Source organism: Cydia splendana, chromosome 23, assembly GCF_910591565.1.
Source record: "Cydia splendana chromosome 23, ilCydSple1.2, whole genome shotgun sequence".
Lineage (NCBI taxonomy): Eukaryota > Metazoa > Arthropoda > Insecta > Lepidoptera > Tortricidae > Cydia > Cydia splendana.
In genome coordinates, this window is record NC_085982.1 from 2436075 (window position 1) to 2539944 (window position 103870).

Genomic DNA, 103870 nt, shown 5'->3' on the forward strand with positions numbered 1-103870 from the left:
ATAAAAAAAATCCTGCTTTATTGCTTCATTAAAAAAGCTTCTCTTCGTCTGTAAAGCCCGCTCTCACACTCTTGCGAGAATCGCGGCGCCAAGCGAGTGTGGAGGGGGCATAATGACGTTTTTAGGTATGGATTAACGGACATCGATTTAAGGCTGAAACAGACAAAATTATCTTTAACGAACGTTTTAATTAAACTCTGATTGTATCATTGGTCACGACACAGTGAACAATCATTACTGTCGTGCTATAATTGAAGCCAAAAGACAAATTAGTTTTCATATACCAGGCATAATTTTAAATAACAGGGAAAAAATTAAGCCAGCTGACAATTTCGCGAAGCAGAAAACAAATTAGTAGATAATAATTAGGTTTAAGGGGATAGTCATGCGTGTTCTGCTCATAATTTGTTTCTTTTTTGGTATTTACGCGCATTATGTAGCACAAAGAACTGGTCATAGGATGGTAAGGAGTAACTTACTTAGAGCTTAGGCATACGCACTTGCTTAGGAGCTAAGACAATAATCCCAAGTATTTTACCCCTTATGATAAAATCAGTTTAAACTTTCATTGAAAATCTAAGTTGTTTACATATTTTTTTAAATATAATTATTATTCAATTCTGGTTTCAGAGACTGTTAAAAAATGTAAGTATATATACTATTTTTGTTCATCACAAGTATTTACAGCTTAATTATAATATATTTTACTTAAAAAGTCATTTTGTAACCCAATCAGGCCAGTGCCCAGGTATGGAATAAAATGTTTTACGCTTTAATTCGCGTTTTTAAATGTTTTATGTTTTTCGCGTTTGTTTCACGCTTTATTTTTTAACCAATATTTACTTTTAGGTTTCACTCCCATTCGTTCATTCTAAATAATAATATCTCGACTACTTTTCCATAACAGTGTACCTACGTCAAAGAAATAGTCTATTAGTAGGTACCTACTAATACATACATAGGGAATAAGTACATACTAAAATACTCGTATGTGTTTTAAATCTACCAATATATGTACACTGAAGGAGATATTTCATGGTAACGGAACTGTCAAATGTACCTAAACTTTAAATATACGGAGCCGTGAATCGGTAGAGTCGAACCACGCCAAGTTTTCATGCCAAGAGCTACATCATACTGCCAAGTTTGTGCAAAGTTAGCATGGCCAGAGTCTATCTCCGTTATTAAAGTTGGCAAATTCGTCGAAGTCCTATTTTTGTTAAGACTTTACATATTAAATACAATCAATCAATATTTGTAAATAGGTAATAATGACGGATAGATTATCAGACCAATTCGAACCTGCACCTGACATCAAATAAATAAAAAAATAAGTCAGAGCGAAATCAGCAATTAGAGTACCTAATTCATATGCTTCAAATACGGTTTGATGTCGGGTGCCCGTTCGAATTGGCCTATACCTAAGTGTTGTGTTTTTACTTTTTTAGCACACCATGAAGACGCAACCAAAGAAGAAGTTGTTTCTCGGCCCCGCACTTGTGGGCGTCATGAAAATAGTTACGGTAAGGACAGACTACAAAAACGTCGGTACAATCTAGAGTCAGACCACGAAAGGTCTGCAGAGATTTTGACAGCACACGCAGTGCAAGTGTTATTTATGTCATAATTATTTAAGTGTTATTAAGTTTGTCTGGAAGAGATCGCTTTTTAGCGATAAGACCGCCTGTTGTTTACCTCTGCTTGTATTTGTTTTCTTTTGTATTGTTTTCTTTTAGTGAGGTGTGTTATAAAGAGTATTTGATTTGTATTGTATAATTTCATAGAAGTTTGATGATCAAAATAACACCTGCACTGCGTGTGCTGTCAAATTCTCTGCAGACTTTTCTTGGTCTCAATCTCTCAAGAGTATCAAGTGTTTATTCCGATTTCATCCTCTATAGCAGCGGTAGGCAACAAGCGGCCCGCGAACCTCGGTTGCGGCCCGCGAGCCTCCCTGATTATTTTGTATGTAATATTGACAAACAACAATGTCTGCTAAAGTCACAAATATTACCAAATTGCGGCCCGCGTCAATTTCGTTAACTACTATGTGGCCCTTGGCTGCGAAAAGTTACTGCATTATTACTGTCGCAAATGTGAAAATTGATGTTGCAGGATTTTTGATATTTTTTTTTTTATCTGATTTTTATTGAGGCTTTGGACACTCCAGGTGAACATGTCAGCCTCATGGGTGCTTACATAGTTCCCTACTCAAGGGAGAGATCAATAAAGTAGGATTTTTGATATTTGCGGCAGCATTGCAGTCAGCAGTAATATCGCGCTGCAATTATTGCTGGTGTACTTTCAGAATCCTAACGGTACCTATTATATACATAATTGGAGGTACCTATGTAAAGTGGCAGTCTATGGAACTTGCTAACTATGTAAACAAACCACCATACTGAAATCATCATTCAGTGACAGTTTCAATATGGCGGTTTGTTTACATAGTTAGCAAGTTCTATATTTTTATTTAGCCTTTTTACTCAGACAATACATTTCTGGTTCATATATTTCCCTAATTCCTTTTTTTTTTTTTGTGTGTCCGTTTGCCAGGTGGCAAAGGCCTCCTCCAATCTTTATGTTGTTGTTGTTGTTTTATATGTTGTTGTTGTTTATTTATTTTTCTTAAATGGAGGGTGTTGGTCGTTTTCCCCCACGGGGACCAGCCGGCTTGGGGGAGGTTGTTTTTGTTGTTTTTCTTTGTGATCAGTTGGTTGTTTTGATTTTGATTTCCGGTTTTTGTTGTTACTTGTTAGTTTTTTGAAGATGGTCCAGGTGTGGGTTCAGCCATTGGTCTTACTAGGTAGTCTTTCATGCTATTCCTGTTCATCCTCTTGGGCTCCTCCCTTACTTCTGGCTGCCCAGGTTTGTCCTGATTCTGGGGTGAAACAGTACTAACACGCTTCCTTTTTTCGCGAGTATTTCCAGGCGTGTCTGTTATAATCAACTTGTCAAAGCGAATGTATGCCTGCTTTCCCTTTTTTATCTCTTCCTGTTGTTGTGCTATAAGTTCTTTCCTTTTGTTCAAAATGTCTTTAGGATAATCTTCGCTGACATAAACATTTTTTGGTAGAAGTTTCTTGTTTTTAAACAGTTCAAATTTTCTCCATGCAAGGGTTACAGAAATAAGGATAGGCCTATGTTTATCTTTGACAGGCTTCCCTAGTCTACGAACATTGCTTATTTCCCATTTGTCCCATTTCTCTATGTCTGCTTTCTCATTTGCAGTATTAAGGGTTTCTAAAACTTTCTCCAGAAGTTGCGTGTGGTTACTCTCCGATTCTTCTAACCCATATATTATTATATTATTTTTCTTTTGCTCTAATTCCATATACTTTATCTTCGTTTTCAGGGTAACAACCTCTTTTTTCAGTTCTTGATTTTCCGCCAAAAGTGGTTTTAATTTAGCGTCTATAGTGGCAGAAATATTGTCAGTGATGGATTTTGTAATGCTTTCTGTTTGTTTTTTAAACTGCTCTTCAAGTTTCGCCATGATAGTGTCCATAATTTGGTTTTCCATTTTGTTTACCCTTGTGAAGTCTTATAACTGAAACTGTGGGTAGGTAGGTAATGTTTTGACAGCTGTCGGAAGTCTATGTTATTTTCGTGTGGCAGCCCCAGCTGTCAAACGTCAATCTTCGACAATCTATACGTAGTGACTGTTATACTTATATATACGGTTCTTGTTCGTATTTCACTGTTTTCTTGCACTAATCACTTGTATTTGTCACTGAAAACACTTTAATTCAGCTTTAGGTAGATGGATTTGTATTTTTACGTAATATTTTCGCCAGATTCTTAGAAGTTGCTGCACTTTAGATTAAAATTCCAGGAGACTTGCAATCACACGTCGTACTTTTGACAGGTCGGAACCGGAAATATCCAATAATAGCAAGTTCTATATAATGACGCTTTAATACTGTATATTTTCTAATGTTACGTATATATTTTTAGAATAATATTCATCTTTACCCATTCCTTTTTGTGTTGTTCCAGCATGTTGCTACTATTCTATCAGTCGTTGATGTACGTTTCTTAATATTTTTTTGTAAAATATTTACCTACCAAAGATATATTATCAATATTATCATACATCCTATTATTTAATACCTCACATGTCGAATGATGGCCCCTGTACTGCTTCGACAAAAATCAATGTCACTATTTGGGGCATTATCTATGAAAAGGGACCTTATTGTCGATGGCGCTTACGCCGCACAGCGTCGCGCGACATTGTATTTATATCTGAGCATCGTTAATAATGGCGTAATCGCCATCGACAATAAGGTCCCTTTTCATAGATAACGTCACATTTATAATTAAAATAATAAAAATGTCGCTTCAATCGATGATTGTTTCGGAATGGCTTATCAGAAGGCCTACCGCGAACCCCGAAGTTCGCAAATTGCGTGCAAATTTCATTATTACTCTAATTACGCCTTAGTTGTAGTAAAAGAGAAAGATGCCCGCAATTCGCGAACTTCGCGGTGTTCGCGGTAGGCCATGTTCTGTTGTCACTGTCACGCTTTAATGTAAATATGCAAACACGAAATGCAGTGTCGCAATGCAGCGCATGCATATTTTTCCTATTTTTATTAACTACTAGTCGACAATAGTGGTGATAACAATTACAGCAAAAACATAAATAAATTATGTCTTTTATACAGTTGCAGTGGACATCCGAATGTCACCATTATTTTTTCTTGTATTGTTCAGGTCACAACCACGTTATTGGATCGGTATTCTGATAAGCCCAAAAAACACGAACATGGTAGCGAAGCAATACAACAAATAAACGAAGTAAAGGGGGAGTTAGTGGACGAAGAGACGGAAGAAGACGTAGAATTAGTCGATGAAAACACGGATGAAGACGCGTAGAAAATAAAATTAAAGTGTTGTAAAAATATACTTAACAGTATAATTTAAATAATCGTCTTGTGTTAATTTATTTCTGCCCGGTTCCGTTAACCCCTTTTCTTGCGAAAAAAATCCTACATTGCGCCTGATAGAGTAGAAGAAAAATATGTGACGAATCCACGGCAAAAGGTACCTTATGGCGGCTGGTGCTTACGTCGCATAGCGCCGCAATAATGTTGGAGCGGCGTTAATAATAGCGTAAGCGCCTACCGCCATAAGGTACCTTTACCTGTGGGACGTCACATATATACATATGTAAAATAAATAATTATTAGGGGAAATCTTACACAGATCAACCTAGCCCCAAACTAAGCAAAGCTTGTACTATGGGTGCCAGGCGACGATATACATACTTACGATATATATACCTACATAGAAAACACCCACGACTCAAATATTTGGGTTCATCTCACAAATAAATGCCCTTACCGGGATTCGAACCCAGGAACATCGGCTTCATAGGCAGGGTCACTACCCACTATGCCAGACCGGTCGTCGATATACACGGTGTGGCCTGTAACACGAGCAAATAATTAAAACATAGATTGTACTCCTCAAACGGTGACACTTTTGTTCTACAACTTTTAAAAATTATGAAGTATTTAGACTCCCTATTTTTCATACTAAATAAATATTATTTTCAATGGACGCCATCGCCACGCCATATCATTGTGATTGACGTTGCTTGTCACGCCTTAAACATAACAAAATTCGCAATAAATTGCGTCTTAGAATAAACTTTAAAGTGTATTAAAAATCAAACCCCATGTTATTTTTAAAAGTCGCTGAACAAATGTTGGTCAGTATGAGGAGTACAGCCTACAGTTTAATTTTTTGCTCATGTTACAGGCCACACCCGGTATAATATTATGCCTAGCTAGGTTATTATAGCTTATGAATATAATAAGAATAAGAAACTATTTATTGCCACACAAAAAAAATGCGCAGTGCGAGTTATAAAATATTGAAGTATAACATTAACAATTAGCATGCGTACAGTATACTAAAAAAGAGATGTAGGTATTCACTTTGTTACCTTACTGTTACTGCATTGTAATAAAGTGAAAAAGTGGACACATCTCTTTGTAGTCGACTGTACTAAAGGTACGGGCTCAGCGTAAGCTGCGTCAGCCATTTCATTACAATATTGAATGCGCAGCGCTGATGTTTCGTTCCCGTTCACTGATAACAACAGCCATATTAATAGGTATGCAGAATAAAGAATAATATATATAAAATTGAAAAACCAGAACGGGATAAAAAACGAGCGAAGAAGAGAGATGGCGCTTTAAACTCTCGCGTTTTGTACACATATTTAATTACACAAACGGGTCTACCGCGATATAATTTCATTGTTTTTACCTTTAATTCCGACGTTTCAGCTGAGTTGCACCAGCTGTGGTCACGGAATTTCGGGTAGTTTAGTGGTGTTTTATTAATATCTCCGTTGACATTTGTTGGGACGTCAGTCTTTCCGTGACCACAGCTGGTGCAACTCAGCTGAAACGTCGGAATTAAAGGTAAAAACAATGAAATTATATCGCGGTAGACCCGTTTGTGTAATTAAATAAGAGAGATGGCGCCTTACAAATTTCTAAAAAAGTTTTTGACACGTATCTCGAATACAACGCACGTATGATAAGAAAAAACTGTTTAAATCTATTATCTACATATGAGAATAAAACTAGAGCATAAAAACTATCGCTTTCGATGCGTATTTAATTTACAATAAGTAAAAGTTTTCATAACAATCTTGATTTTACGATGATCGCCCATTTTCGGCAACTCTCGGTCTCGGCAGACTAGACCAAATTATCCGTAAGTTAAAATAACCTAAATTATGTTTGTCATGTTGGTATACAGGTATTTCTGAGTTTTTTTTACACGAAGTAAAATAAAAAGTGCTGCCAACCTCAACCTTAGTCCATAGCCCATACGAGTGAATTATGCCATTTATGACATATCAATCAAATTAATATTATCGTATGATTATCGTGTTAATAATTTGTATTTTATTGTTTTAAATTTCTTTATGAGTTATTAGTATTCAGATTGATTTTCATGGCTTCGGCAAACATTGTCATTCGTCCAGGGAAAGGGCTGCCGAGATGAGCCAAAAATACAAAGTTATAGAATGGGAGACGAGCGTACTTGGGACAACAAAATGGGAGACGCCCGATGGCGAGAGCTATCGCAAGATCGCAAGAAACATGACGTGATCTGGTATCGGAGGCCAGGTGAGTCCTTGGATCGTTGCGTCACCTTAGCCGTAGTAATGTTAAGATCCAGAAAGGGAAATAGGACTACCTACGTTTGTATGAAAAGTCGATTTATGGGTGGTGGTCGTCCATATTCGTGGCTTAAAGCGGAAAATAAGTAATCTAATGAACGTTTTTGCAACTAGGCTTACAACAATAAGTAATAATTTTATGTTAAAACAAGTATTAAATAAATACGTACGTTATAAGAAATTTTCGAATTAAGTTATCCAAATAACGGCTACCTACTTGACAAATAAGAAATCCTTATCACAGTTATAAACCCTGGCAGGGATACATAATAATGTCGGTATTTAACTAAACATAAGACAAACTCTTTATTTCATTTAGGCGAGCGGAGCTGCGGGCCCGTCTAGTTTATAAATAAAAATACTAAAGGCCACTTGCACCAACCCACTAATCCGGGGTTAACCGGTTAAACCGTTAACCCAGTGTCAAATACTGGTAACCATACCAACTACAGGTTTAACCGGTTAACGTCGGGTTAGTGGTTGGTGCAAGTGCGGCTAAGAATAGATTGCATATTATAGGAGTTCAGTATACAAAATTACTATACAGTATCAGTAGGTATTCAATAGTAGATTGTAAGTAGAAACTATTCCCCGATTCTGGCCCCACCTCTCAGTGGTCACCGATCCTGACCCCAGGGCCGATCCACCGCCCACGCTGAACCTAAAAAAAAAAAAAAAAAAAAAAAAAAAAAAAAAAAAAAAAAAAAAAAAGCCCCCCATTTGAATTGATTGCGCTAGGTCTCAGCAGTGCCCGGCGCCTCCTTCAGGTACTTACGAAATACGCTAATTAAACAATACACCTTGCTCACCACGGTAACAATAGGCTTATCGACCCTTTTCTATTGTTCGATCTCGACTCGGGCGCGTTATTGTGTTACCGAGTATACTACCTGGATGGACCCTTCACCCACCGACGTCTTCATTCATGCCTTCTTTATGTGTGTATTATACTGTAGGTGTTTGTGATAGGTATTAGCGATAGGTATTTGCAATAGGTATTACCGATAGGTATTTGCAAAAGGTACTTATTTGCGATTCATTATCTTATTATCTTACAACCTCTTGGAGCTATTTCGATTTATAAGGAATACAGTTCTAACCTAACCTAACCTAATTAGAATTTACACAAGTAATCCGTCGGTAGCCTAAACTAACCTAAACCTTCTTTTACCAAACCTAACTTGACCAAACCTAACTAAAATCAACCTAACTTCTCATTTCAAACTAACCTGCTTTCACCTAGTCTTCGTTCAAGTTATGTTTTAACCTAAATACCTAAACTTCTTACCTATCCAAACTAAAGCATCCTACATATCGTATACATACTTACCTATATTGTGCATATTGTATTGTGTTATTTTATTTAGTTTTACCTATTTCTAACTCATTATTTTTGTCTGCAATAAATGCAATTCTACCTAATGTAGCCTTTTTTATTCTTAAACTTAGTATGTAAGTATGTCTCATTATCTAATACTATATGTTTATTTTCACATACATTTTTATGTTCTTTGTAACACGATAGAAAGTAAACTCGTAGCTACTTGTTTCTTTGTATTATTAAAATAATAACTAGGCGTGTGAGGCATTTCTTGTGCACTTGTTTTCATTGTTATAACAGCTTAATTGCTTTATTGATAGACGTCTATTATATTTTATGCTGACAATGGATTATTATGTGGATATAATTTGGGTTTGAGTACAGGGAGCGTCTGTTTAGATGAACTTGTTGAGACATGTTACTTTGTATGATTTTTAAAAAAATAACGAGACGTGTCAACTGGTTTCAACATGATTTAGTCTAATACGTCGGCATTTCTTGTGTGTTGGTATTCATTGTTATAACAGCATAATTGCTTTATTGGTAGACATCTATTATATTTTATACTGACAATGGATTTATTGTTTCCTATTATGCTTTTGAATTTGGGTTTTAGTAAAGAGAGCGTCTGTATTAGATGAACCTGTTGAGACATGATTTGAACGATACTGTATCCTGCTCACTATCACAGTATAAAAGCCGAAGAGAAATGGCTTTGAGTAAGTATTACTGTCGTGGCAGTCCTCTGTATCAGAGCTCCTTGTATCTACTGCAGTATATAGAAATATAGTGTTAATTCAACAGTGAAGTGTTTAAGTGTTTATAGAAAGACCCAACAATGGATGTAAGTATGTCTTTGATTACCGTAACTTACTTTGTTTTGTTTTCACTTGTGTTCTTTGTGTTTTAATTATCAAGATTGTAGACAGTGTGTAAATTATTGTTTTATATTGTTTCAGTTCACTGAAAATACTTTCAAGAACTATTACTACCCGGATGATAATAAAGACGAATCAAGCGATGAAGAGGGTACGCTTGGTCTCAAAGTTAAACAAGCCATCGCAAAGAAACGTTCAGGAAACAATATCGATAGCTTCTTTGAACGACCTAAAAAGCAGTCTAAAGTTGTGAAACGGTCTTCAAATGTGAGCAAATGTTCACCAGACGGTGTTGCAAACTTGTCATCCGGACAAGACGACGGGGCCTATGCATCACATTTGATTAAAATCGAGATATATGATATGCATAAAATCAAAAACGTCCCACCCATGGAACACTGGAAGCATGCGGACTTCAGATTGAAATATTTTGCGTTGGAAGACGATTTGGAGCTACAAAATACGCGAAATATTATTTATAACATAACAAAGCAATTAGCTTCTAAGGACAGTAGTGTGAAATATTTTATAGATAATAAGAAACAGTGATAGTTATAATTATTAATGATAGTAGTAGCTTAATGATTGTGTTAACGTATTTCTCATTTTTTACCTCTCCTTAAGTACATTTTCCATGTAACAGATTTTTTTGTGTCGTCTCGTTTTTTAAGTAACAAAGAATGTTAAGAAATATTTTGTAAATAATAAAATTAAAAAAAAAAATGTGTGGTTTAAAAGGTCTTTGTATTATATGAAAAAATAAAAAATCTTATTCAAGTACACGTATTATTTTATTTCACAAAAAATGTTTTAAACATATTCCTTAATATAAGGTCATTACATACAGAATTATCAGAAAACAAACTTAGCATATCTGTCATAGTTTTTCCATGATATTTAAAATACAAATAAACTAGACAATATTCACCACAAACTGAAGTAAAATGGTTTTGAAGAGGTTTATTGTTATAAAACCACTGTCTGGTGTTTCTTTTTAAAAATAAGTTATGGTAACCTGAAGGTTTCCGTCCGAAGGAATCAAAATATTCTCCTATACCAGTAACATCAATGTGTATGGCAACCCAGTGAGAGCCTGGTTTCGTGTCAGGGTCCAAATTACTAACAATAAAGACAGGTAGATCGACCCAAATAGGTATTTTGTTAGCAGCAAAAACATTTGATTCAAAAAGTGGGTTTAATTTCTTCATACAAAATTGAATCTCATTAGTATCCATAATTACTTAATTAATAACAACTTATGTCTTGATGATGCTGCAAACAATGACTACAACAAAATAAAGTAAACGAAAGAAAACATTGTATTTATATAATTATGTTATTCAACTATTATAATCTACAGACACATCACGGTTTTTGTTTATTTCAATAATGTTGTCAAATTCTGCATACACGATACAATTAATGGTGCTAGTTAGAGCCGAATCAAAGCGTACTTCTATCCGAACACTTCCATGTCTAACAAGATTCCAGTGTGAAGTTGAACTAGCAGATAAATCAGGGGTTAAATCAAAACATAACAAACAATATCCTCCACCATAATCTGTTCTACTTATTCCATTACCTTCGTTGTGAAAATGAATACCAGTTCCAGAAAATAAGGTGTGATATGCCGCCGCTATTAAACCAGAACTAAATGACGGTTGTAATGTTTTAGAAGGAATTTCATGACCATCTACAAACAAACTAAATGAATTCATATTATAATTTTGAAAATTAAATGGATTCAAAGCTAAATTTCCATTAAAACCTGAATTTGATACAAATCCAATAATACAGCGTTTAGGAATTTGCCCGAGAAATATATTATCCAATGTTTTACCCTGGACCCCTGTTGGTATTGTGAGAACCTTAACTTCTGCTCTCGTAATGGGGTACTTCGCAGTCGTTGTTGCCAATACTTTTTGATGGGCTAACAAAACGCTAGGATTGATTTTTGTTCTTCTAACAATGAGACTAGCATCTGTTATTTGTACTTTAAGTTTTTTATCTTGATGACAAATTAAATTAAATGATTCTTTTGATCGGACTAACTTAATGCGCAATTCAACACCATTTATCAAGAATTTCTCTTGGTTAAATATATCGCCATGCAAATGTCCAATCATTTCCACTTCCTTACTCTCTTTGATAAATTCTAGTCTTTTCTGAAATCCTTTGTTGTTGGCGTCAACGGTATCCATAAAACCTGGGGTATCCTCATACCATAACCCACAAGTAAGATGGGTTTTTTTGGCTGCCGGTCCATAGTTGAGAAGATTTTCCATATAAGCACGGTAAGCATATGTATTGTTTGGGGGTGATATGAGTTTTTGATTTAAATATACATCAAGTTGGTTGAAAAGGGAATGTAGCCAGTTATTGGTGGGTCCAACTCCGGCATCTGCTTTTAATTTTGTCCCATCTTGATTCAATACTTTAGCAGTAATATGTAACATTGTGTGTGATAGATCAATGTAGTCATCTCCTGATCCAGGTACTTGAAATTCAATGGGGCCATCATCACTTAAAGATGAAATTGGTTTGTAATGAATCCAATGTCCGCTTTCAATACTTGTTTGAGTTGATGGAAGGGCAAATATATCTAATTCAGATTTTGCACATTCACATGAATGACTGTGTAGAAATGACATTATTTAACTTGAAAATATATCGTTATTTTTATTATTATTTCTACTTCCTCTTCGTCGCGATGCTTTTCGAGTAATGAGTGGTTCTCTTCTTTTATTCGACATTTTATACCCAGATCCTGACATGAGAGAATCAATTTTTTCATCAGCCTTTCTTTTTAGGTTAGCGCTCGCTTCCTTAAATCGTGATCGAATGGAACTATCCATAGGACGAGAATTTACCATATCAGTTAACAAACCAACCCCTGCCCCTAAGGTTTCTTTTCCAATGGTTTTTAAACCGCTAGATAACAAAGGGAGCACTGATCTAAATAGTCCACCCAAAAAACTGCCTATACCATGTCCTCGTTGATATGGAACTCCCTTATAGACAATACCTATCCCAGAGCCGGCTTGGTGTGAATAATAATGTTCGTAAGGACAAGAGACTGACGATCTGTTGTAAATCATTTTACTCGTTGAAAGTGTAGCTTCACGCAAGAAGATCCAAATTGAAATGGTACTCTGACACCAGTCGTTGTTCTTATATCTATTTCAATGGTATCGAACTCTCTTCGTAAAACTGGTACATAATGAGCGGGTGAGAAGATGTGAGTTTTATAAGCTCCATAAATGAACTTAGTTGGATCTAAAGGTATTATTCTGAGTAATGAAGTAATAACATCTCCGACTACTTGTGGGTGTATTATATCAGTATAAACAAATATTTGAGATGGTAAACCTAAATATAAATTTGCAGGGCTTTTTCCTAATGTATTTTGTTTTAAATTTGTTTTCGGTTTAAAACCCAATTGCAGACTTAGTATCGGAGTTGTAATGATAGATGTTATTTCTTTATTTGTTGTTGCTATTCCAACCAGTTTTGTTAATCCATCATATCGAAATTTCACGTTATTTTTTAACTGTGGGTTTTCATTAAACGCTTGAAGAAAATGATCTATATTATCATATGTAGTGGCTGGTATATGAGTTTTTATATCTACTATTTTTGTAGTTTTGTCGGTGGGTGATAACACCTTTTTCTTTAAATAAATGATGTTTTCGTGCTCTTGAACATTATACATGGAACAAGGATATTGAAATTCCACCAACCCAACTACCCATTCTCCATCCAATTTAATGGTCTTTGGTAATTTAGTTAAGAAATGTGCAGTCGTGTTATCCGTGTAGTAATCTGATGAACTATTACTTAACAAAGTTAGATAAAAACTATTTTCACTCATATTTTCTTTAAGTTTGATTCAGGTATCCAAGAATTAAATTTATTAGGATAACCTTGCCACTTAACTAGTATTTCCTTTCTGCCAGCAACTCGACGCGAGCGTATTATTTTATCAATTTTATACTCGTTGGAGGGGAGGTAAGTTACCTTTTGTAATTCTTTAGAATAAAATGTACCAATGATGGGTTCACCTTCTAAATCCTTTATTGTATAAACAACTCGTGGCGATCTGTTAATAATCGAATCAATAATAAATATTTCATCACTCCAATTACTTTCATAACCTTTTTGAAACACATGCTTATATTTAGTGATTCTAACATGATCACCTACATTTAGTTTTTTAGTTTCTAATGAAATTTGCCTATCTTTTTTGCGATCATATAAATTACACCAAACAGTCATAATATTATTAGAGCTAACATCAACTGGGCGCATTTTAATGCTAGAATGATAGCTATGGTTGTAAGAATGTAGAAGATCTTGTAATATATTTGTGTAGTTATATGTATTCTTATGAGTGAAGTAACGCCACATTTTCATTTTAAGTGTTCTTTGAAACCTTTCTACTATACTTGCTTTAATGTCGGGGTTATTAGTGGTATAATAATTAATATTTTTGCTCTTAAAGTAATCTCTAACCGCCTTTGAAACAAATTCTGTACCTTTATCAGATTGGATGTGACGGGGAACAGAGCTGGCTTCAGTAAATATGCTTTCAAAACATTGTTTAACAGTTGCTGAATCCTTCTTCTTCATGGCTCTTGCAAAAGCATATTTACTGAACACATCAATAACACAAAGAATATATTTATACCCATCATTATATTGACTATAAGTACTCATATCACTTAAATCAGCTTGCCAAAGTTCATTAAAGTTCGAGAGAATGTATTTATTTCTAGTAAATCGTCTATGAATAGGTTTATGCAGCGTGTGCGTATCTTGAGATTGTAACCATTTTTTCACTTCCTCTTTGTTCATTTGACCTTTCATTTCCTTTGATAAATTATTTAAACTGCTATAGCCAGCTGGATTAGAGACGTCATAATAGATTCTGTTAATATCTAATAAGGAGTCCATCTTTCCCACTCTATTTTCTTTCCGGATCGCTTTTGCTCCCGTGTAGCAAGAGGCGTAGAAGTATTATTATCTTTATCTGTTGAGGCTCTCGTCTTCACAGATGTGGAGGGGGTAAAGGGTTCAATCAAAGGAGTACCATTAATAAATGCTAAATTTGTAGGATTACCTATGCATGACCTAGGAACTTCGATATCTTTTAAAAGTAAAGCAAACACTTCCCATCCAATTGGCTTAGGACGTTTAAGACATCTAACGGTGTCGCTTACCAAATCAGTAATATTACTATTTTGAATGGTTTGGTTATTTATAACAACTTCACCAGTCTGTTTCCACCAAATTTTCGGTTTACTTGAAACAATGTAATCTAACAACGTTCGAGCTTTTTTTTTCATAAGATTTAGGTAATATGTTTATAATTTTTGACGGACTAATTCGCATTAATTCTTGATTTATTTCGCCAGGTGGTGTATTAAACGATGACGGTGTGGCTGCTTCAGTTACATTATCTGTAACTGACTCATTATTTTCAATCTCCTCCTTTTTGTTCACTTTTGTTTTTATAATATCATTACTTTCGTTGATGACTTGATCTACCCCCTCCATCACGATGGGTATTCTAAACGGTTTTCGATCTGTTTCAATAAAATGTAGAAATCTTTGTAATGCTTGAGAATATAACGTCCACTTTTCGCGATCATTCATTTTACTTTTAAGGATTTTTTGCATTTCTCCATCTAGCCGAGATGAGGAATTTTCGGGTGGACTCTCATTCCTTTTCAGCCTTTCAATAAAATCTGATTCAACTAATAACATTTTTTTTGTGTTTTCCATTTTGTTTATGATAAAGAGTTCACTAAAGCACTTAAAACTGCACCTAAAATAATAGGTAGAAATGCACCTCCTTTTTGAACTATAACAGTTTTTCTTATTTTATGTTTCCCTTTCGAAACTAATTTTCTTAAAATATCTTTATATTTTTTAGTTTCGTCTTTTCTTTTTTTTCTAATGGAATTTTCCCATTTAGGACGTTATAAATGCACTCACAAATAATGTTGATCTCTTCATCGTCACAAGATTTAAGTAATGCAGTACGATATTTGGGTTTAAGCAACTGCAATGCTTCAAGTAAATGTTTATATGTGTTTACTCTTGCATGCATCATGTAGAACTGACTAAAATATGGTGATTTTTATCATATTTAAACCCCTTTTTAGGTACATACACTGTGCAATGCCCATCAAACGGAAATATTTTTGTTTTAAAACGGCATATGTCATTTGTATTTTGTTTCAGGTCAATCATGAGGTAACCATGAGCCTCCTTTGTAGCATCTTTGTAGGCTTCGTCCACAAACTTTGAGTTTTCTGGGTAAACTTGTCGTGACAGGTAGCGTATTTGAGTTTTATCCCTGGGATTTTTAAAAAATACAATGTAGCTTGTATTCAATGAAATATCACGTTGACCTCTACCTTGATGAAATACGTTTTGTGTAATATAAAAAACACTTAAGTTTCTATGATGACTACCTTTCGTAAAAATGTCAACGATTCGTCCATCTGATTCTCTCATCAAATCATCTATAATAAGAAGTTTAGGTTTCTTCCCATCAAACATTGAAAAATCTGGTATTCCTTGACTATAATTTACATTTTCCAGATTGTAGAGAGGTTGCATTTCATCATAACACCAAATAATTTCATTAAATTCAACATTACATATCTCTTTGGAGTTATTCAAAAAGTTTGTAACAAATTGCGTTTTACCACACCCACTAGGACCTGCGACAATGGTGGTGAAAGGATGATAAAAGTGAATCATTATTAAATATCGTAATCTATGTGTATGTGTGTATGTGTGTGGGTGAGTGTTGATATGTTAACGGATGGACTTTAAATGGTAATATTCAGAAAGATGATTACTATTTAAACAACTCAGATATAGTAGACAAAAAAACAAAACAAAATGATTACGTAAATTTTTTTTTATTATTTATGATCACACTTTTAACATTATTTTTTTTTGTTTCATATTTACAAAAATACCTTAAAAGATACAATAAAATAAAATTCATACATTTTTTTACATGTTTACAAGTAATACCTTAAAAAATATACAATGTACAAACAATAATTTGGAATTCGAATGTTCTGTGTGATTATATTACAACTTTGAAACTTTTTCATTATTGCGGTATTTTATAATGACCCCACGCTAGAGTGTCAGAAGAGTTTTCTAATAAGTACCGTTTTGTATCTTCATGCGATAATGATATTTTATTTATTTTTTGAGTGAATATTATATGTTTTATAGACTTAAATCTTAGCATTTGAGCGCGTTGCCAATTTTTATTAAATAAACACGTTTTGTAATTGTCAAGAGTAAATTTTTTTGTAACACATTTATTGACTCCTTTGGCTTTTGATAAAACACCGTATTTTTCGGTTTTCTCATCATTCTCGTCATATTTTTCAACATCTAAGGTATACATTTTAGATCTCAGACCTACAAACTCTTTTAAAATTCTACCATTATTTTCATCTTTGAAAAACCCTAATCGCTTTTTATTTATTAACGGCAAATCATATTTATTGTTAGGAGGATAGTCAGATGTATCAAAATATAAATTAAGATCTGATTTTATATCTGCGTAATAATTTTCCGTGAAAATTTGATATACTAAGCTATCAGTATCTGTATAAAGAAGCTTAAGATTGTCTGGATATTTGGTTTTCATGTAGCTGTAGTGAAAGTCATACATCAAAGTTTTCGATATATCTAATACGCAAAATCCCAGATAAATCGGTTTATTATAAAATATTTTAGTTTTATTCAATTGAACGGCCACTAAATTCTCAGAGAATATGGATAAACTATGGAACTCAGGTTTCGCTATCAAAGATTGAACCCCCTGCGTTTTTCCTCGATTTTCCCAGTGATTTAATAATTTGACATTTACGCGTTTTGCAACATTTTCCATGGTTTTACCGAACACTGAATTATTCATTAGTTTAAAGAAATCTTTTTCAAAATCGGATGATGCCTGTGATCGCATGTGGGTGTTCAAATCTATGTAACTTTTTAACCACATAGACTGCTGAAATTTAAGAATGCGATGGATTTTACTCAATTTCAAACCATTCTTCAAACACTGTTTTAGATTTCTATAATGAATGACATAATTCGTTTTTTTATTTAAATTAGGAATTAATTTTTTTTCTTTGGAATTACCCAAACAAACGTTTTCAGGACAAAATGGCAAATCTGAATGAGAGTCATGCAACTCGTTAGGGTATTCGAGATCAACTTCTAAAATTAAACCATGATCAGCGTCATCAGATATATTAAAGTCAGTATCTGTATTTACCCATTCAAATTTACCGGTAGGAAGACATTGAGACATAGCCCACCCGTAAAGGTTATTTGCATCAAAGTACATAAGAAATGACGATGGGATATTTTGATTATAATCTTCCAAAAAAATATTATTAGCCTTCGCGTATCTATTACTACATTGTGATATGCCACCTCGAATATTTTTTGATATAAAAGCTATTTTATCGATATCAGTTAGGAGTTCTAGTTTTATTTTTGTAGTTCTTAACATTGCATCCCAACTTAATCCCGGAGCAGTATAATAATGAGCGGGGTCTAATCCATACGTCTTAAGACAAAGGTTTCTAAAATTTTCAAATATATCAGTTAGTAATAGAACATCAGTTTTTAAATATAAATCAGAATAATCACCCATATTTTTGCATTGAAAATGAGACCAAACATCTTTTGCGTGATCATAATCCTCTTCTGAGATGTGACTATCAGACAAGGAACTAAAGAAATCATCTTTAGAGGGAAGAGCTGTTAAGTTTAAAGAATCGTATGATGACATGTGTTCATAGGGATAGACACCCTTTCGTAATAAGCGTTTAAAATCCTCCTCGCATGAAAAATTCAATTTTAATTCATGAAATTGTTCAGGCAACAAGTTTTTTGCCAATTTGTCAAGACTACTGGACATAAATTTAAGTGAATCGACAAATCTCAATTTAATTGTGCGATTATTTATTTGTAAGCTCTTAGAAAATGAAATGTATTTCTCTTTGTTCTCTGGAATCAGTTCAATGTCGCCTTCCGCCAAACCAAGCCCATGCACTATAAAATGACTATCATAGTTACACAAATTATGGAAAAATACAGGTACAAAATTAGGTGCCCTGTATTTTTCAGAACAAAATGTATGTGCCACTCCTTCATAAAGACCAGTATGGTAATTATAGGAAATGACTGAATCCTCGTTTAAATTTTTATCACAAATATAACATGTACTACTCTGAGCAATATGCACATTATTTGCATTAGATAAAGGCAATGGAGTTTTTACAAAAGTATTTCTCCTACAAATGGCCTTTAAGTCTTGTTCCATATACTTCATAAATTCCTGGGTGCAATTTTTGCCTTTATATGTTCTGTACACTGACAATTTATCATTATAAGAACATTTAATGTAGTATCCAAAACTATATACCTCATGTTTTTGTACATTTGTTGTTGAGGATGTAGTAGGATTAATTGTACCTGTTTGAATCGGGTTTAGAAAGGCCTCGAAATCAGCATAAATAACAAAAGGTACCCTTAATTTACGTTCATAATTATCGAAAGTAAGTATATTGGAGGAAACGTTTTCATTGAACCAGTTTTTCTTTTTATCCTGTTCTGAAGGTAAATGTGTACAAACATGGAAACAATCGTTTCTTTGATGATTCATTAAATTGTTGCGAGTTGTAAAGTTCGACAAACAACCATCACAAATATGTGCAGCATGCTGTGTATTTGATAATTGTTTAGATACTAACCTAGATAAATTTTTGATATAGCAATAATGCCCCTTACTGTCTTTGGATATGTACAATAAATTCAAGTGGGTAGCTTTTTTGCACTTTGTTAAGTGTAATGGGCCTACTACGTCATGTTTTTTACTTTTCGAATTGTATTCAAGACCAAAAACGTTTATACTTATATCATTCATTTTTTCAAATTTTTGAATATCTCCAACCTTAAGTGGGAAAGTTAAATTTCTAAAATTTAATTTATTTTTATGCGCTATATACGATTTCGCAGTGTTTGAACGATGACTTGTAGGTGGATACAAGCCTGACAATACAGCCCATCTAAAACATTCATGATCATTATTTTTTACATTAATAACTGCTTTTCTGTTCTGAATATCAGGTGGTAATTCGATATAGGAAGAACCACGCAATGGATTAAATTTGTTTACATTGACATCTAGATAGTTAAATTTTACTAAACTCCATCCACTGTCTTTTCTCTCAAAGTTAAATAATTTTGTTAATATATCTTTAACAACTGACTCGAAAATATCATCTTTGTCGCTGCTAACATCAACTACATTGTTACATAATTGGAAATCAAATGTATTATTTACTTGTTTGCTCTCTTGAGTAAAATCCGCATTCAAAATAAAGTTTACTTTTAAAGCATGGTGATCAGTGAGGGAACGATCCAATAATGCAAAGATTTTCTCTTTATTTCCTAGTAAAATGGATTCGGGAGTAAATGGTTGGTGAACATTTTCATTTAATAGTATTCTGTAAGTGGCCACCCTATTCTTAAAAGCATTTTCAATTAACTGAACATTAACCCATTCAATGTCAGCCCTTAAAACATTATTTTTGTGAAGATTACTATTTAAATGATTTTTAAAATATCTTTTAGAAACAAACTTATTACACACAGAACATTCAATTTCATGATTATTATTTGTACTCACAATGACATCGGGAACTGGTTCGGATGATGTTGATGCTACAGGTTCAGCAGCTGCTGAACGGTTTTTCTTCACCAAGAATTCTTCGGTCTCCAAAACTGCAGCTGTCCTTTTTACTCCCCGTCCTATTTGAGAAGATCTATAACAATACATAATAAACATAAATATCTTAATGTCAGATAAAATAAAAATAATTACTAAAACGGTTGGTTGTATATACTAACGTAAGTCTTTTCGACACTGCTGGCAATAGGCCCGCATCATCAAAACTCCATCAATCACATCTGATGACTGAGTATTCCCCTTGGAATTTTTGATATGCCCATCACATGGTGTATAATACGGTATAATATCAGAATCTTCCAGTAACGAGTGAGGTAATTTGTTTGATATATACCACATTCTTATATTTCTATGAAAATATGCTAAAATAAATTCTTTACTTAATTCCTCAATCTTATTACGAGGCAAAGTGAGACCAATATGATAGTAAGTAAACACCATTATGGAAAAGGATATCACAGTACAAGCACGGCACCAAAACACTGAATGATATGAACTCGAGATACCCCGCTTATATAACCAGCACTCTCCCACCCCACGTTTATCCTAACAATAAGTTCTGGTCACAACAAGTTAGGAGGAACCCATCCTTTGTTAAACAGGTACTGGTTAAGAGTTATAAACATGTATGAACAGGAATACTTTTACTTACGCCTCTCGATGTAGTTGGCTCACAAGACGGGCAGCCTCGCATAGATCTTCATTTTCTTCTATTTCTTCACAGAGTCTGATAAGTTCAAGATCGTAGACATCACAACTCAAAGAGTCCATTATGAAATGAGAAATCATACAGTGCTTTCTTTCATTTAAATAGTTGACTACAGGTATAAGATTTCTAAGAGTGGGGACTGTAATCTTTACAAATGAGAAGTATTAAATTAAAACTTGTTGTAATGTGATACAATAAAAATAATCTGTTACATGGAAAATGTACTTAAGGAGAGGTAAAAAATGAGAAATACGTTAACACAATCATTAAGCTACTACTATCATTAATAATTATAACTATCACTGTTTCTTATTATCTATAAAATATTTCACACTACTGTCCTTAGAAGCTAATTGCTTTGTTATGTTATAAATAATATTTCGCGTATTTTGTAGCTCCAAATCGTCTTCCAACGCAAAATATTTCAATCTGAAGTCCGCATGCTTCCAGTGTTCCATGGGTGGGACGTTTTTGATTTTATGCATATCATATATCTCGATTTTAATCAAATGTGATGCATAGGCCCCGTCGTCTTGTCCGGATGACAAGTTTGCAACACCGTCTGGTGAACTTTTGCTCACATTTGAAGACCGTTTCACAACTTTAGACTGCTTTTTAGGTCGTTCAAAGAAGCTATCGATATTGTTTCCTGAACGTTTCTTTGCGATGGCTTGTTTAACTTTGAGACCAAGCGTACCCTCTTCATCGCTTGATTCGTCTTTATTATCATCCGGGTAGTAATAGTTCTTGAAAGTATTTTCAGTGAACTGAAACAATATAAAACAATAATTTACACACTGTCTACAATCTTGATAATTAAAACACAAAGAACACAAGTGAAAACAAAACAAAGTAAGTTACGGTAATCAAAGACATACTTACATCCATTGTTGGGTCTTTCTATAAACACTTAAACACTTCACTGTTGAATTAACACTATATTTCTATATACTGCAGTAGATACAAGGAGCTCTGATACAGAGGACTGCCACGACAGTAATACTTACTCAAAGCCATTTCTCTTCGGCTTTTATACTGTGATAGTGAGCAGGATACAGTATCGTTCAAATCATGTCTCAACAGGTTCATCTAATACAGACGCTCTCTTTACTAAAACCCAAATTCAAAAGCATAATAGGAAACAATAAATCCATTGTCAGTATAAAATATAATAGATGTCTACCAATAAAGCAATTATGCTGTTATAACAATGAATACCAACACACAAGAAATGCCGACGTATTAGACTAAATCATGTTGAAACCAGTTGACACGTCTCGTTATTTTTTTAAAAATCATACAAAGTAACATGTCTCAACAAGTTCATCTAAACAGACGCTCCCTGTACTCAAACCCAAATTATATCCACATAATAATCCATTGTCAGCATAAAATATAATAGACGTCTATCAATAAAGCAATTAAGCTGTTATAACAATGAAAACAAGTGCACAAGAAATGCCTCACACGCCTAGTTATTATTTTAATAATACAAAGAAACAAGTAGCTACGAGTTTACTTTCTATCGTGTTACAAAGAACATAAAAATGTATGTGAAAATAAACATATAGTATTAGATAATGAGACATACTTACATACTAAGTTTAAGAATAAAAAAGGCTACATTAGGTAGAATTGCATTTATCGCAGACAAAAATAATGAGTTAGAAATAGGTAAAACTAAATAAAATAACACAATACAATATGCACAATATAGGTAAGTATGTATACGATATGTAGGATGCTTTAGTTTGGATAGGTAAGAAGTTTAGGTATTTAGGTTAAAACATAACTTGAACGAAGACTAGGTGAAAGCAGGTTAGTTTGAAATGAGAAGTTAGGTTGATTTTAGTTAGGTTTGGTCAAGTTAGGTTTGGTAAAAGAAGGTTTAGGTTAGTTTAGGCTACCGACGGATTACTTGTGTAAATTCTAATTAGGTTAGGTTAGGTTAGAACTGTATTCCTTATAAATCGAAATAGCTCCAAGAGGTTGTAAGATAATAAGATAATGAATCGCAAATAAGTACCTTTTGCAAATACCTATCGGTAATACCTATTGCAAATACCTATCGCTAATACCTATCACAAACACCTACAGTATAATACACACATAAAGAAGGCATGAATGAAGACGTCGGTGGGTGAAGGGTCCGTCGAGATCGAACAATAGAAAAGGGTCGATAAGCCTATTGTTACCGTGGTGAGCAAGGTGTATTGTTTAATTAGCGTATTTCGTAAGTACCTGAAGGAGGCGCCGGGCACTGCTGAGACCTAGCGCAATCAATTCAAATGGGGGGCTATTTTTTTTTTTTTTTTTTTTTTTTTTTTTTTTTTTTTTTTTTTTTTTTTTTTTAGGTTCAGCGTGGGCGGTGGATCGGCCCTGGGGTCAGGATCGGTGACCACTGAGAGGTGGGGCCAGAATCGGGGAATAGTTTCTACTATTGTACAACAAGGGCATAAAGTGACCCATTTTTACCCGAGGCAATTTTTTGGTCCGAGCGAAGCGAAGACCAAAATAGTAGACGAGGGTAAAAATGGACATTTATGCCCTTGTTGTACATGTACACTCTGCTTTTCACTTCGATTGCGAGGAAAATATACAAAAAATCAAATATTTTAGGTTATTTTAACGTATTTATTCAAGACTAAAGAAAATTGTTCTTGGGCCGGTCGGAGGCGCGGGGCACGCCGATCGGGAGAGCGCCGGTCGGGGGCGCGCCGGCAGGGCTGGCAGTTTGTATGGCAGAATTTGGACTTTATTGCTAAGTCAATAAGGGTCGTAATAGATGATTTTACTTTATGCTCTAGAGCATAAAATGCGATTTTATGTCGTCTACGCACGACATAAAGGTGCAGTTTTTGAGCATGAGAAGTGAAAAATAAATAAAAGAACTACATACAAAAGGAAGAAATAACAATAGGCATAAGAAAAGATTAAATAGTGAATTGAAAATGAAATGGAATGGAAAAATAATTGATTCTAAGCATTTACCACGTGCATAAATCGATTATCACCTTCATTTATGCCGTAGGCAGTTTGTGGTCACCATGCCCATGCGCGTATGGCTGCTTCTCTGCTTTCTCGCCGTTGGCATTCAGGCGTACCACGTTGGTTCTTCTAGCTCTTCGGTAAGTTGAGTCTTAGGAACCAGTAACCAACCGCTCCCATACAATATTAAGTTACATGAAACTTTGCATTAATATTTATGCCTGGTATTAGTTTTTGTTACTAATAATTGTTATAAGTACAAAGAAAGTGGAGGGAGTTTTCATGCTAATTGTCTCTCTATTTTCTTTGTAATATATACGATATATCGATACTTGGTTGATTTACATTATTTAATCATATTTACCTCGTTCCAATGTACCTATTAGTTATTAAAATTATAATACTTACATTTTCAGGATGACGTAAACCCACCAACAAAACACGGTGTAAAAAAGTTATCCTTGGCTAGCGCTTTTTTTAGCTTAGCCTCGGTATGTTATTATTATTTATTAATTTTATTTATTATAATCAAATGGAAAAAATATAATTTAACAAAGCTCTACAAAACTGTATTTAGATTGAGTGTGTAGGCAAGTATCAATCACTTTTTATACTTACAAATTAGGTAGGTATATTAAGTAGGTACAATATAACACAATTTGAAGTTACTTGAAAATAGAGTTTGAGTAAGTAGGTATATCCAGGATGCTCTATAGGGAAGATAATGGCTTATAGAGCATCTAAGTGATATATTTTTAAACGATGTATCACGTCATAGGCAACGACACGGACAATCGCTATCGCTACGACAACGAAACGCTTTGTGTCTATCACTCTTCCATATTAGTGCGAGAGTGACAGTTGCGTTTCGATCGCTACGAAGCGTAAGCTATTGGCATGTTGGCGCTACGCGGCTAGATCTATCTGGCAGGTGTTTGGCGCACGAGTCGGTCATATGTTATTTACCTACCTCTGTACTTGTGCAGAGTCATATTTCCTTGCTGTATTATTTTCTTTTATTGAGGTGTGTAATAAAGAGTATTTGTATTGTATATGGCGGGAATCGTCAAAATGGTGGGACTGCCGAAAATCTGTTCCAAGACTCATGTGTGCCTAATTTCCGCTATACATTGACCGGTTTGCCAGATGAATTTGACGAACACATCCGCGAGCTAATTTTCAACCCTTTAAGTACCTCTACTACTAAAGCTACACTTATGGAATGCTTTGAGTACTGAGTTTGTATAGCGAGAACCGGGAATTACTGTTAAAACTGTAGGTAAAATTTTGAATAATATAAGCGCTGGTGGCCTAGCGGTAAGAGCGTGCGACTTTCAATCCGGAGGTTGCGGGTTCGAACCCCGGCTCGTACCAATGAGTTTTTCGGAACTTATGTACGAAATATCATTTGATATTTAACAGTCGCTTTTCGGTGAAGGAAAACATCGTGAGGAAACCGGACTAATCCCCATATGACCTAGTTTACCCTCTGGGTTGAAAGGTCAGATGGCAGTCGCTTTCGTAAAAACTAGTGCCTACACCAATTCTCGGGATTAGTTGCCAAGCGGACCCCAGGCTCCCGTGAGCCGTGGCAAAATGCCGGGATAACGCGAGGAAGATGATTTAATTTTGAATAGAAAATTAGTACCAAGAGTAGAGAATTCTAACCTACGCTGTCTGACAACCCATCCTTCTGAATATTGTTAACCCAGCGTTACCAACTTGCAATGAAAGGACGTTTCATAATGCATGTTTGTATACTTATTTGTTAGTCACGCCCAGCAGCCCAAATACATTCAAACTTTCTGATAATATTCGTGTCATGTATGTTGATGCTGAAATCGATAAGGTTTTTAAAATAAGTAAAATATTATTGCGTCTTTTCAGATCATAAAAAATGCTCTACTCGTCATAATGGTATTGCAATGTTTAATTTTTCAAATTCCTAAATTACTTGTAGAAAACTGAAGTGTTGCTTTTGGTTGATTGATCGCAATTGATTTGAACCTTGTTGGTACTACATAAGACGAATAAAGTCTAAGGAAAAAACGTGCCTCGGAATTGAAGCAAAAGTCATTCTCGAATAGATGGCGCACACACCTTTAGCCTATCCTCGGCTAGATGGCGTGACGACACCGTTTCATATTTAACAATTTTAACACATAGATATTAGTGAATGAACATGGATCAAAATGATATAAAAATAATAAAATCATTTATCCATATATATACATTTTTTTGATAACTTTATACGTTTTCATTTTGAGTTTTAGTCGTGTGTCGATAGATGGCAGTAAATTTACAGTGACTACAAAATTTACAATGACAGGAGCCCTCTATACTATCTATTCTTTTTGGTACTACGTACTACTAATAGCAACTCTTAGGGTCGGTTGCACCAAACCGTCTGTCTCCTTTATAAATAGCGCTTGCAAAATTGGATGGTAGGTATGAGAATGAGAAGTTTATTTACTGCTGATAAAGTTACCTATCATCATCATCATTCTAGCCTTCAATCGCCCACTGCTGAGCATAGGCATCTCTTCGTGTACGCCACATTATCCCGGTCTGGGCTAGTCTCATCCAAAAGTGCCCCGCGATTTTCCGAATGTCATCCACCCATCGGGCCAACGGACGCCAGGCGCTTCTTTAAGTTACCTATAGTTTATAAATTGTAAATATATATGTAAATCACAATGAAGAAACCTCTGCATTTACAATTTATAGGTAGATTATAATAATCCACCAAGTCAGACGACGCAACGGAGCCACGCTGTTACGTCGTCGCCCAAATTTAATGTTTAATTTGTGTTTGGTTTTTATTTGTAGTTTTGTTGTTGTTTTCTTGTATTCTTATTTTGTAGTTTCACAGTGCCTTAGTTTTTACTGTAATGCTGTGTCACTTATTTGAGTAACAAATAAATAATAATAATGTACGTCCCACAATAAAAAAGGAAACTATATAGTTGACTATATAATCAATAGTCAATCAGTCCGCTAAATGTGGTTGGTGCAACTGGCCCTTAATTGACCATAATGGTAACATTCCATTTCTAACCGCAGCTGCAATACCGGTACTGAACGCGTCGCTGTCATTGTCAATTTCCATAGTAAAATTGACAGTATTGCAGCTGCAGTTAGAAATGGAATGTCACCATAAAGGGCCTCATGGCTTTTAGAAGACTTTATGAATTTCCAGTTAACATATTCATCCGATGATAGCAACTAAAGGAGATATAAGCTTTTGCATCTTGATAGCAACTAAAGATGGTATAAGTATAAGCTTTTGCATCTTGTGATTCTAGAGCGGAAAGAAAATACATGAAGAAGGAGCGGGAGTAAGTACACTGTACCATGGTATAATAATATACTCCGCCTGGTACTCCATTCCCGTCTTTTCTAGGTCACCTAACTGACACGGGCTTACGTCATCATGCGACAGCGCTATATGATAATATGCGATAGCGCTATATATAGCGGCCATGTTGTTGTGACGTAGCCCCGTGTCACTCTGGGAATGGAAGACCATGTTTTATTAGACTATGCACTGTACATTGTAAGTTTAAATTTCGAGCTGTGTACAGTCGGCATCAAAAGTAGCGGATCAAACTACGCGTCACAAGAACTACCATTCTCTAATCACTATTACACCTTATAAAACAAACGGCTCGATTCGGAAAATGAATTAGATATCTATTAGACATCAAGAAGTTACGATATTAATAATTTAAAGATATTTGTAAGGTAGATCATGGTCTAATAAAACATGGTCTTCCATTCCCAGAGTGACACGCGATTACGTCACAATAACATTGCCACTTTATTTCAACATAACATGTTACATGGGTACATTATACCTATGGTTAATAAGTTAAAATATTTCTTTATAATTTTCATTTATATGTATTTTAGCTTAAATTTTACAATAACACGTCATTTTTAATTACTCGTTAGCAATATCTTCCGATTCACGAAAGAAATTTCGGACTTTCGGGTAATTCTGTTTATACTACTGGCAACACAGGATAGCGCTGTGGACATTTGACAATTCGGATCTAGATAACTTCATGCCCTGACCGTCATCCTTGTCGAACGCGTGTTAATTGTTATTTCCTTCTCGCTCAGTGTCAGCAGTCGCAGTGTTTTCCAAACTTTTCACGTCGTAAGCTTGGTAATTAATGTGTAACTGTGAATTAGTTTTTCAAACGTTTGTCTTGTATAGATAAATAAAGTTTAACTTAATACATTAGATTTGTTTTGTTTTACTATGTTTCTACATGAATAACTTAAAATTAATGCCGTTAAAATAATTTTCACCGTTGGTTAAAATTCTCCCACATTTCAAAGTTTGAGAACCTGTAAACAGCATGATGACGTAGGCGCGTGTCAGTTAGGTCATACGCGAATCTCGGAATGGAGTACCAGGCGGAGTATATTATTATACCATGAGGTAGATATGTCAAATTTGACGTTTCCGCGATTCTGGACGTCCTCTTGAACGATTTCCACAAGTTATGACTTAGATATCCAAGTCACATTTAGTCGATATCTAATGTAGATCCCAAAAATCTCTAGTTCGTCTCTAATCATGCAATTATCTCGTTTCCCGAATACGCCTGAAAGTCCCCCACCGCGTCTGTCTGTTTGTGTGAACTACTGAACGGATTTTCATGCGGTTTTCACTTATCAATAGAGTGATTCTTGACTTTCTTGAGGAAGGTTTAGATGTATAATTTGTTAACCCGTGCGAAGCCGGGGCGGGTCGCTAGTAACTTAATAAGAAGAAATACTTATGGCTCTATGTAGAACTATTAAACTGTGCTACTGGTACCTACATAGGTATTTTTGAATGCGAACTGTAGAGATATACATACATATACAGGGTGGAAAAATCGAGTGCCACATGGATGGCAACTACCTTAAATATTGTAAATAGCACATTTTGTGTAAAGGAGACTTTCCTTTGTTTTTAAAAACAATAAATTCTGCATTTAAGGATTTATGAAAAATCGCTTGCCTCAGTCGGGACTCGAACCGGTCAAACGTGACAAAAAATCAAATTTTAAATTGTTAGTTTTCATGGCCTTCCGTTATTCTGATTGTATTTGTTATTTAGAGAAAAATGAACCTTATCAGTAAACCTTTCAATCTGCATCATAAAATACGGCACGTTATTTTTTGTCACATTCGACCGGTTCGAGTGACCGAGGCCAGCGATTTTTCATAAATCCTTAAATGCAGAATTTATTGTTTAAAAAAAAAGGAAAGTCTCCTTTACACAAAATGGGCTATTTACAATATTTAAGGTAGTTGCCGTCCATGTGGCACTCGATTTTTCCACACTGTATATATTTAGAATAATATTTCAGGGTTTTTTTTTTTTTACTATTTTTATAGTTGTAGGTCCGCGCTTTATATTTCAGGGTGGCAATACTTTGATTGTTACAGTAATAAATGGAGAGCATTCTGGTAAGAACTTCGTGAATTTTTGCTAAGATGTTAAATAGAATTATAATTTTGCCCAATTTCCAAAAAGCTAAACTAGTAATTTTAATTATTATGTCGTTAACGTTGTTATACAAGAAATAATCATATACGAATATGTATCATATGTCTTTCGATGTTTGTTGATCATATATGTCTTTATTTTCTTTCTAAATATGTAAGTAAGTAGTGAGGTTGATTAATTTTCAAAAGCGAACCTTACTTATGTACTTTAACCTAAAAATTTACCTTGTAGCTTTGCTTTGACCTGCAGTAGCTAACTTATTTTTTAATATTTTTTTTGTTATACAACATATTATACTTGGTCAAGCAGATCTTGTCAGTAGAAAAAGGCGGCAAATTTGAAAAATGTAGGCGCGAAGGGATATCGTCCCATAGAAAATTTGAATTTCGCGCCTTTTTTTACTGACAAGATTTGCTTGACCGTCTATACCATCGCAATACAGCCGAGCGGGGAAATGCTGCCAGTGTCCTCGGCACCATGCCAAACGTATTTTAATTTTATTTAGTATTAGTTTTAATTTGGTTTAATTTTATAGATAAGTTAGTTTATTTTTCTTTTAATTGTATCTACCATCTACCTGAAACTGAAAATAAATTATTATAATAATTAGGTATTATTTTAACAGGTACCTACTGCGTTATCTTCTCTGATAAAAATAAAGTGTGCAAATCAAAACTTCGTTTCATTAACCGTTAGCAAAGTTATAATCTTATTTCCAAGACAAGAGCAAAAAAGCCTCCAACCCTTTCGGCCTACTGTTTAAGGGTCGGTACAGACGGACTGCAACCCAACTGCAACTTGTATGGGAATTGCACGCCGATGTTGCAGTTGGCGTGCAGTTCCCATACAAATTGCAGTCGGGTTGCAGTTTGCAGTCCGTCTGTATCGGCCCTAACCGTTAACTTTGTACAGATTCGATTGAATCGATGAAAAAAGTAAGGCTGTCATTATAAACGTCATAATTTCATAGATGTTTGTCATTAATTTACTTGTTTATTTACAAAAATATTAAGTTTTACCTAAATATCAGTATTAAGTTACCACAACTTTTTTTTGTTGCAATCAGTGAAAAGTGAAATAACCGAAGAAGATACAATTAGTAACAGTACACGTAAAGCCACTAAGTAATTAAAAGATTTGTGTTGTGATAGTGTGTTAAGTCGATAGGAACTGAAGACTAGGGGCCCGATTCGGATTTTGAAATAGACATCTATTAGATATCTTTTAGACATCACCAAGATACGATAACGATATGTTTAAGATCTAACCTGTCAAATTTGACATTTGCGCGATTCTGGAGATAATCTTAAACGATTTCCACAGGATATGAGTTAGAGATCCAATTCACATCTAATAGATATCTTACTCTATCTAACGTAAAAGTGACATTGGTTGCCCGAATTGTGCTGCAAAAGAGAACTAGTTGATATCTAAACTATAACGTATCTAGAATGGTTCTAGTACGTGTCATCTCTTGTCAATATCTTGAAGTTCGAATACGGCAGTTGGTACCTAATAGTTACCACGATGAGGCTAAAAAAAATCCACCACGGCGAGTTGATTAAGCATCATACGTCGCTTTTACCGTAGCTAAACGTAGAAATGGGAAAATTGATTGTTACAAATGATAAAATATCAATTTTCGTTTGTACGGTAGAACATGCGCAAACGCAGACCGCGATGCGTGTACTATTCTTGCTCTGTCTGTTTGTGGTAGTGATAGTGCAGGCGTATGATGACCGAGCGGGTACCGTGGTGAGTCTTAATTCACTTTAAACTAAACAGTGATTTTAATAAAAAAATGTTTTGAAGTAATAAGAATAATAAATCGGTTATTTTGGGGATACACGTAGGTACCTACATAGATTTAGTTTTATTTGCAATAAACTAAACACGGTACAATAGTTCTCATGCTAACACGATCAGATGCCATTTAGTGTGCAAAAGAAAACATCATGCAATCAGAAATAAGGATTTCCGCTTGAGAATATTCGCGTCTTGAAAATATTTCTTTGTCTTTTGCTCATTAATGTTGTTTAAAGTGTAATTAATATTGATTGCTAACTTTGCGGTAAGTAAACTAATGTGAAAGTGTGCATCAGCTAATGAATTAATAATATTAAAACGCGATTAACCTTTTTTAGTAAACACCCGGCAATCTAACGTGGCAATTCGTAAACTTTACTAAGAGCAATCACCGTACACGGTCATGCTCTACGAACACTGAGATTGACGGAATCATTATACCTATAAATCTTCCGACCTTGACACTGGAAAATCGTCCCAATGGGTTAGTTCCGGTTTCATCGGATTCTTGTTTCGTCGGATTGTGACATACCTACTAAACTAAATCCGGCAAATCGGGAACTAACCTCCCAATGGACAGAAGCCATTTAAAAAAAATGGTTGTCTGTATAGTCGGTTTACGGACGATAATTTTGCGTGATAACGTCATAAGAAAACGTGGCCGTAACGTTACCATGGAGATTTGTCCACAACGTTATCATGGAGATTTGTCCACAACGTGACACTTTTTCGTGCTACCGGTGTTCATCGATTTATAAGACGTTGTCACGTCAAAAAATGAACTGAATCCGAAATAAAACTAAGCAGTTAGATGCTTTCGGGTGTGTGACAATCTAGTACCTACAAAAAGTATACTTTTTTCAACCGTCGGCGACAGCCGTAATCAGTATACTACTGAAAGTAAAAGCATCACTAGTTTACTTACAAATGGGAAAATGTAAGATCTGTGATTCTAATTCTTGTTTCAGACCAGCGTTAGGTCGCCAAGCCCCAGAGCTGTACAAAAACTATCATTTTTCAATTCTATTGCTACCTTGGCTGAGGTAACTTACTTCTTAAAGTATTCTTTACTAATTTACTTGGGTACAATTAAGTACTGCATGGGCTACATGCGTCTCTGGCATAATGTCTACATAAAGGACGCTTAGCACAGGGAGTTTTGTACATTGACCCGCGTCTTCCTATCTCTATCGCATGCGCGTTATTATATTGCTGTCTCGGTCCCGCCCATGATACCGGCGGCCAATGACGCTGTGGGGAGCGGAATTATAATTACTTATGCGTCAGCAATAGAGATCTAGGTCATATGCCTATATATTATGCTGCATAACTATGCAATACAGCCCTTTTAATAACATTTTTGAATCAGTGAAGGTACTAAACAGAGGGTGGAATTGCTCATGGCAAAAATCAAACGTCAATAGAGTTGGAACGTTGAATTTTATCGACTTTTTCAGCTATCGATAAGTTCAGTCACCTTTTACATTTTATACGATGAAGATTAGTTTTTGAATCCTTAGGTTGTATTATTGAAACTTAGGTAGTTTTAATAATGCAGTATTATTATTAAGTAGTTTCTAAAATTATCGTTTTATATTGTCTTGCATTTAAATGTTATTCCGTAACGTTCATATGAAGTCTATTATTATTGTTTGCTTATGGATTTGAGGTTACTAAATTTTCATCGTATAAAATGTAAAAGGTGACTAAACTTATCGATAGCTGAAAAAGTCGATAAAATTCAACGTTCCAACTCTATTGACGTTTGATTTTTGCCATGAGCAATTCCGCCCTCTGTTAATTAGACATTATTGCAACATTACTGCCTTGTTGCGGGCGCTATATCTGTCAAATTTGCTTGATAAAATGTGTGACGCTCGCCGCCGCATTGCTATTGATTACTTATGACTTATGACTTTCAATCCGTCACTCATTTTATCAAGGAAATTGACAGATGCAACGGCGACATCAAGCCCGTAGCTGTAATGGCGCAACAGCAGTTGACATGGCAGTTCACATCCGAATATTCCGAATGTCGCCTTTACGGCTCGATTCGGGAAATGAATTAGAGATGCACTAGATACGTATGAAATCATGAAATAGTAAAGATATGTGACGTTCCACGGCAAAAGGTACCTTATGGCGGCTGGCGCCGCGATTCGGGAAATGAATTAGAGATTCACTAGATATGAAATAGTAAAGTTATGTGACGTTCCACGGCAAAAGGTACCTTATGGCATAGCGCCGCAATCATAGTCTAATAAAACATGGTCTTCTCTTCCCAGAGTGACACAAGCCTACGTCACAATAACATTGCCACTTTGTATAGCGCTATTGCATACTATTATATAGCGCTGTCGCATGATGACGCAGGCTTGTGTCAGTCACGTGGTCGGAAGAGAGTACCAGGCTGAGTATATTATTATACTAGGCCGCAATAATATTGGAGCGACGTTAATAATGGCGTAAGCGCCAACCGCCATAAGGTACCTTTACCTGTGGGACGTCACATATCTTTACTATATCGTATCTAGTTAATCTTTAGAATTCATGTCCCGAATCGCACCGTTAGTCAGTTTATAATTTTCTTTATAGTACGACGAGTAGACTTGGAAGGGTTATTTATGATTAATTTTATCATTTCAGATCATAGCTAATGTTCTGGGGATAGTTATGGTAAAATATCTTCATATAATTTGTGTCAATACTTAATGTAATATTTAGTAAATTTTTTATTGCAATTTTATTATAGGACGGAAAGAAAATTAAAGAAGATGGCGTTGGGGTAAGCCTCAGACACTTTCTCTTAGGTATATGTATATCTATCCTCCAGCGTCCTACATGTAGTAGGTACATAGTACCTAATATACTTACTAGTCTTTGGTACATAGGCCCCAATACATTTTTGACTCTTTGTCAATGTGATAGAGTTAAATTTAAACTGGCAAATTTTGATACCCGGTCGTCAGGAGGCTATAGCGTTAGCGTACATAAATACATTAGTAATCCTATAAATGTAATTACATACATATTATTACACACTTGTTAACCCAATAGGTTAAAGATTTTTTTTGTATCGGATCATTAAAGGAATACGGTTTTTGTTATGATCTATAATGAACTTAAGAGCGGTAGCATAATATTCACTTAACTTACTGTTTTCACGCAAAAGTAGCTTTGTTGGAGCGTTTAGATTGAAAGCGTTTTATTTCCTAACCTTTTATATTTATTTTTATATATTGCAGTAACGAGTGGCGAATATTCGGGTAAGCGTATGTCGTTTTACCTAATTATTTAATTATATATGTAGGTAATGATAGATTATAGTCGAAGTTAAATTATGTTAACGAATGGATTATACTTATAATAATGTGGAGTAGTATACTAAGGAAATATTATTAATAATTATTGTATTTTTCATATTGGTAATTGTAATGTGTGTAGTGTGTACAATAAAGTATTCACGAACAATTTTTTTATATTATATATAGGTACCTAATCATAATTATTATGTGCAATTTAAACATGAGAATAAAATGAACCGTTATTTAAGTATTTTTTTTTTACCCAGGTACACAACATAAACAAATCGATTATATACTTAATTGAAATAAACTATCGTAATATAACGATGGTGTGGATGTGGTTTTTCTTGCAATTCCCTATTTACTCCCACAATTTTAATACATTCCACATATTCTTATGAGTTGTGAACCAAATACCTCTACCATAATAACTGCCGTATTCGAACTTCAAGATATTCACAAGAGACGACACGTACTAGATCCATTCTAGATACGTTATAGTTTAGATATCAACTAGTTCTCTTTTGCAGCGCAATTCGGGCAACCAATGTCACTTTTACGTTAGATAGAGTAAGATATCTATTAGATGTGAATTGGATCTCTAAGTCATATCCTGTGGAAATCGATCAAAAGTATCTCCAGAATCGCGCAAATGTCAAATTTGACAGGTTAGATCTTAAACATATCGTTATCGTATCTTAGTGATGTCTAAAAGATACCTAATAGATGTCTATTTCAAAATCTGAATCGGGCCCTAATTATCTCCTAATTGGCATTATGAAAGAGTGCTCTCATGAAACAAGTACCTACCTGCAAATTGTTTGCGTTTTAGGGTCAAACAGATCACTGTGTTATGTCATGGCATGTAAGCAATGATTTTATCATAGTTCTCTAAATAAAAGGAGGACCTTTTCACGTGGATAAGGGTTAAATAAGAAAATTAACCTTTATAGCCCTTAACTCTTGTGTATGTCTACAGGAAAGACATAACACAGTGATCTGTTTGACCCTTTATGACTAAGGGGAACTTTCCATAACTTAAGTGTTTATTAGGTTCAGTCAGACCCAGCTGATTTTGCATGATGGCATTTGTAATGATGGATTGTGGGAATGTCACTATAAATATCAAATTTCTGTGAAAATATGAAGTTTATAATGAGATCCCCAACCCAAATTGTATTGTATTAAAGTCGGTGCAGAGTTGGTTTAGACGGACTCTGAGTGATTGTATGTGACGTTCTCAACCAAAAGTACCACATTGGCGATAAGGTTGATTTCAAATTGAAGCTATATAGAATAAGCGCGTTAGTTAGAACAAAATTTTGACAGGGCCGAACAACTGACAGGCCGATACCGTCCGGCGGACTGTTAATCAGTGGGCCCCTTTATAGACAACTGACAATTAAAAAAAAAGACCCCTTTTGGTTGAAAATGTCACGTTGTTGAAAAGGTAATCAAATAAAAAATAACATAAAAATACATACAACATTTATTACACATGTTCAATACCTAGTTCAAAAATCAACTTCCATCAATTTGGTGCTGTTCTTCCTATCGCGGACTACCACCTTCGACTGAGAGTAGAAGCCGATCTCGATGATCTCCCGAGACATGATCTCGTTCTTTAGACCTCCGTGAGACATGACAGTCTGCACCGGCAGCGCCCAGTAATGGTGACCCCTGTACACATCATCATAGTTGACGGCCACAGCTCCAGAAAGGCTGGCCAAGTATTCCATCTCGATTTGAATCGTGCCCTTAGTAGCGTGGAGCTCAGTGGTCACAGATTGCCCTGGCTGGAGTAAGACTTCCATGGATGACGTAGCTCCGATTGTCACAGCTTCGGATTTCTCGGCACCAATACCCCAAGCGGATGTGTAGCTAAAGGTAGTAGAGCCACCCAGATTGGCCACCTCAATATCAATTCCATAACTGATCTCTTGTTCCACAGAAAGCTCGGCGCTCTTGGCCCAGTGAGACGAAACACGGTTCTCAACGGAGTGTGAGATTCCAACGTTAAAAGTAGCCGGCTTCGTGCTGTTGTTCTCGAAAACTTGCTGCATAACGATCAGGGGCTGAGAAGTGATCTTCAGAACCTTGCCGCTTTTCGGCACTAAGGTCCTCGCAACCTGGTTCCAGTTGTAAGTCCTGTACAGATCTCCCCAGGGAGTAGGGCTTTTAAGGAAGGCGTCATTAGGGCGTCTGCCGAAGTAGGCGTTGACGGCGTTCTTAAGGTTGTTGTCTCCTAAGCTGAAGCTGTCGCGCTCCTGGTCGGAGATGATGTCCATCTGGCTGCCGGAGTAGTGGACCTTCATGTCGGAGTTCTCGTTCTCGAATTTGCCGCTGACCTCCACGTTGATGCGGGCGTGCACCAGCGCAGGGAGGACTAGGAGGAGATATCTGAACGCCATGGCTCTGAAAAGAGGAAAAAGGTTTCTTAATTAAGAAATGTATATAGGTAAATAACGGTAAGGTTTTAAATAGAAACTTTATCCTCGTAAAGCCCAATGTGCATTAAAATGTTCACTCTGTTTCAACTAATTCGGACCTTTCAAAAACGACATAAAGTAGCATTTCGTTTGTTTCTTTGTTTTCTAAAATAAACGAAAGTCACCGTAATCAAGGTGTAACAAGGTTCAAATTAAAAATAGGGAAACTTTGTACGGCGGGCCTATTCTAGATGCAACGTATATATGAACCGGGTGATCATTGTTCAATACTACATTTGAACTTAAAAAAATGCTTTATAATATGTACAGAAAGACGTTAAACTAATAAAAATATTAGCAAAGTTGATAGTAAAATTTACAAGTCAATAAATAAAAAGAAACAAGTTTTCGTTTTCGTTCGGAGAGAAAAATAATTGAATTTGTAAAGTCAAATCTAATAATGGCTTAAGCAACTCTATTTATTTAGCGCTACATTATTGTGCAAGACCAATTAAAGGACTTAAAAAACATTAACAAAAAAATAAATAAACAAAAACACCAAAAATACTTACATTTCAAATGCTGGATAATATATATATATAATTTAAATTAAATTATAAGATAAATAAGAAGTCAAGACACAACTGATGATGTCTAACTGACTTCTTAAACTATGATCATTTGAATTTATCACGAATATTTATACTACTATTGACATATGAAAAGAGCAAATGTAACATCTTGAAGTAAAACTGCTGCTATATATGTTTTTAGCTAAAACGGTAACGCTGACAATTTTTGCTAGGTTTGCAGACAAGTCTTAAGTCGTCCCGCCAGTAAATTGATAGCAATTGAATGCTATAAAAACTTTATGCTAAGACAAGTACCTACCTATGTGTCCTATGTACTTACACTTAATTAGGTAGGTATATTTTTATGTCAATTGGATAGGTATGTAGTTAGTTAGGGATTAGGTTGAATAAATGGTATTTAGGTTTAGAATATGTTAACAAAAGAGACGCCTAAGTTAAAACTTAAAATTTACAGGACCATCATCATCATTATCTAAGCGCTGTTCCGGGTTTATGCAATAAGGAAGCATTGCAGGACCACTTTATTACTATTTACTTTTAAAACTGACCATAAATCAAGAGAGATACCGTAAAAATCTAAATTCCAAGATAGTTTAAGTATAGCGATGACTCGTGCTCATTCCAATGGCCGCGGTTCCTCTAAATCCTTGACTATTCATGTCACAGTAGCAGCAGCAGGCTAAGGCCCGATAAAAAAAATTGATTTATGTTCAGTGCGAGTTCATAGGTACATTTGCTACTTGCGTTTTTTTTTCAAACTTAAACTATGTAATGTAACTAAAATATGCTTAATCGGGCCTAATTTTCGACAATCTCACCTAGACCTTACCTAAATCAGTGAGTTTAACTAGCATTTTTTATACAAATTATTCTTTAATATATGTATATGTATAACTATTTCTCTTGGAGCATTTAGAAATTTCTTATTAGATCGAATATAAATACTAGCTGTTGTACATAGCGTTAATTAACGTTAATTATTCTAAAATAGTATCGCTTTGACTGGAACAATAGCATTATTTATGATTGCTACTGCATAATGTAATTTATACTTACGTATGATCTAAACAAACTTACGTACGAAATCTCGACACATGTTTGCAATTTCGCTGACTCAAAATGGACGAAGTTCACTGGTTATTTGGTAATTATTTCTATTCGCCTTACAAAACTGGAAAGATATATTATGTTATTCTAATATTTAATATAATATATTGGTATAAACTTTTTAGTATGAGTTAAGGTTATACGACTTTCCTGTGGACATCATTAAATAAACCGTGTCGAAAGCCTAATTTTCGTACGTAACCTTATATGGGGCATGGGCCACTTGCGCGTTCTAGGGTTAGCCAACTAACTCGGAGTTAACCGTTTATACAGTATAGTTTAACCCTGTGTAAAAGGTTAATGCCCATTGCCCAGTTCACATTTATTCCAGTGGCATTCCAGTCCGGTGATCGAATCCAGAGCTGGAATGCTACTACTGGAATAATGTGAACCGCACTGGAATATAATCATTCCAGTAAACGTACAAGTCCAGTGATTGGAATGATGGTCTACTTTTGATTAAAGCTGGCCCAATCCAGCGCCACTAGAATAATGGAGACCATCAATCATCAATCCAGTGCTGGATTACACGTCAAACTAACACGTTAATATGAACTTTGTTCGAGATAAATGTTTTTTTATTTGATGTGTTTAATTGAAAACTCAGTTTTATTAGGGCTCCGTAGCCAAATGGTAAAAAACGAAACCATTATGGATTCGTCATGTCTGTCTGTCTGTCCGTCCGTATGTCACAGCCACTTTTTTCCGAAACTATAAGAACTATACTGTTGAAACTTGGTAAGTAAATGTATTCTGTGAACAGCATTAAGATTTTCATACAAAAATAGAAAAAAAACAATAAATTTTGGGGGTTCGGAATCCCGGGTTCCCCATACTTAGAACTGAAACACAATTTTTTTTTTCATCAAACCCATACGTGTAGGGTATCTATGGATAGGTCTTCAAAAATGATATTGAGGTTTCTAATATATTTTTTTTCTAAACTGAATATTTTGCGCGAGAGACACTTCCAAAGTGTTAAAATGTGTGTAACTTCTAAAATAAGAGAATGATAAAACTAAAAAAAATATATGATGTACCATGCAAACTTCCACCGAAAATTGGTTTGAACGAGATCTATAAGTATGTAGTTTTTTTTAATACGTCATAAATCGTAAACCGCAATTTTATTATGTTACTTGCTGCTACGGAACCCTTCATGGGCGAGTCCGACTCGCACTTGGCCGCTTTTTTATTACTAATGAAATTGACAGCTGTGACACTGCTTCCCAATTTTCTAGAGATAAATACCTTTTTGGTACGGAACCCTAAAAAGTAGCCATATATATAATTAAACAAAATTTAATCAGAAATATTAAGTTTATTATGCATGGAACAAATCTGTTATTATATTATTGATGACGTGAAACATCCTTTAGTCTACCCAATATAATAATTTTTATCAGCATTATCATCAGCGTCATCGGCAACACCTTCAACGGTAACGTCGTCGTCAACACCTTTATTGTCACCGTCGCCGGCAACACCTTCAACGGTAACGTCATCGTCAACACCTTTATTGTCACCGTCGCCGGCAACACCTTCAACTGTAACGTCGTCGTCAACACCTTTATTGTCACCGTCGCCGGCAACACCTTCAACGGTAACGTCATCGTCAACACCTTCATTAGCAACGTTGTCGGCATCACCTTCAACGGTAACGTCGTCGTCTACACCGACATCGGGTGGATTGAGCTCCTGCTGCGGTTTCAGCCTGGAATGAGAAATAAGTAACAGATTGTGTCACAAGGGCACAAAATGACGTATTTACGGCGTGGGAGTACATTGAATCCTAGAGACTCGAGTGTGTGCCAACAGTGGAATTAATTTTACTACCATATGATTCGTAATGAATCATTACTAATGATTTTCATATCACATGTAAGAAAATTTAATTATCTTAGTGTAGAAACTGATTTTTATATCAGATCTTATTGAAAAACCCGTTAATATAGGTGCAATTCAAATAGGCGGTCGCGCTGTCATACAAAATTTGTACACCTCTGTGAGTGACCTCAATTGTTTTATACAGTATGGCTTTTTAGCAATTTTTACTTCGGGACCAACCCCGAAATATATTAAAATGACTCTCCTTTATAAAATATCAACATTTTCGTGATTAAAAGTTGCTCTGTACGGTTACCATCAGTTTGTCACTGACATAAACGCCGTCGAGAACGTAATTTACTTTCTATACATCCCGTTTGCACTAATATGCGAGTGCGAGCGAGATGTATAGAAAGTAAATTACGTTCTCGACGGCGTTTATGTCAGTGACAAACTGATGGTAACCGTACAGACCCCCTATACTAGTGCAAATTTCATTCGATAGCGTGACACGTGAAGTACGCGTTGCGTTGTCATTTTGTATGGGATACGCGAACGCGCGTCACGCTACTTATAAAATTAAATTTATACTAGGAGTACTGTTATATATGATCTATATTATTCACATGATAAAGTATTGCTACGTCTAGAAGCTGAGGTAACACGGGAACAGATATAAGTGGCGCAAACTAGTTCGACGGTCGTAAAATCCACGATGATGCAAGGTTTAAGACACTCGAAAGTTAAGCGAGCCAAGCATCATCAGCGCCACGGGCACACTATACGCCTGCCTGTCTTGCGGACGACCGCAAGACACCACGACACCACGAGACACCACGAGGTCGCCGCTCCAGTATTGGCTTTTAGCCATGAGAAGCGTTGTCGCCCTGCCTGACACTGTTTATATAGTCTGTAATATACTCTAATGAGGATACACAAGTTGAAAAAAGTTTTCAACTTGTGTATCCTCCCATGTATAACCTACGGCTGCCAAACTTGGGCACTGACTCAGAAACATCTCCAAAAGCTTAGAACCTGCCAAAGAGGAATAGAAAGAAGTATGATGAACATCACATTAAAAGATCGTAAAAGAGCAGATGAAATAAGAGCAAAAACGAAAATAGAAGACGTAATCAAGAAAGTAAGAAAGTTAAAATGGCAATGGACAGGCCATATGACACGGGATAGTAAGGAAAAATGGACCAAAATAATTACAGACTGGCAACCACGAGACGGTAACAGAAAAAGAGGTAGACCAATTAAAAGATGGATGGATGACATCAAGTCGATAGGGGGCGCCACCTGGACCAGAAAAGCCATTGATAGAAAGGAATGGAAGCAGCTGGGAGAGGCCTATGTGTCAGATGACACGCTGAACACTAATCCTGTGAACACGATGTGTTAGTTTTTAAGTAAATTTGTTTATATATTTAATGTAATACTGTTTTAGTTTTTGGCAATAAAGGCTATTATGATTATGATACTCTAATGCCTATGATGCGAAGTTGAGGTAGTTTATGGTCAAGTAACAAGTGATGATCAACCTGGTATCCTTCATCTGAACTACGCAGAACTCCTTGGGTGGGGAGAAGATGCACAGCGTCTTTTTGGACGACGGTTTTCGGTGTCCGCTGTCAGAGAGCTCCTCCTGATTGCCCGGCCTATTGCGCGGCCTACGGTTCGGTTTCTGTTGAAATAAAATATGAATATTAATGTAATGTGTGCTTGCCCAGCAGTGGCACTAGGTAAATTGGGCTATAAGAAATTAACAAGTGTAGGTCGTATTAATTAAAATAAAACCAAAATTTAAAAAAGATATAATTGCTCGACGCTGTGCACTAGTATTCGACATGGGCACTTTATGTCAAAGTAATATAGGTTAAATTTGAACGGCGAAGATTTTTCTGTATTCAAATATAATCCTTGTCACTTTGACATAAAGTGCCCTTGTCGAATAATACAGTTGCCTCCAGAATCTCGCGAACTAAATTGACAGGTCAATGTGCACAAATGATACCACAGTTTGGCCAGTGCTGTTCATATCGATATTTTCCAAAAAGTTTGAATTAGAGAATATCGCCAAAATTCACCGCTAGGGGCGCTACTATTGCGCGGTCAGTTAAAATGTATCTTTAAGTTATTTTACAAATATTATTTGGTATTTCGAAAATTGTATATTTTATAGTAATAGAGAGAAGGATATTAGGATAAACATATTGTAATTAAATTAATTTTTTTTTTATTTTGTTTTATTTGTTAGGAAAACTTACAGCTAGAGTAACAATTTAGGTGATAACATAGAAACAGTGATTTTGGCTCAAAATACAAATAAGGCCAGCCAAGACGGGGAGATATTACGTACAATGTGATTAATTTCTCATTATTTGTGTGGGGAATGGCTCTCAAACAGCTCAAAAACAACAAGGCACCCGGTGAAGATGGAATCACAGCCGAACTTCTGAAGGCGGGTGGTAAACCGGTCCTTATGGCCCTTCAGAAGTTGTTCGACTCCGTCTTACTCGAAGGGAGAACGCCTAAGGCATGGAACAGAGGTGTGGTGGTGTTGTTCTTCAAAAAGGGTGACAATGCCCTACTCAAGAACTACCGACCCATCTCACTTCTGAGCCATGTCTATAAGCTGTTTTCAAGAGTCATTACGAACCGTCTCGCACGCAGGCTAGATGACTTCCAGCCTCCTGAACAAGCCGGTTTCCGAAGAGGCTTTAGTACCGTAGACCACATCCATACGCTCCGTCAGGTAATACAGAAGACTGAGGAGTATAACCTGCGTTTGTGGACTACGAGAAAGCCTTCGATTCGATCGAAACCTGGGCCGTACTACAATCTCTCCAGAGGTGCCAAGTGGATTACCGCTATATCGAAGTGCTGAAGTGTTTGTACGAGAACGCCACTATTGTCAGTCCGTCTCCAGGACCAGAACTCGAAACCTATTCCGTTGCAGTGGGGAGTCAGGCAAGGCGATGTTATTTCTCCTAAACTGTTTACCGCTGCATTGGAGGATGTTTTCAAGACTCTGGACTGGAGAAGGCTTGGCATCAACATAAACGGCGAGTACATCACTCACCTTCGGTTTGCGGATGATATAGTAATCTTGGCTGAGACTAGGGAGGATTTGAGTATGATGCTCGATGACCTCAGTAAAGCTTCCGAGCGAGTTGGTCTGAGGATGACATGGACAAGACGAAGATCATGTCAAATGCCCGTGTAGAACCAACTCCTGTTACAATCGGAGACTTTACACTTGAAGTTGTAGACGATTAATTATATATACCTAGGACAGACTGTCCAGTTAGGTAGGTCCAACTTCGAGAAAGAGGTTAATCGACGAATCCGACTCGGTTGGGCAGCGTTTGGGAAGCTACGACACATCTTTTTGTCCAATATTCCGCAGTGTCTCAAGACGAAAGTCTTCGACCAGTGTGTGTACTGTGTGCCTCATAAGGCTCAAAGTCACCCAAAGGGCAATGGAAAGGGCTATGCTTGGAGTCTCTCTGCGTGATCGTATCAGAAATTAGGCCATCCGCAGCAGAACCAAAGTAACCGATGTAGCCCTCCGAATCGCTAAACTTAAGTGGCAGTGGGCGGGGCACATTGCCCGTAGAACCGATGGCCGTTGGGGCGGAAAGGTTCTCGAGTGGCGACCACGTACCGGAAGGCGCAGCGTGGGTAGACCCCCCACAAGGTGGTCTGACGACCTGGTTAAGGTCGCAGGAGTCCGCTGTATGCGGGTGGCGCAAGACCGGTCATTGTGGCACTCTTTGGGGGAGGCCTATGTCCAGCAATGGACGTCCTTTGGCTGATATGATGATGATGATGATGATGATGTGTGGTGTGGACGCAAAAATTAAATAGTCTCGGTTATCCCTATTGCTTCGATTGTAAAGACCATTCCCTAAAACGGACATTCAAGTTGACAATTAGGTCAGGATTTTACAATCAATCTCATTATGAATCAATCTCATCTACCGGCCACATGTACAAAATTAAATCACCAATTTTAGATTTATGGCGACAACCGAGATCTTGAAATAAACAACTTGCCCCCAAACCTGCATACTAACATAGAAATTTGTCAATTTCGCATCCGCACCTCCTGATTTGATTGGTAACGTCACAGTCTTACAATCAAATCCATCACTTTTCTCGTCACATTCATATAAATCGAAATCGTTTGTGACCCCTAAACAATTATCTCATGGGTAGTAAGTGCAATAACTTACTTATCTATATTATTTTATCGACATATACTCGTGACTATTTTTTCTTTGCTATTCCTGGTATCATTTTATTTGTCAAACTCGTGTCAATTTAGTTCGCGAGATTCTGGAGGCGACTTTTTCTCTTCTAACGCTAACTTTTCGAACGCTTTACGTTACGTCATAAACAAACATGACTGTCACTGACACGCCCAGGTGCCAGGCGCAAGCGAGCTAAAATGTAAACCTTACTTGAAACTGTTAAGGTTACTTTGACAACGTAGGTTTCGCGGGGAGCTATGGGTTATGAATGGGGAGAGAAGGATTGAGAGGGGGGTGAGGTGGGTTTTTAAGGCTACTGCTACAAAAATAATGTATTCCAATTTAAAATGGAGCTATTCTCATAATATCTCATATATCTATATTCATAATAAAAAAAAATCGATCCAACAATCTTCCAAAATCACCTTTGTATGAAAAACCCTCTCACCCCAAATACGAGGCACTACGGGGTGAGGTGGGTTTTCCTCTTTATCGTCAAAGTTATGAAATGGAACTACCCAAAATAAAATACAAACGTCCGAACCACTTATTATATACACCATTCAGTTTTCACATGTAAAAATAAAATTTTATCGAGGTTTGAAAGTCAAATTTCACCCAGCTCACCCCATTTTACGGTACTACTTATAGTTCTCCATGTGTCCCTGGCGCTGTGGGCACGACTAGTTGGGGTTCTTGGCGTTCATTAGGTTAAACAAAAACAATTCTTACATTATTTGTTGCTGCTTCTAGTTTTGAAATTCCAACCTTGGTTACTTCCTGAAAACGCAAATACAGAAAATACAAAATTGTGAAAGCATATTTACTTTTTATGATTCAGAGAGGTAAATGGGAACTACGTTTATACTACGGTTCCTCTGTTTTGCAGTGCTTCGGGGATGTTTAGCGAAGCTTGTGTGTATGGCTTCCAAGCCATAAGGCGCAAAATAGTGGCCTCCATAACAGAGAACTCACAATGGCGTCTAGTCAACTCTGTGGCTGCTGCTCGACGCAACATTGGCGCAATTGCGCAGCGACACCATTTTTCATAATGCCGACTTGACGCCGAGATACTGTCGTATTCGAACTTCAAGATATTCACAAGAGACGACACGGACTAGATCCATTCTAGATACGTTATAGTTTAGATATCAACTAGTTCTCTTTTGCAGCGCAATTCGGGCAACCAATGTCACTTTTACGTCAGATAGAGTAAGATATATCTATTAGATGTGAATTGGATCTCTAAGTCATATCCTGTGGAAATCGTTCAACAGTAATCTCCAGAATCGCGCAAATGTCAAATTTGACAGGTTAGATTTTAAACATATCGTTACCTATCGTATCTTGTTGATGTCTAATAGATGTCTATTTCAAAATCCGAATCGGGCCCATACGCTGTGGAGTATCTCTAGACTTAATACTGTTATTGACTGTTTAGATTCTCCAATAGCTAGAGTAAGTGGAACACCATGCGCATGGACTATACACTATACAGTATGCTGTTGGGTTTAGTTATTTAAGTCGTAAATTAAATTAATTTCATTTATTGTATTTGTTTGTAGCTATGGGATGATGTTCGAAATAAATAAAATTTATTGTTATATTAAGGTGCCGTAAGTTCAGAGAGCGGAGTTTTTGAAAAATGGTAGCGGGTTTTTAAAGATCATAATACGGTTGCCAAAAATTTAATTAGCATTATTTTGACCTTTCTCTAGTACATCGTTTCACATCCAGATTTTTAAATCTTCACTTGATATATAAAATCACGAACAACATAAGACACTGCCTCCCTCCCTCCCACTGCGGGGTTGCGAACTGCATCGCAGCCATAATTGTGTTTTTAGTTTTAAGATATATTTTGTAATAATATGTATGCTAGTTTTAAGGTATTTATCTATGGGCAAATAGTTGCCTGAAAAATAAATGTTTTCATAAGGTCTAAAATGCATCTTAAAAATTCGTAACAAAATTGCACAAAAGCTAAACATATGAAAATTGCTTTTAAAGATGAGCCTATTACTATATACTGGAAGGAAAGTGCCTTAAAACCTTAAGCTACCTCATTTCATTTTACTATTACTTAAATAAATAAAAAAAAGGCCTAAAGACACCACTTTATTAATATACTTACATTCGCAGCTATTTCTGCCACCTACAATATAATAAATTAGATGAAACTTTAATAAATTCTTGGTCATACGCAATAAAATTCCTGCCTCGCACAGCTGCTGCTGTATTTCCAGATACGACTTCAAAAATTCAAGAAAAGATGGGAGTACGCCCCATCATAAAGGCCGGCAACGCACTTGTACCCCTCTCGTGTTGTATGCGTCCATGGGCGACGATAATCGATCCGTCTGCTCGTTTGCCTCCTATATCATAAAACATAAGATCCTCCCTCCTATATCGTAAAGAGCAAACGTTTATTTGTTTTGTATAATATATAATTATAGGTATTTTATTTTCTTTTTTTAGAGAATTATTTTCAGGATATAAATAAAATATATACCAACCAACTGAAAAAAAAGTCAATTTTCATAAGTAAGGACAAAAGCAAATAAGTAATAGAAAGTCCTGTACACGTCTTCGGCTGTCCCATAGCAAAACCCAGTAAGTGCGTCAGACCATTACAGGAGAGCGTATAATATTAGCGCATAAAATATGGCAGCCTTAAAAAATGTTTTAATTTTTAATAAAAGAATGTACATGAATGGGTTGATTACTAACCATTGCATGTATCAATATCAATTAGTATAATTTAGTTTTTATATAATATTATAAGTATTAGTTAAATTTTTAAGTAGGTTTATTTTAATTTCAATATCAATATTATATAATAATATTATATTTATGCATCACGTTTTATGCCGTTTACTAACATTGAAAATGTAAGCACCGATGTTAGTTAGTGTCTTCCCACTACATATTCCCACTCCAATACCTAGTAAGTGCTCTTTTTAGGTTTGATCCTGGTACTTATCAATATTCAAGACATTTCGGGTTTTTTCCCACTAGTTACCACCATGTGGTAACAACTAAGATTATTTTCTTACTTTTTAACACTAGAAACAACTGAAAAAAATCCTACTAGGTAGAACCACTAAACTTTGGTGGTAAACAAACATATACATTAAGCAGATTACGGTAATAATTACGGCTTTGTTGTAGAGATATTGGTTTACCTTTAATGCTTCAGAATCTACACCTTTGCCCTTCTGTAAGGTGGAACAGTGATACAGTGGTTAGTAAATTATTATTGTATAAAAACAAAAGCACGCACAGACTCCGACCTTTGCCAAATTTTAAGCTTTATTTTTATAAATTTCATTGATAACGATATTTTTTATGTGATGATAACAATGTTGTCCCTCGTTTCATAACTTACCAATTTTTGGGACAGCTTTTTGTGGATAAACGTTTTTAAGTTCTTTCCAATGCCCTGTAAATGAAAAAGTACAGCCAAATAGGTACCATAAAACCATCCCACTTAGTCTAACAGTTGCCAACTGTGCTCCAAAATTAACTCAAATATTTAGTATCAAAGATATGTGTAACTCCGTATAAGAAAAATAAAGTCTAAGGAATATAATGTGCCACGGAAATCCAGAAAAAGTCTTCTCGAATAAAGTGCCATTCTATTGAACTTGCTAACTATATGTTAACAAAAGTCACTAGAGTCAGACCAAGAAAAGACTGCAGCGGATTTGATAGCCCACGAAGTGCAAGTGTTATTTTAAACGTCAAACTTCTATGAAATTATGACGTATAAATAACACTTGCACTGCGTGGACTATCAAATCCGCTGCAGACTTTTCTTGGTCCGACTTTAGTAAATTCATCATTCAGAGACAATTTCAATATGGCGATTTGTTTACATTAGTTAGCAAGTTCCATAGAACGATACTTTTAGTTGTCGCCACCGGCTAGATGTCGTTGACTGTTTGATATTTAACAATTTTAACACATACCAGTGGAAGAATATGGGTCAAAATTATATAAAAATAATAAATAAATAAATAAGTCCATATATGTACATATACTTTTTGATATTCTTACACATTTTCATTTTTAGATTTAATCGTGTGACGATAGATGGCAGTAAATTTACTGTGACTACAAAATTGACTATGACAACCTTCTATACCAGCGGTCGGCAACCAGCGGCCCGCGTGCCTCCCTGGCTATTTTGTATGTAATATTGACAAACGACAATGTCTGCTAAAGTCACAAATATTACCTGTCTGCTAAAGTCACAAATATTACCAAAGTGCGGCCCGCGTCAACTTCGTTGCCTACTATGTGTAGGGTTGCCATACGTCCCGCCGTATATACGGGACTGTCACCGTATTTAAGTATCACGTCCCGTATTTTTACTGGTCCTGTTTTTGTCCCGTATTTTGTTGACCCTGCCTATAATATTTATTTATTTATTAATAGGGCTCTAGAACTGGGCTCTCCAAACCCCAGCTCCAAACAGATACACTCTTCCCTCCCCCTCTCGGTGGCCCTCGCCAAAGTTTCTGAGGCGCAATACGGCCCTCAGGTAAAAAAGTTTGGAGACCCCTGCTCTAGAATACCACTGTCCCTTATCAGTTCCGACTAATTATGGCAACCCTAACTATGTGGCCCTTGGCTGCTAAAAGGTTGCCGACCGTTGCTCTATACTATCTATTCTCTTTGTTAGTATTACTAGAATTACTTAGTTTCGACGGAAGACCAGCGTAATCTAGCCCAGAGAGGCCAGCACCATGCTGAGTCGGGACCAATTCGTAGCTAATTATATAATACCTATGTTATGTTATACTATGTGTTGTTCGCTTGTATCCATCTTTTTCTTTGGCCACGAACAAACGGTTTCTATTTTATTCTTAGTTCTGAGACAACATAGTTTTGCCCGGTCTAGCGTGAGGCATCCTTTACTAAAGCAGTATCGCAGCGCAATATTACAGCCGACTGTATTGCCACCGCAAATGTCAAAAATCCGAGCAGAATCTCGATTTAAGGATGCCTAAATATAATTAAATTTCTATAATAAAAATACGTACCTTGGTTGCCACGTGACTGAGCTGAAATAAGAAGTATTCAAAAAGATAAAGATAAGATAATAGTATTTTGTGCAACAGATAATAAAAGTTATTAAAATTCAAGGGTTAGAATTTACAAGACGAAACGAAGTTGAGTTTTGTAAAGACATACCCGATAATTTTAAGACCTACCTATGTAACGTTTCACACAATATTTTTTTAAGATAGCAGCAATAACTTAAAAATATAAATAAAATCAAGGTATTCATGGTTTGTAGATTTTTCTCTAGAAGTCAGAATTTAAAAAAAAATGTTCCATAATATTCTATAAATATTCCTGAAAACGCTGCTGCTAGGATCCTAAAGATGTGTGTTATTCCTAGCGTGACGTGACGTACGTAAAAATAGACATGACGCAAACGGGATCGCTCGTCACACTAAATAAAAGAATGAAATTTACGAGTATGTAGGTACTTAGGTACACTAGGGGTTCTACTAAAAGGTTTTATTTCGCAAAATTTGGTTAAAACTGACTAGTAAGCTATTGTAATTAAATAGTAAGAGATGTCCTTCTTAGACCATTTTGGCGTAGACGTAGGTACTGTTGGATTTGGTAGCTGTGGCTGCTCTCACTAATCAATTTAAAATAAAATAGAGGTATATAATATTCGAAAGATACGCGCTACTTTTAACATCCCATAGATTAATTAAAAATATAATGATTAAGAAAGATACATTTACCAGCTGAAAATAAATGATAAATAATGTATTAACGTATAAAGTATCTAACATTAATGTACTTACCGAAGTATGGTGGAGTGATTTTTTTAGTTTAGGTTATTCTAATAGTGATAAAAAGTTTCATTTTAGGTTCAAGATAAAAAGTTTATTATGGCATCTACTCAATCAGAAATAGATAAATGCCGGCAAGGTCAATGAGCTTTCATATAATAAATAATTATATATCCCCATACAGTAGGTATTATATTTTTCATACTAACGTATATGTAGTTAGGTCATGATTGATAAGCTTTTATGGTTATATGTTGTATTTGCAATTTTGCATCGTCTTTATCAACAATGTCTTTATTCCTACCTAGCGTTATCCCGGCCTTTGCCAGGGTCCGCTTTCCTACTTAACAATGACTTTATTTTATTAAAATATTACAAAATCGATATCAACCTTTTTAGCAATCTGTAAATAACAGAAATAACAAGTAAATAATAGCAGTAAGCAATGGTAGGTACATAAATATAAATGTTTTTGTCAAGTAAGCATAGTAGGTGCTCAGCAAAAATATTACACAGTAAATGTTGCTGCAAGTAAGGGCTGGTACAGACAGACTGCAACCCGACTGCAATTCGACCTTGCTACTCTAGGCATAAACATGCAAATAGGGAGCGTACATGAACTGTAGGAGGCAGCACAGGAGCCGTGAGATGTTTGGCCCGCGGCGTAAATGTGAAGTTTATGCTTCCAATGTAGCCCACAAGATGGCAGAACCTACTATGCACAAGAAAATGTACGAGAACTGTACATGTTTATGTTTCCGATTCAGGCCACAAGATGGCAGACCCTGGAAGAATGTTGGTGAAAAAAGAATTTAAGATTCCTGTTATTCCTATAGTTGTGTAACTGCTAAAGTGTTTTGATTACGCTATATTTGGTTGAAATAAAACTGACTGACCTTTTGTAATAAGGTCCATCGATGTACAGTTAAAAGTGTTGTCGTTTGTACTCGTATTTTGTCATTGATCCTCAACTCTGTGCCATTCTTATGATTAAATAGTAAGAGATGTCCTTAGACCATTTTGGCGTGGACGAAGGTACTGCTGGATTTGATAGCGCTGGCTGCCCTATTTAAATAAAATCGGCCAAGTGCGAGTCGGACTCGCACACGAAGGGTTCCGTACCATTATCTATAAAAACGGTCACCCATCCAAGTACTGACCCCGCCCGACGTTGCTTAACTTCGGTCAAAAATCACGTTTGTTGTATGGGAGCCCCAATAAAGATTTAATTATTTTATTCTGTTTTTAGTATTTGTTGTTATAGCGGCAACAGAAATACATCATCTGTGTAAATTTCAACTGTCTAGCTATCACGGTTCGTGAGATACAGCCGGACGGACGGACAGCGGAGTCTTAGTAATAGGGTCCCGTTTTACCCTTTGGGTACGTAACCCTAAAAATCCACTCTAAATTAGAAAAGTATAACATTCGAAAGATACGCGCTACTTTTAAAGAAAGTTTTATTTACCAGCTGAAAATAAATTATTAATAAAGTATGAACGTAAGTATGTCGTATATCGTATTACTATTTACTATCGGATATTAATGTACCCGATTTGGCATGTTTAGTAATATTTTGTTTCAGTTTTGTTTAATCTAATAGTAATAAAAAGTTGCATTTTAGGTTAAAATACTAAGAAGAGAAATAACATGTAAAAATAGTACCTTTTTGTTCCCAATAAGTGTGGTTGGCTATAAAAAAGGGTATTCAAATTAAAAACTAGTGAGGTACATGCACTAAAGAAAGTCCATCGCTATTTCCAGTTTTTATTTTTGTTATGTACCATTGACCGGCGTGACTTTCAAATGTAGGGGCGACTTTAAAATTCTAGTTTTTAAGCCATAATATATATGTCGTGAATAGCTAGGAGTCTTGTTATGTTTCAGTTTTAATCTTTTAGTATTTTAAGTTTTACTATTTGTACTTTTGTGCGTATATCATGTTTTACTTGTGTTCGTATATTATGTTAATGAATTGCGTGGAATGTATGTATCTAGTTATAAGTCTAGGATCCATGTTCTTTTCATACGTGTTAATTATTAATGAGATTGGCAAAAATATACATTACTGACTCTGCATGATACACCCACTAGTTGAAAAAGGTACCAAACGGCCTTGTGTTTTACTATATAAGCCGGAGCCGTTTGTAGCTTATTCAGAGATATCAGAGACATCAAGAGAGCTACCTGCCTGAACACTCTCCAGTAAAAAAATCAAATATATGTGTTTTCATTTCACACAACACAATATACCGGTAAATGGAGGTATAGCGGACTTCGAGACAACAGCGGCCAGCGGCGTTCCAGTTTGCCGAGTTTCTACACTTCACCCCCTACCCCCTCATCACGTCAAGTTACAGTCTACGCTCCACAATATATTTATGCGAGATTTTTTACAGTACGTGAATATGAATATATAGTAAAATGTTCCTGTAACTAACTAGTTACAGGAACATTTTCAGTAAATAATGAATAATGGTAATTCTATGGCCGTTTTAAATCTATCAAAGTAACCCCAAATTTTCCAAAGTCACCGCGGTCTACGGTACCATGTTTAATATGAAATACAGATTTGTCTATGGTACTAAAGTTAGACCTAGGAAGGTCTGCAGCAATTGTGATAGCCCACGCAGTGCAAGTGTTATTTAAAAAGATAATATGGTCGCACAATTGGAACCTATAAAATTATGAAATTCTTATGAAAGTAGGTACCTTTGGGCATATCACTTACTAGCGACCCGCCCCGGCTCCGCACGGGTTAACAAATTGTACTCTTAAAAAACCTTCCTCAAGAATCACTCTATTTAGAGGTGAAAACCGCATGAAAATCCGTTCAGTAGTTTTTGAGTTTATCGCGAACATACAAACACAAACGCGGCGGGGACTTTATTTTATGTGTAGTGATTCTGTGCTTTGGGTCAGGTATTAAAGGTAAAGATGTAAATAAGTAAGGTTATATATATTGTGGTACCTTTTCTGCATAAGGACCAGACTTATATAGAAAAGGTACCACAAATACCACAATACAACCCTATTTACATTTTTTGATACTTTTTAGTTTCATATCAAAGACATATTATGTAATATGGATAGCACCCTTACTCCTTTTTTCACAGCTCCAGATAATCGTGATATTACTTGAACTTCGCCTCCCTGAACAAATAAATATGAAAATATAAAATCTTTGTCTAATATTTTGAAATTAATCTACTTTTAGGAAACTTATTTTCTTTTACGATATGAAAACTTATCAGTCAACTCTATCAAGCGCTAATGAAGGGCGACCTTCCCTTGTGTCTTAAGCGCAAACTCCTTGACATGTGCATCCTGCCCATCCTAACTTACGGTGCACAAACTTGGTCATTAACTGAGGCTCTAAAATCTAAACTCAAGGTTTGCCAGCGTGCGATGGAGCGTAGTATACTAGGTGTTCGCAGAACTGATCGAATCAGAAACACGGAACTACGCTCCAAAACTAGAGTTGTAGATGTAGGCGTCAAGACCGCTAAGCTTAAGTGGGACTGGGCTGGACATGTCTGCCGCATGCACCCAGAAAGGTGGGCCAAAATGGTTACTGAGTGGGACCCACGGAACACAATAGACGGTGCAGGTCGGGGTTTAGGCAGATCGAAAAGGAGATGGCGGGACGACTTGGACGCATTCTACCCCAAATGGTGGGAAAATGCCGATGACAGGGTCGAGTGGAGAAAACGAGGGGAGGCCTTTGCCCAGCAGTGGGACTCCAAAGTAGGCTAAAAAAAAAAAAAAAAACAGTCAACTCATGATAATTCCGACGGTGTTCTAATTAGACTTTAATGCCACCAATCGCACCAATTAACCAATCGCACCTATTAAGCACATCAAATATTCCTACATTATCAAAAAAAGCCGGTAAACAAAGGTGAACATGCACATTTTTCGAACACCTGGGTTTCGAATAAAATACAAGTGAAAAACCATATAATATATAAGTGATATAGTTTGTAAAATCAATAAATAGTATTAGCGTGTATTTTATTATGCAATCCGGCCTTAACTACAAGTTGGGTGGTTTAACGGTACCGTAAAACGGGGTGAGTAGGTTTCGCGGGGAGAGGTGGGTTATGAATGGGGAGAGAAGGTTTGAGAGGGGGGTGAAAAGGGATTTTAAGGCTACTGCTACAAAAATAATGTATTCCAATTTAAAATGGAGCTACGCATAATAAAAAAAAATCGATCCAACAATCTTCCAAAATCACCTTTGTATGAAAACCCCTCTCATCCCAAATACGAGGCACTACGGGGTGAGGTGAGTTTTCCTCTTTATCGTCAAAGTTATGAAATGGTATTATCCAAAATAAAATAAAAACTAAAATACAAACGTCCGGAACACTTATTATATACACCATTCAGTTTTCATATGTAAAAATAAAATGTTATCGAGGTTTGAATTTCAGTTTTGACCTTACTCACCCCATTTTACGGTAGGTACTGTCAAATATTTGGCGATATATTATATTTATAAGTAAGTAGTAATTATTTTAGAATGGAGGCGATTAATATAGTTGCTAAAAGATCATAAAAGCTATTCATACTTACCTGGTCTGCTACGAGTCTGTCTATTTCCTAATGTAACAAAAATATTACATGTTAGTATTTGCAAGCAATACAACTTATTTTTATTTAAACAATTGACCTTTGCAGTTAATCTCTGGACAGGAAAAATACTTTGTTGTACATAATGTACATAAGGTGTATTCGGGTATTACCGAATGTGGGATAATTCCGAAATTCAGATGAAAATCACCCTTAATTCCATCATAATAAAAGTCCCTTTTCGGAATTTTCCGACAGTTTTCGACATTCGGAATTACCCGAGTAAACCTTACCTAACTATTATATTTAACTAAACTCGTACCAAACTCATCTTGTATCTTGGACAAATTTATCTAATCATTGTACAAGAAATTTATTTAGCAATATTTACGGACAATATAAAACTTTAATATTTGCTTCATGTGTACTTACCAACTAAATAAAAAAAATCATGTCATTAATATTAATAAAATTATAAATTAATATATTCGAATAAAGTCAAATAAGAATATGAATTTGATTGTATTGTGGCGGTTAGGTTAACTAAGGTAAACGTACTAGTGCTCGACATGCTAATGCCTAATAGACGACACCTTGCTGTCACCTTTATTGACAATGACTAAGGTTCAAGATGTCATGTACTGGGACCGCGTCGAGTACCAGTACGTTTACCTTATAGTGTTTATGTCTACAGTTGACTATCATCCTTATTGATTAATAAGTATAATAACTACATTTTCATTCACTTACATCGAGCTGAAATAAATATTATGTTAAAAAATGAAATAACTTTTGTATACCAATAAACCTCTTATTGACCGAAGCGAAGCGAAGGTCTACGTTTTGACTCGGGCGTTTTGCTTTTGTATGTCTGGATGTTCTCCTCTACGGATCGCAATTCTTAACCGATTCTCGTGAAATTTTGTAACCAAATTCTATGAACCGATAAAAATGTATTGTCGAGCCGGTTTTTGAAAATTTTTCAAAATGGAAAAGTTGTGATATCTCGCGCTCATATAAATAGTCGTATCGGTATCATAAGAGTGTATACTTTTTGAGACATGTTTACAGATTAAATGTCAAAAAATTCAGAAAATTTATTTCGCTGGTTTTGGAGTTATTAAGATATTTAGTTTTTACTTGAGAATGAGTAGCTAAATTTCGTCACCTTAAGTAAGAACCATCATGGCGTATATTGCAAACGTTCGCTTTTTTTGTTTGCACAGAAGGTCTGGGTTCGATCCCCAGTAATTATATGCTGGGATATAACTTTTTGTATTTTTTTTACACTTTTCGTATTGTTTTTTTTTTATTTACTATATTTTCATCGTGCTCAATAAGATATGCTCGCGAGGTCTACAGCTCACAGAGCCACTAGTGTTATTTTACAACTCAGGAAAGAAATACTATTACATCAGATACAATACAAACATAATAAGTTAAATAGGTAGGTACATATATCCAATATCCATTAGTCCTATTCGAGTCATCAAACTGACATGTTAATAAGACTATAGTCATTTTCAAACTCGAAGGATAGGTGACACATGTTAAAAAGTAATTGTAAAGTAAATCACCTAATCCCTTACATGATAACCATCTCTGTAGCCTTACACACACTCGCACACACACACGCACGCACACACACATGCACACGCACCCTTTTTATTACAAGCTTTTATTTAGTTTCACCTGACCGTTGTCTGTCTGTCTGTAATCAAATCTTGCAAGTTAAATTTGATCCACTTCCCGGTTTCCGATTGAGCTGAAATTTTGCATGCATGTATAAATCGGATGACAATGCAATATTATGGTACCATCGAGCTGATCTGATGATGGAGACAGGAGGTGGCCATAGGAACTCTGTGATGAAATAACGCAACCTAATTGTGTTATAGGGGTTTTTAGAATTGTCTCGATGAGTATTAGTTGTCTGTCGTAAGAAAAGTACAGTCAGCGATAAAAGCTTGTACCAAAAATGAAATTTTTGCCAAAAACTTATTTCATTCCTTATTTTTTTTTTGATTTTCATAATTTCCTTAATTATTACCTATTAGATTAGTTTTTTCTTAACCTTTTGCCTACGAATTGTGAACCCGGCTGCCACGTGACAGGCATAGCCTAGTGTGGGGCCACAGGATATTAATATTTATTGTCAACAAGGTTTATTTCAAATAAATATTATTCTATTCTATTCTATTCTATTCTAATTATTGAGTTGAGACAATGCAAATTAGAAACGAATTTTACGATTTTCGATTAAATCTGCAAAGCCATATAATCGATTATATTGGTTAGAATTAGGTATATTTTGATACAATTGGACGCGACTGAAACGATTTGTTACGAGCGGAATAGATTCGTTGGATAAGTAGAGTCAAACTCTATTGCAATTTGCTTAATGATACTCAACAATATTAAAATTTGTCCTTTTATTTTTATAACATACTTAATTATGTGGAAATTAAGGGGAAATGCCTTTGCCCAGCAGTGGGACACTCAAATAGGCTAGTAAAAAAAAACAACACATACTTAATAATATATTTTGGAGATATAATGTCTATTATAATGAGATATTTTAAGCTACGAGGATATGTATTTTTTTTATTTCATATTGGGATTTTAATATTTTTTGTTGAAACGTTTGGTCTAAAACGCCAATTGCATGGAATGAAAAAAAACCGGCCAAGTGCGAGTCGGACTCGCGTTCCAAGGGTTCCGTATATTACACAATTTTTAACAATCAGTGCCGGATTAAGATATTTTGATGCCCTAAGCATTTCTAGGTGCCCCCTCTCCCTAGGGTCATCAAGATTACATTGATTTTTTGGTAAATTGAGAGAAGTTCATTGCCGCATTACAGCTGAGAATGGAAATCAGTCACATCATTTTATCACGAAAATTGACAGTGCCGCAGCAGTAATGTTGCAACAGAGTACCTAATGCTGTTGCGGTCGCCACCCGAATGTCACCTTTATCATAGCGTAGAAAGTAATAGAAACGCGAGCGAAGCGAGCGCGGAAATTTTTCGATATAAAAACGCAATATGATAGACGTACATTTTTACTTTTAGTATGGAAATCAGTCACATCATTTTATCACGGAAGTTGACAGTACTGCAGCAGTAACGTTGCAACAGAGTAATGTTGCTGCAGTTGCCAACCGAATGTCACCTTTATCATACCTTATAAAGTAATTGAAAACGCGAGCGAAGCGAGCGCGAAAATTTTTCGATATAAAAACGCAATTTTAGTTTTAGTCCCAACCAGGCGCGAATCCAGGATTTCATACAGAGAAGGGATGGGACAGTTTTCTATCAGCCTAGCTTCGCATAGGGCTCGATATTTAAGGGTCTCAGCGAGGTTGTTTTCATGCATAAAATATGCAAGAAAGCAGAGAGCTTGGAATTGAATTGGCGAAGTGTGAGAAAGGCAGTAGGCCCAGCTGCGAAAGAGGAAAGCTTGGATTTGGATCCACGCCCAAGTGTAATTAAGGCAGAAGATCAACTTTGCCGTAAGGCAGAAGGCCTCGCATAAGACCTAACGCCGAACCGCAAAAGAGTGGGTTGAAATCGAATCTATGCATGTAATCACGACTCTTCTACTGCTACCGATTGTTTCCCAAAGAATAACGCGCCATTATTTTTGCAAATTAGCTTTTGGACAGCTAAAAAAATCGTGTGGTAAACACGATGTGTCTGTCCCTAATTTTAAAATTTGTTCACCTTTTTCAACCTGGCATTTTGGTGCCCTCCCTGAACGTGGTGCCGTAAGCACGTGCTTGTTTTGCTTATTGGTTACAAAGTCTTTATTAATTCAACCATTAAAGTCGACGAGTACAAAAAACTTTGAGCTAGCTCTCAATTTAACATATTTTTTAAACATTATTTTTAATTTGACCTTACAATTACTCGTAAGTAGGTAAGACCGTTAAATATTTAAAATGATTATCTTATCAGAAAATTATCACCAATTACTCTAAGAAAACTACTACTCTAAGTAATCCGGCACTGTTAACAATGTATTTTTTATGTGAAACGTGAGTGAAATCTCTTTAAAAAATCCGTAGGGGTCGGATGAAAAACTGTAATTAAGTCCGACTCACGCTTGACTGTACATTTCTAATAGGTTTTCCTGTCATCTATAGGTATAGACCTATTTTATGTATTTTTTTTTTTAATTTAAGACTTAGTAGTTTCGGAGATAAGGGGGGGGAATGGTCATTTTTTGCCTATTTTCTTGAATAACTTCTAAACTGTTTACTCGAAAATTATATATATATATTTTTTTTTTTTTATGAAATAGGAGGCAAACGAGCAGACGGATCACCTGATGGTAAGCGATTACCGCCGCCCATGGACACCCGCAACACCAGAAGGGTTGCAAGCGCGTTGCCGGCCTTTAAGATGGGAGTACGCTCTTTTCTTGAAGGTTTGTAGGTCGTATCGGTCCGGAAATACCGCTGGCGACAGTTCATTCCACAGTTTGGCTGTGCGAGGCAGGAAGTTTCTGGAGAAACGCACAGTTGAGGACTGCCAACCATCCAAGTGATGAAGATGGTAATGTTGTCGCGTAGGGCGATGGCGAAAAGAAGCGGCAGGGATTAATCCGAACAATTCCTCGGAGCACTCCCCGTTATACATGCGATAGAAAATGCAGAGCGAGGCCACATCTCTACGCAGCGCCAAGGGGTCAATATATATATGTATATTTGAAATCCTTACAATAAGCTCTTTCATTTGATATGTAACATGATATAGTTTGAAAAAATTTTTTTTTTTCATTTTTTCATTTACCCCCCAAAAGTGGCCCCCATGTTTAAAATTCATTTGTTTACGTTACATGTCCGTATTTGGGTCACAAACTTACATATGTGTACCAAATTTCAACTTGATTGGTCCAGTAGTTCCGGAGAAAATCGGCTGTGACAGACGGACAGACAGACAGACAGACAGACAGACAGACGCACGAGTGATCCTATAAGGGTTCCGTTTTTTCCTTTTGAGGTACGGAACCCTAAAAAATGAAATGTCTCCCTACCCTTCGCGTTAAAAAAGAAACCATATTAGGTACCTACTCGATTTTCTGCTCAGAAAACAAAACAAAATCCGGCCAAATACAAACACAATTGAAATATTTTTTTTAAGAAGGTACCTTATTCGTATGCATGAGAACAGCGGCTTTCTGAAAAAAAAGGGCATGTATTAGGTAGCGTTAACTTGCTATAGGTAATTAATATGTTGGTAGGTACCTGTCTATGTACTACACATTGTAGGTAACGTAATTATTATAAAGAGCTTCTTCTTCTTCCTCGCGTTATCCCGGCATTTTTGCCACGGCTCATGGGAACCTGGGGTCCGCTTGACAACTAATCCCAAGAATTGGCGTAGGCGCTGGTTTTAACGAAAGCGACTGCCATCTGCCCTTCCACTTCAGAAGGTAAACTAGGCCTTATCGGGTTTAGTCCGGTTTCCTCACGATGTTTTTCCTTCACCGAAAAGCGCATGGTAAATATCAAACGATATTTCGTAGGTACATAAGTTTCGCAAAACTCAATGTACGAGCCGAGGTTTGAACTCGTGACCTTCGGATTGAAAGTCGCACGCTCTGACCGCTAGATGCCACCAGTTACCGCCGCCACCAGGAACTGATATTAGGAACAAAATATCCGTGCTCATCTTAAATATAAATGCCGTCACCGCGATTTCAACCTGGGACCTCCAACTTCGTTAGCAGGGTCACTACAGACTAGCCACGTTAAGGAAAATGATGCATATAGGTATACATGTAAAATGTTAATACCGGATTGGACCAAACGTTGAGCTAAGAATCCTAACTATGAGTCAAAATTTGAATTGCATACACACCGTTGCTATTTCTTGAACCTCTTCTGCCTGTAAAGCCGATATTAGGATACTTAATATAATAAAGTCAACATGGAGAAGTGCGGCTGCGGGATAAGTGTGGCTGTCCTTCACATTGCCACTAAACGCAAGTAGCAAATAAATAAACTCACAATAAACACTAATAATTGAAATTGCCCATTTTGAAAGACAGTCACACTTACCCGTATTGTACTTAGTGATATGTAATATTTTGGTATTTTCTATCTGGTATTCTTCAGGTCTGGTAGTGGAGAATATTACCTAGTTGAAAAACAAACCGCATTCAAAAAACACATAGGAACTAAGAAGCAAAAAATAATTGGTATTTACATACGATTTCCTGATTTGGTTAAAGTCAGTGCCCTTAGGTACCCTTAGGGAGGTTTGCATGCAGTAATGCCACCGCCTCCCTTTGCATTTTAACCGACTTAAAAAGTTTTTTTTTTGCATGATACGAGTTGACATGAATGATTCGCACGCCGTCGCGTCGCGTGTCGATCGTCGGCGATGGCGGGATAACTTAATGAACTCCTTATTGAGAGGCTGGACAGTTATAGCACCAAACAGAGATGAGTGGAGAAAGAGGGGAGAGGCCTTTGCCCAGCAGTGGGACACAGTGGGCTCCGAATAATAATAATAATATTGTGACAATGTGCAGTTTCCAACCCTCCCCTTCCTAAAATCATAACTCACGGCGATCATTCGGGAACGAACTCCGAGCTAGACACACATCACGCGTGTGCGTCCCGGACTCTTAAAAAAGAACTCGAAAGGGTGAAGTTCTGCACCCTCAGTGTCGTGTGTGCCTTCCGAAACCAAAGGCCCCCGAAACGCGAGTGAAAGGAGTGAACAGTTCACTGTAATTTGGACTATTTAAAGGACGCGAGTGAAGCCGCGGCTACAGCTAGTTTAATAAACTTACAGTTCTTCCCGGCATTTCTTGTGGGTTTGCCTAAAACATACAAAAATATGTTAGGTCTCAACATACATTAATAAATTTCATTTCATTTCATTTCAGGTCTACCTACATTCAAGTACCGCTCTTCACTTAAGAGCCCATCAATTTTGTATTTAAGTACCTTTTGAATAGGTACATCAAACTAGTTTTTATGTTGCTGGATTCGTCAATCAATGCGTCCAAAGTTGAAACGGCTTTTTTAGTTTTGAGTTCATAGATCGACGCATCCAGCAACATAAAAACTAGTTTGATGTATTCAATAGATACTTAAATACAAAATAGAGTACAGGGCCCCCTTTTTTAACTATCTTTCGTTCAATTTAAATAATCACGATTATTTTGCAGTGGCGCTAGTGTGCACGTTGATGGGCTCTTAATTACTGTTCTGTCGTGTTTAAGCTGCACTTTTAAATGGAAACTGAACGACCCAACCTGACTAACTATCATCAATTGGAACTGTCCGATTTTCTGGGGTTCTTGGGTCAACCGTTATATTCATTTAAACCGATTTAGGTATATGTTTAATTCAATATACTCACGGCCAGCTAAAAAAAAATACTTAAAATTTAAATATGTTCTGTAAATCACATTTCAACTCAAAACAGTGGGTATGATTGTACAAAAGACTAAAACACTAGTTCAATATTATTGTGTGCTGTAAACGCTTAGGAGCATCCTGCACATACGAGTAGAACAAAAAAAGTTCATGCAAAATCGGGACACATATTTATTTCTGCCCTCCGGCCGGAAATAGTCAACTTTCGGCCCGCTGCGCCAGTTACCGCTTTACGACTCCGTTGAACAGAAAAATTGTTATACACCTCAGCCAGTAAATAAGATAGCCTCAGATCTGATCTGATCTGAAATATTTCTTACTTTACTGTCAGGTAGGTATGTAATATTGTATAATTAGAGCCGTTTTTAGTTTTTTTGTATACTATTAGGGCACAATTTAATTTTTTTTGGGGATTAAATTTTTTAAGGCATTTTTTGTGGTTAATTTTGGTAGTTTTGAAGAGCTCCTTATTTTAATCGGAATAAACTCAAAAAGCCGAATTCGGTTAAAATAAAATGTACTTATGTAAATTTCCTTTGAGTTACAGAAATTCCATACCTTTTCTATCACTTGGCACACTCTCCCACCCTGAAAAAATAAAATAAATCGGATGATTTTTTATATTGTATTCGGTTACCGCAACAGTGACTCGTGGAATAAAACTATGAAATCGGATTATATCGCGTATAATGAATTTATAATACATCCCGATGGTTCGAACCCGTTCGACGGTCAACGCATAGTCTAATAAAACATGGTCTTCCATTCCCAGAGTGACACGGGCCTACGTCACAACAACATGGCCGCTATATATAGCGCTATCGCATATTATCATATAGCGCTGTCGCATGATGACGTAGGCCCGTGTCAGTTAGGTGACCTAGAAAAGACGGGAATGGAGTACCAGGCGGAGTATATTATTATACCATGGGTCAACGTACAACGTTCGTGGTCAACGGGTGACTGAGGAAAAACAACTATGTGCAAAACTACCCGCATACAAAAATAATACAGCGCTAGGGCCATATACAGTGACAGACTAAACTTAGACGAGTTGTGAGTATGCGTATTATAATTTTGGACCCACTTATTGTGCTGATATTATTACTGATATTGTTTGAAGTTAGTCTTCCATGTTTTTTTCGTTCGCTGCTTAGCCCCGGCACTTTTAGGCCCAATCTGTACTTAGAAAGTAAAAATACTTACAGTTTTTAGCCGCTGGGCAAGAACACAGGTAAAAACCAAACAAACAAGCAGCCGTTTGAACATAATGGCAGTCAAATAGTGTGTAAGAACTTATTCTGCCTCTATGTAGGTGTATAATCGCCAGATAATTGCCATGGAATCAATTTTAGGCATGTTATGAGTTTTGAAAATTAATTAATCAAGCAGTATAAGAGTTTTAGGCATATAATCAGATTTTTCATACTTAGATAATTAAAGGATTCATAAATATAAAATATAATTTGAGAGAAGTCACACCGATACGATACTTTTGACACTGACAGATCGATATCGTATCGGTGTGACAACTTATAAGCATTGTTTGAATTGGACCGAGAGACCAATTCAAAAAACCGGCCAAGTGCGAGTCGGACTCGCGTTCCAAGGGCTCCGAACATTAAGTCCGACTCACGCTTGAGTGCACATTTCTAATTGGTTTTCCTGTCATCTATAGGTAAAGAACTATTTTGTGTATTTTTTTCAGAATTTGCAATGGAAAATTTTGGCTATTTTCTTAATTAACTTCTAACCTATTCATTTAAAAATTATAAAAAAAATATATTTGAAATTGAAAAAATGAGCTCTTTCATTTGACATGTAACACGATATAGTTTGAAAAACTTTTTTTTTAATTTTCTCATTTTCAAAAGTGGCCCCATGTTTAAAATTAATAAATTTATTTATTTATACAAGGAAATCCAACAGCTAGGAATGATACATTAGACTTTTTATATAGCATTACAGAGCCAATTATAGGAACTCGCAAATAGAAACTGAATATATGATACGTTACACAGTACAACGCTATAATAACAAAGCACAGTATGTGATATAAGGTATGAAATATATCAAGGTTACAATATACATATACGAGTAAACAGAAAAAAATACAATGAGCAGCAAATACCGAAGTGAAACATCTTTATATTCGTAATTTGGTGAACAACATGGACCAAAATGGATGTTATTTACGTTACATGTCCGTCTTTGGGTCACTAATTTACATATGTGTACCAAATTTCAACTTAATTGGTCCAGTAGTTTCCGAGAAAATAGGCTGTGACAGACGGACCGACAGACAGACAGAAACACGAGTGATCCTATAGGGTTCCTTTCCTTTTGAGGTACGGAACCCTAAAAAGCCCTGTAAAAACGCAAGTCTCAACTTGTACAAGAAGTATAATAATATTACGGCTGCTATTTAACTGATCACCAGATTAAGTAAAATTTAATACCAAAATAATCTATTTTACCACCCTAAAATCATGAATGATCACCAAAATTATAACACCATTTTAATGTGAAATGATTACCAATTTTATTACATTTTACTATCCTTTTAAATGAAATGACACCAAAATAATCATTATTAACCCAAAAATAGTCAATGATTACCTAATTTCAATCCCCATTTTAATGTGAAATGATAACCAAATTTTTACATCTTGATATCCTATTAAAGAAAATTACACCAAAATAATTATTGTAAACCCAAAAATAGTAAATGACCACCAAAATTAGAACTCCATTTTAAAGTAAAATGATAACCAAATTTTTAAATCTTGCTATCCTATTAAAGCAAATGGCTCCAAAATAATCATTGTAAACGCAAAAATAGTAAATGATCACAAAATTGTAACCACATTTTAATTAAAAATGTGCAATCATTTAATAATAATATCGTTATCCTATTAAATTAATTAATCCACTTCGTCACCTTTTTCTAGTAGCATTTTATTTCTGTAACAGTCGCAGTTCTAACCTAACCTAACCCACTTTTCTAGTAGCATTTTGTTTCTGTAAGGGTCGCAGTTCAAACCTAACCTAACCCACTTTTCTAGTAGCATTTCTTTTCTGCAAGGGTCGCAGTTCAAACCTAACCTAACCCACTTTTCTAGTAGCATTTCGTTTCTGTATGGGTCGCAGTTCAAACCTAACCTAACCCACTTTTCTAGTAGCATTTCTTTTCTGTGAGGGTCGCAGTTCAAACCTAACCTAACCCACTTTTCTAGTAGCGTTTCGTATCTGTATGGGTAGCAGTTGAAACTTAACCTAACCTACTTTTCTAGTACCATTTCGTTTCTGTAAGGGTCGCAGTGCTAACCTAACCCACCCACTTAACTGATAGCAGTTTAACTTACTTTTCTAGTAGCATAACGAAATGCTACTAGAAAAGTAGATTAGGTTAGGTAGGTATGCGGTGCGGGCTATGGGGGGTTGAGCGGGAGGGGCTAGTAATTTTGGCATCAGTTTACTTTATTTGGTAATATGTATAAATTTTTTGGTAATCATAGTGGTTTATTTAGGTGAAAATATCGCATTAATTTGGTCTTCAAGATTTGGTGATCATTAATGATTTTTGGTGATCATTCAATATATTTGGTATTTGAATACAATTTGAAGTGCAGTCGTAATTAAAGTGGTGGTACTTTTGTATTTTTAGGCCTTATTTTTTTGGTGTTCAGTAATTTTTTTTGGTAAGCATGATTTTTTTATTTAGGGTACCAAAGTATTTTTTGGTGGTCATTATATTTGTAGCCTAATATTACTAGTGTAACTTTCATTCGAGAGCGTGACGACGCTTTTGCGTTAAGTGTTATTTTGTACATATATCTCGCTTGGCGCGCTGTTCGAAATCCCATACTAAAATAGACATAATGCAAACGCGAACGCTTGTCACGTTATCGAATCAAATTTAAACTAAGGGTTCTTATAAGTAAGGGAAACTTCGTTACAAATTTAAATTATATAAAACCATTATTAATTGTCAATAGAAAAAAAATGACTGTCCTAAAAGGACCCAATCGCTATTTTTAATGATCGCTGATTTTGACCATGTACGACTACGATTCGAATTTTAAGATACGTCAAAAATTTGCTGTGATATGAGCGGATGTCAGTGTCAAAAGTGACGTTTATGTTTGAAGAAACGTCATTTTTGACACTGACATATCCGATCCATGTCGTATCTTTAGCTACCTCTCTATTTAATCAGGCTGTAATAAAGTTAGAGTTGCTATTTAAGTTCTATCTTAAATTTAATAATATATATAAGTTTACAGTTTAGGCCCTAAACTTTAGGGGACCAAGTATCGAGTCTGTCCAGTTTCCCCTACGCCATTTTTATTATCAATCTAGATACAATCGTCATCAGATATATTGGAGGGGCCAAGGTGCTCGAAAATATCTTAACAAGCATTTTAACGCTTTGACAATAGAGGCGTGTTCAGCTATTTGTGAGCGAGCGCTGTGGCCGCTCCGAAATATGTGATGGTGATTGTACAGGTGAAATATGCTTTAAACGTTGCTTTTCCTAATATAATAAATTGCTAGAATGTGGGTGTACAGAAGGATCCTGAAAATATCATGGACGGATAGAAAAACTAACGAAAGAGTGCTGCAGTTAGTAAATAAAGAGGTCGAGGTTTTAAAGACCGTCAAAAAACGCAAGCTACAGTACCTTGGTCATATCATGCGAAACGAGAAGTATGAACTCCTTCAACTCATTATACAAGGAAAGATCCAAGGGAAAAGATCATCCGGACGAAGACGTAACTCATTGCTCAAAAATCTCCGAACATGGTTCAAACTTCAAACACAGCACACGCTCATTATTCGGCGCAGCTGTGTCTAAAGTTTGTATAGCCCTCATGATAGCCGACCTCCGGTAGGAGATGGCACTGGAAGAAGAAGAAGTAATGAACCCTAATTTTTAGCCAAATTCGATACGCATGTGGTTTATTCGTGTTTTGATTACAATATTTGAAGCTAATTTTTAATTACGCGCTGAGATTAATTGGCAATAAGCTCATGGAATTCCTTTCATGATGGGATACAGCGTGAAGAATTGCAATTAACGAGCTGTTTTAATTACTATCGGCTTGATTCGAACTTGAACCCTTTTCCAGGCACAGTACGATTTATCGACCACATACGCGCCACTAGAATTTCAACTTTAGCGTTCCGATTTAAGATTCAATTTAGATTGCACTTTCGGAAAATTAGACTTGTTTTCAAATGAATCATCAAAGCTGGATTAATTGAAATATATTTTGATTTTTCGGGAAAACCTTGTAGATTGGTGCCGGGAAAAGGGTTAAGATACTTAAGATACGTCAACAATTTGATAAAGATATTATGAATTTATGAACTTATAAAGATATTATGAAGTTCCGAAAAACTCATTGGTACGAGCCGGGTTTGATTGAACGCTCGCACGCTCTTACCGCTAGGCCACCAGCGCTTCATAAGTTTACTTTATTTATTTTGTTCGTTATTATTATGTAAAATAAAGGGCTATAATAAAATCGGGGACATTCCCAGTGAACCACTTCAGAAAAATTTTACCTCGATCCTTACGTGCGAGCTAAACTTGCATAGAGATAACCAATTACGGTGAATTTAGGAGTATTTATCATAATAAAGCAAAGGGCAAAAACATGTAATGAGACAAACAATAGGTAGAAAAAGACAGACGGCTCCCCATAAAGATAACCAATTAGGATGCATTTTGGATTCCTAATCTTAATTTCCAAATGCCGCCCGTCGCAAAGACAATGGGACTGCAATAAACTTTACCTGAGCTAACCTTTTATTTCATCACCCAGATTTTTAAGTGCAATACTATTGGTCATCATTTTTATGATATCGCCTGACCGTCTGCAAGGCGTTAATACAATTTTTGCCCTTAAGATAGTTCACCGCGAATGTCCCCGATTGTACATAGCTTAGCACCCCTGCATATAAATATGTATGCAGAAGTGCTACGCTAATGCTTTTACCTACTGACTGTACTATGTTTTTTTTAGGTAGGTACTACATTACAGGTTTAATCATGCAATTATTGCAACATTGCAAATTTGATGACCGGTCTGGCCTAGTCGGTAGTGACCATGCCTATGAAGCCGATGGTCCCGGGTTCGACTACTGGTAAGGGCATTTATTTGTATGATGATACAGATTGTTCCTGAGTCATGGTTGTTTTCTATGTATTTATATATTATTATATATATCGTTGTCTGAGTACCCACAACACAAGCCTTCTTGTACTTACCGTGGGGGTTATTCAATTTTCAATTTGTGTAAAAAATGTCCTATAATATTACAATATAATTGTAGAGAATGCCTTATGGCATTAAGTCCGCCATTTGTACTTTCTTGTATTGTGCAATAGTTTAAATAAGTTAATAAATAAAATTGCATGCGATATGCAATATTATTTTTAAATCGATAATACCAACCTATATTTTAAACTGTAACGAGATTTCTGATTTTTTCATGAAGACTCTCAATCCTCTGTATAATTAATTATGTATATTGAAAATATAGATAGGTATATAGTCCATGTCAATCAAGGCATACACACAGCCTGATTCTAATTTTAATCCTAAACCTCAAAAATTAGATTCGATCCATATCGTATCGAGATCAAAATGACGTTTATTTAAATTAGAATTAGGCTGCCAGTCATTAATAAGCAGTATTTTATATACCAGATACTATACAGGTCGTTTGGCCACTTTCCTATGTATCTCCAACCTAGCGTTTTTCCGGCCTAGCGCCAGGGTCCGCTTTCCTGCTTAATCTTCTCCACTTTGCCCGGTCTTCTATGTCTATGTTGGCTACTTTTCTATGTATGTAATCATTTATTTTAACGGCCTCTTAACTTAGTCGGTAGTGACCTAGTGACCTTGCCTACGAAGCAGGAGGATAGGACTAGGTCGATTTGTATAAGATTTTCCTTATTTATTTATTTAAGGCCCAGTAGTCTCTTTGAGCGTGAGCGTGAGCGAGATGAATGTGCGTGCTCCGGAGCACGATTATGTATCATGTTTTTGAAAAAAAAATGTGTATTTTAATAATAATAAAAAGTAATCACTGAGTACCCTCAAGCATACCTAAGATTGCTCAATTTTAGAAATAATACCTATTCATTTATTTTTAATTTTTGTGCAAAACTTAATCAAAATTTGGTGAAGTGCATTTTAGACTTATGTTTGCGATTTTTATCTATAGAGCAAAAGTCAAAAACTCAGAATTAGAATCGTTGAAGTCCCTAGAGTGATTATATATGTCGCAGTCGGATCGTATAATCCGCCGTATTACATTACGGCTAGCCGTTTTCAAAAACAGGGGCGTTTTGAAATGCGGCGGTTTAACGCTTAGCCGGATTGAATGCGGCTGAATGAGAATCCGCCGGAATGTATTCGGCGCCATACGTTCTTCAACACAGCTAGCCGTAATGTAATACAGCGAGTCATTAGCCGCCGCTTTGACAGTTTTTAGTTCCCATTTTTAACACCCGTGGCGCTGCCTGACAAACGCTGGGGTGTCCATCAAATCTGGAGTTCGTCGGACTGTTTCTTTTCAAAAAACATTTCTGTCGCAACTTAACTAGACGGAGCCCCGCTTCGCGGGGCTCCTATTTCTGAGCGGTTTGCCCTTCGGGCATCTGAAGCTACCTAACGAACCTAACCTACCTACCTATTGATTTAGTGAGACGTCCGTGAAAACATTACACTTTGGGGAAAAAAGCGTAGGTAGGTAAGTAGGTTAGGTTCGTTAGGTAGCTTCAGATGCCCGAAGGGCAAACCGCCCAGAAATAGGAGCCCCGCTTGCGGGGCTCCGTCTATTTAAGTTGTGAAGGAAATGTTTTGGAAAAGAAACACATGTAGTGCGGTGGGACCATGGTAAAAATAAATTAAATTGCAAACATTGTCAAACTCCGGTTACGTAGGCGACCGAAAGAACTGGTCACTCTACAATCTAAAATAGTAGTACGATGCGGCTAAACGTTGGCCGCCTTATTGAAGAACGTATCGCAATGACAATCCGGCTAATCGTCGAACCGCCGCATTTCAAAACGCCCCTGTTTTTGATAACGGCTAGCCGTAATGTAATACGGCGGATTATACGATCTGACTACGACATATATATGATTATAAGCTTACTTATTTCTCCATGATGCTGACAGATCAGAAAATAGTCATAGTCAGCTACACCGTTATATTATTTTACCAATTTCGTTATATTATATACGCAAACTGCGTCTCGCCAGCTACATACGGCTCTTTAGAGCTATATGCGGCTCTTTAGAGCTATATGCGGCTCTTTAGTGCTACATGCGGCTTTTTAGAGCAGCGTTGACCCAAAATGTCAAACCATTTAGGGCTTACTTCACTCAAATTATGACTTTTTATGGCTCTATAAGATTCCTAAAACTTCTCTTCAAACCTTTGGTATTGGGGTTCGGCTGTCATACCGTATTCGGCAAAGGAAAAAGAAATCAAACTAAACTTTACTGTGCAGTCAAAATCTGTTATTGTAAACATCCTTAGTTGACGATGTCACTACCCGCCCTTAATATTGTGGGTATTTCCATCATCCTCATCAGAAACGCCGACTTTGTCGTCATCGGCAACACCGGTTTCGGCAACGTCGTCGACAACGGCATGGCGCGGGAGTATCACCTCCTGCGGGTCCGAGCTGGAATGGCAATGGGAAATCGGTTATTGATTAGTGTTTACATCTTTGTCCACGCAGGAAAGCTTTTATTGCTGACTGTACTTTTCTTTCTGCTGGTAACTAATAATCATCAAGACAATTCTAACAACCCCAAACACAATTAGTTTGCGTTGTTTTATCACAGAGTTCCCATGGCGCCTCCAGTTTCCATTATCAGATCAGCTTCATGTCATCCGATTTACATACCTAAGTATGCAAAATTTTAGCTCGATCGGAAATCCGGAAGCTGATCATATTTAGCTTCCAAGAAGTCAGCTACTAACTAACAGGGCAAGTTAAATAAAAGCTTGTAAAAAACGGCCATGAGCAAGTCAGGTCACGCTCAGTGTAAGGTTCCGTAGCTACCCATCCGTCACATCATAATAGGCTAGTAGGTAGTAATTAAGTATGATTTACATATTTAACAAACAAAAGGGAGTACCTTCGCAGCACTTCGTACATCTTTTTACTAAGAAAGGAAGAATTTTTGCGATAATTCAAATACCGGCCAAGAGCATCTCGGGCCATGCTCAATGTAGGGTTCCGTAGTTACCCTTCTGTCACAAGAGGCTAAACGGGTGCTATTAGTAAGTACATTCAAAGTAAAAGGGACTATGTACCTTCGCAGCGCATTGTACGTATTTATTACACATTTTCTTTCTTTCGGAATTTTAAACGTCAAACTTCTATGAAATTATGACGTATGAATAACACTTGCACTGCGTGGGCTATCAAGAGTCTGCAGACTTCTCTTGGTCGGGTTTCTGTTTGATTCCGGAACCCTAAAAAGATTTGTGTATTAAGTCGAAGGTGTGACCAACCTCGATATGTCCTTCATCTGAACCACGCAGTACTCCTTGGGTGGAGAGAAGATGCACAGAGTCTTTTTCGACGACGGTATCTGGTATTCGCGATTGGACTCAGCCGAGTGTTGCGAGTCACCCACATCACCCGGTCTATAACGTCCCTTCGGTAGCTATTGACATAAATATTAACTAATATTAATGTGAATAGTTAATTTATATACATTATACATTATTTATTATATTATAGGCCGAAATACCACGCTGCGCTCTAAGATAAATAATAAGCGTAGCTTGGAAAGCGGCTAAGTTGAAATGGGACTGGGCTGGCGATGTCTGCCGAATGCCGGACGACTTGTGGGCCAAGTTAACCACAAGTCTAACCGAGGACCCGGCCGACCTCGTCGGCGATGGCGGGATAACTTGGATTCCTTTTTGAGAGGCTGGCCAGATATAGCACTAAACAGGGACGAGTGGAAAAAGAGGGGGGAGGCATTTGCCCAGCAGTGGAACACAGTGATCATAACATTATTTCGTTAAATATCTATAAATTTAAAGGTCGTATGTTAACAAGTCAAATTTTATTAACATTACCTTAACCAAAGAGAATTTACACTAGACCAATATTGTCAAAGTAAATTATGTAGTCAGTACATTTATTTTACTGCCAATCTTTCCACACAAATGATTGAAAACTTTTAGAACGCCATTTGACATTGATCCTTATTTTTTCACTGATTTGTTTTTTTATTCAATGTCAAAAAGCATTAATCATTTGGGTCGAAAGATGGCAGTAAATGTACTAACTACATCATTTACTTTGACAATATTCCTCTATTTCAAATTATCTTTGCCTTAACCAATATAAAAAAAAGTACCTATTATAAACAAAAAACGATTCTTACATTATTTACTTGTGCTTCTAGTTTTGCAACTGCGTTCTTGGATACTATCTGAAAATACAAGTATAAATCAATTTAACAAATACATATTAACCACTGTCATAGAGAAAAAAAATACATATACTGCTCACTCCATACATCAGTTTTGGTACCAAAAAGACTAATATTTTTATAGTCGACATCTAGCATCGAGTAGCGGAATTATCAGTAAGTACTTTAAGTAGCAGCAGTAGTACTGTCAAGTGACAATAGATGTAGCACCGACCGGAAAGTCTTATGTTGTTGAACATTAGACTCTCGTATGGAGTGAGCACTCTTGTCTTACTATTTCTGCACCGAAAATCTAAATAACTTCCGTGATTCCGTAATGAGTTTCCGAAAACTCTTTCGTTTTTAACGTTATATTTGTTTAAAGTACTACCACTATTTTTTCAGCCAAATTCGATACACATGTGTTATATAAGATTTTTTGGTGATTAATTAATTGGCAATGCAATATAAACGACAAAAATAAAGCATTAATAGGCAAATTGGAAGTAATTAATTTTTAATTATAAGCATGGATTAATTGCTAATAAGCTCATGATTCTCATGAATGTTCTTTCATAATAGGATACCTACAACGTGGCGAATCAATTAACGATTTCATAAATTACTATTTATGGAACAATTAGGTATGCAATATTTTTTTTATTTAGTATTATATTAGGCCTAGGGTACCTAATGATTCTCCGAGAAACTTTTAGCAGATTATCGATTCGTCGACAACGATTCGCCGAACATCGTTTCGCAGAGTCATTTATTTGTAAATGTAACTTTTGGTCGACTAACGTTACGTAGACTCTTGGTTCACATACCGTTCAGTTCGCTTCTGTGTAAATTAGCAGAAGTATTATTGGACGATTTCCATTTGGCAGAGTAATCGTTTCGCTTAAGCAATGTTTAGTCGAATAACGTTTCACATTTTACATATAAAAGTCGTTATTTTCGAAACAAAAACTTTTTGCAAAAATAAAGAAAACCCACATCCAAAAGGATGAAATAAAATATTATCCTTAATGATGATTTATAAAAAAATATTATATTTACCTATCCTTTTCCTCTTGTTAGTTGACTACCTAAGAATCACATACTTACATCCTGCTGCCGTTGTTGATATGTGTCACAAAAAAACTAGTACCGGTATAGAATACCGTGATTGCTTCTGGTTTGGATTTTAATCAATTTTTACCTAAATATGAACAAAAGCATAGGTAGGTATATTGTATCTATGCAACATAGATTTTAATTTTATGGTCATTTGTGTACCTACGTGAAAATAAGTAAATAATTAACAGTATCTAAAACCATGTTTATGAGACTCAAACTAAAAGTTGTTGTGTAGATTAGTCATGTCTAGTCATAAATAAGAGAGAAGTTCTGCTAGTCAATATTAATGCCGAATCAACATTCGACCTACTGTGTTTCGACCAATGGTTTCTCGGGTGATTATGACAGTTACTAAATGATTATTCTACGAATAGTAAATATGCGTATCAATGTTCTGCTTATTGACTACTTTCGCAAACGACTATGTATTATGCGTAATGAGATTCGGCCAATCGTTACTCTGCCAAATAACCCGTCTGCGAATTGTTGTCGGCGAAACAAAAATCGGCGTAATTTTTCTCGGAATATCAATAGGGCACCTACCCACTAGGCCAGACTAACTACTATGGCTATCATGGCTCAACGACCCAAAGAGGGTCTTGGCAGTTGGCCTCCGAAACGAGAACACTCCACTTTTCCCGATGTTGCGCCGTTTCCTTCCAATTATCGGCTTGAAGCTGACGCAGATCCGCTTCCACACTGTCTCTCCAGCGGTATCTGGGCCGAACTACCGGGCGGCCACCAGTCGGTCGGCAGTCGACAGGTTTGAGTTTGTTAAGTATCTTTTTTATAGGCATACCCTAAGTATAAATCCAAATACATAATAGGCTGTTAATCAAGGGTGGAAAGTGAACACAATCCCCGAGATATAGTTTGAGAGTGAGATGGTTACTTTTACCAGAGTTAAACACTTTACTTTTCATTTCGACTATGACAAGTGTCAAACACAAGAAATGTAGGTATATTACATGTAATATTTCTTTTGGCGGTTGTAACGTAGTGTTACTACTTAGCATGGTAGGTATATTAATATACTCCGCCTGGTACTCTCTTCCGACCACGTAACTGACACAAGCCTACGTCATCATGCGAAAGCGCTATAAAATAGTATGCAATAGCGCTATACAAAGTGGCAATGTTATTGTGACGTAGGGCTTGTGTCACTCTGGGAAGAGAAGACCATGTTTTATTAGGCTATGCTAGTTAATTTTATTAGTTAACATAATTCAGTGAATTAACGTTATTAGTTTAGTCTTAAAAACTAACTAACATCATAAATAACTAGAGTTGTGCCGTTCTTTAGAATGTTCTCTGCTTACTATGGGAAATATTTTTGAGCGAGAACATTCCCCATACAAAACAGAGAACTTTCTCGAGAACGGCACAACTCTATAAATAACCGTCACACGGTTAAGAGAATTAGGCAGTGGAATTGGCGCCATCTACATTTTGAACGGAAAACTGTCCTAAAACCATATATATAGGTATAATCCGATCTTAAATTGGGATGTGTCTTAAACGTCCTTAATGTATAGGTACGCGCCTTAAAATAAGTGAAAATGAATCAATGTAATGTAATGATAATATTTTAAACATTCATCGCCATTTATATTGATTTACTAACTTTTTTTAAATAATGTAATGCAATTGATATTTAATTTCGATAATATTTGGTCTTAAAATGCGGAAGGTAATATATGAGAGCTTTTAACTGTATAGCATTATGTTGTTAGCCGTTGCTCGAAGCACAAGTAAAAAAAATATACTTTCCACCGTGGGAAATGCAATTTTCCACCCGACTATCCGCATATGAAAGTTGAACTTTCCAAATAGGAGAGATGAAAAAAATATTGCTTAAATATTTTTTTATAATTTTTTTACAATTTGTTTCAAGTGCTCCACACAGAATTGTCGTTCCGGAGTTAATATGCATAATTTCTTCTTCGTCGGTATTTGCATCCCTCTTGGAGCTAAATCGTTAACCTCTTCAGTATTCATTTCATCCCAATATGAAGCACCGATTAACGTTTCAGCTGAGTTTTCGGAAGATATCTGTAAATAGAAGTGTAACGGCCACTTGCACCATCCCATTAACCCGAGGTTAAGCGGTTATACTTTTAACCCAGTGTAAAATTGTACGGTAACCATGGTAACTCCAGGTTTAAACGGTTAACCCTGGATTAGTAGGATAATGCAAGTGGCGCTAAGTGTACTCTATAAAGGGTTAAGGGAAGATAAATCGCTAAGCTTATGATTGGAGTCGTTTACTATTTAGCGTCACTTGTACCATTCCAATACCCCGTGGTTAACCCGTTAAACTTTTTTTTTTTTTTTTTTTTTACGTGGAGTAATGCATTTAGGCATTCCGCCTAGCCGGGGAACTAGGATGGATATGTCGGACTCGTGGCCAAGGGGCCAAATACCGACTAAACCCTCCACGGTATGCCCGTCTCGCAGCAATGGTGACGGTGAACACGGGATCGCAGAGCATTCTACCGCGAACACCGCCTGCTGCCGACAGCCGAGGCTGTCCCCTCCTTGGACCCGAAGGCCCTGGAGCCGAAGCTCCCCCTCTCGAAGGTAGTATGCAGGGCGACACCACACACTGATCCCTCATGACAACCTCCACGCCGGGAGGAGATGGAAAAACCCCGGGTTCCACCCCCTCAGGTTGTCTTAGCGATTTTTTATAGAGGTGGTCATCCTCGTGGCCACCACGCCGGCGCCGGCCAGCAGTGGCAACCCCCCCGGCCGTCATCATAGGCCCTCTGCCTAGACAGTTACGGGGACCGCAGTTTTATACAGGGCAGCGGCATTCCTGTGCCCTCACGCGCCCGAAGGCGCCCGGCCCGAAGGCCTCATCCGCGACCGCAGCCGCCCGGCCCGAAGGCCCCCCTCCAGCACACACTCGGGTGAACTCTCCCTCAATGAGAGAACACCCTGTGCGGAACCCCCTCAACCCCCCCACGACAGGACATTAGCAGCACCGGTAAGGAATTACTTGAAAATCAAGAGATTACTTACCGTTGCCCCCGGGGCGCACCGTCCAAGAACCCTTACCTTTCCCCCGGATCAACTGATCAACAGGAATGAGAAGGGACCTGGCACTCTGGGAGGTTTCCTGTCCGTAGCACCCCTAACCCGTTAAACCTGGAGTTACCATAGTTATCAGTACAATTTGACACTGAGTTAACGGTTTAACCGCTTAACCCCGGGTTAGTGGGATGGTGCGAGTGGCGCTTAGTAAAGTAGCTCCATCGGCAAAGTATTAGTAGAGTACCTACCTCAATAGAAAGTGACGCTAATTACTAAGAATTTCGGACATTGACCCGCCTGTTCCTATCTCTATCGCACGCGCATATTTAGATATATTGCTGTCCCTCCGATGACGCAGGCAGTCAATGCGAGCGGGACGACAATTTATGCGCGTGCGACAGTGACAGGCATGGCGGGTGAATGTATACTATATTCTTCGTGCTTTACCTCAACGTCCTCAACAGACTCGAGTTGTTCTAGCTGTTTTCCAAAAACCTCTCTAGTAGTGTCATCGTAATAGTCCCGTGAAACAGTTTTTACGGGTCTTAACTCTCCGGATATCTGAAAGGCAACAAGAAGATCGTTAAACTTTCAGGCCAATATAATTCAGTTATCGTGCATTTCACTTGTACATGTACGTACATGTATTGGCGCGGGTGAGGTGAGACGCACGATGACTAACTAACACGATTAAAATTATTATTATTCTGATGTCAAATACCTACGTTTGAATTGGTCTGTTTATCCGACTATGGTACCTACGTATAAAATCATTTTCTTCATAAAATGAATGATGGGGATGAAAGTTTTATAGCGAAGCAATATGCCAACCAATTTATTAAGGAAACTGATATACATCACCCGTGTCCCTCTACAGCATGTGCTGCAATGCTGCATCAGCAATACAGCTGCGCTCACAATAATAATGTAGCCTTTAAAGTTCGAAAACTAGACTTTATTGGGATAATTCCGGTTTCCTCGCGATGTTTTCCTTCAGCGAAAAGCGACTGGTATATCAAATGATATTTCGTACATAAGTTCTGAAATAACTCATTGTACCTACGAGCCGGGGTTTGAACCCGCAACCTCCGGATTGGAAGTCGCACGCTCTTACCGCTAGGCCAGCAGCGCTTTCTTGATTAAATGAGCAACAACTACAATTCATCTAAGAAATCGCTGCTGCAGTTCCAATAAGAATGTAAACTTCAAGAACTTTTGTTATGTGCAACCAGAAATTTGATTAAATACCATCTTAGAATGTACCTCATGCACACTAATAGTTAACAAACTCATGATGAATCCTGTATAGATACACATGATTGCAATTGATACACTATAACATGAAGATGTCTATACAGTATACATTCTAGAATGCGTGTAGGAATCAATTTTAAGCATAGCGATAAGCGATGTTTACAAAAACTAGTAGGTATAAATCTAATAAATACTTAGATTTGATTTTAGCCTCATAAATTTGTATATACCTACTGGTAATAAGTACATAATCCCTACTAATACTGTAAATGCGAAAGTATCTGTCTGTTACCTCTTTAGGCTTGAACCTCTGAACCGACTTATATGAAATTTGATATGGAGAGTTCAAGGCCGGAGGATGGACATAGGATACTTTTTATCAATCATAATCATCGTCATCCCACGCAGATGAAATCACGGACAGTCTCTAGTATTGGATCTCTATTTTATTCCAATAATTCAATACAATAAATACATGTCAGAAACAATCCAAAAAACAACTTAAAATGAACATTAACCTAAACATAAAATTATTACTACACTAAATTTAAAAAAGGCCTCTGTGGTATGGTTCCGAAGATGCCGGCTGCATTAAGTACCCCGCTGAACTGCGAGACTAATGCGTTGAGCGAGGTTACTGTCAGCTCTGCGTCTCCAGTTGCGTTTCTAAGTGGTCCCTGAGTCTCTTTGAAAGGTCTCCGAAAAGTAATGACGCACAACTCAACTGTACTCGGCACCGAGACCACTGAGTACAGTAAGTTGTGGAAGTATCCCCAATTCCTCACCTTTGCATTTTCGGCCGTCTCCGCCGGGATTTTACGGTACTTACTCCATATGAGATTGACTTCAACCAAATATCATGGCTATGCCGTGTCATGAGTCATCTAAAATCAAAGATAATCTCTGCGTCTGCTAGCATATTTAAACTTTCAAAATAACTGTATTATTATTATTGGCTATGCTTATGGATTGTTTTGTTATGTTATTTCATCCGGAATACCCTTCGAGCAACACGGAAGGGAGGCGGCATTCGCACTATTTCCCCTCTGCCTAGGTACAAGATCAACTGATCTAGCGCCGGTAATAAAACTAGTTGCGCTCGGATTTTTCACTAGACCGAGTCCAGACGCGCGCGTGAACACAGCAGCAGAAAAAATGCCTAATTGCTCGGTTTTTTGTCCTAAAAAGAGGTCGGGGACATCAAATTTACAAAAAGAAGGTGTTACATTTCACATGTAATATTTTTTTTACATATCATACGTTTAATTACATTTAAACACAATTATTATATTTTAGTCTCATGTAATTGTTGGATTTATTGATTTTGCTCGCCCAGTACAAATTGCGGATCGGTCGAGCTACAAATCCGACTTCTCATCTCTCAGAATACAATAAAATTCTTTGACGTAAATGTGTTAGTGTGCGTGTTGTGACACTTGTGACTCGTCCGTACACATAAAGAGATCGAGGTTTGCAAGATTTGTCTTTGACGTGTGTCATTTTCTATGTATTTGTGTCGTCATTACAGATTGGATTTTGTATGTAAGTGTGTGAGAAGTGCAACTGTGTGCACCTTTCCCCCCGCAAAAAATGGCAGAAAGATTTGTACGGTGAGATATCGCTTGGGCCCCTCCCTTCCGATGTGTCGGAAGCCGGTGTTGCTCGAAGGGAATACCTTATAGTTTCCGAGTAAAATGGCTGTAACATACCGACAGACGGACATGATGAAACTATAACCGTTCCGTTTTGGCATTTTGGAAATGGAACCCTAAAAATAAGTTTATTCATGATTTATTTTGTATACGCCTCAATAGGAATAAAAACCTACAGCAAGTGTGACAGTGGCTGAACAAATTCATCTCAGAAGTTAATTATGATAGTCATCGGTTAAATTCGTTCTGCTAGTGAAGCAGAATTTCAAGTTGTTTCTTGATATACTTAAATAAGAAAATGAGTCCCTGCCATTATATTGCTGTATTCTGCGTAAGTTTTTCGTACCTATTAGATATGAGCGCCGATAGGCATTTAGCCAGCGCCGGCACGCGTCGGTCAAAATTGGTCGACGGCTGCGGCGAATCGGTGGCCTTGAAACACTTTCGATTTATTCGAAAAGAATTCAAACCAAAAATTTTCCGAAAAATTATGTTTTTGCCTTGAAAACGTTATAAATAAGCACGTTATTAATTTTAAGGATTATTTAAGAATGTCTCATGCTAGACCGGGCCGAGCCCGGGCCGAGGCGTTCGATATGTCATTTTCTATAGCGGCTGATAGGTGATCTCGTGGTGCTTTCCATAGAAAACAAAGCGCCGCGCTGGAAGCTCCGGCCTGGCCTCGGCCCGGTCTCCGGCACATTGCTGCGCTGCATCTTAGGAGACAACAAGCCCAAGCTAGAGGAAGTAAACAAAATTGCTTCAAATCCCAAGCTGCCCGTCTACTCGGAATTTTTCTGTCCGCCTAGGCTACGCTTAAAATCCCGACATCCACCATAAAATACGGCACACCAACTTAAAGAGAGCAGCTTTAACATCAAGGATATTAATCCTTAATTTATTTTTTATTAGATATTAATTAATAATTTAAAATAAATAAATTTAAATATTAAATTGTTACGTAAGTATTATATTTATCCTTGATGTTAAATTTGCTCCATTTGAAGAGAGGACTGGATTGCCAACTTGCCCAGGGCATCCAATGTTATCAATATCCTACGACCCCATCCACAAACCGCAAGGCTTTTTTGCTCCAGAACGGGAATGGTGCCAAATAAATAGACTCCGCACTGGAAGCGGGCGATCTGGAGAATTTATGCTTTAAAGTGTGGGTGGCGAGATACACCGAAGTACGACTATCATGGACCTGTACAGTCCATTTTCCATATTGTCCACGAGTGCACAAAAGAAAGTAATCAGGAGATCCTCTGGACTTACTTAAGCTAAGCGAAAACGCAGCCCATTGGGTGAAGAACCTAAATATTAATTTGTAAATTTGTAAAGCTACCATGAATTGTATTAATGCTATACGACTAAATAAATTAATTTCATAGAAGCATTGTGAAACAAACTAGCATACAAATGAATGACCATTTATTATTAAGCATAAATTAATACAGATTTTTTAGTAATCGCTTATTTTGAAACTGAGTTGAGTTAGCCAGCGATGGAGTTTCTAATAAGAACGAAAATTCAGTTGCAGGTGATGCTTATAATTGCGGCTTTTGGGTTTCCAGGGGAACTAACTGGAAGTAAGTAATGGTACCTATATGTACTAATTATACGTACATTAACACAGTTTGGGTGCAATTAACCCGTGAAGCGCCCTACTGTCACACGTGTGATGTTAACTCAATTTGGGTCGTAACGACTCAGTATCAGACGTGTGTTACTACAGATCAATATGGGTCAAATTGCTTTGCATCAATTTGTAGTATGGTGGGCGTTCGACGGGTAAAAAATATAGTTTTTTAACTTCTCGACTAACTTTGATGATAGTAATATGATGATAGTTAGGACTAAAAGAGACAGATGTAACAGTCTATTAATGTTCTCTAATTCCCACGCTTCCGCATTTGCTCCAGATGAAGAAGAACCTATGTACGCTTCCGATGAATACAATAATAAAACAACATATATCCCAAATCCAGAAAATATAACTAACAGCGCTAATCTAACTGAAATTGCCACAGTGACTTCAGAAAATGTCACTGACAATAGAACATCAGTAGAATATTCCTCAGAATATGAAAATAACAACAGTACATCAGTAAAAAGCAATAACACTTTAGAATATGAAAATGAAAACAATGACGATGCAGAATCAGCGACACCACAAGAATATAAAGAGAAAGGGCAAAATGAAAACAATTACGAAATTGAATCAGTGACACGCCATGCGGACGTGGTATATGCTTCAGATGAGAAACCTGATCAAGAAGCAGCTGAAGCGAAAATACGTCAGGAGCGACAGAAAATACGTCCGGAGCGACAGAAAATGCGTAAAGGTAAATTGACTCAAGTAATACCTATTATGCATTGCAACTTATTGTGACTCTTACCAGACACCATTGTGCATGCGTATTTTATTATTATAAATAAATAAAAAATAAAAAATACAGTCTGTCAGGTGAATTCAAAACATGTGTTTCATCACGTGATAATAAAAGTACAAATAGCAACACTCTTAACTGTACATCGGTGGACCTTATTATAAAAGGCATAAGGTCTAGTTAATAGTATGGGCGATGGTACATTATACAATTACAATGATGGAGCTTAGTTTTCTGAGCCCACTGGTATATTATTATGTACAGGACTCTAAACGTCGGTTTGTACAACTAATTCCGACGTTTCAATTAAATTATACGGCGGTAGACCCGTTTGTGTAATTAAATATGCCTACTTCCGTAATCCAATAGTGCAATAATACGTACCTATCATAGAGCTGATCTGACCATGTAGTCGGAAGGTAGCCCAAAGAACTCTTCGTTGGAAAAACACAAACACATTAATATTAGGCTCACTAAAAAGGTCAAAGTATAATCAGCAATAAAAATGTTTATAGGTATCAAAAATATTCTTTCCCACTACTTTGTTTCATGATACGCGAAATAATATAACATACTTACCTAATAAATTGACATGGAAAACCCAGATTGACACTATACGTAAGAAGATAAATAGTTTTTCATATGCATTGTATAATTTAAATAAAATCGTAAGTCGGCCTGAGGTACCTACTGCCTATCACGCATATGTAACAGCAACATTGCGTTATGGTATCATGTTCTGGGGCAACTTAACCGATCGGGAATTGATATTTAAGGCTCAAAAGAAGTGTTTGCGTTCTGCTTGTGGCATAAAAATACTTGACTCATGCAAGCCATATTTTATTAATTTGAAAATAGTAACTGTGCCATGTTTATATATTTTTGAAATTGCTATGTATGTTAAATTAAATATAAATCAATTTCCCGTTTATAATAGTGCGCGGCAGCGACACAAAATCTCATATCAGCAATTAAACACAGCCTTGCGTGCAAAAAGCGTTTTCACCACACCAGCTCGGAAAGGCTTACTTTGCACTTTAAAAACTGATAGCAAAGTTATTCACATTATTCACATGTGAGGCAAAGTAATCAAATGCAAATTTTGAGTTGTTTTCTTATGTTTGCTGGTAGATTTGACTTTTGAATGATGATTTTGGGTGATAAATATTTAATAACATTATGCACATATATACAAGCTCTGGTAAGGGCATTTATTTGTGTGATGATGATGATGAACACACAAATAAATGCCCTTACCAGGATTCGAACCTGGGACCTCTTGCTTCATAGGCAGGGTTACTATCGACTAGGCTAGGAGGCCGTTTCATTGATAGATTGATAGATCACAATTTGTAATATTAAAAAATAACAAAAAAATACTAAAACTAAATATTTTCGAAATTAATTTCTTGGGGTTAGATATAAGGGTATTGGGTATTACTTGAGGTATATTTTACAAAAAATAATGCAACGGTTTCGTATCTGGAGGAGCCCAAACTTGGTATGTTTTGAAAATTATTTTTATTTTAATTGAATGCAAGTGACGGAAATATAATAATGTGATATATTTTTGGAACCGGCTCACAATGCCCTTTCATTCAATACCACACACGATGGGTTTCTGAACAAAATTTTTTTATTTTCCATACAAAAAAAAGATGACGTCATAACTCCTTTCCGTTTTTTTTTTGGTGCTACGGGTCAAATTGATTCAAATAGCCTAAAGATTAATCGTGCCGATTTTCATACCTTTAACACCATTTGCAGCTGATTCCCGAATTTCAGGCTGTACCGCTATCGCTATGCCCAATTGCCCATTAGCTGGCTGAATACACTGTTCTATAAAATGTATTTGACAACATTCACTTGACTGTATTTTTGCAAATAAATGATTTGATATTTAATCATTATTTGGTTTGTTCCCTAGTAGGATAGATGTCAGCATCATCTCTCTCGCTATACCGTAATCCAGTAAAGGATTCGTATTAAATAGGAGGTGCAAGCATGTACCTACTGCTCGCCCTTTTAATTTCAAAGATAGCATACACCAGAGAATTTGGGACGGGTACCGCCGTTGGCCGGGTGGTCTAGTGGTCAGGACGTTAGCCGCGTAAGCTGAAGACGCGGGTTCGGGACTTGCGTTTTTTTAGTGTATGATATCTGGGCATTTTCACTTAAAAGTGTAGGTACCATTTACTTTTTTTCGAAAATCCATCAACTTTTGGATTATTTCTACTCAGAACTATGTGTGTGGACTTAAAAGGCTCGACTTAAAAGAAAAAAAATGTGTCCAAAAAAAAAATTCTGTTTTGTAACGCATTTTCGTTACAAAACTGACACCCAAAATTTGTATAAAAAACTGGGGACCCTGTTTTTCTTTGTCTCATTCAGTAGTTGTTTCTGAGTCTAAATGACCCAAAAGTTGATGGTTTTTCGAAAAATACCTAAATGGTACCATTTTTCCCCATCTACCTATTAGTCATGCTTGTTATGAAAAAAAAAAAGCTGCACTTTAGGAGGAAAGCAAGCCGCTTTGCACGATGATAGTGAAGGCCCATTAAAACATTTTTTTTCGAAGAACCAGTAATTTCGTCCTTTAGGAGCCGAGGTGAAGCAAGGTCTGTTAGAAACAGAAAAAAAAATCTACAAGTTTCACGGATCATCCGATTTCGTTAAATTTTGTGTCAATTGAAAGAAAAGTACATTTTTTATTATAAAAAAAAACATAATATTTTTAAACAACAATAGTGTGAAAATATTGAAAACCTATTTTTTCCTTTTACGGTTTATTTGTGCAAATAGTGGCTTCCACATTGAATAATGTTTCAAAAATAAGTACTATACCATAAAATTAAACACATTTTTCATAATATACTGAAAACCGCATCAAAATCGGCTAAGCAGTTTATGAGATCCATGTTTCAGAAGTTGGCTTAGTTTTATTTATTTATTTTATAGACCAAGAAGCCCGTAAATCATAGTAAATTTTAAGTATATTTGGGTATTTACTTTATCTATTTTAAACTATGTGTATATATTCACAAAAAACCGGCCAAGTGCGAGACGGACTCGCGCACGAAAGGTTTCGTAGCATTACGCAAAAAACGGCAAAAAAATTGCGTTTGTTGTATGGGAGCCCCACTTAAATATTTATTTTATTCTGTTTTTAGTATTTGTTATTATAGCAGCAATAGAAATACATCATCTGTGAAAATTTCAACTGCCTAGCTATCACGGCTCATGAAATACAGCCTGGTGTTTACCAGTTCTGTCCGTTTGGACAGACGGACGGACAGACGGACAGCGGAGTTTTAGTAATAGGGTCCCGTTTTTACCCTTTGGGTACGTATTCCTGAAAAGGTCTATTCGCCTTGGTACGCTGCATGCAAGTTATGTTTGTGAAGTGCAGCTTGAGTTGAGGGAAGGTTAGTTACAAGTTTGTTCTTTACTGTAAAAAACCGTTCAGTGCTCTTTATGTGCATCATACAATTTAATGACATGGTTTCTAGGGGACCAAATAAGCTTAATAAAGGTAGAAGGTACTTCAGGATGCTACTACTGGACGCTGGACATCCGACATGCGTGTTCTGTCACGGCCTAAATTGACACTGCTTCCGTGAGCGCGAAAACACAGCCTCATTTGGGATGCGACGTGTGTAAGCACACTTGCTCCTTCACACCTCAGTCCACGGGGCGCGTTAGAGCAGCCGACGAAAATGCAGCAAAACTTAAACGAGCGAATTATTCCAATTTGGAGCCTGCCTACGAATTTGTACATACGAGTAGGTACCAGTAGCCGTAGAGACAAGCGGCTCTTAGTGTGCTGAGGCAAACAAAACTATCAATAAGTTAGGACAATGATGCCTACGTGAAAAAGGGGCGACCCCAGGGCCGGCGCATGTTTAGTGCAAGACGCATCGTTAGCCACACAGCGAAGCAACGCGAGCAGCGTTATAGGCACGAGTTCATCGGAACCATCTACCGCAAATGTACTGCAAGTTCCCGGCCCTAATTCTGCATCCAAAAAGGAGTCAAACAGGATGATCGACCCACTATCTCCAAAGCTGTTTACCTCTAGCCTACAGGAAATCGTCCAGAAGCTGGTGGCTAAATGGGAAACAATGGGCATTGACGTCGGCGAAATAAGGTTGACATTAACAAACCTGCGTTTTTCCGACGCCCTAGTCTTGTCTTCCCCCACACTGCACCTCATTTAGATAAAATGTTAGAAGACCTTAGACCAGCAAGTCTTGAAGTCGGATTCGAAATGAACAGGACAAAAACCCAGTTAATGGTCAATGGCGTGAAACGTAGGATCACGGTAGATGGGCAGGATATACAATTTCGTTGACGAATACACCTGCTTGGGCGAGATAACATGCTTCGATAATAAGCAGTCCAAGGAAATCGATCGACGCATCGAAAAAGCCTGGAAGAGTTTCTGGTCCACGAAGGGCCATCTTCCACTGGCATCAAAACACAAACACTTCAACATGTGTATCCTTTCTTATCCTAACAACCTACAGCGCATAAACTTGGTCATTAACAGAATCAAAAGTCTCGACTCAAGAATATGACAGTACTATCGCCAAGTAAATAAAACTTAGCCAAATTCTAAAACTTGAATCTCATAAATGGCTTAACCGATTTTGATGCGGTTTTCAATATACGATAAAAAATATGTTTGATTTTATCATTTAGTGCTTTTTGTAGACTTTTTTTCTATATGGAACACACTATTTGCAAAAATAAAGTGTAATAGGATTTCAATTTTTTTACATTATTATTGAATTGACATATTTTGTTTTAATTTTTTTTACTATGTAGCAAGTCATTTTCTTACAATTGTCGATTTTTTTTCTGTTTATAATAGACCTCGCTTCACCTCGTCTCCTAAAGGACGAAATGACTGGTTCTTCGAAAAAAATTGTTTTAATGGGCCTCCACTATCATCGTGCAAAGCGGCTTGCTTTCCTCCTAAAGTGCAGCTTTCGGGCAAAAAAGCTTCATAACCAGTAAGACTATATTTAAGCTCATAATACCTAAGCTAAATTTATCACAGGTTTTGTCGATAAATGCATATACACCAGATACGTGCGGATCCAAGATAAGTACGGCTGTGAGATGTGCACGTGCATCTACGAGAAGGCCATGATGCTGTGCTCGCCGTTCAAGTGCAAGGACCACGGGTTACTGGCCACCGAGATGGACCCGATTACGTATAACGATTATGTTTTAGGCGTTGAAACGCATTTTAGTGGTGAGTTTTATTTGTACCTAGTAAATACGAGTACCTGGATCATATTGTATGGAATCAAAATGCAAAATTTTGGCGAGAAAGCAAAAGAAAGACGTAGCGAGATGAGTGTAGACTTGGAGAAAGAGGTCCCTCTCCAAGTCTACACTCATCTCGCTACGTGGGATCCTGAGTCTAAGGCGATGTTCACATTTATTTGATGCGACTTCAATCAATGTGATAGCCGGGCGGTTTAGGTACACATCATGATTGATAATGATTAAGTGTTTCGTGCGAGTTCTTCCAACTTCTACTAATCACAAATGTATGGATTTGTTCTAAACACAAATTAAAATATTGCGCTACTCACTTCTCACATGCATAAAAGTATAAAATAATAATTCGATGTCAGTCATACTATTAGCCTAGCACCTTTGTATACAAACTTCTATGTTAGGGGTACCTTTTCTCTATATCTGACTGTACATACACGCCTATGACACAAAAATTTGCAGAATAATTTTATTCGTTCTATAGTTGTGTACGTGGCAGCACCATCTCTTTCTATACTGAATCCGTAATACTCGTACGTTATATCTATTATAGAATCCGAAACTGATTTGAATAGGGTACATGTGCAAACACGTCCTGCTCGCCCTTAGAGTGTGGTCAAAGGTCAAACTCTAAATAGGACAATAAAATTATCGCCGTGACCGAGTAATACAGACGTGAAACAGTTTATGACATCGTGAAAGCTAAATATATAGACTCGAATCGTGTCTTGATGACTGGAGGCTGTTAAATATTAATTAAAATAAATGCTAATGTCTGTTACAGAATACAAATGCGACCCTGGACAGGTGATTGAAACAGGCATGCTCTGCGAGTGCAAGTGCGTACAGCGGGACATCCTGTCCTGCCCGCTTACGTGCCAAATCGGCAGACCGCTCAACTAGTGTGCCAACAAGTCGCTCGAGCGGCGTCCATGTAAAAAAAATGCCTGTGCCGACTGTCTACGTTCTATCAAGTCAAGAAAATAGCATTCGTAGCATTTTTTGTCTAATCGTTTATTTTAAAATTTTAATAAATACCTACCGTTGGTGCCCTGTTGCGTCAATAATTATTTATTTCCACATTATTGGTATTTTTAACTTCCTGTATAAATACTGTGTGAAGGAAAATAAAAAGCTGTCAAGTTACAAGAACTATTTTATTGTTACTAACCCGAAGTTCACTGCTGGTTCACGGCTTCCACACTGTGGGTCCACCAGTCAGGGGACCGATTTTTGAATTTCGAGCGCTCGATTTCATGTGGCTCCCTTCAATACTGTCTGCACTACTAGGCATTAAATTCTAATCGAAATGAAAACGAGTGGTCAATACCACTAGATCCGCAATTTCTATAGATCGTATTTTAAAAACAGGATTTCGCCATTTTCCACAGATTTTCGAGTGAGCCAGCGTTAAAATACCATCCCTTTGGACCGAGGAGCCCGACATCTGGTTCTCTCAAATAGAGGGTCAATTTGACCTCTCAAAAATTACAATTGACCAAACTAAGTTTTACCTACTATGTCACCTCGATCAACAACATTGAGAAGAGGTAAAGGATCTAATCATTTCGCCTCCAACGTATCATCTTCCTCGCGTAATCCCGGCTTTTTGCCACGGCTCATAGGAGCCTGGGGCCACTTGGCAACTAATTCCGAGAATTGGCGTAGGCACTAGTTTTTACGAAAGCGACTGCCTTTTGATCTTTAAACCCAGAGGGGAAACTAGGTGTTATTAGGTCTTTTTTCCTCACGACGTTTTCCTTGACTAGGACCTACACTACCTATCTGAAGAATTTTTACTAATGATTTGGGTCGCGCTTCCCTAACAACGTCCAAACCAGATGCTTCTCTCCTGAGACCGAGAGACCTGGAAGACCGAGTTCAAGATATCGCACCGGTCACGCCGCAAGTCGCGTCCACGTCTTCCGATTCACCTGGTTCTTCTCTTATTGTAGCAGTTTAATAGACATTTTTTGAAAACATTGAAAACTAATTATCTGGCCAAATAATAGCTTTGAAATCGATTTCATTCGCTCAAACGATTATATCAGTCTGATCATAAAGTGGATTGTGCGCATTTTGACGGCCACCCGTAAAGATGAAATCTATAATCATCTTAATTTTCTCCCGTGTAAGTAATATGTTATTTTTTTCATTTTATTGTAGGTATGCTAAAGTAGTTTGCGTCTTTCCTCTAGGGATAATAATATCGTAAAGTTAAGAGATTCAAAACCTAATATCTAAGCTGCACCCTTACATGCGAGTTATTTTTCTTCAGTACCTAGGGCGCGTGTACACGGTGCCGCCTCCGCGCCGACACCGCACCGCCGCCGCACCCCCGCGCTATGTACACGAGACACGTAAAGCCCGCCTCTGCGCCGAGACCGCTCCGCCTCCGCGCCGACACCGCAGGCACCGTGTACACGCGCCCAAAATAAAATGTATTGTCCGCAGAACAGAGTTTTAGGAACTTTTGTATGAAATATCATTTGATATTTATTAGCCGCTTTTCGGTGAAGGAAAACATCGTGAGGAAACCGGACTTATCCCAATAAGCCATAAGGTCTAGTTTAACCTCTGGGTTGGAAGGTCAGAGATGGCAGTCGCTTTCGTAAAAACTAGTGCCGTCGCCAATTTTCGGGATCAGTTGCCAAGCAAAGCTCATGGGAGCCTGGGGTCCGCCCCAGGCGCCCATGGGCCGTGGCAAAAAGCCGGGAGAATGCGAGGAAGATGAATGGATGATGATAATGACCTATTATAATTTATTTCAGTTTTTATTACTTGGCGCCTTGCCCTTTTTTAAAAGGGCCAATTACGATTGGTTTTGGGATAAAGGTTCGTATAAACGCGGGTTATTCCTGTATATCAATTGTTCATTATTGACTATTTTTTATACTTAATAATAATAATTATACTTAGCCTAGTGGCTCAGTGAGTGTAGACCTCGCAACGTGCGTTAAAGATGTACATAAAAAAATACTTGAGTCGTTATTACAACAAACTCACAATCGTTTTAGCCATAGACACTGGTGCTTATGTCTTTTATATAAATTTCCGCCAATTTGAACAATTTTCCACAAATTAAACGATGGAAAAATTCTAACTATCGAATCTGCTCGTGAGCAAAAACTGACTAGTATGGGTAAATGCGACATGTACGAGTATTCAGTGGCGAATATCCGGACATACGAAAGTTCCCAAGCTGAAACGGAAACCTTCGCTAACACTCGGTCAGTAAATTTAGGTACAAATAGCATTTCACATAACACATCATTAGGTCAAAAGCACCCAAGTTAATAATTATTAACATTTAATTTCAGATTTCAGGGATAATACAGAACACGACAATGACCGTAAATTCAGATTATTTATACTATTTTAACTAAGTAACTAATGTTGTATAATATTTCTACTTTGAAGAGACCATAAGTATAAGACACTAATAATATAAATCTATACCTACATAATGTATGAACATTGTACCTAACTAAATCTAAATACCTTAACCTAAGTAGGTATTAATAATTCGGTTGAGTAGTGAGTTCAGCCAGCAGAGTTTTTGAATAATCATAGCTATTTTTAAATCAATAGTTAATATGGTTGCCAAATATTTGGATAGCAATCTTGAGATACCTACTTAATACCTACCTATATCTCTAGCTAGTAACTTCATCGATATGAGACCTGATTAAACAACTTTCGTCTAGGTCTTAAACGCACCATTACAAATCTGCAACAATTTTTGAATTAAAAAACGATTAACATGGAAATTGTTTCTAAAAATGCGTACCTAATGTTGTTTTTGATCGAACTCGTAATTTTTTTTTGTTAAAAATAACACTTTAATAAAAATGATATTCGCGATCCCGACCATGGCCGTCCGCTCAGTGCTCAGCTAGCTGCGTTCGAAAAAGGACCTGGGTGCCTAGCCAAGATGCAAATCGTTTGCACCGTTGCGAACGAAACGCTAATGTCTCTCTGTCACACTAATATGGAAATTAGTGATAGAGAGAGATTACTGTTTCGTTTCGTTCGTTTAAATAATTAAAACATATACGGTAGTGACGGTGATGGTAAAGGTGGAAATATTTGCTGTCCTTGGGTGAGGTCTTGGTAGCTCAGATGGTAGAGCATTGGGCTAGTGATCCAATGATCATGAGTTCAAGTCATCCCCAAGACAGTAAATTTTTCCACATTTAAATTTATGATAAGCTTAATAGCATCGTTCGCAGACGTTTCTGCTTATTACAAAATTATTTCCACAGCGGCTAGAGAATTCTTTAGAAGGAGCACTACACGTCGCCCTACCGAAGTGGTCACACAACAACCAGATTACGACCACACTGCCGGACCAGATTATACTACACAAGACGGTAATATTTCTGTAGGTACTTAATCACAACATTGAGTTATTATTACTACGGAGAAGCCATACCAAACAATGAAATTGTCGCAATCGCAACCTGTACCATGCGAACAAAACCTCGTAAGCGCCGTAAAATTCTTGGCGCTTACGCGTTTAGATCGCGAGATGCACGCTCCGCTTTTATGGTTAGTTGTCAAAATAAAAACATCATGGCGCAAAATACTGCAGGTTCTCTGTGCCGATTCTATACTTAGTCATAATAGTTCAATGAATCACAATAACTATTTTGCTACAACGCCGTAGTTTAGTTAACTAAGATCTGTACCAATGTCAAATTTAGTGCACCGCAAGTAGAAATTAATTATTACAAATACATTTTATTACAGATCTCACAGCTGAACCAGATTATTACACCACAGAAGAATATACAACCGAACCAGATTATAATCCAGAAGAAACTTCATACGTACCAGACTATAACACAGAGGAACCAGAAACAGAACCCGACTATTATACAAGGGAACCAGTGACAGAACCCGACTATTATACAGGGGAACTAGTGACAGAACCTGACTATTATACAGGGGAACCAGTGACAGAACCTGACTATTATAACACAGGGGATCCATCGGTCACAGAACCTGATTATCGTAACACAGCCCAACCTGATGAACCAGACTATGAAATCACCACAGCAGTGCCAGATAACGCAGATGACAAAATACGAAACAAAGCGTATTACGAAAAACGCAAAAGTAACTATACTAGCCCATTGACATGTTAGGTTTCACTTAATGAGTTTAAGCTAATATTCACACCTAATAACATGTTATCTTAAGAATAAACACAGCTACGTTTTACAAAACTATATTGTAAAACGACTTATTACCATTTCGCTGGGCTAATATAACCTTTTTTTCTTTTGATTTATTATTTTGTGTATTTGTATGTACTTTAGCTTAACAAGTATGGTGCTTTAAACGCAAAATCTAGATAGGAATGTTGGCAGTATTTGAAATATTTTTATTCACACCATTCGTTTCAGTACCTTCACAGTTACCAGACCGCACCATATCGGACGAACCATTTCACAAAATCCTCAGCGATTTAAATAAATTCGCGCCCGGTATTAAAACGGATACCACGCGGTGCCCGAGTATCAGTTGCCAAATCCTTGAGCCACTCAATTAAAACAATCCTATCAGATAACTCCACGCGCAATTGGGAACACTTACTTTCATTCACTTTTAAAGTCCTCCATATAAATTCTGATAAACATTCAAAATCACTCACGAAAATAGTAAATGACAACTGCTGCAGCGATTTTTCATTTCAGTTCACTTCTCCCAATTTTAGGAACGCCAACAACAATTTATTAAAAAAAGTAGAGACTAAAGTTTCCGATGGCGACATAAAAGGTGCCGCCCGCTTGCTGTTTTCTGACGATGCAGTAGCCTCAACTAACTCTGACACCCTCACAGCTCTACACAGCAAGCATCCACCTCCAGCTACAAACCTTTGCCTGCCTGATCCCCCACTGCCTGGTGATGGTGATCCAAACCTTATTGCTACCACACAGGATGTCCTTGAAGCCGTAATGTCTTTCCTCAATGGCTCTGCGGGAGGTCTGGATGGCCTGACTCCTCAGCACCTGAAAGATCTCCTGTGCATCGGTTGTGGTGAAACTGGGGAAATTCTCTTAAAAGACCTGACGTGTCTTGTGAATATCATGCTGGCCGGTCAGGTCCCGGACGATATCAGGGACGTCCTGTATGGAGCTAACCTTTGTGCTTTAACAAAAAAAGATGGAGGCATCCGTCCCATTGCAGTTGGCACCACGCTTCGACGTCTTGCCGCCAAAATTGCCTGCCGCTCCATCCTTTCCAATCTCACCCCAGAACTTCAGCCTATCCAACTGGGGTTTGGCTCAAAAAGTGGATGTGAAGCCGCCGTGTATGCTGTGAGAACATTTCTTGAGCATAATGCAGGGGAGGTCCTGCTGAAGGTGGATGTTTGCGATGCCTTCAATTCCGTAGACCGGGGCGCCTTGTTGACCCAAATAAAAGACAAAATTCCTTTGATATATAAATTCCTTTGGCAATGCTATAGTTCGCCTTCAAAATTATTATATAAAACTAACGTTCTGGCATCCTCTGTAGGCTGTCAACAAGGCGACCCCCTCGGCCCGGCAATTTTTAGCCTCGCTATACACCCCATCATTAAGACACTACATTCAAAATTGAATATATGGTATTTAGATGACGGGACCCTCGGCGGCGAAGCGATTTCCGTCCTCGAAGATTAAAAAAAAAATAACATAGACCTGAAAGAAATTGGCCTCTCACTAAATTTTTCCAAGTGCGAACTTTTTATTACAGATTCCTGTCCGGACAAGGACAATACAATCAACCTTTTTAGACAACTCGCCCCTGGTATCAAAATTGTAAACAAAGAATCGCTTCACCTCCTTGGCTGTCCCGTCTTAGACCAATCCTTTGAAAATTTCGTTGACTCAAAAATTCAAAATTTTACAGCGACATCACACCGCCTGGCCAAAATTAATCTACATTCAGCCTATTCGATCGTTAAGCATTGTCTTTTCGTTCCAAAATTCACGTATATTCTTCGCGGAACCCATCTTTGGAAACACCCCAATTTGGTCTCAAAATTAGATACATTGGTAGTTGAAACACTCACATCCATCTTTAACATCTCTTTTGACGAAAGGTCTTGGACCCAGGCTAGCCTACCCATAAGGTTTGGCGGCCTGGGCATCCGCAAAATTTCTTGTGTATCCTTACCTGCGTTCTTGTCCTCGGTGCATGGTGCTCAAAGCCTTATAGGGAAAATACTAGGTCCTTCTATTGGATCTATAGAGGCCGCACACTGCTCCGAGGCCAAGAACGTCTGGTCTATAACCTGTCCCAACACAGACCTGCCTGAAAATCCCTGTTCGCAGAGGCAGTGGGACGAGCCGCTCTGTCAACTAGTACGGAAAAACCTTTTAGATACGTCACCTAGTTCGACAGACCGAGCTCGTCTCCTTGCGACTGCAGAGTGGGAGTCAGGTCTGTGGCTGCAGGCGCTACCCTCTCCAAACATTGGGACTTTTCTAGACAATACTACCTTCCGCCTAGCAGCTAGCTTACGTTTAGGGGCATCTACCAATCAGCCACATCGCTGTCAATGTGGCACCACGGTGGACATTCTTGGCCACCATGGCCTCTCATGTGCTCGAAGCGCTGGCAGGATCCCCCGCCATGCCAGTATAAATGATGTCCTCCGTCGGGCTCTTGTTAGTGCCAAAGTACCTGCAGTCCTCGAGCCCAGCGGTCTGGCCAGGGATGACGGCAAGAGGCCCGACGGAATGACATTGGTGCCTTGGAGCATGGGTCGGCCGCTAGTTTGGGACGCTACTTGCGTTGATACCCTGGCACCGTCCCATGTTCCAAGCACCAAAGATTCTGCTGGCGCTGCGGCTTCCTCAGCCGAAAGCCTCAAGCGCCGCAAATATGCCGCTCTGGGAAGCAGCTACATATTTGCGGCGTTTGGTGTCGAAACTTTGGGGCCGTGGGGGCCAAGTGCGCGTCGACTGTACAAAGACTTGTCGGCGCGCTTAATAGAGGCTTCTGGTGACCAGAGGGCTGGCCACTATTTCGCCCAGCGTATTAGCATCGCTATACAGCGGGGAAATACGGCCAGCCTTCTGGGGGTTGTCTATTGTTTGTCCGAAAATTATATAAAATAATACTCATATGCCCGAATTTTATTTGCCCGAATTTCATTTGCCCGAATTGTTTGTTTACCATAAAAATGATGTGACATACTCTTTGTTTACCCGATTATTAGATTCCAGAACGTACGAGTGCCATACGTGTTGTTGTCCATATTATTAATTGTAATAATATTATTTAATAGAATATTTAAACCTCACCTAACCCACTTTTCCAGTAGTATTTCTTTTCTGTAAGGGTCGCAGTTCAAACCTAACCTAACCCATTTTTCTAGTAGCATTTGGTTTTTGTAAGGGTCGCAATTCAAACCTAACCTCACCCACTTTTCTGATAGCATTTCTTTTCTGTAAGGGTCGCAGGTCAAACCTAACCTAACCTACTTTTCTAGTAGCATTTATTTTTGTGTGGGGTGCAGTTCAAACCTAACCTAACCCACTTTTCCAATAGCATTTCTTTTCTGTAAGGGTCGCAGTTCAAACCTAACCTAACCCACTTTCCCAGTAGCATTACTTTTCTGTAAGGGTCGCAGTTCAAACCTAACCTAACCCATTTTTCTAGTAGCATTTGGTTTCTGTAAAAAAAAAATATTATGGCTAGTGATAATTATGGCTTACAATGATGATGACAAATGACATTATTGAAATTGATTTTATGGGAAACAAAGTTTCTGGCACGTGACTAATATAGTAAACAATAAGTATTGCATATGTAATTATGGGAAACAATATAATGGCTGTTGACTATTATGGCAAATGAAATTATGGCAAACGAAATTCTGGCAAGTGGGTGTATACCCCTTCTGGGCACCTTGCCCGTTGACGGCGACCTGGGGCAAATTTTTTATCTATAGTTTTGTAAGTTTTATTATGTTTGTTCATTTCTTTCTTTGTTTTTGCACCCAAATTGATAAATTGGCACAATGTCTATTTAATAAATTGGGAATCTTATTAACTTGCCCGTGACTGAGACGTCATTTGTTCTGCTTTAAGTATAATAAATCTAATATTGGCAATTCGATGAATCTGATTTGCCAATTAAATACCCTACCTATTGTAATACATAACCTTCATAGTTATAACATAAATATGAGATACTGTTATAATAATACTGTAAACATAATTTCCATTTGACATTTTCAGAACAGGCTCTAAGATGTGAAGACAACGAACACGTTACGTTGAAAATGGATGAAATTGGCAACCCCAACTGCCAAATATGTACGTGTAACGGTGAAGGAGTGTTGCTATGCTCCAGTGTCTCGTGCTCGGACAATGGTTTAGAAGTCTGGGAGGATCATGAAAAATTGTTGCACAACTCTGATAGCGCGATCAGTCTGATCTTGCGCGGTAAATTGCATTTCCAAACTTAAAATTCTCAAAATAATCGGTGAAACAAAATTCGGTTAGTCATAATATTTTTGAAACATACTTCGGAAAATGTAGGTGGGTATATATTATATCCCTATCCGACAGTATATTGTCGTGTTTGATAAGGACTTTCGATTCGAGCGCCATCTTGATAGTCACGCCTCGTTATTAATGCCTTTGTTTTTTGCTCATTAATATTGTTTAAAGTGTAATATCGATAGCTTATTATACAGTAAACTAATGTGGTAGTGTGCAGTGAATGGAGAATTAATCTGCGTGGTCGGACTATTTATATGTAGTGACTAACAATTCGACCTATTAATGTAATATATTATTCTACTTGACAGAATACGCGACTGACTGTAAGCCAGGGACAACCGTGCACGCTCAACAATGTACTTGTTCCTGCGTCCTTCCGAGCGTGATGTCTTGCCCGAAGGAATGTTTCTATGCGGACACCGACGACGTCACCGTCGCTAGTGACATCATAGTAGGGATAACAATTACTCAGGAAGGAGAAGTGTTTAATGGTGTCGACAGAAAGCAAAAGTACTAAAGCGCAAAATATGATAGGCTAAATTTGTGCGCGCAATCTGCAATTAAATTTGTTTGTGTCCGTCTAAGGTCGTTTTATTTGTAACCACCCTAATTATACAATATAAGGTTAGGAGGCTTTGGACTTGGAGTGGTAAACAATGGCTTAGCTCTGAATAAGTTATGAAAGGCAAAACAAAGTAGGGCGTCCCTTATATTGCTATTTTTAAAATTAACAACTCATACCCTCTAAATATACAGGCAAATACTACCGCAAAACACCCTGAAATAAAATCAGGACTTTCAGAAATTTCCATACGAATTACTATGGAGAGATTTGGTCAGACAGTAATCTGATAATTTTTCATTTGTTTTGTGTTACCGCTTCATAAGCAATGAAAATACAGATGTGCTTGCAGAGCCGGTTCCATGACCAATTATTTAGGACCAGAAACATTTTGTGGAGCTTTCACTGGGAACCATTCTATACCATATACCATTGATGTGCACGTATCAGCTTTAAGGATGACTCACGCTAGACCGGGCCGTGCCCGGACCGGGGCGGGCCGGAGCGAGCCGACACAGGGGCTGTCAGGAGCGCCACCGTGACCGGGTCGTTCCGGGACCGGGGCATCAGGGCCACCCGACACTAGTTTATTACATTAAGACTAGTGCTGTCCGAGCAATGTCCGAGCCTCTAGTGTTTGTAGAAACTCGAGTCCTTTGAGTCTGAATTTGAAGAACAGCTCGTTTTTACAAGACTGCGCTTAAAAAACTTCTCCCGAGTCGAGTCCTTTGTAGTCTTTTTTAAGAGCAACTCAAAAGAACTCGAGCCTCCAAATAAAGACTCCGTGAACAATTTTATAGGTTTTTCCTGTATAACAGTAAAGAAATTAAGGGTTAGTGTATGATTTATGTATGTATCTGATCTACAAGTTATACATAAAGACAATGCATTTCGAAATTTTTAGTAAAAAAAACGAGAGTCCTCTGAAAAGTACTCAAGTCTCTACAAGAGACTTGGGTCTCTCTCTAGTTGAAAAGAACTCGAGTTTTAACTTAATTATAAGAGTCTGAAAAACTAAGTAGTCTTCAAGCAGAGGACTGAAAGGACTCGAGTCCTACCCAACACTATCCGAGCCGACCGGGACGTCCGAGCTGACTGTTCATGACAAATGTCATAATAACTGTCAATCAGATTGAAAAAAATGGTTCGATCGGAAGTAAGCGGATATGGAAGGAAATAATAAAATCAAAATATTGGCCCTGGCTGCCTTAATGACTAATGAAGAGGCTACTGCATACTCTAGGTAATGGGGCGTACATCCACTTTGGTCGACACGTTCGGAAAAATGAGAATACAGAACATGATGTAAAGAGCTTTATTTACATATGACCCAAGACTTTTTCGAAGCCGTTCGCGACAGAATTAAACAACGTTTGGTAAAACAAAAACAAGATTTCAGAAACCAATATCCAGCAGTCACCGTCTGGTTCTCTGCTTAAGGTAAGCTAGGCATGTACTTACCTACAAATAAATATGAATAATCATGTGCCGAAGCATATTAAGCTATTAAGAGGAAAGGGAATGACCGGTTCTCCATACAAACATATTTCGCGTTTTCCTCATTTGATATTGATATTATTATGTCCGTCTGTCTGTCTGTCCATATGTCACAGCTGTTTTACTCAAAAAGTATAAGATAACGAATTTGGAAAGTAGGTATATTTTGTAAGCCACTACTTAGTTTAGAAGTTCAAATGTATAATAATTTAATATTTTTTTAGGCACTGCCAGTGACTATATTCTCTTTGCTCCTTACATCTAACTAAAAGTGCGGAGGCTCCCAGGACGCAAGTAACACTCCAACGCCCTCATACAAAAAAGCCGTGCAGATGAAGATAACAATATAATACTTTAAATATGTAAATTCCAGATTTCCTGTGACTTATAAGTATGTATGCAGCCGTTTCCATTTCACTACACCTTATAAAACAAAGTCCCCCGCCGCGTCTATCTGCTTGTGTGTATGTATGTTCGCGATAAATTCAAAAACAACTTACTGAACGGATTGTCATGCGGTTTTAACCTATCAATAGAGTGATTCTTGAGGAAGGTTTCGGTGTATAATTTTTTAAGGTTTTGTGTAACCCTTGCGAAGCCGGGACGGGTCGCTAGTTTATATTTATTTTATTCGTAGGCTTGCATTGCAATGGCACTTTAGGCTTAGCCTGTAATTACTAAGATTCTAATACTTAGATCTAATAAATAATATGTTGTGGACTCTTTTCTTAATGCCTTTTTACTTATATACATTTTACGACTTTTAAATATTTGACGCTGTCATGTTTTTCGAATAGTATCATAAACATGTCAAGAGAGAAAAAATAGTGATATTAAATTTGTAGAAAGATACTAAATGTATTTGAATTTATACGCAAGAACACGTTGAATGCAGGTATATTATGTATCGTGTTACCCCGCGTGTCAAGGTATTGGTTAATTGGTATGATATGGTGTAGCGCCGTTTGTATCAGCATAGGAACCAGATCGACAGAGCTACTTCTGCTGCTGCTTTCGTTTTTGTAATACCTACATATTAGTATACATTGATGCTGTTTTTATCCCCCAGGGTATTTGTCTGTCTGTATTTTAGGATTTCATTAGCTAGGTATCCAAAACAAACATACGAACGCAAATTATTTCCATGTTTTTAAGGGTGAAACCCTGATCGTGTGAAGAGATTTTATTTTCTTTGACAAATACAGCATTTGTATTAACTATAGATAGATGGGGTGTTCCATGAGAACGTCGCTTTCGAAATGCTTAAATTTTGTCTTGTATGGCAACTTCCTGAATCAACTGCGTAAAGCTCGAGAAAATACTGCCAAATATAAAAGAGCAGCTTTCGAGTAGGAGGATCATGTTTTTAAAATAGGTATTTGTAAGTATAGGTATATAGGTACGTAGGTTTGTCTGTAGGTAAGTATAATTAAGCTAAGCTGCCTGTGCATTCATATATAATAATAATATAGGTCCATATAACCGCCGTGTTGCCGAAATAATTTTTAGCTTATAAAATTTCTACTATTGTATGTATGTTCGTTTGTAGGTTAGTTATCTATGGGCCTTAGTTGCCTGATAATAAGTAATATTTATATTTATATTTTAATAATCTGTGCGGAAAGAGAAAAATCGTGAGATATAAGGGAATTCATATCGGGTGGAACAGAACGAAGGACTTTTACGCAAACGGGAAATTGTTTAGGCTACGTAGTTTATTTTTCACTTATTAATCACGTTAATATTTCTAACCGTTTTAGAGTTACAGTTTGTTAAACATGAGTGCAAAAATCTTTATGTTTCAACCCTAGCAAGTAGATCCTATTGTATGACATGACATCTGTCAATTTAAAATGTAAATATCTTTGTAGGATTGTCACTGATATAAAAATATTTTATTTTAGTGATTTTGTTTTACTTGTTACTTCAGCTTTACGATTATAATAACTCGATTGTAGATCACTTAGATAACATTATCCTTTTAGCTCAGTCTCTACAAATGTTCCAGCCTGTATATTCTACGAGGCTTCTTTTTTCTCACAGACTAACGGCTAACAAAACCATGCTAAGCTCAAGCACCAACAAAAGTGGAATAGTTTGACGGGTCTCAAGCACTCAAAGCTCTTCATATAGAGAGTAGACTCTGGCTGGAACAAAACGCTTTGGCAACTTAGCAAATGGGAACTCCAAATTATAATAGGAGTCAAAGGCCACTCTGGGGTCAAAGGAGTCTTCGCCAAAATGGGACACTCTGACAACACCAATAGTCGAATTTGTAGCGAAGAGGAAGAGACAGTAAATAATACCCACACCTAGTGTGTGAATGTCAAGCCCAAAAGCTTCGGCAACTTAGCAAATGACAGCTCCAATTTGTAACAGGAATCAAAGTTTAAGTGTATTCTCTTCTTAGTCGGTTCCTCAAGGCTGAGGGTCGTGACCATCAGGAGTGCAGTTCTTCACCACCGCTCTCCAAACCCCCCTGTCTTGGGCCAGCTGTATTGACCCCTGGATGTTGACGCCCGTAGCGTCGCGTATGGCATCAGACCACCGAGTTGGAGCCCTGCCTCTACTCCTTCTCCCTTCGACGCACCCAACCAGAACGAGCTTTTCAAAGCTGGACGGGTCTATATACGGGTCTATACGGGACCCGTCCAGCTTTTTAAGTGTATTACATGTAAGGTAATACACTTAAAGGCCTCTCTGGGGTCAAAGGAGTCTTGACTAAAATGGGAGACTCTGACAACAACGAAGAGGAAAAGGCAGTACTGTAATACACTGAATGTGTGAATGTCACGCCCTCGCCAGACAAAGAATGAAGGATTTTGTCAGCCATAAAAAACGTTGTCATCACCCTGCCCGACACTGTTTGTATAGTTTGTAATAGACTGAAAGGCCTATGATGCCCTTAGGCTTCATCATACTACACATGGAGATAGTAGAAACAACTTTTAAGTTCGCATAAGGTTGCTTTTGAGGAGGCGATTACACTAACGATCCCCATAGGTCGAAGTGTATCCGCAACGGCCCCCAAAACAATTTTAATATAATGTTGAGAGACCTAAACTTATCTACAGGTAAATACCTACATAAATACCCTATCAATCTCTACAGGTACATATAGGTTCAACAATTAAACAGTACGTAGGCATTTGATTGTGAAAATCAAGAACAATTTTAAGGTTTGATTAAGTAGCGCACGTGTATAACGAATATAGCGTAGCTAATTAAAATTAATTAGATATTACGAATAGAGTTTAGAATTTATAGAAGTTATTGTGATGGCTATTAAAAGACTTGATAATCTTAATCCATTGAAATTATATTGGAACAATCAACAACCGGAAAACTCCATTATTGAACAAAATCACTTAATTAAGTGACAAACATTGAACTATTAATACTATTTAACGTATAGAACCGGAGAACACAGAGAACCAGTATTTAGCGCAATGAGTTGATGTTGTTTTTTTTATAAATAAATATTATTGGACAATTTTTACACAAATCGACCTACGGAGCGATTCGGGAAATGGTTTAGAGATTCAGATATGAAATAGTAAAGATATGTGACGTTCCACGGCAAAAGGTACCTTATGGCGGCTGGCGCTTACGCTATGATTAACGCCGCTCCAATATTCAGCCGGGGCAAGGGTACCTTTTGCCGTGGAACGTCACATATCTTTACTATTTCATATTTAGGGAATCTCTAAATCATTTCCCGAATCGCGCCACTATTCCCACGGTAAGCTCAATAAGGATTGTGTTGTGGGTACTAGACTACGATATATATAATATATAATTATATATAAATACTTATATACATAATAAACATCCATAACTCAGGAACAAATATTAGTGATAAACACACAAATAAATGCCCTTACCGGGATTCGAACCCGGGACCTCCTGCTTCGTACGCAGGGTCACTACCGACTAGGCTAGGAGGCCGTTACGCAATTCAAAGGCAAAATTCACGCTCCGCTTCTATGATTAGACCATAGAAGCGGAGCGTGAATTTCGCGACATAACCGCGTAAGCGCCAAGCGCCATGAATTTTATGGCGCTTACGACGTTTTGGTCACGTGAGACAGGTTGTGATTGCGACAGTTCCAATAAGGACATTATCGTTAGATTAACCCTTAAACAGGCCTGACGCATTTTTTACTTTTGATTACTGATTCGGGTAGGTAATAGCTGTTTTTTTTTTTACCCCTTATTCAATAAAAAAAGCCCGGTGGTTTTTATATGCCCACTGCTCGTTAGCAATGGTGCTACGTGGTCCTTATATGGCCACTGCCTTGTTAGCCATACAGAGTTTTAAGGGTAAGTCATGTGCACATCACATTTACACTTGCGTCACAAATTGCACTAACTGCCAGCACTATCTTGGCTCACATGGATGTCGTGGCTCGTAAGATTGATCGTTGAATAAATATTTAATTTAAAACCCAAAGGAAAATATATTACTTTTGTACTATGAGGGTTCATTCATAGTAATGAATCTTACCCTTAAATCTCATGTAAACTCCCTGCAGGGCAGAGGCCACTTATAAACCACTCGAACGT

General features: G+C 37.1%; 6 protein-coding genes and 4 long non-coding RNA genes across 15 annotated transcripts; 5 read left to right on the plus strand and 5 right to left on the minus strand.

The window, feature by feature from the left end:
- The first annotated feature begins 213 nt into the window (after positions 1 to 213).
- On the plus strand, positions 214 to 4923 carry LOC134801993 (uncharacterized). The gene is made up of 5 exons (XM_063774611.1): positions 214 to 463; positions 631 to 645; positions 1449 to 1523; positions 4000 to 4029; positions 4720 to 4923. The coding sequence occupies exons 1-5, from the start codon at positions 386 to 388 to the stop codon at positions 4879 to 4881; spliced, it is 360 nt and encodes a 119-aa protein (XP_063630681.1). The 5' UTR covers positions 214 to 385; the 3' UTR covers positions 4882 to 4923.
- A 19011-nt stretch (positions 4924 to 23934) lies between these two features.
- LOC134801959 (uncharacterized) lies at positions 23935 to 30091 on the plus strand. 2 transcript variants are annotated; one of them, XR_010145772.1, is made up of 6 exons: positions 23935 to 24047; positions 24324 to 24398; positions 25795 to 25824; positions 27213 to 27245; positions 29356 to 29376; positions 30042 to 30091. It is a non-coding gene; the product is annotated as an uncharacterized LOC134801959 (long non-coding RNA). The 2 variants fall into 2 exon arrangements; XR_010145771.1 differs by lacking the exon at positions 30042 to 30091 and having other exon boundaries at positions 29356 to 30026.
- Positions 30092 to 31035: 944 nt separating this feature from the next.
- Positions 31036 to 34855, plus strand: LOC134802028 (uncharacterized). The gene is made up of 6 exons (XR_010145799.1): positions 31036 to 31171; positions 32191 to 32265; positions 33869 to 33898; positions 33975 to 34007; positions 34468 to 34488; positions 34794 to 34855. It is a non-coding gene; the product is annotated as an uncharacterized LOC134802028 (long non-coding RNA).
- A 1143-nt stretch (positions 34856 to 35998) lies between these two features.
- Positions 35999 to 36969, minus strand: LOC134802024 (spherulin-2A-like). The gene has a single exon (XM_063774642.1). It carries the CDS (start codon positions 36936 to 36938, stop codon positions 36042 to 36044), a length of 897 nt encoding a protein of 298 aa, XP_063630712.1. The 5' UTR covers positions 36939 to 36969; the 3' UTR covers positions 35999 to 36041.
- A 2988-nt stretch (positions 36970 to 39957) lies between these two features.
- LOC134801949 (putative surface-exposed virulence protein BigA) lies at positions 39958 to 46989 on the minus strand. Its single transcript, XM_063774584.1, has 4 exons — positions 46877 to 46989; positions 45475 to 45522; positions 42028 to 42170; positions 39958 to 40370 (listed from the first exon to the last, which is right to left on the minus strand). The coding sequence occupies exons 3-4, from the start codon at positions 42039 to 42041 to the stop codon at positions 40037 to 40039; spliced, it is 348 nt and encodes a 115-aa protein (XP_063630654.1). The 5' UTR covers positions 42042 to 42170; positions 45475 to 45522; positions 46877 to 46989; the 3' UTR covers positions 39958 to 40036.
- A 3328-nt stretch (positions 46990 to 50317) lies between these two features.
- On the minus strand, positions 50318 to 55237 carry LOC134801957 (uncharacterized). The gene is made up of 4 exons (XR_010145769.1): positions 55140 to 55237; positions 53664 to 53714; positions 52212 to 52253; positions 50318 to 50513 (listed from the first exon to the last, which is right to left on the minus strand). It is a non-coding gene; the product is annotated as an uncharacterized LOC134801957 (long non-coding RNA).
- Positions 55238 to 60289: 5052 nt separating this feature from the next.
- LOC134801975 (uncharacterized) lies at positions 60290 to 61966 on the minus strand. The gene is made up of 3 exons (XR_010145780.1): positions 61714 to 61966; positions 61003 to 61029; positions 60290 to 60319 (listed from the first exon to the last, which is right to left on the minus strand). It is a non-coding gene; the product is annotated as an uncharacterized LOC134801975 (long non-coding RNA).
- Positions 61967 to 71066: 9100 nt separating this feature from the next.
- LOC134801946 (uncharacterized) lies at positions 71067 to 78519 on the minus strand. 5 transcript variants are annotated; one of them, XM_063774580.1, is made up of 6 exons: positions 78424 to 78519; positions 77599 to 77712; positions 75997 to 76167; positions 72970 to 73017; positions 72083 to 72237; positions 71067 to 71243 (listed from the first exon to the last, which is right to left on the minus strand). In XM_063774580.1, exons 1-6 carry the CDS (start codon positions 78466 to 78468, stop codon positions 71108 to 71110), a joined length of 669 nt encoding a protein of 222 aa, XP_063630650.1. In that variant the 5' UTR covers positions 78469 to 78519; the 3' UTR covers positions 71067 to 71107. The 5 variants fall into 5 exon arrangements, with proteins under 5 accessions (XP_063630650.1, XP_063630649.1, XP_063630648.1 ...); XM_063774579.1 differs by having other exon boundaries at positions 78415 to 78518; XM_063774578.1 differs by having other exon boundaries at positions 78400 to 78496.
- Positions 78520 to 80230: 1711 nt separating this feature from the next.
- Positions 80231 to 88891, plus strand: LOC134801776 (uncharacterized). The gene is made up of 5 exons (XM_063774370.1): positions 80231 to 80388; positions 81595 to 81649; positions 81983 to 82405; positions 87513 to 87710; positions 88524 to 88891. Exons 1-5 carry the CDS (start codon positions 80356 to 80358, stop codon positions 88640 to 88642), a joined length of 828 nt encoding a protein of 275 aa, XP_063630440.1. The 5' UTR covers positions 80231 to 80355; the 3' UTR covers positions 88643 to 88891.
- An 887-nt stretch (positions 88892 to 89778) lies between these two features.
- On the plus strand, positions 89779 to 97823 carry LOC134801969 (uncharacterized). Its single transcript, XM_063774594.1, has 7 exons — positions 89779 to 89870; positions 90511 to 90574; positions 91060 to 91092; positions 92005 to 92112; positions 92492 to 92860; positions 96979 to 97185; positions 97554 to 97823. The coding sequence occupies exons 1-7, from the start codon at positions 89838 to 89840 to the stop codon at positions 97760 to 97762; spliced, it is 1023 nt and encodes a 340-aa protein (XP_063630664.1). The 5' UTR covers positions 89779 to 89837; the 3' UTR covers positions 97763 to 97823.
- The last annotated feature ends 6047 nt before the right edge of the window (positions 97824 to 103870 follow it).

What these genes read in the sequence shown, in the direction of transcription:
- LOC134801993 (XM_063774611.1), top strand. Translation starts at nt 386, where the DNA reads ATGCGTGTTCTGCTCATAATTTGTTTCTTTTTTGGTATTTACGCGCAT. An exon ending in GCGTCATGAAAATAGTTACG is followed by an intron (nt 1,524 to 3,999) that starts GTAAGGACAGAC and finishes GTGTTGTTCCAG; the next exon opens with CATGTTGCTACTATTCTATC. An exon ending in CTATTCTATCAGTCGTTGAT is followed by an intron (nt 4,030 to 4,719) that starts GTACGTTTCTTA and finishes TGTATTGTTCAG; the next exon opens with GTCACAACCACGTTATTGGA.
- LOC134802024 (XM_063774642.1), bottom strand. Translation starts at nt 36,938, where the DNA reads ATGGCGTTCAGATATCTCCTCCTAGTCCTCCCTGCGCTGGTGCACGCC.
- LOC134801946 (XM_063774578.1), bottom strand. Translation starts at nt 78,468, where the DNA reads ATGTGTATCTATACAGGATTCATCATGAGTTTGTTAACTATTAGTGTG. An exon ending in ATGAGGTACATTCTAAGATG is followed by an intron (nt 77,713 to 78,399) that starts GTATTTAATCAA and finishes GTTGCCTTTCAG; the next exon opens with ATATCCGGAGAGTTAAGACC. An exon ending in AGTCTGTTGAGGACGTTGAG is followed by an intron (nt 76,168 to 77,598) that starts GTAAAGCACGAA and finishes TTCTATTTACAG; the next exon opens with ATATCTTCCGAAAACTCAGC.
- LOC134801776 (XM_063774370.1), top strand. Translation starts at nt 80,356, where the DNA reads ATGAGTCCCTGCCATTATATTGCTGTATTCTGC. An exon ending in ATTATATTGCTGTATTCTGC is followed by an intron (nt 80,389 to 81,594) that starts GTAAGTTTTTCG and finishes ACGAAAATTCAG; the next exon opens with TTGCAGGTGATGCTTATAAT. An exon ending in GCGACAGAAAATGCGTAAAG is followed by an intron (nt 82,406 to 87,512) that starts GTAAATTGACTC and finishes AATTTATCACAG; the next exon opens with GTTTTGTCGATAAATGCATA.
- LOC134801969 (XM_063774594.1), top strand. Translation starts at nt 89,838, where the DNA reads ATGAAATCTATAATCATCTTAATTTTCTCCCGT. An exon ending in GTATTACGAAAAACGCAAAA is followed by an intron (nt 92,861 to 96,978) that starts GTAACTATACTA and finishes TGACATTTTCAG; the next exon opens with AACAGGCTCTAAGATGTGAA. An exon ending in GATCAGTCTGATCTTGCGCG is followed by an intron (nt 97,186 to 97,553) that starts GTAAATTGCATT and finishes TCTACTTGACAG; the next exon opens with AATACGCGACTGACTGTAAG.